The sequence below is a fragment of the Platalea leucorodia genome, assembly GCF_965183815.1.
Source record: "Platalea leucorodia genome assembly, chromosome: 2".
In the NCBI taxonomy this organism is placed as follows: domain Eukaryota; kingdom Metazoa; phylum Chordata; class Aves; order Pelecaniformes; family Threskiornithidae; genus Platalea; species Platalea leucorodia.
Window position 1 is genome coordinate 22,189,872 of NC_138824.1, and position 144,179 is coordinate 22,334,050.

Here is a 144,179-nt window from a genome sequence, read left to right on the forward strand (position 1 = left end):
TATCTACGCGATAGATACGTTATGCTTTTAGATTTTGGCCTCTTTCCATGAATTACTACCCCCAATTCAATTAGGTATTCATTTTTCTGAAAGACTACCACCTGATTGCGAGCAAGACGACTATGGAGTTTAGATGAGGAAGCCTCCCCGAGCGACAGGGCTATTTAGCATTTCTGTCACACTGCAGCCTCCAGGCGAGATGATCTCACCGAATTTGAAAAAAAAAAAAAAAAAAAAAAAAAAAAAAAAGGAAAAAAACAAACCCAGAAACCCCCACAGAGCCTGGGGAAGGACGGGAGGGGGAAGGACAGACAGACAAAGGAAGAATCGGAAGGTAACTAAGAAACAGGCCGCAGGGCACCCAACGCGATCCGAGCCCAGGCCCTGGGGCCGCCCGCCTCCCCCCAGCCCCCAGGCCGGCAGCAGGGCCTGCAGATCCCAGCCCCGCGCCGGGCTCACGCTCTCCGGCCCTTCCCCACCCAAGGCCACGGGCCCGGCTCCGCGGCCACGGGGCAGGGGAGCCGCGGGCAGCCGCCGGGGGAGCGGGAACCCCGGCCCGGCCCGGCCCGGCCGCCCGGACAGCGCCTGTTGCCAGACGCCTGGGGGAGGGGAGGATGAGGAGAGTGACTGACGCGGCTCCCGCCCAATCACCCGGCCAGCTCGCGGCCACCGACCAATCACGCCAGGGCAGGGCAGCCCCTGTCCTCCCGCTTCTCTCCTCCCCCGGCTCCCCGGTCGGGCCCCGCCACTAACCGCCACCGGTCCGATCGACTCCCTCCAGCGCTGCCCGCACCCCCGTCTCCCCTGCCCGCCGGGGAGCGGCATCACCCGCTGCGACAGACCGGGGAAGCGTCCATGCCGCCGCCTGCCCCGGGGGAGTCTGCCGAGAGCACAGCCGGGGAGACCCAACAGCCCGTCCCTGCCTGCTGTCCGCGGCACCGACCGGGGCGGGGCGGCCCGGTTCGGCCCCGCTCCGCGCTCCCCTTCCCTCCCGGCGGCAGGAGCAACCGCCGCCTACGCCGGAACGAAACCGACCCCTGGGTGTGCGGGCGGCGCGCTCCAGCCCCGATTGCGGTCCGGGCGGCTGCCGGCAGCCGCGAGCGCGGGTTCCGTGCGCGCGAGGGCGGCCCCGCCGGCAAGCGCCTCCCCTGCCGCGCATGCGCCCAGCTGCGGCGCGGGCGGCCGCCGGGTGGTGCGCGTGCCGCCGGGCCAACGGCAGCGGCGCGCGCAGGTCCCGGGCTGCGCGGGGCGGAGGGGGGGGGCACTCGGCGCTGAGGCGGGCGCCGGCTCCTCCGGCTCCCCCGGCCCTGCCAGCGGCCCCGGCGTGGGGCCCTGCCGCTTAACGCCCCCTCCGGCAGGCCCGAGGCAGCGGCGGCCTTGCGCCGCCCCGGTCTCGGAAGCGGCTGTGGGTTAACGAGCGCCAGCGCCTCGAGGAAGATGGAGAGCGCCGGCCTTGCCGCGGCCCGCCCTCCGCTCCCGCCGCTCCTCGGGCTGGTCCTGCGCCTGCCGCCGTCCCCGGGGCCCGGCGGGTCCCGCTGGGCGCCGCGCGGCCTCCCCCTTTGTACGTTCTCACTGAAGCTTTGGGTTTTTTTGCTTGGCCCGAGTCGCCATTCTCCGCAGTCCGTCTTGCCTTTGGACGCGTAAAGGAGGCCGTTTCAGGCACGGCATTTCACCAGCCAACCCGTTGCTGGTCAGAACCGGCATGGTTATCCCCGCCCTGGTGGGTGCCAGCCGTAACTATAAAGGTAGATAAACTTCCACAGAGGGGATTTCACAATGCATCGCTTCTCAACTGTAGAGCAACATCCACATCTTTAACCTCATAATAGCAATGAACATTATTATATTCTACCAAATCATCATAAGGCTGCAGCTTCAGTTGCTCATTTGGTACTGTATAATAAATTACATCAGGAATAAGATGATGCATCTTTAAATGGGACGCTTCTCCCATTCTCCGTGACTCTGCCTCTCCTTCCTTCCTTCCTATTTACCTTCCTTTCTGCAGGAATCTCCCTTCACCACCTCCATTGTCTAAAATAAGCCATTAATTGCTCAGTGCCATCACAGAAGCTGTTGTGTTTCAAGCTCTGATTTTAGTCATTTCCATTTGCAGAGCCTTAGAAGTTTTTCACACAAGATGCCAACCCTTTTACAAATTTGACATATGCTAATTGCTCACGTGCTGATAGCATCCACAAACTTTCTCTTCTGAGTTGCCTCTGCAGGTTGTTTCAACGCATGGCGGAAGCTGGCAGGCTGTGACAGAGGGGCGCGTTTCACATCTTATGTAGACTATTTGAGTCAGCAAAATGAGAGGATTTCATGAGAAGGATGCTTTAACAACGTAAAAGCACCTCATCCCTAGAATATCCAAACTACTCATACTTCTGTTCAAACTCGCTTGCAGAAATAAACAAAGTTTGGGTATTTTTTGTGCAATTTGTCTTGGTGCAAAGGCAAAGCCTTGCTAATGAGCGAGGTGACAGGAAAACTGGTGTCTAGAAAGATACCTCCGCTCCCCGCTTCAACTACGCACCCCAGGATTTCTTTATTCTGGCTGAGAAAAAGAGTTTACGCGAGTGTTACATTTAGGTTTCTTGACAGTTTATGCTCCTTTTGCGCCAGTTCATCGTTTCCATGAGACAAATGGACAGTGAGGACATGTTCTTGGCGCTGAGGCCATGCTGGGAGCTACTCCTTCCTGCTCGCTGTATTCAAAAAATGGAACCCTCGTGGTTATTCGTGTTCCTCGCCACAGTATGAATAACTGGTATTGCATTATGATTTCCTTTGCCTGGAGCAATTAAACTATGTCCTTCGCCTGAAGCAATTAAAATATGCCCTTCCTGAAGATCAATTTTACTTTCTTAATAAAAGTCAGAGTATATAAAGTAGTGCCTGGATCCCTGGAAAAGTCAGTTTCTTCCCACAATTACTTTTTGTCCTATTTTTGAAACCTTTTTCTCTCGTAGTCTGTTTTTAGTAACCATTATTCCACAGTCAAACACAACAACTTCTCTGGTATCAAGCCCACATTTGGGCTGCTCACCCAGAAGGCGGCTGTAATATGTTTTAGATAGATAAATGAACCCGTATTTCCTTACTCAAAGCTTATACTGAATTAGTTTATTTTGCGCTGACTTGTCCTCCAATGCAGAATTTTGTGTTCACGTTCTGTTCATACTGATGTTTCACAACAGAACGCTATAACTAAGTACAGTCTTTGTTTAATTTATGCTGTGTTGTTAATACAACATAATAATAGTCGATCTTTCCTGGAGTGTTACTACTGCACTGTAGCAATGCTTTCCACAAGAACATACTATATTTAGAATGATAATAAAAATAGCCTATGGAGGGCAGCAAACCTCAGGCAATTACTGAGTTCTCTAATAACAGAAAATCTGTAACCCCGGTTTTAATTTGATTGTTCAGTCATTTAAGTTCTTTAGAAAGTAACTTTATCACAGTATATTACTTGATATTATATAAGTAAGGCAGAACCTCGTAATCAGTTTTTTTAAACTGGATCTTAGTACGTGCAGATGACACCGAAGGGGTGACGTGAAGTTGATGTGCTTGAGAGGAGCCTGGGCAGGCTGGAGGAACGGGCCACCAGGAACTCCATGAAGTTCAAGGAGGACAAATGCAAAGTCCTCCCTGCCGGAGTGACCAGCCCTCTGGGACAGTCCTGAGTGGGGGCTGACTGACTGTCTCTGCTGGAAAGGACGGGGGGTCCTGGTGGGCAGGAGCTGAAGAGGAGCCAAGCACGGAGCCTGGCAGCCATGAAGGCTGACGGCATCCTGCGCTGTATCAAGAGGAGCACAGACAATGGATTACTGGGAAGTGACTATTTCCCTTTATGTGGCTCTTCTTTGCCAGCATGTGGAATACAATGCCCAGTTTGGGGGTCTCCAGTAGAACAATACTGATATGGAAAATCCTTGCTAAACTGGAGTGAGTTCAGCTGAGAGCACCAAGACGGTCACGGGCTGGAGCACTTGCCGTCTGAGAGAGGCTGTGGGCACCAGGCCTTCTTCAGCTTCTTCAGGGTCAGCCTGCCAGTACCAACAGGGAGGTCGCTGAGAAGAGAGAGCCAGGATTTCTACAAAAGTGCACAGTGGGAGGAGAGACAGTGATCATAAATTCGAAAGAAGGGAGGTTCGGAGTAGATAGGAGGACAAAAAATTTCACAGGAGGACAGTCAGGACGAGAGAGGCTGTGGAGTCTCCCTCCATAGAGGTTTTCAAGACCCAAGTGGACAATGCCTCAAGCAACCTGAATTTAATAGTAGCCCTGCTTTGAGCAGGATATTAAACTGGATAACCTCCAGAGGTCCCTTCCAACCTGAATATTTCTGTGATTCTGTTTACTGAAGGAATATAAAATAATAAAATAATATTCAATATCAGGATTTATTTCCCCTCAGGTAGGACTATTCTCAGTAACAAAAGTAACCAGGAGTTCATAGGCTGAATTTTCAAGGTCTGTCGAGACAACCGAGAACTGATTCTCTGGCTTCTTCGGCAGCATGAAACAGTCGGGCTGGCAGTTGCTGTAGGTGGTCCTGAGTCTGGCAAACAGATGCTTCACTGAACACAAGCACGACTCTCTCCTGTGCAGGACCTGGATCCAGAGAACTGACAGATGTTTGCCAATAACTTGCACTCCTGATTGAGCATTGTAGGTTGTCCACTTAAAAAATACAGAGATGAGAAAGCCAAACCAGTACAGATGTACTTTTCTGTATTTGTTTTTCTCTGTTTATGAAGACTGCAAAACACAGAGCAAGTAGCTCGTTGTACATTCCCCAGCTGTAAGCTTTGCTTCACAAACTCTGATTCTCGCACTGACGCCGTGGCCCTTAGCATACGAACACGCATGCAACAAAACCAACTTTGCTTTCGGTATGCTGCTCCGGCTCAGGTACAGAACCTGCTTTATCTGGTGCCGTACCTCAACAGGCAGCATCTGCTTCTCACCACGACTCGGCCCGTTCCCAGACAATCCAGGGCTTTCACCTGGAATACAGCTCCCTATGTTCAGAGACATTTAATGACGCGAACCTTCCTTGGCTACTTCCCTCTCAGGACAGAGCTCACTTTGGTAACTGTCTCCAACCCTCTGCACATTATCAGTGCTAACACAGTAACAGTTGCTTTCCTATGGAGAACTTGGATTTTCTTTATAGGTGTGGTGATTTCAAACAAAAAATGTCAAAAGTATGTGTGTACAGAAAACATTAGAAACACAGACTTGGAACCGAAGGATATTACAAGGTGAGCCATGACTGTTAGAGGAAAAAAGAGAAAGAGGAAAGCTCCAAAAAGCCAAATTCAGCAGCACATGTTAGGCATATATTTTCAAATTGATTTCTGAGACAGCCCACAAGGAGGGAATACAAAACAAGCAGTAAGAGATAAGAAATCCTGTCAATTAAAAGGCCCACTGTGGGGACCTGAGAGCCAAGAATAGCAGATCATGGCCTGGTTGTGTCTTTCTTTTTAAGAATGGACACCAAAATTAAATTTTTTCTTGAAATTATACTATACTGTGACAGATTTTTTAAATAACGCACAAAAAGTATGCAACTTCCCATGAAACAGAATTAAAAGTTGACCTTGAAATGCCAACGTTCATTTCTCATCTTTAAAAAGATCAAGGCGTGCTTTCTGTTTCAAATCTCTTATGACCTGGGGACCATCCATCTGGATTGGTAAAATACAAGTAATTGGCAATACAAGTATCTGAAGTGAAAACAGAGTGTAGCAGCAGCAAATTTACAGCTACACTCGATCTGGAAGGCATATAATCCAAATGTTATGAAAAACTAATGAAAGAAACGTTTGCTGAGAGGCAGACTTCTAAACATTCATACAAAAGGACCAAGATCTGAAAGAGAAGAAAAGTTACTTCTATTGTAGTTTTGACTTCTCAGAGTGTATTTGTCCAAGTAGGGAATTCTTTCCAAGCAGTTTATGTAAACATGTAAAATACAGCACAGGTCCTCAGAACACAAGTCTGGATTCTGTGTTCTTGTTTTCTTCGTGTCCTCTTTTCTTTCTAAGCAGGCATTGTTCTTCCTCCACACGCTGCAGTGGTTTAGGTCAGGACAGACTAAACTCACCCATTAATTACCATGCAATAATTGGATCTGTGCGAAGGAGTTTGGGTATTTATTGCCTCCATGAAAGGGTGATTAATAATGCAAAGAAGAGTACAAAGTTACAGAAGAGTGGTTATTTCTACTTCCCCCCTCCTTGCTGGCAGGACTGAGGGTTGTCGGCAGGCGGGAGGTGCTGAACGTGGTGGGTTTGGCTGTGCAAGCTTGGTCCCTGCTGTCCCTGGAAGTCCCCAAAGCCAGGTGTCCCCGAAGGCAGAGTCGCGCTGCTCTGCTCTGGGCTGAAGTGGATGAATTTTATGAGGCGGGTGGCGCGTTCCAGATTGTTTGATCTTTACGGGTTGCTGGGCTGCCCCGAGCTCTTTCTGGTTGATTGGCATAGTGAGTCGCCAGGCAGTATTCTTGTATAATTTAGTTGGGTTGCTGGGCAAATAAAATTTAATTTTGCTGCTTCTACCAATCACATGTATTTTTCCTAACACCTGCCTAATTGCTTTATCTAATATCTCTAACAATTACATAGTAACATACCATAGCACAGTCAAACTGTGGGCATCCAATGTCAGTCTGACTGAGTGATGCCAGCTCAGGAGGCTAGCATACCCCTATCCCCATTTTTCAGGAATCAACCATAATCTGTAAATGAAACTGGAGATTTGTAAATGAAAGCGGAGGTAATTTCAGAATGTTCCAGAAAATGTTGTTTCTTCTTTCAGAAGCCCCTGCATTGTGTGATATTTTGTCTCTAAGTCAGGGATTTGAGTGCCCGCTTACCTTCATTGTGTTCTTGAGATAAAATGGGAGGCGTATGTGCGTGATTACTAAAAATGCCAAAAGCTGGGCTGTAACTAGAAAGATTGCTGTAGCTTTAGTTACAAGCTCTCTATTCTCTACACAACCAGCCAGCTTGTGCTGGGTTAGTAACTACGGCTCTGCCAGCCAAGGAGAGGAATTGGAAAGTGCCTGGTTACTGGTCACATGCAAGGGCCTTGCTAAACGTCACGCTTTTGCGTTGAATACTGTGTGCAGTGATCCCGATTTGTCTCTGCCACCAGACAGGGAAGGTTCATCAGCACTGTACTATCTGTCTGCATCTTATGCCCCAAGTCGTGGAATCATCTTAATTACAACGATGTTGACAGGCGGTCTGGCAGGCGGAGCAGGCAGGGACCAACGCTGTCTGCCCTTGACAGTCTGGAGTAAGCCGGGACCCCAATGTGCACCGAAACCAACGCTGTAATGATGACAAGCGCAGCTTGTGCTGACTGCCCATCGATCACAGAATCACAGAATCATAGAATTGCTAAGGTTGGAAAACACGTCTGAGATCATTGAGTCCAAACATTAACCTAACTGCCAGGTCCACCTCTAAACCATGTACCTAAGCACCACATCCACACGGTTTTTAACACTTCCACGTACTGTGATTGCACCACTTCCCTGGGCAGCCTGGTCCAGTGCCTGACTGCCCTTTCAGTGAAGAAGTTTTTCCTAATATCCAACCTAAACTTCCCCTGGCGCAGCTTGAGGCCGTTTCCTCTCATCCTATCGCTTGTTACTTGGGAGAAGAGACCAACCCCCACCTGGCTACAACCTCCTTTCAGGCAGTTGTAGAGAGCAATAAGGTCTCCCCTCAGCCTCCTCTTCTCCAGGCTAAACAACCCCAGCTCCCTCAGCCGCTCCTCATAAGACTTGTGCTCCAGACCCTTCACCAGCTTCGTTGCCCTTCTCTGGACACGCTCCAGCACCTCGATGTCCTTCTTGTAGTGAGGGGCCCAAAACTGAACACAGTACTCGAGGTGCGGCCTCACCAGTGCCGAGTACAGGGGCACTATCACCTCCCTGCTCCTGCTGGCCACACTGTTCCTGGTACAATCGCAGCCCCCGTGCCCCTGTTCCAGCTGCCCAGCCCCGGGAGGCTGATCCAGGGCAGCCTGCGAGTGGGGGCTCCGTGCTGCCGGCAGCCCGGTGAAGGAGGCCTGGTCCTGGGAATGACCGCACGTACGGGCGCTACCGGTCCCGCTGCCCCAGGCCGGGCCCAGCCCAGGGACTACAGCTCCCCGCAGGCAGAGCGACACCTCGCCGGCTGAAAACTACACCTCCCAGCGTGCCTCGCGCGGGAAAGACTACAACTCCCGGCATGCACCGCGCCCCCCCGCCCTCACCTCGCCTCCCAGCGTGCGGCAGCGCCCGCGAGGCATGCCGGGACGGGCGGGGGCGGGGCTCCGGCGGCGGTGGCGGCCCGCCGCCTTCCACGTGGTGCGCTGCCCGCCGCGCCCGCGGCCGGGGAGGCGCCCGCGGTTTGCGACGTTTCTTTGCGGCAGTGCGGCCAGGCGCGGGCGCCGTATTCCGCCCGGGAGACCGGCTGTTGTGCCGCTAGCTGGCGGGGCGGGGAGGGAGCAGCCGGAGGACGGGGCTCGGGAGGGAAGGGAGCAGCCCCGCCGCCGCCCGCCCGCCCCTGGATGGTCCGCGGGGCGGCTCGGGGGCCAACTCCTCCTGCTGCAGCTGCTGCTGCTGCTGCCGCCGCCGGCCGGTCGCGGCGGGGCGGGGCGCGGCGGGGTGCGCGGCTGTCGGGGGCGGCTCGGGGCGGCGCGGCGGGCGCCGAAGATGGACTATGACTTCAAGGTGAAGCTGACGGGGGAGCGCGAGCGGGTGGAGGACCTCTTCGAGTACGAGGGCTGCAAGGTGGGCAGGGGCACCTACGGGCACGTCTACAAAGCCAAGCGGAAGGACGGGTGAGTGCGGAGCGGGGCTGCCCCGGGCCCCCCGCCGGATCGCCGCGACCCCCCGGGCCCCGGCCCGGCCGCGCCCCCCGCCCGGGCCCCGGCCCCGGCCCGCCGCCCCCGCCCTGCCCCAGGGGCTGGCGGCCCCCGGCCCCCCGCCGCCCCTCCCCGGCCCTGCCGTGCCCTCCCGCCCGCTTAAACCCCGCGTTTCGCCCTCCGGGCCGAGCTCGGTCCCCGCGGGTCGCTCTGAGCCCTCCCGTCCCCTCGGCGTGGTGCGGGAGCCCCGTTGGGGACGGGGGGGGTTTGGAGAAAAAATGAGGTAGTTGAGGAAAACGCTTCGCTTAACGGATTTGCGTTGTGAATAAACGAGTAGCCGCTTACAGCGTTCAGCCTGGCCATCGGCTTCCTAGAACAGGGTTTGATTTTTTTTTTTTTTATAATGCTTTTTTTTTGTCTGATTTATTACTTGTAGTCACCATTTTGGGTATTCTTGCTGGCTGCTTCAGGAGCCGAAGTCTGCTGACCCTTTCGGGGCTTCAGAATGCCTTAAAAGAGCTTTACCTGTGCCCAGTCCGTGCTAGGGACCTGAGCAAACGCATTTCTTTGCATAAATGTTTGAAAGAAAGATCTAGCAAACTGTCATTTAGGTTTCCCCCGTCCATGACATGGCACCACTTGCTGAACAGCAGAACAATAGCAAGTAGGGAGCAGAAGAAGCAGGAGAGGCTCGGGCTGTTCTTGTAACAGGTCCTAAATTTTAAATTACAGCCATTCTTTCTCCTGCAGTCTCCTCACAGTGGTGCTCTGTATGGTGTCATTCCAATAACGTGTTTTAGAAGTCCGGGTGTTATTTTTACGTTTGATAAATAAAAAACTTTTAAAGCAGGCTGTGGTCAGTTGTGGCTGAAACATGGTCTGGTTCTGTTTACATAAGCTTTAATTCTGGAAATCCTTTAGCTGTTACCTATAGAATGGCTGTGATGGGACTGGTCCCACCTTATCTTGTCTCTGTCTTCAACATGCTGATATTGTAGCACAGTTACTTAAGTGTGAATTTTGTTTGCTGGTATGAGTCAGCTAACTTTTCCTAAGCTTCTTTTCTTCTCAAATTTTACATTTGGATCCTTCAAATTGTTCTTAGGAGAAATTCTTATCTTGCCTGAATTCTTTTTTTTTTTTTTTTTTTTCTGGTAGGGGGAGTAAACTGCTATGACTGTGATAAGCTATTGCCGCAGGTCTCCTTACGTGCAGGTACTAACTTTGCTAGTACAGCCAACCCTGGTTTCTGTGCCGATAAGGAGACCTCTAATATGAAAAATAGATTGAGGTAGTGAAAGATACCGACTACATTTCTAATGTTTGTGTCAGGCTTTTTGCAGCTGTTCAGCGTGTCGGACTGCAGCAGCGTGTAGGGAATTTGGCATGTGATACTGGGGAAGCATATATTCAAACATATTTTTGGTGAAATCATCAGTCTGCTTGATGGTGTTTGGGAGAGTGTGTATGGAGCTGCTGGTGGCAGTGTCATTTTGAGAAATTTCAGAAAAATGGAATTGTGTGCTTTAAAAATGGATAGTTACTCAAAGGTGGCTTTAAAATAGAGTTTCTTGTCAGTTCTTAAAGGTCTATGATTTTTAAATCCTCTCTCTTCTTGGTGAGGGGGGGAAATCAAGGTACAGTATTTGATTAGAGTTTGTAAAAAAAAAAAAGGGGGGGGGTGAGCAATGTATATTGTCTCCTTTTTTTTGCCTTATTGTTCATTTAGTGCCTCCTTTCCCTTCCCTTTCCTTTCCCTAATATTTCCCATTTCCCTTCCAGATTTCTGAAAAATTTCTCTTTTAAATATGCTGTGTAATTGCTCTTGGGCAATCGCTAAAAGACTTAAAGTAGAAACATCCATAGATGCTTTTGTAGCTTATACTGTACTTGTACCTATGTGATCTTAAATTATGTGGGTGGAATTAGGATTGAAGTTAAAGGTTCCATCTACGTACCTTTATCTGAAGGAATCAATTACATTGCAAAAGCAAATGTGTAATAATATTTCATTTTCCTGAAGCTATGGTAATGTATGTGTGTATGTTGTATCTTGCAGTGGGGAGTGTATGAAACAGAGCTCAATGTTTGTATATTGTTATATGCTAATATTGAAAAAAATACTCTTACATTGTTTCAATATTCCCCAAATGGTACATACTGATGGATGAATAACCTGCTTTTTGACTTGTTTGTAGTATTTATACAGCTTGAACTTTCTTTACATATGAAGTTGTTTGTTATCTTTTAGTTAATTTTCATAATTTGTTCCCTTAAACTTATAAGTTTAAAGCAAACTTTGTTATATGATTCTAATTCTTATTTTAAATAGCACAAATCTTTTAAGTCTATTAAAATACATCATGATTTTTAGAGTACTTTGCAGTCCTGCAGCCCATTCTTCAAATGTTTTGTTAAAAGCATTGGGGCAGCTTTTTCTTAAATGACATCATTTTCTACATATGGGTGTCTATTGAGTAGAAGAAACACAGAAAAGAACTAAACTTTAATAATTCAGTTTGTGCAAATGTATGTTCTAAAGCCCTTTGTGATAAAAATCCAGTTTAAGAGTAGTAGGAGCTAGTGTCTTTAGTATGACTGCAGTCTTCACCTTTTTTTTTTCCCCGATCGCTTTTACAGCTGCCTCTGAGGTGCAGTATGGCAATTCAAAACTAGATAGCAGCTGCGTGTCCTAATTGTAGAAGTTAATTGTATGTCATTAAAACTACAAGGGAATGTTTTGGAGGACAGTCTTAAAGGAATCTTGATGGAGTGAGAATCCTTCTAGTGAGCGAGAAAGAAGTTCTGTACTATGTGCTCTAGTGAGGGCGTAACCTGAATTTCGTGCCCTGCTCCAACAAAAAAGGCAGTCCAGCCCTGCGGTGCCCTTTGCCACAAGGTGAGGCTCGGGGTCTCAACTGGTCTCTCTTAGAGGTATGGCTCCACGGAGGTTTTCTTACATATTTGCTGCCAAACTTGACCCAGCTGAACATCAAATCAGCTGCGTAACAATGTCAGGCATCGCAGCTGAGCTCTACCTCCTGCATTGCCTGCAGCAAAATTGCATTCTGTTCTCAAGTTTTTATTTTAATCCCTCTTATTTTTAAGTTTGTGGTCTCTGTGGTTGAAAAGAATCGTCCTGGCTTTTTATTGAATGGTGCTGTCTTTTTTTCATCAGTGTGGTACCTGTAGTGGAGTTTAAAACCTGCTTAGAACAAACTCTATGTGAATTGATGGGGTTTATTTTTGTAGCAGAAAGGTGTACAAGAAGGCAATTGACTCTAATGGCAGATGCCGGGAAGGGAACGCAGGCATGGCGTGTTGAACATCAGTCTTCAGATAAAGAAACTGTTGCTCATCTCTAGTGGTGGTAGCATAGTTTACTTTATTTTTGTCCAGAAAATGTCAGTTATTTCCTGCAGAAAAGCTGCTTTGCATGCCTTTTGGGTGCTCCCTCAGGAACGTTGCTCAACCCAGATATTAAACCTACTGATTTGACTTATGCCAGGCTTGAAAGATATGCCAGCAGTTTTTAGTTTGTTGGACTAACATACAGATTTGATTTTTTTATATTTATTTTTTTTAATGGACCGGAGCAGACTCCTTCAAAGCTCGCTAGGAACAGAGTGGCAGGTACAGGCAGACTGAGGCAGCAGGACACTAGGGGCTGCTTGTGCAAGCCTGGCCACTGGAGCTGCCAGGCTGGGCTTTCTGTGCTGGCAGCACATGCTGGTCCTGTGCTAATGCCGAAGGGCTACCCAGTTTCAATGGGATTGATCTTGCACTGCTTTCTTTTTTCCACTCCCCTCTCCCTTCTGTTTTTACGAAGGAGCTAGAGTCAGAAACCTGAGAGAGAAGCCTATTCGTGGAGCAAGGCTGCGGCAATTTGGAGTGTTTCCAAATATTCATTTTTCCTGTTCATTGGATGTGGTTTGGATGAGAATAAGAAACTATGGAATGTCACTGTCAGGCAGTATCTAACTTTTTAATTACAACAGCAAAAAAAGATATAATTGAAGATCTCGAACTATAGTAACACCCCCCAGTGCTTTATCGGAAGCTTTTCTTAATTTCTCAGGAAGAGACTTATGTAGTGAGACTCTGGTGATGGGGAACCAACAGTAAGCAAGCTAGTGCTCTCCTAGTCACTCTCAGAGACTGTGAGAGGTGATGTAGGTCCCAAACACAAGTGCAGCTGGAGAGTTTTTTAATTTCAGCTATTATAGCTTTGTGTTGGAAGTATTGCTGTAGATGGACAGATTCTTTCATTTGGACATACTGACACACTGTAATTGAAACAATGAACTGACATTTATGTGCTGGACTTTTCCTTGCACCCTTCAAACAATCAAATCTAGATCCACTTTTTTTTCCTTGAGGGTCTGTAGGAGTTGTATAAGAAACAGAATGGTGGAAAACTAGTGGATGTCCAGTGAACTACTGGTTTGTTTCATTTCTAATACGATATGTCATAGTCTCTACTTACTGGTAAAAGGATATTACAAGAATGATGATGATTCTCTCTCAAAAACTTTTGTATAAAGAGAAACTGGGAGATTTGGAGTATTTCCCTTGGTAAAAAAGAGAAGGCAGAATCTGTTTAAGTTAGATAAAATAATGAATGGTTTGGGTAATGTGTAAGATGCTGGTGCTATTCTTGTTTCACAGTATTTGAAGAGGGGGACATGGAATTTTTTTGGTGAACAGTAAGGAAATATTTTAATGCAATGTAGATAAACTGCATAACCTGTTGTCAAAGGAAGAAGATAAGTCAAGAGCTTAGTGTCTGTTCTGTAATGTTATCAAAAATAATCACTTCTGACTAACTTGTGACAAGTTGAGTGCTCTTCTGCTCTAGAATTTAGGCTGCTCTGTTACAGGTTTAGGCCAAGCTCTGCAGTACATGCAGAAGAGCCCACCTTTGTTTACTTTAGGAATTTGGTTTGGGTTTTTTTTTTTAAACACTTGGCTCTTCATAAGGTTGGTACCAGATTAGTTCCAGTTTGTCTCTGTTTATGAGTATGCCCTGATTGAGTTACTTCAGATCATAGATCACTTATTTTGGCAATGTTTATATCAAACTGATTTTTAGTGAGAGGTACATTGAGTTTGGGAGTGCCACAAATAGCAGTAATTAGTCCAGTGGGAAATTTTACTTGGCAAGAAGTGAAAAAACAGATCTGGACTTACAGCTTCTTGGTTAGTTCTGTATCGAGCCTTTGCAAGAGTTGTGCCATGAAGTTCATGCTGTTAGTTTTCACTATAAACTTCCGAACAACTCTTGTCTTCTCTCAGTTTAATAGACATGGCGGAGGCGGGGGGGTTGGTTGAATGTTCATATGTGTTGATTTTAACTCTTTTGAACCGAAGCAGTTGGTGCAGATTACAGGCAGGCGGTGGGAGCCGCAGAGTCGGCACGGAAGCATTTGGCTTGTGACTCCTGTCAACAATAGCGTGGAATTTCTAAATGCCACAGACTTTATTTATGTATGTAATATGTGGTAATATCTTCTTAAAATATATGCCCTGAGTCTCTTTTGGATCCATTACCATAGTAGTTAGAAAGTTCCTAATTAAACTATATCTACATAATGAGGTATGCATGATGTATTGCATGAAGTCTTGTGCTCTTTCTTTTTATGGTAAACCACTCGTGTAACTGTCTTCCCATCTGCTGCCTTCCCTTCTCCCTGGTTAGGTGGCTCCGAGCCCTATAGGTTTTTAAGGTCATGCAGCTGAGTGAGACCTTCTGTGGCCCTTGGACTTTTCTTGGTGTGATTTTTTTGTTATCTTGTCACAGATGTGTTGATGTATTTTCATAGCCAACAGCAAAGGTGGAGCTGGCATAGCTGTGAGTTAGTGTTTCATTCCTACCTGAAGCCTTTGACAACTGCAGACAGGAGGGTGTGAGAATAATGTTGCAAAACACCAAAGATCTGAATCTGCTTTTGTTCTGGATTTATAAATTAGAATAATATATGTAAATAATGGGGGCATGTACTGCTGAGCTTCATTTCTCATGAGAGAATAGGGGATAGCTTTTGAGGGTGCTGATTATAGAGAAGGTGCACATCATCAGAGAATGCTGCTCTTGGTCAAATGACGGTGAGGTAGTAGTATGTTCACTCCATCTCTTGGGTGTCCTTTGATTCTCCTGTTTTAAAGTCTTTCCGAATTTCTTTTTTTTTTAAAAAAAAAAAACAACACAGAACAACGGAGATGTCCTTTCTTACCATTGGAATTTGAAGAGCTGTAATTTGCAGACTGCTGTAGCAGAAACTATGAAAGATCTCTTGTTTCTTAAGAATAGGTTCTAGTTATGCTGAAATTTGGAAACTACCGTGGAATCATAAAGAAGGGACAGTGGCTCGGATTTGTGTATGGCAAGGTTGTACTCCAGCAGTATGCAACAACAGTGAACATGGTGATATGCACTTCACAAGACCTCCAGGTTACATCCCAGTTGTGTCCATTTTGGCATTAAAGGGTGATTGTTGTGCCACTGTGAGTATCAAAATGGTTATAAAAATCTGTCTCTTTATTGAACTTACTGACTTATAAGCCATTCATTGGTGTGCCTGAGTAGCGATAGAAGCAGATAGTTCTGAATAGCCAGTTAATACTGAGATGCTTCCATCTTCCACCAGAATAATTTTCCATAGACAAGTAGCAGAACAATGACAAACAGGACATCAATTGCAAATGTCTGGGTAGCAGCATCTTCTAAATAAAATACTTCTTCCCCCCGGTCCCCCCAATGGCTTTCTTGGGAACAGGATTCTTTCTTTCTACTACGGACCCTTATCATTGTGGAGTTGTGATTACGTGGGATGGAGACTGGGCTGCTGTAGTTAGATGAACCGAGCATGTGAGGCAGTGCACAGGCTGCTGGCGTGGACTGTGTCTTCCCACCTCTGCTGTGGTTACTACTCTTAAGCACACCTTTCATCATCTTTTATTTAGATTTAAACATAAAATCAGTTTAGTGAGAACTGGAAAGGAGGATCATGAGTATTGGTCCTAACAGTTGGCAACCAGTATCTTTTTTTTTTTTAGCAGTAATACTGGAGTGCTGGGCACCAGCCCAAAAGGAGACACCTCATGCCCCTCATAGGATCTCCTTTCTTCTGTGCTGACAAAATGAGTGCTGTGTTCAATTTTTACTATTTGCTTGGTGTGCTGTTTTTTCATCTCAGAATAAAATGTTTGCCTTGTCTATATTTTTGCCATACAGCTTGTCTTTCAAGCTTGGCTCTAGTTCTTAATTCCGGATGATAATCCTTTAATTTCAAAGTGTGATGTTAATCTGAATTTTCCTACAAGAGTCTGTAATATGAGGGATAGGTGGACTTCTCTTGCTTCCTTTTGTAGCTGCCTTGGAAGCAGCAGAAGTGTGATAGTTATTTGTCGCAGTGCTGCTCGTATGAAGTATGCTGGTTGGGGGTGGATGGAGGGAGGGACATAAATAACTGAATGGCCTGGTAGTGTGTTCTATTTGGAGAGTGTAAAAGGTTAAAATTTTTAAAACAAAAGTGACATTGGTTACAGACAGACAGTTGAAGCTTCCCAAATAGTCCTTTTCCCTCTAGGCTCTTACACACATAAGAAAACTCCCTATTTCCAGTGTCAAGCCTAATGCCACCCTAGTTTTTGCACACATTAAGCTAATCTGTAACTGAATATCAAAAGAATAAAGTGGAAATGACTGATAAACATGAATGACTGCAGAATGTCAAGACTGAAAGCAAACTGTAGGGGGGAGCTGGTACTTGTTTGCTTTAATTTAATTGTCCCCTCTTATATGTGCAAAAAATGGGCTCTTATGCCTGTACTTCTCAGTAAGGAAGAGGTTTTTTGACAGACTGCTGCAATATGCTAGGAGCTATCGTGTTGCATTTTTCAGTCACCTTGGAGAATGATTCCTGTGGGGTTTTGTAACCTGTTTATGTTCACAAACTTCTGAAAAAATCAGACGGAACTTCAGGGCAGAAGAGACTGCTCCATTGCTTTCTCAATGACATAGACAGTGGGATCAAGTGCACCCTAAGCAAGTTTGCAGATGACACCAAGCTGAGCGGTGCAGTTGACACGCCTGAGGGACGGGATGCCATCCAGAGGGACCTGGACAGGCTGGAGAGGTGGGCCTGTGTGAACCTCATGAGGTTCAACAAGGCCAAGTGCAAGGTCCTGCACCTGGGTTGGGGCAATCCCCGGTATCAATACAGGCTGGGGAAAGAAAGGATTGAGAGCAGTCCTGAGGAGAAGGACTTGGGGGTACTGATAGACAAAAAGCTGGACATGAGCCAGCAATGTGCTCTCGCAGCCCAGAAAGCCAACCGTATCCTGGGCTGCATCAAAAGCAGCGTGGCCAGCAGGGCGAGGGAGGTGATTCTGCCCCTCTGCTCTGCTCTGGTGAGACCCCACCTGGAGCACTGCGTCCAGCTCTGGGGTCCCCAGCACAGGAAGGACGTGGACCTGTTGGAGTGGGTCCAGAGAAGGGCCACAAAAATGATCAGAGGGATGGAGCACCTCTCCTGTGAAGAAAGGCTGAAAGAGCTGGGGTTGTTCAGCCTGGAGAAGAGAAGGCTGTGGGGAGACCTTATTGCAGCCTTTCAGTACTTAAAGGGGGTCTGCAAGAAAGATGGGGACAGACTTTTTAGCAAGGCCTGCTGTGATGGGACAAGGGGTAATGGTTTTAAACTAAAGGAGGGTAGATTTAGACTAAATACAATGAAAAAATTTTTCATGATGAGGGTAGTGAAACACTGGAACGGGTTGCCCAGAGAGGTGGTAGATGCCCCATCCTTGGAAACATTCAAGGCCAGGCTGGGTGGGGCTCTGAGCAACCTGACCTAGTTGAAGATGTCCCTGCCAATTGCAGGGGGGATGGACCAGATGACCTTTAAAGGTCTCTTCCATCCCAAAGCATTCTATGATTTCCTCACCCACCCACATGAAGGCTGCATACAGTCATCAACAGTGCCCGGAAGAGTGGGCTTGGGGTGATGTTATGCACTAGAGGTAAGTGGTGGAGGTGAAAGACAAGCATGAGCTAACTATGGATACCAAGATGTCTAGTGGCATGCTAGAAACAACATACTGTGCTGTCTGCTTCTGGCACGGCAGCGTAAAATATGTGCAGTTATTGAGTGCCCTGAAAAAAACGGTGGATGCTATGGGCCGTGCATTGTTAAGGAAGAGGAGATGAACCTGGAGCTAAGCTGTTCTTCAGGGGAAGGTGAGGGGAGAGGTGGTGGTGGCTGGGAGGCTCTGCAGGGCATAGTATCTGCATGGGAAAGCACCCGTTTGTACAGCTGGAATCGGTGCGGACTATGACAGTGGATTCTTCTTTGTGTTAACAAATGATCTGGAGACAGGGTGAAAAACAACAGAGTTGGAAACTTTCCTGGACTGAAGTCAGTGATCAGTGTAGAGTAGCATCGTGTTTCTGTCTGAGGGAACGAGTAGGGAGGGAGAGGTGAGTCAGGAAACCGGGTCCTGGAGGTCTCCTGGACCAGGAGGATAGATCTTGCAGCTCTTGTTTCCAGCACTGAGTTTTGAGAATCCTGATAGAAATTATGGAAAAAAACCCTAGACCTGGCCTGGAAGGAGCCCCTTACATCTGAGAGCAGGAATAAAATAGTAGCATTGAAGGATGAATCTAATTCTGTAATTTTGTGCATTTGAAGAAAAGTACTTGAAGAACAACAGTTCAGGTAGATAAGCAAGTGGTAAGTACACACAGTGCAGGTAATTTGCAGTGCAGAAGCAGTTCTTTAGTGAACAGGTTGAAAGCAGATTTTGAGAAAGCATTTCCTCCTATCTGATAAAGATTTAAAAAAAAAAAAAAAGGGTGGTGGTGTCTCCCTTGCTTTTAAGGGTGAGTGTGATGAGGCTCTAACACCTTTCATACTTCTGCAAGACCTTTGCTGGCCAGTGCAGATTCTAAAAGAATAACCTTAATATAATAGTGGATGAATATTCGGATGTATTCCTTAACCTTTTTGCTGATTTTAAACAATATTGTTTGTGATCTCTGCATGTGATAACTGTTCTGTGGAAAATACTACTTTCAAATGTTTCTGCAAAAACACTAGAAATGTCTTAACTATAAGGGAAAAAAAAAGAATATTAATTTTATGGCTACATGTACTGATAACCTCTGTATTTCTGAAACTGTTAAAACCCAAAGAATTCTGTGGCTGTACAGAGTCCTTGTATAAAGAGATCTGAGGTACTAGCTGCTTTTGAGATACTGGAAAATTGAAGATGGAGGTTGGAGCCTTGCTGCCTTAAAGTCACACAGGCTGCACTAGTTCTGGTTGCATCTTTTTGTGGCTCGCACAGTAGTGGTCTGAGTAATGGCATTTATGACACCTGATTTTTTTTTTTTTTTTCTTCCCCTCACCAAGGCTCTTTGCTTTATTGTGGAATTATCCACTGTCTAAATGCAAATTCAGATTGGAAGTATACTGGCAGCTAGGGCTCTCTCCTAGGATGAGGTAAATAACGTGTTGTGCAAAAGTTATAATCTGTATGTTTTCTGCCAGTCTGCTGCCATGAAGAAACTTAGATTTGATCAGCTCAAATGATTTGAGGTAAAAATGCTGTGCTTTCTGGGCATGTGTTGGGGGAAGAGGAGCTGCCAGATCTTGAACATTTGAAAAGGGCCCAGGCTAAAGGGATGTCAAATATCATTCAAAATTCTCATTTTGAAACTGAGTAAGCCTATGAAGATTATGTTTAATCAATACGTAATTGGCTCTGTCTTTTATGCTTGTTTAAAGCATTAACAAAGTAAGCCAGCAGTTTCTTTTGTAATGTTATAAAATACTCAGAATTGTGGATTCTGACTTTATGTAGATGATGATAACTGGTTCACCCTCCTCTGTTAATTTAAACTCTTGGAAATACTCTAAGGTTCAATACAGACAAAATTTATCCAAGTTTGTTCAAGTAAGGCAATGAAGCTGAGGCAGGAGCATCAAGATACTTTGCTGCTAATAAAAGGCTTGCTTTCTTTCTGGTATCCTTCCACTGTAAAGCAGTCTTGAGTTTAGAGTGGAGAAGCCCATCGTGCGTGAATGGATGGGAATAAAGTTTCCGTTTCAGGCTTCATCCCGCCAATGCTCTAACTCTCATGCTCCTCTCTTCCCCGCTGCCCCCCCATCTTTTCTTTGTGAGCTTGGCAAGTGATGCTGCGTGTTACTGCTACGTGCAGGCTGATAACCATTCAGGAGGGTTTTGTGTTCTGGCTGGCTAGCCTGCTGTTCTCTCTTGTCTCCTCCCAGGCTCAACAAGTTGTTTCCAAGACCTTGTCAAGCCCCTATAATGGTGCATTTGGGATTACAGCATAGCTTTATTCATAGCTACAATTTTTCTTTAGGTACAAGGCCACTTGTGAACTAGGTGCTAACTTTTGTGCATTGCAGGCTTCCCATTTGAGAAATAGCTATTTGAATAAATATATTGAATTTTGTACAGCAGCGTATGAAGTCCTTAGTAGCTTACATAGGAAAGGTACTGGATAGACAATTTAATATTCTGCTTTTTTGCAGAGAATTCTACTGATGTTGCCCTATTGCATGTGTTTTGCATATCCTAGTGAAAGATTGAAGTAAGCATATGAAGATCAGAATGCCAAAGAGTCCTTGTAAAATTATATGTAATACTTGAGCAAAAAGATACTGCTGTTTAGGCAACATGTTCCCTTCAACTGCGTCTTAACCTTGAGTGTTAAGTGGTAGTACAGCAAAATACATTGTACAGTCAGTTTAGAATTTGCAGGAAAAGAACTATAAGCCAGGATTAAAGCTGCAGATATTTTCTTTAAAGGACAAAATGTTTGAGAGAACATAGTGATTTTCTCAACTCCAGATGATAGCCTAAACATCCAAAATTAAAATTAGTCTTGAAAAAATGCACATTTTGCAAACAGGGAAGAACACAACTAAAGGTCAATGAAACAATCTGCCTGTTTTTCGGGGAAAGCTCTGCTGTGTGCTTGTAACACCTTGCATACAAGATGCTGACATTTGAATAAAGGACACTTGAGAGTTGCACTAAAAAAGACGACTCATTTCATTACTGTCTGTGCGAATAATATGTGCAGCTGAGAGCTTGGAATACAAAAGGATCTGAATTGCAGCAAACCCCTGATTCCACCTTGTGTTTCTGGCCAAGATGTGTTTTCTGGGAGAGGCATAGCCTTACCCTGTGAGGGGGGGCCCTGGCTGCAGGTGTGCTTTCAATTACCGTTTGCATTCAGACTCTGGATAATCCCACAACGAAGCCTTGGAAAGTCAGGTTTCATCAACTCCGTTGTTCTCAGGGCACTACTGGGCAAGGTATGGAGCACAACAAAAGCAACTGGAGGAAGCTTTGCCCGGGTGGACTTCAAGACAGCAAGGCGGCAAATTTGTCCCTGAGTGTAATTTGAATCTTATCTAACTTTTTGGACTTGAACTGCTTGGCGTTCAGACTCTCTCTTTTCTTTTTGGGTGAATGTCAATCCTGTTTAAGCAGGGTTGAACAAAACAACCTCTCACAAATAAATGTGCTAACAGTGCCATTCACTGTTATGTTAATTCAATTTCATAAAAGCTCAACTGGAAGCTTATATGACTCTGCCAGATGAGTGTCAGATACCGAAAGACTCAAAAAAGAGTAGCTATTGCAACACTGAAAGCTCTATGGGTAGAATTCTAGGTATGTGTAAGGGGGAAAAATAGCATTAGGAGTGCCTTTCCATCTGCCTGACTAGTTTGCCTATGCTCTGTGAGATCAGAGAGGCTACAAAGCAGAAAATACAGCAATGAATGGCTCGTTAGCCTCATTTCATTTAGGTGGATGCTCTGTCAGGGAGAGATGCCAAGACAAAACTTCGGGACAGTGAGTAGCTACTTACTGAAACAGCTAGTCTCCCACCTGCAATGGGAGAATTGACTTGGGACTTGGCCTGCAGTAGGATGAAAGAGCAAGTTCAAACTGATACTACTGAGGGCTGTCTGTGACAAACATGGTTTGTACATTGCTCCTGGAGGGATGCTGAATCTGTACAAGGTTAGGAAATCTGCTTGAAGTACCACTTCAGTTAAAAAAAAAAAAAAAAAAAAAAAAAAGGAGGGGGAGGTGGTGGTGATGGGAGGAGACTTCTTAAAGCTAAAAGAGAGCCAAGAAGGTGAAATGTTGCAAGCTGCTTGGGAACCATTTTTGAAGCTTCTCTGGGCTCTCAGTGAGTACGTATCACTCATCAAGACACCCTGTAAAACTGTCAATGAAAAAAATCTGACATGGCCAAACAGTAGAATAAAGGAAGCCCTTGGGAGTAAGAATATGTTCTTTGAAAAATTAAGTCTTCTGTGAATGATGAATGTAGAAAAGAAGGTAAGTGATGGCAGGCTGAGTGTAGAAATGTAGTGTGACAGCCCCCCTTGGCAACCTACCCACCCATATAAGCCCTCAGAAACACACACAAGCTCCCCCCACGCCTCCCCAACCTTGAGAAACTACTTGAGAAGGTAATTAAATTAATCTTCCTTTCCCCCCCCTTCTCTTCCGATGCATCAGTAGCACGATGCTATCTGTAGGACCAGGAGACCACTGAACTATTGAAGGAGCGTCTAGAGAAGATGAAATAACAACAGGAAAAAAGCTTTGGTTTTGTCTGTGCATTAGGAAAGAGCTTACAGAGGTGGAGGCAAAGGAGTACATCGGGGGATCTGTCTCAAATTGCAGTGTTTGGGGAAGGGGCTGTTTGAACAAACTGAAGTGAAGGGCAGTCAGTTGTCCAGATGAGATGTGTTCACACATCTGAAGGCGTTCAAGAATGAAATAAGCAAATTATTAACCAGAAAGTATAACCCGATGCTTTAAATTGTCCCAGTCATAGAAGACTGGAAAAGGGGCAGTGGTGAGATCAGTTTTTAAAGCAAGTTGTTGAAAGAGTGGGAACTACTAACTAGTAAGCTGAACTAAGAGCAGAGATAGTGGACACATGAAAGGTGCCGAGTTGAAGAGACAACAGCCTTATAAAACACATTCTACATCTCCTAAGTCTATTAAAATCCTTTGACAGAGTTAACAGATAGGTTAAGGCAACGTAGTTGATGTAATCTATCTAGATTTCCAAAAGGCATTTCGTGAAGTCCCCTACCAAAGGCTTAAGCTGAACACGGAGATGGTCCTTGTCTGGATAGAGAAGCTAGTTAAAGATGCGAATTAATGGCGAGAGGTCATTCGTGGTGTCTCTCGGGAATCTGTGCTGCTCAAAAGTTTTATTTGGAAATCACTTGTCCTAAATAGTTGGGAAACAGCTTTGCTGATGAGAGTTACTTGGGATAGTGAAGGCAAGGACTGATTGTGAAGGCTTGGCCCTCAATATCACAAAGTCCTTCTCCGATAATATATCATAGTCATTGAAGTGATGCGTATGGGAAAATTGTCCTTTCTTTACTCGCACAACGGTAGCCTCTGAATTTATTATTACTTAAGAAAAAGATTTTGGAGTTTATAATGAGAGTTTTGTGAAAGTGCCAGCTCAGTGCAAGTAATGGCTAAAAAGCAGAGAGAATTACAAGACTTACTAGCAATGGAGCAGAGCACAAAGCGCGGTGTCATTGTTGCTGTAAATCCTATTTTCAGTATTGTAGGCACTTCTAATCCCTTTATCCCAGGCAGGGTATAATAGACCTAAGGAGGGCCAACAAGGATACTCAGAAATGTGGAGCAGTGTCTGTATGAAAACTTCAGTCCTTCCCACAGACGGAGGAGTCTTTTGTATTTGTGAGAGTGAGGGACCGCGAGAGTCTCTAAAATCCTGAGTGTCATCGAGAAGACAGGAAACAGTTGTTCAGTGACTGGATAAATTTATGAAAGGTAAATCCATTAAGGGCTATTAAATAAGAAAATATCATCTGTGAACCTGTAGCTCCTACAGTAGTATGTTTGCGACTGTTAGGCAAATTTGTGACTCAAAAAACTTCTAATCATAAAATTTTTTTTAAAGCAGCAAACATGTTGCTTCCTCCATGTAAACCAAATAATTTCACAGATTTGACTAATGAAGAAAAATGTACTAAAAATAGAAGTTACCCAATGAAATTATGGTTTTCTGAAGTTTAGACCAATGTTTTAGCCCTGTTGTTTGCTCTTCAGAACAGCTGCTTTAATGAAGCAGCATGGAGCTTTGAGTCCGGAATGGGGTATTGCTGCCCATCAACTAGTCTCCTCATAGGACAGATCTTCATAATTTTGTGTTTTTAAAACTTAGTTTTTAGGCTGGCTGTCAAATCACAATTTTGTGGGAGAAGGGAGAAGATACTTAGTCAAATCCCAGGGATTCTTGCTTCTGTGGAACTTTGGTGCTGGAGTTAATTGCAAGGCTGGGGGGAGGGGGTTGGTTTGTTTTTAAATATATAATTATTTATTTTTAAATTATGGCCAACCATACTCCCCATGGTTTCACCACCACCAGAAAGCAGGGAGTGAAGTATTTTGCTTTTTCTCTTCCATCTCTCTCTGTCGTCTACCCATTCCTTTGTTGTCTTTTGCTCTTAATACAAACTTTGGTGGTGGTTTTGATACTCATCATATCCAGCTGTAGACTAACAGAAATTGTTAACCCAGGAAAAAAAAAAGAAGATAACTTTTTGCTGAATGCAAGAGGTGAATCATGTCATGGAGGAGTGTGGCACACATCAGAGCTGGCATAAGGGGAGGGATTTTCTGGCGAGGAGCAGTGAGGCAGACATGTCAAGAAAAGGCTTTTCTTTTGACAGCAGCAAATTCTTAGATCAGAAGCACCACATGTACAGTGTATCATTGAATTTACTTGGTTGCTTTGAACTTCTTGCCAAACTACATGTTGTGGCGAAAGGTGTTAATTTTTAAAAAAAATCAAAGAACAAAAGGAATAAAGTGAATCAGTAATTGCCATTCACCACATAGTATCAGCTGTCTCAGAAGCCCTAGTGTTTATTGGTTTGCTGTTGATGGTTTTTCCTCCAGCTGTGGAAATGACCTTTTCTTTACCCACGAAAAGGTCTGATTGCTGAAGGATTTGTTTTGAAGTAGAAAATACTGTCAGCAGAAGCCTTGCTATCTGATAAGAATAATGATGCTGTTCTGGCACAGTAATCTTGCCATGTCCTGTAAGTATTTTGGGGATGGAAAAAGAATAAATGCCTGCGTTAGACCCTTAATAAATTCAGTTCTGTTAGAGCATCTTCCCCTGCAATCCCTTCTTTGTGTTAGCATTTGGGTGAGTAATATGCCTTTTTATTTTCACATGACATCTTGTAAATTTAGATCCAAGTCCATTAAATGTGCTTCAGTCACAAACTGTGTTTTTTGTAGTCTTCTATCCTTTTGTAAAGGTTTTTTTTTTTTTTTGTCTTAAAGCACACTGTATCTAAAAATTGCATACTAAAGTGTTAGCAAGACAGTCACGCTGAACCGTTCCTTTTCTTTTGGGATAAAATGTATGTTTTTGAGGAGGGGGGCTAATAGCAAAAAGAAAGAGCACAAACTGACTCTTTTCCAGCCTCTAGCTGTGCTGTTCTACCTGTTTGCTTTTTTGTGCATCATGTCCATACCTTTAGAAGGAAAAAAATGCTAACCATGCAAATTTGTTAAAATGTTACCTTAGAGATAAGTCTTTAAAGTCTTCTGCTAAGTTGTTTAGTATTTACATTTAAATGTGATATATCTATTAGTCCTTCTCTAAGTTAAATGTTAATTCAGCTAGAAATTACTGACAAACTTGAAGATAATCTCTGCCTAGCATTAAGATAGTAATATATTTTTGTTACCTCTCTGGAAGAAAAAGAGAAAAAGGAGAGAACAGCAGGGTAAATAAATTAAAGATGAAGTTTTTGTCAACTTCTGAGTTTTGCAATTTATTTAAGTTTAATGATATGACTATGCAAACACTTCCTAAGGCTCACCAAAACTTACTGTGATCATACAGCACATTGATTGCAACTTGGATCGATGTAGCTATAATCTACAACATGCCTTTATAAAATTAAGGACTGTATTGATTAATAGGAATGTTTGCTCTGGATCTTATGAAAGGTCCATCCAGCTATCTTTGACAGTGAAGTCCAGCAGATCTTTTGGAAGTAAAGTAAGATGGGCAAGCATGTAGTGGTGCTTTCCAACTGACACGCTTCTGCTTCATCTGGTATCCAGAATTACTGTCTTAAGGTGAAATTAAAATTTGGGGTCCTGGATTTCCGCTGTGTTGTTCACCTGTAGTTGTTCTTGCATACTTTAGGAGCAAAGGAAAAGGAACCCTAGGGGATAAAGATGTGATGGTTTTTTTGGTTGGTGGTTTTTTGTTTTTGTTTGTTTTTTTTTTTTGTTTTTTTTTTTGTTTTTTTTTTTTTTTTTGCCTTAGACTAATTTTATTCTATTTTAGTCTGTCGTAGTCTCTCTATGAAACCAGGCAAGATGTAGCCGGTCTTCCTGATAATAGCTACATACCAATATCATTTGAGAGTCCCTGCACATCAGCAACACCTACAAAATGAGGACGTGCCCCTGGCAGTATATCTGTTGGAGAAGACGATGGCTCGTCAGGGGTTGCACTGCTACCGTGTGGGTCTAGAGCAGCGCTGACTCCCGAGGTGGTTGGTGGTGGTGGCAGGGGAGCGCGCTGGCTGCTGCCGCTTCCCGGCCGCCGCCTCGGGTCATTCGGAAATCTGTGTGCCCACGCAGCTCTGCTCCTGGTTGTGCGCGGAGCTCTGGTATGGAGGGGTGCTGTATTGTTTGCTGATCCAGCTGTAGCTGATTCCAGACAGTTGTTTGCTACATACTTTTTTAAACATGCTTCCATGCATTTTTTTTTATTCATATTTTTCTTGCATATCTCATGTTTGAAGTTAGAGAAGAAGTAGACAACACTTATTACTGTAGGAATATGGAAACAGTCTGAAATTTCCCCTTTGGGAGTAAGCACTGTTATGAAAGTGTGTGAGACTGTAAAGCACATACTGAGTTAGAACAGGTGCAAGGCACTGCTTGTGGTGGCATCCACAAATACATAAGAAGTCACTACTTTATGAACTGTATTTATCTTTGTCTGCAGATTAAGTAGTACCAACTGCTCTTTATTCTCTTTACCTCTTCCTGGAAAGTCTTTACGGGAAACTTTGTAGAGGAGAGAATAGTTGTGAACTACGCTTTTGAGCTAAAATCCTCAACAAAGTAGCTCGGACTCCCAGCTTTTCTGGCTGGGTTGCATTCATGATCCTTTCTCATTTATTAATATATAAGAGGCTTTCATGACAGAATCTGGGTTTTTATCTGATTTTTTGGCAGATTTCTTCTGTGAAAGGAACAAGCTAGAATCTATGATGGGATAAACTTTAACCTGGTTGTAAATACATTTAAATACTCTGGGCTTGAATAAATCTGAACTTTTAAAAATAGTCATGCTTTGGTTGTGTAGCAGGCAGTTTATAATAGAGAAGATAATGTTAACCTATTTTCTGTAGGTTTAACCCCTGTTATAGGACTACCCCATTTTTCAAAATGTTTTTAAATTCAGTCAAATGAAGAAGCAGTAATTTGAACTAATGTTTATCTTCTGGTCTTGCTTCATCCGACTTGTTTTAGCTAAAATAACTGAAATGTGGCTTTTTTGTTTGCTCTCAAAAGTAAACAAAAAACCTCCCGCACCAAGGGGCCCTTGGAAATTAAGTATTTTTAGAACAATCTCATTTTGGAAATGATTTACTGATGCTCTATGCATTGTATATAATAAGTAAAATAACCCTCAAACAGCTATAACTGAATGACATAATTCTAGTTTATATCGTTTCTATAGTTTGAAAAAGTCTACTGTTTTAGCAATGGTGAGCTTTTTTAATGAATAGAATTATTTCTGCAGCAGGTGTAGCACTTAGCTGCACCTTTCTGGCAAAGGTGGATGTACTGCCTCAAGCTGATGTGGAAAGAAAGTACTAGTTAGAAGATTAACTTCATTCTGAACGTAGCCAGAAACTGCTGTGCTTCTGCTACGTCTGCTCTCTGCCTTTAGACAACTCCAGTGCTCATCTGAGCATTCAGCAGGCCATTTCAACTCATAATGTGGCAGAAAGCATACCGAAAAAAAACTGGAAATACTTTTCCACTCTCTGAATAAGCTCATCTCCATCTGAAAACGAGTTCCTGAGCTCTAGCGCAGAGAGACAGGAGCGTGTGTAGGGATGAAGATGAGTTTCTTTCAGCAGCAAACCACTGACTTAAAGCAAGCTATTGTGCAAAACTTGACTGTTCGTTTTCAGTTCCTTTTATCAACGTAATTAAAACATTTAAATGTATGAAATCCAGCAGGTTTTGTAAAAATGGAATTACAAAGAGGTGAAGTGGTTATCATTGCACCACTGTTAGCTCAGATTTTTTTTTTTAGAGAATGATTTATAAGATTTTGCTCTTTATTTTAGGTTTAGCTGAAGGTACAGGGTCAGTGATCAGACTTACTGTGTGTACTAATTGGTTTGACAAAAGTTTTGACCTAAAATGTGCTTTCTGTGAATTCAGGTGCTTATAATGCAATTTCTCCGCCTTTGTACCAAGTTGTTAGTACCAATTTTCTTCCTATACAATTTATTTTCTGCTGATGCACATCATCTTTGCTGTTTGGCTGCTACCCACTATCCTCACAGAACTGTTGTACCTGGTATACCAGGTATACCTGCCCAGCTTTGTACATTTAAATGTATGCAGTGATAACCATTGGGTTTCATACATTTAAATGTTTTACAATTTGAAACTTTTTTCAGTCTCAGCCAGTTGGACTGTGACTATAAACCTGAGTAAACGTAATACTTTGGTGTGTTCTTCAGTTATCGAGGCTATATCTTGGATGTGCTTCTGAGGCTTAACCCCGGTAGGCAATTCAGTCCTACACGGCCGCTTGCTCCCTGCAGTGAGATGGGAGAGAGAATTGGAAGGGTAAAAGTGCAAAAACTCATGGGTTGAGATAGAGACAGTTTAAAAGGTAAAGCAAAAGCTGTGCACACAAGCAAAGCAGAATAAAGAATTCATTCACTGCTTCCCGTTTACAGGCAGATGTTCAGCCATCTCCAGGAAAGCAGGGCTCCATCGCATGTAATGCTTATTGGGAAGACACATACCCTAAATCTGAATGCCCACCCTTCCTCCTTCTACCCACAGCTTTTATTGCTGAGGACGACATCATACAGTATGGGATATCCCTTGGGTCAGTTGGGGTCAGCTGTCCTGGCTGTGCCCCCTCCCAGCTTCTTGTGCACCCCCAGCCTGCTGGCTGGTGGGGCAGTCTGAGGAGCAGAGAAGACTTGGATGCTGTGTAAGCACTGCTCAGCTATAACTAAAACATAGGTGTGTTATCAGCCTTGTTTTGGTCACAGGTCCAAAACGTAGCCCCATAGGAGCTACTATGAAAAAAATGAACTCCATCCCAGCCAGAACAAGTGTGGTGCTGTAGTAAGTCCACTTCTAGAATACACTGATCTTGTCAGGGTGCAGTGATCTTTGGGGACAAAGTCAACTTCCTTTAGGGATGAAAGGGTTTTGTTACATCTCTGTGGTTCTCTGTGCGCAAGCACAAAGCACATGGGTAAGTCTGTGGAATCTTGGGTGTGAAAGCTGTTGAAATCCAATGGGTAGAAAGAATGTATTCTTGATTTGGGTGGCATCCATACAAATCATCTGCAGGCTTTATTAAGATTTGGAGGTTCAGATACCACTATTTATACTATTAAGTACAAATATAATTCTGAAGGATTATTTTTTTACAAAAAAAATAACTTTTGGGTTTCTTTTTTAGCATGTTTGCAAGTAGCAACATCTGTGCATTGCTTTAGTTTTACACCAAGCCATAGAATGACTTCCTTTTTTAAGAGGCAATTACCATTGCACACATTGTAAATACTAGAACAAACTCTAAATATTGAATTAAGAAAGTTCACTCTTCCAATAAGAGATGAAATTCAAAGTTGTGTCCTCGCACTAATCTAAATTATATTGAAAAGGTGAGAAGTTTTAAATCTCTCTGCAGTAAATGGTCCTCAAAGTTATGTACATGTGCATCCAGAATAGCTCTCTTTTCTAGCAAAGTTTTGGAAATGTTGTCAGACTTGGAAACCAGTATTACGAATTAGCTGTGTGTCTTGAAAATGCATAATAAATGTACTGCACAGCTGTGAAACTACTTATAGTCTCAGATGAATCCTCAACAAAGTAGTACTCTTATCTCATGATCCCACATAGAATACTTTAGGTTGAAAGGGCTCTCTAGAAGGCACCTGGCTCGACCTCTACGACCAACTTTGAAATTAGCTTAGGCTGCTCAGGTTCCTATCCAGCTGAGTTTTAAATACGTCTGGCCATGAAGAATTCTAGCAAATCTCTTCTGCTTTTTGACTACCCACGTTTTTTTCTTCATGATATCTAATTGGAATTTCTCTTTTTGCCATTTGACTGCTGCCTCTCATCAGTTTGCTGGGCACCTCCAAGAAGAGTCTGGCTCCTTCCCTGTACCCCACCATTAGCTAGCTGAAGGCAGCGATAGGTTCCCTCCTTAGCCTTCTCTGCAGGCTGAACAAACCTGGCTCTCCGAGCCTTTCCTTATGTGCCATGTACTTCAGACTCCTGCTGCTCTGCTGGACTTGCTCAGCGTGTCAGTGTCTGTCTTGTCCTGGAAAGCCTAAAACTGAATATGGAGGTCCCAGATGTAGTTTCATAGTGCTGAATATAGGGGAATAATCACCTCTTTCCGCCTGCTGGGTACACTCTTGCTAATACAGCCCAGGATTTGGTTGGCTGCCTTTGCCATAGGGGCACATTGCTGTATCATGTGCAGCTTGTCCACCAGGGCCCCCAGGTCTTGCTCTGTAAAGCTGCTTTTGACCCACTTGGCAGTGTCGTTGCGTGGGGTTATTCCAAACTAGAGACAGGTCTTTGCACTCGTCTTTGCGCTTTCTGAGGTTCTTGTCTGCCCATTTTTCCTGTCTGTTGAGGTCTGTCCAAATGGCGGCTTAGTGCCTCAATGCATCAACCACTGTCCCCAATTTAGTGTCGTCTGTGGATTTGTTGAGGACGCCTTCCATACCATTGTCCATTTGTTAATGAAGATGTCATATCAGCCCCAGTATCTGCCCCCGAGGGATGCACTGGTAACTGGCAGCCTGTTGGATTTGTACCTTTGATTACAACCAATTAAGTCTGGCAGTCCAATCGATTTTTCATCTGTGCTGTAGTTCAGCTGGCCAAGCTCTCTGTCTAATTTGGCTATGAGTATACTATGAGATCATGTTACAAGCTTTGCTAGGGTCAAGGTAACATCCAGTGCTTTTCTATTGTCCATAGAGCTAGTCCTCCCATTGTATAGGACAATCAGGTTGATAAGGCACAACTCATCCTTGGAAAATGCTTGCCAGCTGTTCCCAGTCATTTCTTTTCCTTCACGGGCCTGAAAATAGCTTCCCAGGAGGGTTTGCTGCATAACCTTTTCAAGGTTTGAGGTTAGGCTGATTGGCCTATAATATCATTGAATCTTTTTGCCCTTTGCGATGAGGGTCCTGATATTTGCCCTTTTCTAATCATCAGGAACCTGCCATGATCATCATGACCTTTCGCAGATGATAAAGTGGCTTTGCAATGACATTTCCCAGCTCCGTTAAGCACCCTTGAATGCAGCCCACCTGGTCACATGGACCTGTGCGTGTGTCCAGTTTGTTGAAGTCGTCCCGAATTTGGTTTTCCTCTACTTCCTTTCACCAGGACTGCGCCACTAGCCTTGGCAATGTGGTAGTCGTGCAAGTGGACTGTGATGTGAAGACCCATGCCAAGAAGGCATTGAGAACCTCAGCCTCTTTTGTGTCCTTTGTCACTTTGTTCTCCACTACACCCATTTTCTGGGTTCGTAGTTAATAGCTATAAAATGCAAGAAATAAATAGAATGCCTAGTATAAATATCTTATTCTGGCAAGACTATTTGGTGCCATAAGTGTGATGTTGAAAGAGGAAAAAGGGTAATTCTGTTCTTCATCGTTTGAATGGATACCAGTCTGCTCTCGTCTTTCCATGCTTTCTAGAAGATTATGTATTGTTTTGCTGTGTATTTGTTTGCTGTGTATACAGCAGTTCTTTTGGCATTTAGTATAAATGTATAAAATCTTTCAGCTTCAAATATTGAATTTGTGTATTCGTATACTTCCAAAGAACTGAATTACTACTTCTTCCTATAGACTTCGTTGAATGTTGTGTATGTACCAGGCTGATTTTAATATTTTTAAAATCAAGAACCAATATTGCTATGACTTCGGGGAGGAGGCAGGGTATGATGCCACAAAGTGAAAATTCCAAATAAGTCTCTTAAATGTTATAATTTGCTCTTGTAAGTGTTTTATTTTCTCACTCTAACATATAGCCAGTGCTTTGCGAAGTTCTTCCTTCCGTCCCCAGTCTGCATGTGGAGTAAGTCCATATATTTGCTATGTTCAATTTCAGTAAATCACTTAGAGGAGGAAGGATAAAGAAAACTAACTCGAGTACCACAGTTTAACTCCATGTTATCTTTCTCTTCATTTGTATTTTAAATTTAATCTTTGATTTTGAACACTGTTCTAATACTTAGAAATAAACTATAGTAAAACCTCTGATACATGCATTTAGTTTTCTGAAATTCTGGTAGGTAATAGAGCATTTGGTGTATTTTGCCTTACCTGGCTCCCCAGCATGTATGAAAGCTCCTGCCTGTATTTTGCTGTTAATAGTGAAGATGTGCTATTGTTCATACAGTTGAGGGGTTGGAGTTACTCAGCGTTCATTGAGGTGAGTTGTTCAAAGCTTAAGGTGATCTATAGTACAAATGCGTTTTTTGCTAGTAAAATCAAAATCCTGTATTTAATGCATTCAGAGAATTTTGAGTTGGTACTGCTGAGCCTGAATCACTCTAGCAATAGTGGGACAGTTGTACTTACTCAGGATGTTACTTTATTACTGTTGATGATAGTGGGGTTCTCAAGGGTAAAATTAAAAAAACCCATGTGTTTTATTGGTAGGCTTATCTTTTAATTTTTGTATTCTTTAAAGAATAAGAACCATAAAGAATTAACAGGTTCCTTAAAGTTTTCTGCAGAATAGATACTACATGTACGGTTCCCCGGGGTAGTTGTAAGACAGTAAAGCCTATTCCCCTCAGCTGTTTAACTGCACTCAAGTTTTACATTTCCTTATTTTTTAAAGATAAAACTATTCCTAAATTGTGACCAGTTAATTTTGAATTTGAGATCTTTTTGTAATGGTAATGTAAATTTGGAATAATGACCACTGATTTTAAGGCTTCAGTACTTCATTCTGCTGTTTTTATTACTCAGTTGAATTTTAAACTGACCTAGTGATCTGAATAAAGGATATATTATAATGTTGTGCCAATACATTTCTACAAAATATACGATGTGTGAGATGAAATAGCACTAGAACTGATTTTTTTTTTTTAAACTGTCTTTTAGGTAATAGGTCTCATTTTTCCCTATGTGTAGGGTATTTTCTCCCACTTGCTGAACATATTTATGCTTGAAGTATCCTTCTAAATAAAGGGTAAAAATACCAGGCATTTTAGCACTAAAGCTTTGCAGCATGCTCACATTCAGCAAGCATCCGTTCCTACTATTTTTTGATCCCCCACCCCCCAATAGACTGAATGTTTCTTATGGTGCCGTTGTACTTCCAAATTCAGTAGAACTTAAAAAAAAAAAAAATTGGAAACAGCATTATAATACTAGCTTAATTCTCTGAAAGGTGGCGGTTTTGGTTTTAGTTTATTCAAGCTGTAAGAACAAAACTAGGCAGTTATGCTCTTTTACGGTGATGTTGCAGGTGTATATGTTCTTGTCATTAAAGTCCACTGGAAGTGATGTTGCAGCTACCCATTTTTTTCAAGTTTATGCCTCTGATGTTAATGTTGTCCCTCTGAGGAAATGACATTTTTACACAAGGTTGTGTAGTTTGTGTGTGACTACAATAAACACTGCTATTTCCAGCAGCCGTGTGTAAAGTGAGTTCTCTTATCGCTCTCACAACTGCCTGTTACTAGTGGGGAGTATTACTGTGTTGAAGATGCCAACCTACTTACGTGCAGGAAAGTATGAATATATTAGTATGAAAATAAGCTTGCAGATTGACCAGCTTTTTGAAGCCTGCTGGTAGGTGGAGGAGCTGCTGAAGTTGCTTAACATCTCATTCCCAGGCAGCAGAGAAAGTGGACAGGTTTTCCCAACGGGACCTCTCTGTTAGAAGGATAAATTTAGTTGAATTATGCTTTGAGTCTGACTGTACCCTTAAAATGCAAGCTGCTAAGTAGCCAATGCTGTTGATTAGTTAGCTCTGCAAGATGTTTATAAACAGATTTCTTTCATCTTTTTTCTTATTTTTTGCTTTTTCCTGTCTTGTCATTGAATATCTCTTTATCTTCAGAGAAGGAAATTGCCCATATCCAAACCCATGCGGAGTCCCTTTGGCATGTGTTATAATGTAAACAAGCTATGGGCAAAATATTTTTGGAAGTTGTGTGAATAAGCTTGGTCACTCTGACCTTTCATTTGGCTTCGTGACCGTTTTGTAAATTCCCTTTAAAAACTGTTAAGGGTTTATTAAGGGTTTAAAAACCCTTTCACTCCCTTTAAAAACTATTCCTCCAGTTCCCTTGGCTCCCAAGGAATTACAGTAAGTTTTTTCAAGAAAATCTAGCTTGGCTCAATGGTCGAAGTAGGATTTTCTTACTACTTTTAATGGAATAGCTGGTACTCATGGTGTAGTGGGTAACCATAGCAGGTTACCTGCCTTAGTGTAGAACAGATATTAGAGAAGGTTAGGAATTGATTTATTACTTTGTATCTCAACTGTGTGTGCACAGTTCAGAGAATTGAAGTCTTCGAAGTGTTTGGTTATTTTTTCAGGTTCTGGGGAAGAGTAGTGCTAGAAATGTGCTTTTTCCCTAGATTGTAAATTATTTTCCTTCTTTTTGCCATGCTTACATTTCCTCTAAACTGCTTGGGTAGGTTAAGGACAGAGTGGAGGCCGCTCGCTCTCGGTTCCTGCATGCAGCACCCGGGCAGAGCAAACGAGCGAGCGGTTAATTCCCCACAGCCCGGGGCTGCTGTAAGGGCAGAGCAAGGTTGGGCATGGGATCTCTGGATCTCGGTTCTTTAACTGCCTTTTAATGTGAGAAGATTAATTTTCAGAGACTTCTTATTTCATCCATTGTATTGAGGAGACCAAATGGTATGTTCTTAAACCCCCCCTGTCAAATTTCAGCATTAAAGCAATGATTGTAAAAGAGTTAACGTACACAACTGAAAGTGTGTTCTTCCAGTTTTGTTCTGGGAAAGAGCTGAAGTATTTTTTTCTAAAAATTTCAAGAGAAAGTCTGCCATCTGGTATGGAAAATTTTAGTCCAGACTTAATTTGGCAAAAATTTGATCAATTAAAAATAGTAGCACAATCTTAAATGTATGGCAGGCTTCACTGTAGACAGTGCTACCAGAAATGCTTGTAATAATACCAGTTGTATGGTAGCACTTCTCATTATGCTGAGCTCTCCTTCCGATACCTTGAAATCTAAGCAGATAAACAACAGGGCAATGAGAATAACCTTCAGTCTGACCCATTTTGCTCCGTATTCTGTTGGTGGTAATGCTTGTAACAGTAGCAGTTGTGTGGTAGCACTTCTCATGAAATAAGGATCTCTCCAAACACCTCAAAAAATAAGTAGATGAGGACAAGGGGCAATGAGAATAACCTCTAGTCCAATCCATTTTGCTTCATATTTGTATCCAGTAATGGCCGTGACCTATTGCGAGCTAAGGCAGATAGAGGGTAAAATGATTTTTAGCTGAGAAAATTCCCCTGTATGTTTTGCTATCAGCAGCATAGGAAATATCTGTGCTGGAAAGCAGATTGGGGTTATCTTCAGTAGCTGCTCATGGAGTGGTCCATAACACCTCTATCCACCATAAATTTGTGTACTTTTGAAATCCATTTATACTTTTGATCCCTATAATATTCTATCATCATGAGTTGTACAGTTTAATTACGTGCTTAATACCATAATGGTTTCTTGTTTTCGGGCTTCATGCAACTTGTTTTCCTATTAGGATTAGGATATTAGATTAGATTAATATCCTATTAGATTAGGATATTCCTAATGTTCCCTATTCCCACCTTGTTTTGGCCATGTATGAATTTGTGCTTGGCTCTTTGTCTTCCAGACAAGGAAGTTTTATGTTTTTGTTATATGGAAGCTTTTTAATGCCTTCTGTCGTTGTCCTACCTACTCTTTTTTTTCCTGTTTGTGTCAGATCCTGTATCTTTTCCCCTCTTTTATCTTGCCCAATCCATGTAATTGCCCTCTTACTGAAATCTGCTCTCTCCCACTCACTGTTTCATTCTTCCTCCTCCTTAACTGTGCTCAGATTTTGTCCATTAATCTCCCACTTTTTCTCTCTTCTCTGTTTTGAAAGGGTATTGCTAACAGTGGGTTGTCTTTGAACCCCATGAAAAATCTCTTGGACAGGACCTGATAATTTGATGGATTAAAAAGGTAGTGATGAATAGGGGAAAGTGTGTGTTTCAGGTAGGAATACAGCAATTCAAAGCCTTGCAGATATTTAGTGCAAGGTGGAGAAAACAAGCGTGTACGTTTTAAATGCTTAACTACAGTTTTGTTTTATTTGCCTTTAGGATGTTTGAGTTGCAGTTTTTTTCAGGGTGGCTCTTCACAGCTGTGAAAGCTGGATTCATTAAAAATTAATAAGGATTCTTATGTAACCTGGAGATTTGGGGCTATGCGTGCACTCCAAATATTGAAGGCAATACTGTTAAGTGCCATGTCCCCCAGGAGTGCTGTGGATGCCAGCCCACAAGTGGGAAGGACAAGCACTTCATCTCTTAAAAATGTGAGCTCTTTGAGGCTGAAGATGGGCAAGAGTTCAAAGTCTTCTTTTGCTGCAGTGTATCTCTTCTTTATTTTGCTTTTGGTAGCTGTAGTTACTAATAGGCTTGCATTTTAAATAAATGACTGTAAGGTACATACTGGTTAAAGTACAGGGCATGGTTTTAAATGTTATACATGTTTAAAGCTAAACAAATGTTTCTCTGGATTCTTCAGATTCCACAGATACCTTGTGGTTTTTTTATTAATCTTGGTAGTTTTATTAGTTTGGTAGGAACATAATTTTAGGACGCCTTTTGTGACCTAGAGGAAAGAAAAGATAAGATGTTACTGTGATGTTGCTTCTGGGCTACTCAAGAATTCATTAAATATGGGGAAGATTTGCTATGTCCCAGAGTAATACATTTATGGGAGATATATAGACTTATTTATAGTATGTACTAGATGTTTGCTTTGTGTTCTTCTTAATAAGAGAATGAAGGAATGGAAGAAATGTCGATCATTGCATTTAAAAAAAAAAATTTAAAAAAATCCCTATTTATGTAGCGAGAGCAAATTTATATTTTAGCTTTATCAAGGTGGTGTGGTTAGCTTACGGTTTAGCTGGGTGTCCAGACATTAAACTAGTAAAGAATCAAAAGAAAATAAGATGCAGAATTTGTATTAATTAGAAACTGTCCTCTGAATGGTGGTGAAGAGCTCACTTTGAATTCATGGTGCAATTTTTAAAAAAACTTCTTTTCTTCTTTCACAGGAAAGATGATAAAGATTATGCTTTAAAGCAAATAGAAGGTACTGGAATTTCTATGTCTGCATGCAGAGAAATAGCAGTAAGTAACATTAGTTCTTTCTACTAGCAAACGGACTTATTAAAAGTATTGATTTGAGTGCATGCTGGGTTTTGTTTGCTGAATCATGTTATTCTACTATGGGTGCTATATTTTTATCATGGAGGTATAAAGTAAGTACAAATGTCACGGAAGATTTTGTGCACCTGTTATGTTTGCTGTCTGAAAATGACAGTGTTTTAAAGTTAGAATTTACTACCTGCCTCGGGGCAGATTAACTTTAAATGAAGCAGCTTAAAAACATGATTAGAGTCAGTGGCTTAAATTATGTATTTGATCTGACTTTTGCATTAGTCCTTCAGTTATTTTCCGAAAGAGATTAGTTCTTATTGGCTCATAATGATTAAAACATGATAGCTTCTATTTAAGTGAATACTTCAAACTAAACTGGCATTGTTGTTGCCTCGGAGGCTGTAAAACACCCATGAATATTATTAAAACATTTTCTTAGGTTATTCAGGTTTATATTTGTATATTCCATGTTGTTAGAAACTGGTGAATAATGTGGTCTGGTTATGGTTTGTGACAAGCTTCCAAAGAAATACTGGCAAAACCGATAGTATATGAGGTTTAACTGTTGTATGTTCTTGTGTTATACTGCTGCTTGGGTTTATTTTTCTTGAAGCGTTTCAACTGCAATTGCTTACTAAAAGGAAGTGCATGTAACTTATGTGTGTATGGCGGGAAACAAATGCTTTCTTTTCAGTCCATATTCCTCAAGAGTGTAAAACTATACCTACCCTAATTTCATTTTTATTGATTGAAGTGAGTACCAGGCTTTCCTACTTTGTCAACTCCTGGTTGGCTTTGTGATTTGAAACACGTTAGTCCTTGTGAGGTGAAAAAAATGAAGCGCAAAGAATATTCTTCAGGAGAAGCTCTTTCTGTCCCTTGATGACAGCTGAGCCTCCCTGCCATTGTAGACAACCACACTGAACTAAAGGAGCTGAAAACAGGGTCTTAAATTTTGCTTATTTCAAACGTTTTGGCAGAAATTTTCCAAATACTCTGACTCCCTGAGGCAGAATGCCTTTGGGAAGTGTCAGCTACCATATCAGAGGGTTTTGGGAAAATTTTTTGTTCGTCTTTTTGCAGTGATTTACCTAAACAGTTTTGAAGAGTTTGTTCTGCTTGAATTTGGCAAGAGAAGCTTGGCTGGTGTTAGGGAGGTGTCTGCTCTGCATATGACCCTAACTCAGTTCCTGTCTATTAAGAGAACCACTAACTTGGCTGAAAGTTGGGAAGGATTTGGCCTCATTGGATGACTTGAGGAGCATTGTGTAGTCCTTCTTCTTGAGCAGCAGGGTCCCTGGTAGTGATGGAAGAGGAGCAAGAAGCAGGGAGGCTTTCTCCTTGCTCTGAGCTGCTGTGGCCTGCGCCCTTTGCAGAGAACAGCAGCGCAACGCAGGACCCGCGTGGGAGAGGGTTGGTGGGGCAGGGAGGGGAGCGCACTGAAGACACCAAAGATGCCAAGAAAGCAGGCATTGAGCAAAGAGGGGAGTGGAGCCCAAAAGCACGAGTAGGGGTAGAAAGAGTAACCTGAAGCAGCATTTCTTGAGCTGTTGTTGACTTTGCTTCTGGTTATGCTTCGAGGCTTGCAACTGCTGATAGTGGTTGAATTTTCCTGCAGTTGAATTAATAATTCACCATGGACTTCTAGGGTTTGAATCTCTTTTCCTTACCGTTCTTTTGATGTTGCTGTTTGGAGTTAACAGGAGAATTTTTTCCCCAAAATACGTTGCTAATTTAAATTCTGTTAAATAGATCCCCCCACTTCTATCGATTAATATTGTAAAAGGAAAAAAGGAACCTCATATGGAGATGGACCAAACTGAGGGTAATATCCATACTATTTATATTGATTATGTGAGTATATGTGATGTATATATGAAAATGCTACTGAGTTAATCAGCAGCGTTGTACCCTAAAATGTCATCCGTACATCTAATTAATAAAATTATTTGTTATCATACTTAAAAAGTCAAGGCTGAATCGCAGACTTTGTTACAATGTGTTCTGGACTACCCCAATTAACACATTTTATGAGCATGGTGGTATTAAGAGGAACTAGGATGTTAGTTTGCATAGAAGATGTATCTATTTCAGTTTCTCTGGAGAGTTGAAGCTTCTATATTTTACTCTGTGACTATCTGGGAAGAGTGCAGTTTGATACAAATCCCGGTGAAACTCTCCTGTGTTTTTATAACTTTACTATGGCTTTTGTCTTGTTTATGATGACTGACTTAAGTTACTCAGTAGTCTAAAACCGATACGTTTAAAAATGCCCATAGTCTACTCTTCTAAGATGTCTATTTGTTGCAGACAGCTGAGCTGAAGAACAGTGTCAGATCTTCAGAAAAATAAAATAATTATTGAAATATGTCAGTTACATGGTAAGGCTTGAACTAGGTCAGAGACCTGCGTTGAAACGGCTGACTTGGTCATAGGATAAGCTCAACCTATATGAAAGACCTTCTACGTTTCAGTACTTCCTGCAGCATGAGAACTTTGACCTAATGTTCAAGAACCTAGCTAGTCTCTTACTCTGTTGAAGTGAGAGTTTTTTTTTTTTCCAATGATTTTATGTAAACCAACTGTTTAACTAGTAGAATTAACAGCTATTGTGCTAATCATGCTAATTGAATCAGTATCTTTAACATCAAGATAGTTGTAGTGTTATATTCTTCCTTATCTTTCCCCCATTCATCCACCAGGGTAAGCATTTGTGAATCCTGCCTCTTCCAGAGCCTTAACCGAACGTTTGGCTGCTCATCTCTTGTTCTCTGCAGATGTGCATGCTGCCTGGGATTCCGGGTATCTTTTTTGTGATCTGCACTTCCACTTCTGAGGATTTAAGCAGGCACTAAAAACCACACGCTCATCATACCAAGAGATGAATTTGTGTTAGATGGGAGAGCAGAAGGATAGAATGGTGAGGTGATTTGCATAAAAATATACACAACATACAAGCCCAAACACTAGATTCCTCATGATCTGATTTTAATCACAAGGAAGAAAGTCGTTAAAGCCTATCCACCTGGAATAGTGCAGCAAATGCTATTTCACAGTTCACAAAGCAGGAGAATTCAAGGCTGTAAGAAGCTGGAGTAGTTACCCAGGCTTCAAATAGACCTTCAGGATTTTGAGTTGGGCAGTTTCCTGTACAAGAGTCTTAAGTTTTAAAGTAATCAAGTGACTTTCTGATGTTTTTCAACTTTTTAGTCTAATGTTGATTAGCGTTTTTCATTCAGTTCTAGCAGGTTTGCAAGTAGTTCACTTGCCTGTGCTTCATTTGGCTAGTGAGAAGTTGCTTGGGTGGTTGGTTGTTTTTGTTTTGTTTTTTCTTGCTTCTTGCAGGACTTCCCTGTAGCTTTGTTTTTTTGGTGTCTGGTTTGGTTGACAGAAATATCCCTGAAAAGCTTGTTTGCATGTAAAAACACCACGTAGTATTTTTATACGATAGCATTAGTTTGTGACTTGGCTCTGAAGAGGAAGTTGGATGGAAATGCTGAATGGGACAAAGCAGAGCTGGGGTGGACGATGCTGTGCTCTGGCTGTCTCCTGTCTGTGTGGTGTCCTTCAAGCACCATAGCCAGCTTGTACAAGTTAGAACAGCTTTGAGTCTGCCGGAGCTGGGACAGAAAACTACAGAACAATAAGTAGTTGGCTTCTCTGATCATTTCCACTCTTTAGGTCTGCCTTGGCGGCATTTGGGAATTCCTGGGGTTCTCCTATTATAACAAATGCAGGCTGTCATGATAAAAGGTGATGTCCTCTGTGTTGGATCTAGTGATAGTGTAGCTGTAGGATGAGGAAGTTCATCTTCACCAAAGGGAAAATGAACAGTTTTGTTTTTTTGTTGTGTGAGCAAGCTGAGTTGAACCATCCTTTGGTCCCACTGTTGCTTAACGTGGCTCATGGGAAGTGGTAGGAACCTGCGGGGGTGGTTTGGGCATAATGCAGACTTGTACCCTAATGTTCACATGTCTGAGCATTAACAAAAGAAAGGGGAGTATTGATTTTTGTCTCCCAGGCAGGAGGCTCAGGGCCCAGTACAACTCTCCTTCTGTCAGGAACTTGGCCGAGTTTGCAGGGAGCAGGCACAGGGTACCTGGGCAGTGTGGGAGTAAGCAGAGAGCTAGCTGATGACTGTTGCCCTCACCTGAAAGGGAAGGCCTCTGCAGCAGTCTTGCTCACCTCTGCAACTGCTCCGCCACCCTGGCTTTCAGCTTCTGGGCTGGAAGGTGGTGGAGCTAGAGCAGCCGGGCTGTGCCCGGGGCAGGTGAGAAGGGAGCTGCCATTGACTGGTGGTCTTAGCTGAGTTGACCTTGGCGGAGGGGGCTGCTGTAGAGGTGCAGTGGTGGTCCTCGCACACTGGGGCTTCCATGTCCTGGGTGACAAGAACATGTTGTTACATGGTTATCAGGCCTCTTTCCCATCTGCCGGTGGAGGCAATGGAAGAAGAGCTTAAGGGCTCTTTCAGAGCCGGTCTGAGGGTGACCAAGGACCCTGAGGCATCATGCAGCAGCTGGAGGGACCCCATGAGGCAGGCGCTGAAACTGGGTGACTCCAGGATTCACCCTCTTCAACATGTTCCCCTGGTAACAAACAAATGACTGTCCCAGTGAGCTGCTTGGAAGAGATCCTGTACCAGCTATGTGATAAGGACCAATATTTGGGTGCAGGTTTCTCAGGTTATGGGGGCTGCTGTGTCCCTTTCACACTAACAGTGAAAGCAGTTTCCCACAAGACCCAAACACAGAAATCATTTAGATGAGTACAATCCTCATGTCAGAAGTAATGGTTTCTTAGCAATCTTTCCATGTGGTGAAAGGCAGCAAGGTATTGAGGAAGACAAATGTTTGATTTGACCCTCTTTGGCAAGACTCTCAAATGCTTTAATTAGTAGTAGTATGGTATATAAAATGTAAGTTGTGACTGTTGACTACTTTATTGAGCTATGTTACAGGGCTACAAACAGTATTCTTGAGAGGTTTTGTATAAAGGGAGGGTAGTATTATTTTTAGTTCTGTGAAAGTAGGACAAAGATACTGATTAAATGTTAGAAATTGGAATCCTTAGGAATCATAATGTTTTCTGGGAACAGCAGAATTTGACCAAACTTAACATCTGGTGTCTGTCTCATCTGGATTCTTGTCCACTTCCTTAATTTCTGAGAACCTTTAATAACACCCCTTCTAATACTTTGGACATAAGAGGTACCAATAAATATCAAGTTGTATGTGTGATCACGTAAGACTCATTTGTTTCAGAAACCACAGAAGTTAAGAACAGAAATGTGCATTTCTTTTTTTCTCTTGACATTTTGTGTTGTCAGGCTGCTTTTTTTTTTTTGAAACATTTAGGACTTTAAAAATAAAACTAAAAGAATAAAATAACGCAACAATTTTACATGGTTGTATGTCTGAAGAACTGGAGCTTCAAAAATGTATTGTCAGCTTCATAATAAATTCATAGAGTGAGCAGTATTATAACTTTTTCTGTTACACTGCCTTTGTAAGCCTTCATTTGAACACTTGAAAGGAAAACAGCATGTACTTTCAGCAGGTATTTTGTTCTTTTTTAGTACTGTGGAATATCTGACTCATGAGAATATAAAACTGTAAAATCATATTTACATTGAAACAAACAGAACTTGAACCTACTGGATGGCAGCTAAGCTGACTTGGGATTTAAGACCTTGTGTAATAAAATTTGGGTTTTAGTTTAAATAACAAGTTTAAAGTACTTGAGTAGAGCTCCAGTTTTTGATACGAGACTAAGAATAGTGATTTGAAATTTTTTTTTTTTTTAAATTTATTTTATGAATATAGACTCATATTCTGCTCTGGCTCTTGCAGACAAACCAAGTGCACCTTCAAAAATTTAGCAAACAACAAATTAAACTTGTAAGGAAAAGAAAAATCTCTGAAGGCAGTTCCTGAGTGTCATTCTAGTAATGACTCTATAAACATTATTCAGCCTTTAAGCCAAAATTAATCATGGCTAGTTCATACCCATTTGTAGTTATGATAATATTGTCAGTTAGTTAGAATAGCTCTTCTCTCCTGCTTTCATTTTAAAGAGAGAGATACTTTCTTTCTCTGGCTTTGTTTTGGCAGGCTTTAAGGTTTTTGGCTTGGCTTGCTGGTTTCCCGTTGGGTAGTAGGCTCTCCCTTCCCCTGGGTGTAGGCTTGGGCTTTCTTTTCCCTGTTGCAGCTGGAATTAGTCTTCCCTGAATTGGCCAGAACTGCACGTAGTGTTTCAGGTAATGTCTCACCTACTGCCTATACTCCTCTGTTGTAGCAGTGGTTCCACTGGTATCTTATTTCTTACAGGATGAGTAAATCTTTGTCAGTTGTCTTCTGGTCTGAGAATCACCTTTTTCTCCATCAACTGCAGTCTTTCTGTTCCAAGTCCCTATTTGCCCATTTTCCATCTTAAGGCCATGGCATGGCTATTAATATATGATTTGTGTGTTGCTCTATCACTTCGTGGAACTGATGTGAGCCTTTTTGAAGCATGAGACGATGACTAGATTTTGAATTTACGCCATCGGACTAGCAAGATGACACAGTAGTGATTTTTGCTTAAGTGAATGTTTTGCTTGATGCTGCCTACGGCTTTGTGTCTAGCCAGCTTTCTGACTGTCCTAAGCTTTGGGAAAAACATGTTGTATAGCACTCATAGGAAGGCAGTGAGAGCAATGAGTTGCCTTTTCTAAACTAGCTAATGTCCTGAGAGAGTTCAGAGAAACTGCTTCTGGGCCAGGTCACCTGGCCAATTGCTCTAGCAAATGAGTCTCTGCTCATAGAAGTAAGCATGGTAGTATTGCAACACTTAACAGGTTACATTCCCTGCAGACCACATATAGTAGCGAGCATCAAGAGTGGGGGTGGAATGACATTTGCAGTAAAGCTAGAAATCCTCACTTAGGCAAAGAGTGCAGTGTATTGGCTCACGAGAAGTGCCTGTAGTGGTGGAGAGCTGTACGGGAAATGTGGGAATATCACCGGAGGAAGGAGATCGTGTTCGTCAAGACTTGTGCTGAGTTCAGCTCATTTTTGATGTGAAAGGTAATTATTGTTAGTGTCCCTGTGCAAGAAAAGATTTGCCTTAGTCATGCAGCAGTTTGCCAGGCTGCCTTAATGCTGCTGTTGATTATTTAGTAACGTCCTGTCTTACCCCACTTTGTCCTTGTTCATGAAGCAATTTAACAATTTTATGCATCGTTAGGACACTTTCATTTACTGTCCCCCAGCTGTGTCATGGCTGTGGAATGAGTATTTCTGCATTTGAAGAGGAAGATGGAGGAACCTTAGTGTGAGCCCAGGACTTGCACGTAGGGATGCTGTTTCCCTTGCTGTGTCTTGAACAACATTTATGAAAGCAAGGGCAAGACCAGCCAGGGACAACATGGGGTTGTAACACTCAACTCAAACCAGATGTGTCAGCATCTTCATCATCTGCTGATTTCTATTTCTTTGAAGGTCAGTTGGGTCTTCCTTCTTTATAAGGGGCACCCAGACCAACTAATTTAAAGGAAACCTTTCTGGTTGTAGAAATGGATTTGAATCATCATGTGATATGCAAATGAAATGAAGGTAATTTACTGAGACCCAAATGGATAGTTTTTGTCTGCTTTCTCTTTGTGTTCTATAGAACTGAACTAGGATAGACAGAAGCAATTAGATATCAGTCACTAGGCCAAAAAATGGCCTTTATCATTACCAGGAATCGTATTGATAGTCAAACCGTGTTTCTTGCAGTCTGCTTTGTCTTCAGTGAACTCTGTCAGCTGCTGGACATGAGGCAGGTCATCTGCTAGGAAAGGCATGTGGCATATGGGCTAGAGAGGCCTGGTTCATGGAGAGTGAGGTTGCTGGAAATGCTGTTTACAGCCCATGTGATGTGTTATCATCTGCACGAGCTCTTTCTGTCCTTCAGACAGCGTTTGCATTTGTTGCTCTGCATTATCACTGTCCTGGAGCGTTTCAGCCTTTCCAAGACAGTGATTCAGGGATTGTCTGTCACCACTGCAGCAATCATTTCCTTATTCTGATGGTTTGGCTGATATATATTAGCCATCCTGTTCACTGGGGTGCTTGTGGCTGTCTAGCTTTGACCAAACCCATCAGTTTTAAGCAGAGTGAAATAATATGTAGTTAATGGCTATTCAGCACAAAAGGCAAATGCAAAAAACAGCAAGAATGATAAACTGAACACACAGATGCACAAACCATAACAGCTCTATCAGTGACAGTAACAAAGGCCAGAACTCTTAAAACACTGGTGATGGGCTGCAAAAGGAACCTCTCGGGTGTATCCTTGAAGAGATTCAACCAGGTCTTTACAACAGATGAGAAGGGAAAGCAGACTGCTATGGATCTTATAGGAGGATAGAGGTTTTATTGGGTATTTGAGGGGGCTGCTGGGACTGTTTAAAACTTACTGTGGGGTGTTTAGAGGAAGGATAAAAGGTAGCAAAGGGAAGGAGATGAGGTACCAGGAGGAGCTGTGTGAGTGTTTGTGTGTGTGATCTGCTAGTGAACTTCAAGCATGCAGAACCAGCAAGCAGGAGGAGACTGAAATCTGGAGAGACCCGACATCGGAGCTGGAACCTGGATGAAAGGGCACGGTGACTGGGCTCGGATTCTGAACAGATGTAAGGTGTCTGAGGGACCTGCAAATATGTGTGCGTGTGTGTGGACTTTAAGCCTGATGAGCCAGAGTGGAGAAATGGGATCCAGGCCAGTTGTGTTGTTAAGTTTTATGTGGATGCCTGCAAAGATGATGCTGTTCTGCCTCTGATACCTGTGTGGCTGGTCATGTCTGTATTGTGTGTGGGCACAACTTTGTGTGTGCCTGCAGGGAATGCATGCTCAAGACTTGTACCTTGCTACTGGCAGGATTTGGAAATGGGAAAGAGCAGCAGCCTGTCATCCAGCAGACCAGGAGGAATGCTGTGAATCTCAAAGTCCGCAGGATTGACTACCCGTAGCACAAACAAAGGAGAATTATGTCCGTGTTGCCTTGCTATACAGACAGGGAACCCTTCTGCTGCATTACTTGAAGTTTCTCATCTTTGCGTCATGTTCTGGACCAGCTTTGGTGATGGGTTCTCTGTGTGTCCTCCAAGGTGGATCACATTTGATGTGAAGAGGTTGGGTTTTTAAAGTGGGTGATAGCTGCTACCTGGGGAATAAGGAGTAGAACGGACTTAAAATGGGACAGGAAGGCACTGAAGGGGAAAATGATATTACTTTCTAGAGCCCTGACTAGTATCTGCGTCTTTCATCAAGGAATAGTCTGTTGTCTGGTACACGTGTGTCATCTGGCCAGAGGAAAGCTGGTAAAATTTTGGTATGGACACATAGTTGATGAACTGCCATGCAATCTCCTGGGTACAGTTAATTCATCAAAATGTTTAGCATAAATTTAAGCTGTGAATTTATATTGATTCAACAAAAAGTCCTTCACTATAAGGACTGGCACAACGTATCCTTAAACCCTATAACCTCATTTACAACGAAGAGGCTGACTCCCACTGATGGTCTTTGATGCTGTACTGGCTCTGGCTGGGATGCAGTTAGTCTTCTCCATAGCAGCCCACATGGTGTTGTATTTTGGATTTGCGACTAAAGCAGTGTTGATAACCTACTGGCGTTTTGGCTATTGCTGAGCAGTGCTTGTACAGTGTCCAGGCTTTCTCTCTTTCCCACTCTGCCCCTCTTCCCTTTGGGGAGGTGGCCTTTGCTTGGAGACTGGCTGGGCATCGGTCTGCTTGTGGGAAGTGGCGAGTGATTGCCTTTGCATTACTTGTGTTGTTTTTGGTTTTTTTTTTTTTCTTCTAATTCCTCTTGCCTTCACTTATTAAAGTCTTGTCCTCGCCCACAAATATTCTTGCTTTTTTTTGCTCTTCTTCTCCCATCTGACCAAAGGGGGTGAGCAAGTGGCTGTGTGGGGCTTAGCTGCTGGCTGGGGTCAACCTACCAGAGATGGTCCCCACCTGTAACTGATAAAAAATTGCAAATAAGCATTTCTTGGTTTTCCCCATGCTGATCTTATGCTTTGTGGGAATTATAGGCATTTACAGAATTCCACACGTCTTGCAGATCCTGCCTTAAAATTCCTCTATGTTATGCTTTGACAAATTTTAAGATTAAGAGGTTTAACATGCTGAAACTACTACCTTCTGCATTGATTTGTAATGTTGCATTGTCTTCTCAACCTTCTGTCTCCCTCTTGATCTCATACTTGAGATAAAAGCTCTGTAGGCTAGGTCCTCTTGCTCAAGAAATGCCACACTGAAGACTCTGGTCAGTGAGTAGGGATAGGAATCTGTCTCAAATGAAACAGAAAATAAGGAAACAAACGTATGCAGATATCCACTCCCAATTTACTTTCTCAGTAGCAGCCAAAATGTTACCACATGACAAAGGTATCAGTAGAAAGGAATGAATTTTCTTCTTTCCTCTGCTACATAGTGGGAAAATTATGTTTTATTGAAAATAGATTCAATCTCAGAAATAAAATGTTAATTTTCTATTCTATATTCAAATAGTTCAGATTGTCCTTGGCTTTTTTTTTTAAAAAACATAACCATTCCTTTTATTAAAAATGTCATCCTTTCTGTCAGACTGAGCTGGCAAGAGTTCATCTAGTCTTGGGTAGCCACGCTTGACAAGAGTTTGCTTAGATAAAGTTTTTGTTTCTTTCTTAGCAGTTGTGTGAGTACAGTATAATTGTAACATGACCAGTAGAGCTCAAATAGACTGATGCTGTCTGCATTCAGTTTTTGTGCTATGTTTTCCTTTTGGCGGTGATTAAAGCTATGGTTGCTAAAGCAGCTGAGCTGGTTTAATGGCTCACTGCTGCTGAAAGAAGTTCTTGCTCCTAGCTGTGTCCCTTCGCTAGTGCTGGGTCTGCTGTTAGCGCTGTGAGTCATTTCAGCTCAGGAACTCAGCAGAAAATTAACGCCTTTGTGTGTCTGGGTTAGTTTTCTCCTGAACTGGGAGCTATTTCGTGGATGGCTTCTGTGAGTGACATAACTGGTGTAATAGATGTTGTGGGAGGGAGTCGGACCTTCTGTAGGTGGTGGTGACCTTGTAGATCAGCTGACTCCATCTTACAAACCACATCTTCATTTAGCTGACTGCATTGACAGGCTCGAAATGAGTCATTCCATTCCGCCCTGAATGGCTGCCACCAAAATGCAGGGTTTTCAGGTAATTGGGAGTCAGGAGAAAATTGGAAACCCCAAATGGCTCTATCAAAGATTACAGCCTATGGGAAAGGGCAGATGCCACAGCTGGCTGTTTGCAGAGTCTTCTTGATCCTGGATAATAGCGAGCCTTACATAGACTTCAACTTTTAGGAAATGAATAGGAAGTGAATGCCCTAAGGGGGTTATGACCTGCTTTCAGCTTTGGTTTCAAACTAATGACTGGTTCTTTCATTAAAAAAATATGTGCTGTTTTCCATGACTTGCAGATTTCAACTTTTCTTGTTTGTATTGTAGAATATGTAGCAAAGACTATAAAGTATTCATCTTTCCAGCCCTTTCACAGCTTTGGATGTGTGGATATAACTCTTGTGGACTTTCTTTATTTTGCAGTTGCTGCGGGAGCTCAAGCATCCAAATGTCATTTCTCTGCAAAAGGTGTTTCTTTCTCATGCTGACAGGAAAGTGTGGCTTCTCTTTGACTACGCTGAGCATGACCTCTGGGTAAGGTGAATTGCTTGTAGGTACCAGGCTTAGAGTTTTAGTTGCAGAAAAGGGACAAGGTCAGGGAAGACACATCGGTTTAAAAACAGTATAGCCTTTTGCCCCGTGTTTGTTGGAAGCATTTTCAGTACTAAAGGAAAAGCAGTGGAAAATGTTGGGTAAGCACGCTACACAGTTTATCTGTGACCTCTTTAAGAAGATAAAAATCTGCATTCAGCTCTCAGTAGCTAGAAATCTAGTTAAATAAATGCAGATATAACCCTCCATTACAGCTAAAGTAGGGTGCAGGAAAAAGTAATTGATTATGCAGGTGGATTCCTTTTGAAAAATGACAGACTTACTGGCCGAATAGGACAGTTTGGAGTTTTAGTTACATTGCATGTCATCCATGAATACGTGAAGTGAGAGTAATGCCACTGCATATAATTGAAATTTAATTCATATGTTTCAGTGGGAAGAGCTTTTTACTCATCTGCTGAAATTTCATATATTTGGGAGGAAGGCTGTTTATTCCTAATTACAAGATACAGCTTTAAAATATAGACACATTGAAGGCAAAGTAAATTTGTTTTAAGATATATACTCTTTTTCCTCTGTTAACTTAGTATTTGTAACCTTAACATCCATTTGGAATGATTTAAAAAAAAAAAATTAAAGTAGCATTGTAAAGAACCCAAAGCTTGAATTCCCTGAAGAAAGGTATGTGTTTGCCACGAATTCTATCTGAAATACATTTTGAGCATTGCTCTCAATGGAAAAAGTATTGTAATACTAACCTTAAGATATTAAGAAGATTCATATCAAAGGGTACAACAGAGGCAATTTGGAATGAGATGGAAATTTTGATGTATGTGTTCATGTAAGACTTCTGTAGTATGAATCATGAGTTGGTTTTTTCCTCTGCATGTAGTTTTGACAGACAGCTAAGATGTACAAACCAAATTAAAACTAATTTCTTTTGAAAATAGGGTTCCTAGTGGTTGGGAATAATTCAGTAGTATTTGCCTAAGAACTAGTGTGTCAGTTTTCCTTCAGCTAAGCTGAATCGAAGATATATTCTCCCAGTTCAAGGTCTTGGAAGTTCCAGGAGTTGGTGTTGAGATTTCATTGCCAAAATAAAATTAAGGCAAAAAAATTACCAAACAGCTGAAATGTTGAGGCATTCTTAAGGCTGACATACAAAACAAACAATCTTGAGGAAATGCAGTAAAGCTTTTGCCCATTCCTTTTTTCACTGCTCCACCATATTTATGATATGCTAAGCTGCAGAAGTTTAGGAATGTGTGAGGTTTTTTGTTTCAAAATGTGCTGCAAGGCTTTGTATTTGCTTGGAGGATTGTGACTAGTAGTGACCTGTCCTTGTTTGTATTTATACATTTCTGCATTACTTCACACTTAACTAAAATCACTGCAGAAGCACCTCTGTTAACAAAACACTGGTTTGAATATCAATAACTTAGGAACGACCCTCAATTTTGACCTTTATGTTTACATGCACATACCTGTATAAACTCCAGAACTCCCCAGCTGTACCAGCTCCTGGTTGTTCACTGTATCTGGATGCAAGAGACCTAGCTGCAGTGACTGGGCTGTCTCCATGCCCCAGAGGGCCGGCTATGGACCATGTCCTCCACCTCTGAGCACATCTAGCGCAGCAGGTCTCAAACAAGGCTGGGAAAAGGGCACAGAGTATATTAGAGCAGGAACAAAAAAGGTCCAGGAGAAGCCATCTGTCTTTCTGTCTGTCTCTGAAGATTCACTTCTCTCTGGCCACTGCATGAAAAATTAACATTTGCTTTGGAGTCAGTGGAAGTGGGAGGTGAGAGGAGGCGAAACTTGTGGCTCAGGCTTAGGGATGCTCGTGCACATGGTGCTTGGCTGACTGGGCAGGGACTGTCACTTTTTCATCAATGTTTCTTTCCTCCGTGCAGCTCCATTTTTGCCTTTGGCAGAGCATGGATGTGCCTTTTCCTCCCAGGAAAGCCAAGCTCGACGCCTGAAGCAAAGGAGGGCAAGCTGTATGGAGCTGGGCTGCAGCAAGAGAGGAAAGGCAATTTCCCAAAGGGGTTTGAGTAGTTGGGTACCTAATTGGCACCTGGAATATGAAAGCTCAGGAATGTAGGAAGAACACGTGATAGAAGTTTGGTGCCAGGTTTTGGATGGACAAGATCAGGGCTGTTTTGATGATCACACAAGTGTGAGCCATTACAGAAAAGAAGTGTGGATGCATGAAAAAGTTTGTTCTAGAAATTACCTCTCTCTCAAAAGGAGACAAACATGGAAATGGTTACCATGACTGTGGCACGCCTTATGCTATTGAAGTTAGTGGCACCTGGCACTCGAATGCTAAGAGAACATATCCTTTTGGGACTCCTCATTGTTGCTAGATGTCGTTGCCTGTGTATACACTTCAAATTGTTAAAGGTTTTTTCCGTGTCTGGCTTGGTAGCTGACTTTCAGATGGACAGATTTATAGCTTTGCTCTGTCAACAGCTTCTGTTTTGAGAGTGCTGTGCTTTTAGTAAATAAAGAAGGAATAAATCTGGGCTTCTAATTTAAACATTTGAAACTACCAATACAGTTTGCAAGAATTTCTGTCTGGCGTTAGGTGTTGAATATTCCAGTGTCGTTATTGCTATAGGAGAAAACCTAGAGTAAAATAATATAGGAGTTAGGTGATGCACTTTTAATTCTGTGCTGTGATATACAAGGTATCGGCCTATCTTAACAAAAAGAACCCCCAAACAAAAATACCCCCAAAACCTCCAAACTGTTAAAGATCAGTGATCTGCATGGGAATTTGCTTTACCAGTTGTATTGGTTTTGTATTCCTCATCCTACTGTGGGACAGGGAGCGAGTGGTTGTGTGGGGCTTAGCTGCCTGCCAGGGTTAAACCACAGCAACAACTGATTTAATTTTTGAGATATTTCCTTGGAACAGTGATCACTTTACCTTATATAGTATAAATTTTCTAATACTTAACGTACACGTTTCTAGTTTTGAAAATGAATGATGAAAGGTTGAAAAAAAACCTAAGAAGTCTGTGTAAGGAATTGCTGGCAATCTCAAAACATTACACTTCTTTATTTTGATTTCTTTTTCCCCTTTACAGCATATAATCAAGTTTCACAGGGCTTCTAAAGCAAACAAGAAACCTGTTCAGTTACCTCGGGGAATGGTGAAGTCACTGTTATATCAGATCCTAGATGGTATTCACTACCTGCATGCTAACTGGGTGTTACACAGGGATTTGGTAAGTGGATCCACAATGGGTTTTAGCACTGGGTTGATGACTGAGGGCAAGGATTGTTTTTTATGAAAAATTGCTGGGAAACAAAAACCTTTGTGCTAAGGGCATGTACTAATAAATATATATTTTTATATTGCAGTCAGGGAGCCTTGATTAGTAGAGCAAATTTTAAAAGCTGGCTATGATCTGATATGCTTATGACGGCAAAGTATATCAGATGGCTGTTTTCTTTTTTTGATTTTTATTTTTAAAAGTGTTCCTTTAAATAACAGGCATGTTAAGGTACAGAAAATGCCTCTGGTAGTATCACTGCAGGCAAGATAACTAAATACGGCATGTGTGTAGGTGGGGGATAGGACGATTGGCTGTAAGAACTGCTGAAAAAATAAAAACTCCCTAAAATTATCAGTTTTACTTACGAAGGTAACTTTTGAAGGCCATTATCTTCTCCTAATATTTATAATCTATCAGAAATAGAGCCATGCCAACTTTTGAAGACTTCTGCAAATAAACTAACGTTTATCCAAACTACAATATAAGCAAAACATTTTGAACCTGAGTTAGTGTTTCTTAACCAGCAAATTCTATTAAATGTTCTAAATTGGTGAATCTCACCAATTCTTATCTATTTGCCTCTGAAATATGCCCATAGCTGGCTCACCTGGTTCTGTCGTCTTAAAATTGGATAGTTTTCCTGACCCAGTTGTCTGTAGCTCTTCTTCTTAGAAGTAAATTGATAAAAATGCTATCAAAGTCTATATATAATGCTTCTAATTAGTGAAATTGCATTAGTGCATGAGAGTGTCATTAGTTTGACCTTTCATTCCCATGAGTCAGTATTACCAGTGCTATTCTATGCTTGGTGCAATAAGTTTGCCTTCCTTCTTACTCTTCCAGAGTCACTTTTTGTCTTTGAAATAGCTTTAATAGTGTTCCTGGAAGTATAGTCAATGACTAGTTATTTGTCTTCTATTTCCATGCCCAATAAATGCTTTTACAGAGTGCCAGTCTCTGTTTAAACTGATGGGAAAAGATTTGTCTTTGATAAATAACATTTTCAGAACTGAAATACAAGTAAGCTTTGCTTCATTAAAATAATTGTATGGATATTGTTTCTAATTTGCTCCTGGTTTTAGAAATGGAACAAAAGATGCAGCACTGAGGGAAAAAGTCGAAAAGATTGTGGTGGCTTTGTCATGACTCATGAAATGGTGGAGCAAAACATTATGTAGAAATATGTAGTGCATGTTACTACTTAGACACACTTTGTTTTAAACCAAATGTAATGTCTTACTCTAATGTTCTGCCTGCAGTAGTACTCTTCAGTATACTTTTAAGAGGCATACAGAAAACAAATGACCTGTCATCAAGAATCTAAATTTTTCTGATGTTTTACTTTTTACAGTTTCAGAAAACTTATGAACTTAAGCATGATTGAGTTTAAAAAGAAAACCATGCATGTTGTTAACTGGATGGCTCAGGAGATTGGTAATTTATTACAGAGCCTTTCACATCTAGGTCTGTAGCTCAAATACAGTTTAAGTTGGTGAAAAACTATTACCATCTCATTTTCTGACCTATGTGAAATGAGTTGGTGGTCTCAGTCCAGCATGAAGTTTTCTTCCAGCAGAAAAACCACCATCACAATTGGCTATCTTTTGATAATCTGAGGAAGAGACCAAAAGCTTGAGGCAGAGTCTGAGAGGTCTTCCCACTGGAACCTTGTCAAGCCGTGTTGGTGAGAATCCTATAAAAGCTGTGCAGGGGCTGCGTGTGCTGCCTTGTCCATGGAAACCTTTGGGTTTGTCGTTTTGAAACCGTTCAGTTTGAGCTGAATTTAGAAGGCATGTGTTTCATGCAGGAGAAAAGACAGAATTGAATCTGTCAGATACTTACTTTCTTTTATCAGGGTCCCTGGGAATAGCCTGAGTAACAGAAGGGATTCTACCTAGTGTTCTGTCTTGGCAAGACAGAGGCATATTGGTGCAAAGTCAAGCTTGCCAGTTGGGACTTCAACAGCATGTGTATTCTGATCCAAAGCAAAATAACTGATGTTAATTCTCGTTCTTAGATGTGGGTTTCTGTTCCAGCATACCTGTAGTATTAGCCCTCAGGAATATCGGTGTTGAATCATCAATTTTAACTCCTGATTGGATGGCTGGACAGATTTATTATGTTTCTCCTACTGTGCCTGTAAAATTATAGGTGTTGCTGCAGTTTCTAAATGTTTTATGTTTCCCTAGATTTAGATGTGTACAGATACAGAGTTGCTTAAGTAACATGCTTGCTTTCATTTCATATACTAGCTATTATAAGTGATGGTGCTTGGGGGTGGTAGAAAGCTAAAGAATATAGTACTTTGGCAGAAAAATCTTTTCTTGGCTACATCTCTCTTGTAGGATAAGGATTTTTTTAAAGGCTGAGAAAGCTCATCCCTTGGGAAAGTAATTGTTTTCCATCTAAGTGCAATTTTCTGGGTTTTGGTTTTTCTTTTTTTTTTTTTAAGATGTCTTAATGAAGTTAGCTTTTAGGCAGGTAATGTTTTGGAGTTTTTCAGAAACAAAATACAGCATGAAGTAACTCCTTTCTTGCTAGCATCCACAAACCAGGGAGTAAAACTTAATGGCTATTCAAACCACACAAACTTAGACTGAAATTTGTCTTTATAATGGTGAAATTGAGGAATCTTAATTCATGTAAGATTTGTATAAAGTGAGTATATTCTGTATGAAACAGTAAAAACTGTAGGAAGACAGTAATTGTCTCTTGTATTTTTTCTAGTGTTGGTTTCTGTTTACAAAGGAAATGCATACAAATCTTAGCAATAACTTAACTATGTAAATAGTTAACTCTGCTGGTTTTTTGTTTTGGGTTTTTTTTTTTTTTCTTTCACTGGTTACATGAAAGCCAATTCACCATTTCCATCAGAGCAAGGGAGATGTTGATTATATTTGTTATCTTTGAATAGTGCCCTGCTTGAGTAGTTAGCTTTTCCATAAGCCTTTGAAACATACCAGTAAAATTTTTCAACAAATAAATGTCAGTTCTTTTAAAATTTCTTATTTGACTTGCATATTCTTTGGCTTTTTTTAATTTCATGACTGAGAGCAATTGAAAGCAGATTGTTTATTCATGCTCTGACTGTAGCAGGAAGGAAATAAGAACACTTCATGTAATTACCACAAAGTGCATCAATTATAGTTTTAATAATATTTTGAATTTAGTTATCAAGCATGCTTGAAACATACTGCATTTTGCTGACTTCTTTTTCCTAGTATTTTTTTCCACTTTGTGAAATCCAGCTATTGGACTTCTTCCTGTACTCAAAGTGCTTATTCCACTCTAAAAATAAGCATAAGCAAAAGACTGGCCATATATCTATTTTCATCAATCTGCTTCCTCAATAGCATGAGGAAAGAGAGGATGGACTTAGCAGTGTGCTTGGAAGATTTCTTCAAGTAATGGGCTCAAAATAGAGGTCCCTTTGCATGGTACGGCAATTTATATGCTGTGCCTATTAACATTTAAAAGTACATCTTTATTTGATATTAGTGTGTTGTAGGCCTGTCCACACAGTCAGGATTCAGTCTCAGCTAAGAGATGAGCACTGCTTCGCTGGTTTTGTGTGGTGACAGTAAGATTAGTCTGCAATTTAAATTAATAATATATTAACAAAATATCAAATTAATAATAGATTTTGCACTGAAACTATTTAAAGCGCTCACGTGGTGCAGCAATGCTTAAAAGCATACCACCACCCCCCAAAAAACCCCCTGCAAAACCATCCCCAAACAAAAAACCCCAGAGGAAATCTCACAGCTCTTAACTGTAGTACTGCAGCTGAGACACTATGACAAAACATTTTTTGTTCCCAAATTTTCAGACTAAATTGCCTGGCCTGCTTCTTTGTGCATGGTTTGAGTAGGTGCTGAGCAGATGAATTGCCACTTGGCAAGTCAGGTATGGAAGTGGGTAACCCAGTGCTGGGCTCCTGCTTCCCATTCCGCTCCTCCTATCTCTTGCCAAAGGAATGACAATCTTTTAACCTTTGTCAAGAACGTCCATGTCCTAGTTAGTCTGGGATTGTGTTGCTGTGGATGTGACCATTTGCAAACTAGTGCTAGCACAGGATACTGCAGCCTATTTAATGCATTCCTAGTGTGCAGCTCAGCTAAGCTGCTGCTGTGGGATGAGCACTGTTTTTTAATAAGCTTTCAGGCAGACAAGCTTTAATATAGTTGGAACGGAGCTTCCTGGGACCTGGACTCTTCCCAAGGATACCTGCTGCCAGGTTTGGGATTAGCAGGAACATTAAAGATGTTCTTTTAACAATAAGTGAGGAGAAGCCACTGCCAGGGTGGATTTTTGTACACATCTTAGTCACTTTCCAGGCTCTGGCTGTGAATCACTTAAGTATGTGCTTTAGGCAAAGTTAAATATATGGAACTTTTACACTGCCAATTTACCATTTTCCACATTAGAGCTCTTGAATCCAAGGATGCCTCCCTCATCAATATTCAAGGATTACTTCAGAAATACAGGAATGCCCTTCGGTCCTGCTCTAGTGCTTACAAAACTGTGGTCATTTGAGGGAATGAACCTGAATGCTTAAAAACAAGCAGTAGAAAAAGCTGTGCACATTGCTCAAAAGAAGTTAGCTTTTAAAAGCAGGGTGGTCTTCTACCCTGTTTAAGCATATGAGCAGGTAATAGCCATTATTTCCCAAAAGGTATTGTAATGGCTTATTGGTGATTTGCTTTCAAAGGAGGGAAAAAAAACCCCACAACCCAAACCCAATCACTGTTTTGGTTGTCAACTTTTGCATTTCCCAAGATTTTTATTTCCAGGGTGTTTTACATTATGTAAGTGTGTGCTCTCATGAGATCACAAGAACAATGCATCTGGCAGAACCTTGCTTTCTTGCATAGGCTGTAATAACATGCTTTCCTGTGAGTTGTGATTTACTATAATTCTAAATATTCTATAGTTAAAATAACATTATCTAGTGTTTCTTAATGCTGCTATTTCCAGGGAGCATGACTACTCCCTTGCCTTCCTTTCTGAGCATTTTCTTTATGTTTTAGATTAAACTTTCAAATCGGTATCTGATCCAAGTGTAGAAATGATCAGAAGAGACTGCAAAACTAAGTATTTGATGCTCATGCCAGTGACTTAAAAAAAACCAAAAAAATAAAAACAAAAAAAACCCCAAACAAACAAAAACAAAAAAACCCAAACAAACTTCCCCCCTCCTCCCCCCCCCCTTTTTTTTTCTTTTTTAAATAATTGCTGTGCAAATGAGAATCCATTTGGCTTGCTTTCTTCTTGGACATTGTTGGCAATGGCCTGTTGGGTCACGTTCTTCAGGTTCTTGATTGAGTAATGTCTGTCAGCTTTGTACAAATACAGATTTGAAGCTAGAAATACAGAATATCTTGCTGCAGTACTACCAGCCTTCCAATCAGAAAAGTAGAAGGCATACTGAGATTTTTGAATTCACCATAGAGAAGCATATAGAGATATATAAAATAATTTGCTTCATATAAGCAAATCATTGTGAGGCCACTCTTTTTGAAAGGTCATGGCAATCAGGGGAGGTTCCTGAGGGGGAAAAAAACAAATGTCACTTCAATCTTCAAGAAGGAGGATCTGGGAAATTACATGCCAGTCACTCCTGCCTTGATCACTGGGAAGGCGATGGATCAAACCCTCCTGGAAGCCATTTCCAAACATTTGAAAGACATGAAGGTTACTGGGGGTAGTCAGCATGGATTTATGAAGGGGAAATCATGCTTAGCCAACCTGAAAGGCTTCAATGACTAGCTCGATGGATGGGGGGAGAGCAGTGGACGTTGCTTATCTCGACTTTAGTAAGGCTTTCAAAGCTGTATCCCATAACATCCTTGTCTACAAACTAATGAAGTACAGACTAGGGAAGTGCACAGTGAAGTGAGGTGGATTGAAAACTGTCTGAGCTGATGGGCTCAGAGAATTGTCATCAGTGCCACGAAGTTGGGCTGGACTCCAGTCACTAGTGGAGTGCCCCAGGGGCTGATACTGGGTTCAGTGCTGTTTAACATCATCGTTAATGACCTGGACAATGGGACAGCGCACCCTCAACAGGCTGGCAGATGATTTCCAGAGGTGCCTTCCAACCTCAGCCTTTCTGTGAATGTGTTATATCTTCACCATTCGATCTGTCTTGAAAAATTCAATTACTGCTTTTTCAAAATTTAAAATCCAGCTCATGACAAATCAATAGAAGAGAAGCTATGGGACGGGGAAAAAAGTGGGAGCAGGTGTGAGTAAGAAGATGATGAAAGATCAAATGGCTTATATGGAGTAAGGAACAATGTAAGGAAAGCAGTGACATACAAAACCTTTTCAGCGAAGGAGGACATTTTTGCAATGTATCTTGACTGCAGCATGATGACAGGGAGAACATGGCGCCATTTTCTTTTCCTGAGGAAAAAAGATGATGTATCCCTAGAAGTTTTTTTTTTGAAGCTGTGTGGTCATAAAATGAAAGAGAGATTACTGCTGGATCATCAAATTTTAACCAACTTTGGGTATGAAATGCTTCTGTAACTGCAGTATCTCTAGAAAGAGATACCCAAGTCTTGAGAGAGTAAAAAATTTTCTCAATTCTATAGGATTAAAGTGTTACAGAGATTCATGTTTTTAGACCTCTCTTGGATTAGCCCTACATCTTTTATTCTTAGCTGGAATACTACTCCTATTGTGCTAAAGGTAGCAGTGAAATCAAATGGAAAAGATAAATGAAAATACCATATTCAGTCTGCTTCTCCTTGTGTCTTCATTGCAAGACTTCCTGGTGATTTTGTAAATTGACCATCTTTACGGATAGTGAACAGATTTTCTTTTTTTTTAATTTATAGGCCACCTCTATTCAAGCAATTCTTGAATATGTATGTAATCTTTCATAGCTTTTTACAGGTTGATCATCTTTAACCTCAGATCTTACAAGCAAGTGCAAGGTCATTAACAAGTTCTGAGTAAGGATTGTGAAAAGATAGAGTAAAACTCCAAGATTTATGATAATGTGTGAGATGAACAGATACACCTGAAAATAATTTTTATCCAAGCAACCAGTGTTTAGCAAAAATGGGAAACCAATCCTAAAAGTTCTTGGTAGTCTTTTTACCACATGATACTGTTAGATTCCCATTTATAGTAAGATGAAGTGCTGAATAGGGGAACTTTTGGTAGATGTTTTTCTGATTGGAAGTAAAAAGCTTGTTTATGAACTTGATTCAAATGAAAATAGGGGTGCAAGGAGAGGTCAGAAATCTCACCATTTCAAGAACATTTTCCAAATCCACCTCTTTTAGACTACTGCTTTTATTCAAAGCCCCATTTGCTTGATGGTCAAGTCCAACCTTATCTGAGTATCATAAAGATGAGTAATTTTTTTTTTAGCCTTTCATTATCTTCTGCAGGTGTTTCCAAAGGGTCTGACTATATGGGTTTGTCTGGCATACTGACTTCTGCTTTGTTTGTTGGAACCTAAATTTAGTTTATCAATAACTTTCTTGCTTCTTAGCTCAGTATTTCTTTTCCATAAATAATTCTCAAAATGATTAATCCTCTGTGGTGATAAAAGCTAAGTCCCACAACCTTGTAATTTACAACTGACAGCGATACTGGCAACATTTTTTTGCTCTATTCTTGTTTTGAAACTACAGTAAACACGGTCTTTGCCTGACGTTTAAATGGAAGATCAAGGTGGAGCAATGTATATATTATTAGAAGAGCTTTGCTAGTTTACCTAGCCGATAATGTGACTGAACCTGGGCAGACTTACTCTTAGACTGCTATTGGCTAGAGGAAATCGTAGGTAAAATTTCTGAATTAGGAGTTCCGTAGTCAGTGAGAACTTCTACATCAAAGTAGTACAAGATGCAAAAAAAAAAAAAAGAGAAAAAATTAAGGCTGCTTATTTAACCACCAGATGTCTTAGGGACAAATGAGTACAACACAGATGAGTATTTGAAGACATGAAGTTACATTACATGATTATTGATTTTTTTTTTTTAGTGAGATATTTTTCGCTCTACCTGCTGCAGAAATGTCAGACACAAGAAGCAACGGAAGCAGAGTATTTTTTCCTGACATTTCTATGTCATTATAAATCAAATAATTTTTTAACCTGTGATCTCAGAGCAGTTAACAGGTATTGAAGAACTGTTGCAAAAGGGGAACTGCAAATTTGAGGCTGAAAGTAACTTGTAGTTTTTCTTCATATGGCTATAAATGCTGTTGTGAAGAGTACTGCTTTTGTTTTCTCTCTCCTCCTTCCCCTAGAGCCCTTCAGTGCTAGATGGAATGTTTTAGGACTGATCTTTATCACCATTTACATCTTTACCTTACAGGCTATCAGTCAAATCAAGGCAGGCCTTTTCAGTTCCTTTCATCAAGAATTAATGTTATTGTAGTGGCTTTTGAGAAGTTTGTCCTTGTTTGGTGGAACATACATTTAATAACAGCACCAGAACCACATCTGTCCGCATATTGCATACTGACTTCTAAACCGAAAACAAGATGATGCTTTAGAGTTTTAGACAGGAGAAATGATAACAATGCTACTACAGTCTTTAGGAAAAATAGCTGGAAAAATGCAAATGGTGTTGCATGCTCCACAATAAAAAAAAAAACGTTATGTTCGTCTACCGATACTGTGCAGCTGTAGCCTGGCTGCTTAAGGAGACAAAGCATACCTGGGCATGCCTCTTTTTTTTTTTTTTTTTTTTTTTTTTTGCTAGTTCCCCCAAATAATTTTTGTATCTGTTAGCAAATTTCAGATAGATTTGGTACAATGATATGGTATCAAAACAGTCAAATTCTTTCAAATTTCATGAAAAGCAGATGTCAAATGGAGGAGGACGTGTTCTGGGAGAAATACATTGAGAGTTGCACCAGGGCCATTTCAGTTTGGCTTGTCCACACTCTAAAGATGACTGGTCTTTCATAGTACATGCCTCTCTGCACTGGCCCTGCATGCTTGGTCATCAAAACAGGCGGCAGGTGGGGAAAGGAGCTTGAGGATTCTGGATGTGGGAAAGAAAGGCATAGGAGGGAGCTGGAGTATGTGAGGTGAGAAATGCAGGAGGAAGATCTAGGACTTAGATGCTGAGGACATGGGCTTCAACAGCTGCACCCATCAGAGAACTCCTCGTCTTGTTAAGAAGCTCCAGAAGGAAAGGTTTCGTGATGAAAAAGAGAACAGGTGAACTAACAATACATAAAGAATGTAAAAGATTTAAAAAAAAAAAATCCTTTTTTTTCAGTGAAGATGTTTAACAAAGATTTCATATCTTTCTTCTTTATTGGAATTATTGAAACCTCACAAGTGTCCTTTACCCCTTCCCCAAGAGAATAAGGACTGATCAGGCTGTAGTATCTTGATGCCTATAAGATTAAATCAGCCAAACTTACTAATAACTCCTGTTAACTATGAAGAATGCTCAAAAAGGCACTGCCCATTTAAAATTATATATAATGTATCTCTTCTGCAGGATCTCTGAATGAAAGTATGGAGAATCCTATAGCAGACTGATTTAATTGGGGGTGGGGGGAATATGTAGCAAAGCAGAAAGTTGAATAATTGAAAATTTTTTTTTGTAGGAAAATTACACAGGTAATATAAAAAGTGTTTTGAAAAATGAATAGGTGTTTTCCGAGCAGTATCATGTTTAACCAGAAAATGTCAAGGATTTTTGTGATGAATGTTTTAATAAGAATGTGTAGAATGAAGAAAAAAAAATTTTTTTTTAATATGGAAAAGTGTTTTGGGGGGGGATACTTTTGATCCCCATATTGCTTACAAAAGCAATACTACTTACATTTCATGTCAGTGTATGTGGCACTTTGTTATTTCTGACTATGTGAGGAAAATTGGACTATCAAGAGGCTTTGAAAGGTTTACTCAGGAACATTACTTGTGAAGTTGTAGGAGCTCCTTGTGAAAGTCGCCATCATTGTTTAACTGTCCAAAAGGCTTGAGGTTTCTATTAATAGTTCTTTATTAAGCAACTTTCACAAGGAAGTGTTTAAAAATGTGGTGGTCTGAAAATCTTTAGTCAGCTACCTAAAATTATCTGACAGCTGAGGGATCCCGTCACTTCGTATGTGCTGAACTTGGCCTTTTCAGTCAGTCATAAATTCATTTAGTAGTTGTTACTGCAGCAACTTGGAGTCCATTTATACTGCCCTCGCAAAGGCTTCAGAAGAGAAAATAAGTTGCTTGCAAAAGGAGTGTGCATTAAAACCTGTGCTAACTTCATTCTGTCGCTCAGTACAAAAAATGGGAGAGGAGGGGAGGAGGAGCAGCAGGATGTAGCTGTTTGGATGTGTGGAAAGCTGGTCGGGTGACCGTCCTCTTCTCTTTCCACCTCCAGTTCATTTTCATGAGTACTTATTCTGTGCTGTCATCATAACAAAAATGAAGATTTGGAAGTTTTCTATGTTTTACAACTGTATTTTATTGAAATATTAGAAAATATTCTGCTTTTTTCTACTTTAAGTAGTTGAGGATTTCTGAATACTGCAAAGGAGATTTCTTCCAAGCAAGTGTAGTTACTCTATCATTCTGTCTTGAATTACTGCACTTTTCAGAAAGCGGGATGCCCATGTACAGAGCCAGCATGCTCTATATAAAGAGGGCTCCTTCCTTAAGGTGCTGTTTTATCAAATTTGGATTTGGTAAAATACTTTTGCTATTGTTTTTTTCAAGCTTAGAAATATCTTGACTTTTTAAAGTTCCAGGGCATTTAAGTAGTTTGATAACTGAAGTAGAATGATGTAGTGAGAATTATATGGGTGTAATATAAGTCATGTATTGAGGAATGTCATTTGTATATGGATACCTGATATATAGATGGTTTTTATATCTATCTGTGTGTGTATATATATGTATATATATATGATGATTTTTTAAAGTAATTTGGCTCTGGCTTTATCTTTTTAATAGCAAAAGTCCTGCCCGAATTAGGTGAAATTTTGGGGATGCAACTGGCAGACTATACTAGATTTCTTTCTTCTCTGTAGCTTTAAACTTGTTCTTTTGTTACTAACCTATTTTTTAATGTGCTGGCTTTAGATATCTGATTATGGTGCTGGAAAGAGAGTAATGTAAGTAATCCTTCACTGTTTGAAGGCTAGCTCAGTCATCTCAGTGCATAGCCACGCAGTAGTCGTAGGTAAACTGGCTGAAATAACTCCTCATATCCAGATATATAAATACAGATAGCGGTAAGACTTCTGCAGAGGAAAGGCATTCTAGAAACTTCAGATCTAATTCCTATCATAAAGGTAATGAGGTACTAGCCAGACGGAAAAAGTATCAACATAACTTTTGGTACTGACATGAGAGAGGTATGGAGGACCAGAAGCTCTTTGATCACAAATGTACCTTTGAAGTAAGCTTAGTCAATAAAAACCCCATAGCAGGATTTAGTAAAAACCCTGGAGTATGATTTTAGAAATACTTAGATGCAGTTTGCAGTTTAGTTTTGTTGGTTTTTTAGTACTAAATACCTTGTTAAGGTTGTGGCAAAGTTATCACTGTGTAAAATGTTGTGGAAGATAGGAACATAAATTGTTCAAAATACAGGAAATAGCCATAATAATTGTTTGTCTGCATCCTGCTGTAGAAAGAAAATGCAATTATCTGTATAAATGATCTGTACTCATAACATAGAGGAAAAGTTGAAAAGATAAGAAACCAGTCCCTTGATTAACTCTAAATCTGGCCAGTTTCAAAGTAGCCTGTGAAAAATTCACCTTATAAATAGGGCACACTTTGCCCATGTAAAAGCTTGCTCTGTATGAACTCCCAGCTTCGTCTGACTTGCTCTGAACACGAGTGACACAGAACGTAACCTTTGGGGCGTTGTTCGAAATACTGTGTTTGTTCTGTGCACAAAGGTGATTTAACAGGTAAGCACGAACAAAGCCCAGACAACCACTGCAAAGTGCATAGTAATAAATTGCATAGGCTTTTCCCTTTTTTATTTTTTTCTTCATCCAGAACAGGACGAGTTATGTATTAGTCAATACAGGTAGGGTGATATGGAAACGATGAGACTACTATTGAAATGAAAAACAAATACAAAATAGAGCCGTTAAGGAAAATGGCATGGGCTACCACAACTGCATGCAAACCGAAGAGTAAATGAGGCAGTTTTCTTCCTTTGTGTGCAAGTATTAGGAAGTATGACATTACGGTACTACTGAATGCCTGTCAACTGGCAGAAGCTCCTCCAACAAAATGAGTGAGCAAAAATGGTACTCGGTGTTTTTATTGCCCATCCAAAATCCTCACTTGTGAGGCAGAACTCTAAATTGAAAAAGGAGATGGAACTATATCCAGAATAACATAGTACCCGAAAACCGGTTTCAGTGCACTTTCCTCTTGCATTTGATCCTGCTGTGGTGTGTCTGCAGCATCCAGAGTCGTCCTGACCGATGGAAAGAGTAATTGCTCGTGTAGCAAAACCCACAAGAAATATATTTCTGCAAGACTACTTGTTTTAATTTATTAACTTTGTTATTACATTTTTGAGTGCTATGTTAATGATATTTGACATGATAGCAGCATTGTCCTGTGTAGTTGCTATAATAATGTTTTTGCCGATGATACCCACCTTTCATTCCTTGTACTTAGTACAGAAGGTCATGCCCTGCAGCTTGTCCTGATGTACCTATTTAGGGAATGGGAGAGTTGGCCTGAACAGTATAACTACATTTTTTTCTTTCAACTCTAATTCAGTTCCAATGAAAGTAATAGAAACGCCTGTGTATTAGGCTGTTGCACAGGCTTTAGTAACTTACATTGCCCCAAGTTGGCAGTAATTGAGTGACAGCAACTGAAAGAAATTCTTGGAGTGTGTTCAGAGCATAAAAATGTAATAGTGAGGCCAACAGCTTTCATCGGGCTGAAACAGAGATAAAATATGGTGATGGTAACTAGCAGAAGGCTTCCCTGGCATAGATACGGCGTCCCTCTATCTTCTGTCCTAGCCAAATACTTTCTGTACTTTGAAAATTTTTGAGCATGTGTGCTTTGATAATTCAGGGGTTTGATTTTGTTTAGCTGTTACTGGTAATTTTAATGGTTCCTGATTTTAATGAGAATTTATTTAATGCTTGATTTTTTTTTTAAACAGCTGTGAGATGGTCTTTATAAGAAGATAATTAACAGGAAGTATTAAATTAAAATCTAGGGCTTTTTTAAAAATTTTCCAGTGCTTTTCACAATTCATGTCTTTTTTAAATTAATTTAAATTAATGTAATTAATTTAATGTTAAATTTAATGTTTAGATTTAATACATATTGGGTTCTGTGGAGCCTTTGTTTTCACCAGTGTTTGGTGATGGTCATTTGATGATAATTTATTTTAAAGTCACAAATCAGTTAATAGATGTGACTGAAATTAATTATATTAGTTATGAATGCACATCTTTGAATTCAAGGAAATAAATTAACTCCAGAAAGGTGCTGATACTGTCATTTGAATATGGTTGTATTGACACTTTAATTGTGCTAGAGTACTATTTAGCATTGAAGTAGTCCGTTTTGTTTGAAGTGGAAAGATAATTGAATTATTTTCTTTAATCGTAAAATGTTTAAGAAAAATCAATTCCAATCCCTAAGAATGGAATAGGGGAGCATCCCACCTTGATAATAAGGAAATGTTTTGGTGTTTGTTATGATTACCTGAAGATCAACAGGGTTGTTCAGACAAATCTACCTTCAAAGCGTAAATGTTTTGTGGGTCACAGACCCTGAGATGAGGTGTGAATTTTGCAAGGCTAGCTGAAGGCTGGTAGGTTTTTGCTGCACAGTTTTACTTGTCACAGGACCTAACTGGGAAGTGATAAACCGTGTCAATATTTTAGGTTTCTACCACTGTGTGATGGAAGTGCTCTTTCAAGTAGACTACTAAGCCTTAGTAAGCCCTTGCGGTTGTCTTTCAAAATCTTTTTGATATTTTTTTTTTCATGCCATTGAATTACAAACTTCACAGCAAGACAATTTTAACTTATTTGTGTTTTGTGCTTCTCGAGCACTTGCTCGCATACAGCTGAATAAGTTGATTTTTTTTTGTATGATTGTGGGGCTGTGCATTTGAATCTATTCTTGTATTGTTCAATAGAATACTTTGAAGTCTAAGATATTAAAAAGCCATTCATTCTAAATCTTTATAGAATCATTGTTGAGGCCATGATTGCAAAAGCAAAATAATTTAGGGATAAAAGTGCTTTGCTTAATATTATTCTTTTTAAATTAAACTGCTTTTTTAAAATGAAAACCAATGTTATACTTTTTTCAATTATCTTGGCTTATCACAGGTAGAAATGGGTGGGATGGTCAGTTCTGAAAAATGGTGGCACACGTATTAATGGTTAACAGAAGTCACTGGTGTGACTCACCCCATCACTCTGAACCCTCTACTGAGTAATGTTTTAGTAGCCATACTTTTAAGTATGGGATTGTCCAAATGAAAATTGGTTAGGATGATACTTAAACCTTATTAAAAGGTGCATTAAAATGGAGGTATAGAGAAGGTGAGTCCGTTCATAAATATACATGGGACTATTGCAAACAGTTAATAAATGGAGGGGAAAAGGTAGCATCTACATTATAACACCATACGTAATTCAAAGGAATTTTGGTTACTTATTGATAGGTGTGTTTAAAATTAACCTTTGAAAGCTAACGAGTTCAGAAACAGCCTAGTAGCAAAAAATATGGAAAAATAGTTCCTACAGACCTGGTTTGATGCTAAAAGTAGTATCAAAGATCACAATGGCTAAGCTGTCCAAAAATGCCAGGTTTTTTCCTCACTGCTTTAATGAGTAAAACTTAGTGGAAGGAGGGCCCAACAGCAGAATGCCTTTCCTGGAGCATGAGAAAATGTCTTGTGATTTCCAGACAGCTAGTATGCGGACATAGGAGAAGTAATCATCTCCCGCTCCTATGAATAACTTGCTGTGAGCAACAGGAATGCTGTCTTTTTGTGATATGATCACATCTCATCAAGACATAGATTGGTATAATTTTCATGTTGTTTGCATTTTTATCTCCAAAATAGAAAACCAAATGTGTTCCAAAGTCTGAGTTTCCCCTCTGAATGAACACAAACATTTTCAGTATATGTTAAGAAGCAGTATGTGACTGCAATGTTTGTTAAAATAGAAAAATGATTTAAAGAAAAAAAAGGGGGGGGGGGGGGAGAGAAAAAATAAGTAGCAGTTCTGCAGACAAGATGTGAAGAAAGTGCATGGCTCATAGCCTTAACATGAATCAATAGCCTTACACAGCAAGGCAAAACCAGATACCATACTGGGATTGTATAAAGTGGAAGATGCTGTGCAAGACGTGTGGAAGGATCCCTCTGCTGTATTTAGCATTACTGAAGCCTCAGCAGGAGCAGCGTGTAATTTGGAGCACTCGAGTTCAAGCAAATAGGTGGCCCAAGGCAGAACAGCTAGAGGGAAGCAACAAGAATGATCATACATCTGGAAAAAATAACCCACCAGGAAACACTGAGCAGAAGAGAGTTCTTTTAATCTAGGTGAGAGGACTGAAAAGAGATGCAGATCTTCAGAAGTGTAAGAAGTCCTTGCAATGAAGGAGCAGTTATCTAATCTTTCTGCTGATGTGTAAGAGAAAAGGCAATAGGAGTAACCTCATTTGTTGTGTTAGAAACAAAGGGAAAACACTGCAATAGAGAAGAGTGAAAGAGAAAAGATTGCCTGGGAATTGTGCAGCCTTAACATCAGAGACTTCAGGACCAGGGTGAACAGAGCACGGTATCATGTGTTAGGTCAGGCGGGTGGAAGAAGGTGAGCGCCTGAAGTTCTTCATAGATCTATGAATCTGTCAGTATAGCCTCTGTTTCTTTAGCTCCTTTATTTGAAATTAGCCTGCTTCTTAGGATTTCTGTTTGTGCTTTGCAAATAATGATTAAATTCAAAGTACCTAAAAATATTTCAGTGAGGATCTTTGTTCTCTCTTCAGTAGTAATAGCGATTAAATGCGCAAGATTAGGATTTGTCTACAAATCACACAAGGAGTCCTACAAAGCCAGATCTAGGACAAGATAAGATTTAGTGCCGTGCCATGGTGACAAGGCCATTCTTCCACGAGAATGAATTATTCCCCTGCTGTTGAGGTGGGCTGTTGGGGAGGGAAGGGTGACTTTTCTTAAATGTCATTCTGTGGGGTTGTCAGAAAGTTGTTTTGTTGGTCTCTGAAGTACTTAGCTGTACATCGCTGCATGGCTTTTCACATTTGGTTTAGGATCATAACAGCTTTCTCATTTGCATTTGTCTGGCATGAGCAAAAGTAAACATGCCTCTACTAGAACAAAAATGAGTGACTCTAAAAAGTTGATCATTTGTAGTTATAAAAAAAGATAGCTCTTTTAAAGTAGTGTGTTTTCAGAACACAGTATTAAAATTGCTGAAAGATTTTTTTTTTCTCACTTGCACAGCCCAAGTGATTTGAAAAAGCACTTTAAACTTTCATTTTCTCTGGATAGTTAAAATTAAACTGAAATTTAACAAATTAAACTGAAATATGTCCAGATTTCTCCCTTCTGTTTCTAATGACTGCTTATTTTTCTTTGCAAATAAATTTCTAATATGTAATGAGTTGCTCAAGGAGACAAATCTGGGGAGTTGTTTTTTTTCTCCAGATGGTGGACTTGAGTCAAAGATATCTAACAAGAATCTCTGACCCAAGTTTTGACTGTTTTTACTGGACCTGAATGTTTTTCAGAGAGTCCTCAAAATGGTTCTGTTTTAGGAATGCCAATACTGTCCCTATACTGCTTTCTGGTAGATATTCCCCTATTGAATTTAAATACTGGTTAATGGTCTTGTTTGGAAAATTCTTTCAACTAATGATGTTGTTCCAGGCTACTAATGCAATGATTTTAGGAATGGGAACCTTCAGAATAAGACCTGATTTTAAATTTATTTTTTTTAATCTTTAACTGTGATGTTATATCTCTTTACGTGATGTGACTGTATCAATATTTTTGTCTGTAGTAAGAATCTTCTGTTTCAAACAGAGCTGTTTCAGTGAAAGGCCTTTGCCTCTAGAAAGAGGTGAACTACTGTGAATGGTTATTCCAGATCAACTGAGGGTTTTTTTTTTATTTTGCGGCTTTAGAAGACTCCTACACGGATTTCTAAATTGTCTGTATTTTTAAATGTTTTCTGTAAATCCTGAGAGGGAAAAAAAAAAAATCTGAGTGTGAATCAAGCTGTAGCTATTTATTTTGCTAACTGGTACTGTCTCATCTCTTTGTATTTTTCTCTTCTCATCTGTACCTACCTTGAACTTAGGGTAGAAGATCTTTGGGGCAGGAATTGTTACCCACTGCTGTGCTGATTAATCACCTGGCATAATGGAGTATTTGTGTGAATATGGCTCCTTGTCTCTATGAAAATCCAGAGAGTAAAATATTTTACGGTAAAAACATCATGAGGATGTTACAAGCATTTTTGTAGAGTATTATCAACCTGTGAAAATGCAGGGGGAGAAATTACACTTTAGGTCAATGTATTATTTATCTGAAAAATTTTAGTGCCTGTGTAATGTATTGTTAACTCTACTGAAAAATACTAATTAGGCATGTAGCTTATTAACATCCCAGGTACACTGAAGCAGCTTCTGTAAGAGATATGCATATTTTCTCTTTGAGTCACAGCATAGCAATAGAATGGTTTATGTAGTGAAATGATGTGGGTTTTTACCTAGCAGTTTGAATTGCTTTAAACTTCAACATTAACTCTGAATTTAAAGATTTATGCTGCTTGTTTATTTCTAGGACTTTTCTAGAAACAATCAAAATTGAATGCTTTGTGAGCCACATGCCCACATACTGTTGTTTGTTTTTTTTTTTTTTTTAATGTTGAAGCAGTACTTACCTGGAGTGTATGCCTTTAATAAAGAAAACAAAAAGGAGTGGTGGTGGTGTGGGACGCAAGTTCTTCTGCATATCGCTGAGCTAACACAGCACAAGTTGGATCTGTTGTTATTGTTGTTGGAAAGATAATGGGATATATCTTACCTCTTTGATCACAGTCAAGCTATGACATTTTATTTGTCTTTAACCTGCTCTCAGAGAAGAGATGCAACACCTCAAATTCCTTTGACATATTTTGTATGTGGATTGTACAGTTTCAGAAATCCATGTTGGAGCCTTTCATAAGCAGTAGTAATTAAGTTTCTCAAGGAAATTTTTTTGCTGGATTATTAAGTTTTTGCACCTTGTTTTACACAATATGAATTACTACTAGATCGATATCAAATGGTGGTCTTTTGTCTCTTTGAATGTGTTTACACCAGTGCCTGAGAGATTCGGGAAGACTTGAGGATTTCCCAGAATATGTGTTTGGTAAATCACACTAAGATATTAGGATTTATTATATTAACTTTTAGGTAACCTAAATTATCTTGCTGGGGTACTTTTTGCTTCAGATCAATTTAAACTGGGAAATCAGAGCAAGAGCTGTAACTCAGCCTTATTATAATTCTTACAGTTCACAGTTGAATAGGAGCCCCTGTTTTGTCCAGGATTTACAGTAGGAGTGGGAATCTAAATCACTCCATTTCAAAACAAGTCTAGCATAAATTTTCAGCTGTAGTTGTGCATTTCCTGACTTTTTTCCCCTCAAAATAAGCACTGCAGGTTTGATTTACATAAACAGTGTTAGCATTTGAGGAATCTTGTTCTGACTGCAGATGCCAAGACTGGATTATAAGAAGCAGGACAGCAGAAAATGTAGGATTAAGAAGTGAGTGGTTATGTTTCTAACCAGATTAACTCCAGCTCAATTCTTTAACTGGCCTCCCTAGTAAAAGAAAGAAAAGGAAGATGGAGAGAAAAATAATGTAAAGGCAATGCTTTCCAGTTTTGCAGCTGTCTGAATTGGTATACACTTGTGAATCAGAATAATTTAGATGATTTTTCTCTCCAATATGAAGTGATATGGTAATGTTTAATCTGCATCTCACTCAGGTTTTTTGGTTTTGGGTTTTTTTTTTTTTTTTTTAATGTAAAATGTGTCTGTAAATGTGCCTAATGACCCTGGGCAAAACATATTGTAGAGCTGGCTTCCCGTCCCTGTGCTGGGGGCGCAGGGTGGTGGGCAGCAACGGGTCTGCCTCCTGCCAAAAGGATCTAGGGCAATTTTGGTAGAAATCGTGGCGGCTCGGCGACTGCCAGCTCATGCGGGTTGAGGACAGACACCAGGGTGTCAGTTAGGGAGCATGGTGATGGCACACAGAAGTGCCGAAAAGAAACGTGAGGAAGATGCAGTCAGGGAGAGCCTGTGTCTGGGTCCTTGCACAGCTTTACCGTGACAGAGAAACTTGTCATTTTTATCAAAACAAAGTTGGTTTAAAACTGGCAAAACAAAGCTTAACTAACTTTTCAGAGACTAATGTTTAGGTTTATCGTGGTATATGTATTGTATATTTATTTTTTTTTCCACAGAAACCTGCTAATATTTTAGTTATGGGTGAAGGTCCTGAGCGAGGAAGAGTAAAAATTGGTATGTTTATATCTTTGATAAGTCCCAGTGTAGCATTTAAGTTAGAATGTTCTGAAGGTGCGGTTGTACCACCTAAAGTAGTCACTGTAATACTAGTATGTGCCTGGGCACATTGCCTAAATGCTGTTTTCTGAGTGACTGGCTTCTTGATATTAGCCCCATGCACCAGTTCTGACGATGAAATGCTGTAGCCTCATCAATGAAAAGTGGAAAATGTCATTATATGTTGTTTAAGTGGGTGTTTGTGTGGGGTGGGGGATTTTGGTATGGGGATAAAGATGAGAGCTAGCTAGGGGAAAGGAGGAGAAAGAAATGGGATTTTAAAATTACCTCCATTTACCCCTATAATGCCATGACATTATCTTGCTGCTGCTTATAAAATCTAAATAGGGAACTACTCATTACTACAAACCTTAAATTTTATAACTGAATCAAAGGTGGCATTTAGCCTAAAAAATGTTCTTGAAAGGGTAGAAGGGTCCCTTGGAGATAAACGCAAGGGATCTTAAAGTACAGAAAACACAGTAATCCAGCCAAAATGCTTAGTGAGAACTACTGCTAAATGCTCAAACTGGGGTGTAACGGCGTAGGAAGGACCCAAGGCTTTCCCCACTATTGTAACATTTTTCTGGTGGGAGTTACTGTTCACAGTGAGAGGATAATTTGTAGAACTTCAGTTGTCTTAAATTAAAGTAAATTAATAAATAAAAATTAACTGCAGTCTAACAGTAATAAGTTATACTACGCTGTGCATTAGCGGGGCAGTGCTTTGATAGCAGACTCCTAATGCACAGCATGCTTATATTCGTTATGGTAATGCAGCCCCGTTTGGAAGGGTTTTTTTAAAGCTAGTTCATCTTTTTCACTTCCCTCTGGCTTTCTTTGAGATTATTCTTCTGCATTATTGCTCTGTACTCTTACTGTTTTGTTTATCTGAACGATACTGTTAATCACTAGTATAACGATTCGGGGTAGGATTTTCTTGGAGCGTTCAGTGCTGCTCTAGTCCTTCCCTCACCCTTTGAAATCCAAGGAGCCAGACGGGCCAGGGCTGAACGCTTCTGCAGATCCTACCCTGAAAGTTTTTAATGCCCTTCCGAGGTTTAAGGTTGACAGTGGAGATTGAGGTCTTCTCCGTACAAAAGAGGTACAGCACGGACAGCGGAAGGGAAAATTTCTTCCTATTACCTTATTCTTCACGGAGCGGTTGCTTCCAAAATTGAGAATGTAGGTCATCCTCTGGGCACGTTCACGTTCAACTGTGGTGGTGATATTTGCTGTACACAACTACTTGCTAGTAATTGCACGTAGACCACCCATTTATTTCTTAATTGATAGTTTTGAATTAATTTGGGAATAAATTAGAGCACAACTAAATTTAGTCAGACTCTGTTAATGGACAGGTGAAAGATTCTGTATCGGACCACCAGTCCTCTGAGCCATCCGTTCCCAGTGGGGGAAGAGGGAGGGGGACCCTGGATTTCTAAGTGTGTTATCAAAATGTAGATTTTTTTTTTTTCTTGTTTTCTTAAGATATTACCACAGCAGGAAAAGAATGCAGAAGTTATACCCATATCAAGGGCTTCCACTTTTTCAGTGTAACTAATTTTTCTAAAAAATACATAACTGGTATTTAACTTAAAATAATTTTTATAGGCTTTTTGTGTCATTTTGAGTCATAAATTTGCTTTCTGCCAACAATTTTCCTTATTTTTCATAGTTACTAGTGACTTGATCATATCTTGAGTAATCGCTATTTTAATGTAGAAAACTGTAAAATGTTTCTCTTTTTAAATGCATTAAAACAATCATAAATAGGAATGCATATGAAAAAAAAATTAAGGATTGTGCAGTCAAGTTAGAGACCCGTATTTACACTGCAGTTTTCCCTCAACCAGTGAGCTATAGCATGTAGGTTCTTTTCCCTCAGAACGGCTACTCATCTCATTTCATTTGAGTCTTTCTCAGCACGTGTATATCCCTGCACCACAGAGTCCCTCTTTCTTGGGATTTGGGGAGCGGTGGGTCAGGAAAGCGATTTGGTGGGAGAAGGTGCATATTTTAGTCTCTGCCCATTTTTTCCTGTATCACTTATATTTGGTAGTTCAGACAGCTTTCTAGGCAGTTGTATACCACCAATTCTAAAAAGCAGTTTTTAATGATATAATGCCCCAAACAGAATTTTAAAATCATAGCCTAAATGGTATTTAGTACTGGTATCTTGATACTGGAAATATGTCTTGACAGAAAATGAGCAGGGAGGCAGATGCTGTAGGCTTAGTTGCTTTTTTTGTGTGAAGGAAATCTCGCTACAGCTAACTTCATGAGGAGGGAGCTTTTGTGATGTGCATGTATGTATTATAAATCATTCTAACCTTTGCAGAACTTGCATTTTGATCACATTTAAAATGCTGCTTCTTGAAAGACCATCCTGTAATAACGGAATATTTTACCAGAGAATATCAGGTAAAATGAGTCAGGATTTACCAGTGTCCTGAGAGAAGTGAGTTGATGCGCTTTTTCAGAACAATGGTTAATTCTTTGTTCTAAACGGCTCGTGTTAGTAATGATTTATAATGATATACTTTATAGGTGATGACATCCAGTAACTTCTACAAAAGCTTTAAGAAAATCTACTCACAGAATTCATATCTGCTACAGTCTACGTTTGTGTTTTATTTAGCCCAGTGATGGTAGTGCTAACAAGTAAACTCAATCAGTTCGTTCTAAAAAAAATATAATTGGTAGTTTTCCTAAAATTTTAAAGTGTCTCTCTTTGAATTTTGCAGCTGACATGGGCTTTGCCCGATTATTTAATTCACCTCTGAAGCCTTTAGCAGACTTGGATCCAGTAGTTGTAACGTTCTGGTATCGAGCTCCAGAGTTGCTTCTCGGAGCAAGGCATTATACCAAAGCTATTGGTAAGTAAATTGGATAAAAATGTACTACTTTGTTCTTTATGCAAGGTATATCCAAATACTGAAGCATTGATAAATAGTACAAAGGACAATAGCTGAGTTAAAAGTATGTTACTGGTTCCTGAGGAAATACTGAGCTTTGACGAATTGTTTAGTTTACTATGGTCTCTGGCTAGATATAGGAATGAAGTATTTCTGGGTTTTGGCTCCAAATTCCCTGTGATGCAATATACTTTTACATGGCTTTCACACAAGATTTTCATAAATGCTGGTAGAGGTTATACAAAATACAGATGCATCTTCAAACTATTAGTACAGTCCATATGATGATCATGAGGCACGGTGCATTAATTTCATTGCAGAGGTTTTTACCTAGTGTAATAAATACATGAAATAAGGAATGTACAGAATGGAGAATATATTGGCTGCACTGAAACTAAACTGTAAAAATAAGCTGCATTTTAGTGTCTCTCTGGGTCTTTTTCAAAGCACAAGTGTGAACAGGAATTGCTTGAAGTAGTGAGATATGATCAGGGTCACGCAGCAGGCTAAGCTGTGATGCTGCGTCAGGCACATCCACAAAACCCAAAGCCTCACAGAACGCAGGCGCTGTGAGGATGGCATTAGTTATATCAGCTTAACGCTGCATCCTCCTCGCCACTTAATTTGTACTGATCGCTCTGAATTTTAACAGCTTTGGCATGGCGCGGTTGACTTCGTTCTGCCTGTCTCTGCTCTGGCCAGTTGGGGGTAAGGGATCACTGACGGCAGGAGCCGTTGTGTGCTATGGCTGTAGGACGGGGGAATAGCTGGAGGGAGGTTCACCTTTAGTGGATGTGAACAGATTTGCCATGGAAGGGAGAGAGACTGTAGGAAAGAGGACTGGGAAGTTTTTCTCTTGCTGGCTGGTTTGAAAGATGTGTTAAAGCCTGGCAACCATTTTGGGGGAAATAACTTCCCCTGCAACACTCCACTTACTTTGCAAATGTGGAGGTTGTATGTCAGCATACGTGGTGTTGTTTCTGTAACCTGAAATTCTTTCCTCAGACCTTCACCATTAGTTTTTTAAGATTGTGTCAGTGTTTTTGTCAGAAATTCTAATGTTTATGACTTAAATGTATTTTCATTTACTTTTCTGTTAATACTATATTTCTCTTATTGATTAAATACATTTCTTTATATGTTCCTTTAAACTGCTTTTTTTGTTGTATTTGCCTGTTCCTTCACTTTACTGGCATTTTCTTCTGCTTGCAGCATGTGAAACTGCATGGGTGGTCATAACCTTTAGTACATAATTTTTTTTCAGCATAGATAAAACCTGACTGTATACAAACACTGAGTAATGGGGTTATGCTCTGCATCATTTGCTTTTGTCCTTGTTCATGACCTTTTCTTGTTCATTTGAGGTTCAGTGTAGCATTACGTTATGTGAGTTAAAAATCGCATTTGTATACACTAGAAAAAATTCGGAAAACAACTGGGAAAATTCAGGCTATCTGATTTTGCAGATTGGGACACAACAGTTAAAACAGAAAGGGCTTGGGTTGTTTTGGTTTTTTTAAATGAATGTTATCAAAAAAAGAGGTGAGGCGCGTGGGCATGGAGCAATTTTCTTGTTACTCTCTTTCTGCAAGGCTTTATAGATAGCTTTTGGCTTATTCCAATGTCACTGCTTTTCAACTTGTATTTTTGGGATCATTTAATACTTAATAAACCCAGTGGCTGATCAGAGAGGGCATGTTTCTTGGCAGGGACAGTATGTCAGTGAATGGGCAAAAATGTTGGTTGGCTTTTCTTCATTTGTATTTCATGCGTGGACAGTTATCCAAATCATTTCCTTTGTTTTTTTTCTTAATCAAATTAATTTTTACAGCAATAAATGGTAACTACACTTTAAAAACCCTACTAAAGCTTGTACGATACTCTCTCAGCTCTTGTGTAGTTACTGAATGGTGTACCTCTATCCGTAGCTGAAAGGAAAAATTGAGGAAGTGTTGCACTTCCACAATAGAAACTTGAAATTTTCTATGCAGGGACCTTACCTCCGATAAGCTAAAAGCTAACATTCTACCTCACCAAGATGCTTTTGGAAAGATTAATTTGGTTTTTTTATTTCTGTTCTCCTTTTTTAAAGATATTTGGGCCATAGGGTGTATATTTGCAGAGCTGCTAACATCAGAGCCAATATTCCATTGTCGACAAGAAGATATCAAAACTAGTAATCCTTATCATCATGACCAGCTGGACAGAATATTCAATGTAATGGGATTTCCTGCAGGTACATGCTGTATTTTTTTATCACTGCTGTTCAAAGAAAGATATCTGTATTGCTTTCTTTGCATATGAAGGTGGCAGCTGATCAAAGCAACAAAGCTGTTCAAACACAATCTTTATTTCATGAGTTATAAATCTAGAATCTAATGCTCATATTAGATATTTTTCCTGTTATTAACAATAGCATTGTCTTTGCATATACATGTACCAATGTTTTATAATTTTAAAAGATCACGTTTAATGGTGAATGATTAAAAATCAGAAGGAATATTTCTGCATTTCTTCATATAGATTCGGAAAGCGACTGATGATTCTATGAAACCAAGCAAAAATCTATACATTTAGTGAATATTATGCAGACATTTAACTCATGCTAGATTAAACATAGCATTTGAAAGTAGGGGAGGGTAATTAATTTTTTTTTTTTTTTTCTCCTGGTAGAAAGTTTGTGATATGGAGAAAATGTCTTTATTCCAAACTGGAACAAAGAACTGGTTGCATGAACCAAAATAAATTACAACGTGGATATCACTTGTTGCATTTTCCCCTCAGTGTTGGTCATATCTTGTTTTTCTACAGGCTGTCTTGCATCTTTTCAGTTAATGCTTTGTCTTCTAATGTTCACATGATCGCAGATGTCAGAATAACAGGGGCCTTATTTTTACTTTTTAGGCATCTTTCTCCTCACTGCTTGTGTTCCCTGCTGTTGTCCGTTCACTATTAATAATCTTTTTCTTTACTGTTCTGGTGGACTTTCTTCTTCCTATCACATGAATTTTGTGGTCTTTATGTCTGTGTGGTTGTAGAGTTTTGTTATTAAATTTGCTCTTGTTTTTTCCTTTCACTTTTTTGTGTCCTGTATGTACTTCATTGCTTCTATACTGCTGTATGAGATTCCTGGAAACGTGGCCTTTGCATATTAAGTACTTTTCTTGAAAATCCCCCCTAATTTTGCTTCTTTAAGCAATATCGTCCTTTTCTGCTTTTAGCCTAGAATTTGACCTTTTTCTTATGCTTGTCTTCAATTGGTCTTTCTGTAGCTTACGTGAATAGATGATATACTCATTATTGTTTTCTGATTGATTTAAATAATCGTTTCTAATGGTCTGCATTTGGTTTTGAAGGTCTTTGGTTCTTACCAAGAAATATTATTTTTCATTTAATTGCAGAAAAGTTTTTGCTTTTTAATTGATACTTGCCATATTTGAAACAGTTTCACATGTCTTCTGGGCTAGGGAAAGAGGACAATATTTTATTTAAATAAGTAATAATTAAATAATTAATCTCTGATTTATTTATTGACTTAATATTTTTAAGTTCCCAGTGTTCTGCAGTTGTGATAAGACTTAGTAAAGATTTGACTTGAATCAAACTACTTGCCCACAGAGTCTTTTCAGGAGCTACAGAGCGTAATACATTTGAGGCTAGGTGCTGGTAGTGATTTTTTTATTTTTAAATCCATTTCAGGCTTTGTCTACACAGAGAAGCTGAGATGAAATATTCTTTAAGTGTGCAAATGTTACTTTTTCTTAACCTTTTTTTGGCTAACAGTATTTCTTTTATGTTAAGACAGCAGAAATTTACATCGTACCCCTGGGCATTTTCCTGCAACCAAAGACAGTGCTGTCAGAATAGAAAATCCCTTAGAAGGAGGCCGCGTTTGCGGGCGTCCTGTGTACTCCTGTCCCGAGATTACGACTGTGCCTGAATAAATTAAATAACAGTCCTGAAGGGTGCAAGCACAATGGCTGACGTGTTTTTCTTCTGTGTTGTCTTTCGGGCATATGGTGATCTTCACAGTAGCTGGCAGCTGTTTTTTTAAAGTTTTTGAGTTAATCTGCACACAACTGGAACCTCTTAGGTGTTGGTATTGCGAAGATTTATTGTGAAGAGGTGATGAAGGAATATGAGCCAAGGAGTACAAAGAAATAAGTAACAGCAAGGTTAGCGAAGCAGACTAAAAAAAAATCAGGGCTACGGAGATACTTGGAAAGCCTTTGTTTTACTTGGGGGGAAAAAAGAATTATTAATAAATATTGATTTTGCAGATAAAGATTGGGAAGACATAAAAAAGATGCCTGAACATTCAACTTTAATGAAAGATTTCCGGAGAAACACGTAAGTCTGCTTTGAGTTGAGATTTCTTAAGAAAGCCTATTTTACTTCTCCCTCCTACCCTAAATTCCTTGTAGCTCAGGTTGTTTTCTGTGTAGACACCAAACAAGGACTATGAAATGGTTATGACTTAGATTGTGAAAAAAGAAAAATAAAGCTGTTTCACAACCGTCATCTTGGCCTGTTGAGGTGGTGTGAATCAGAAGAGTAGCCAGAGACAGACTGTAAATGAATGGTAAGGCGGCAGGTGCGAGCCGGGTGATGCCAGTAAGGCTCCACACAGCTCCGAAGATTGCTAAGCACAGTTTGTCACAGCTGTTTCCAAATCCGTGGTACTGGAAATGATTTTTCTGTGATAGCTGCATAAAAGGTAACCTTATGCTGTTTCCAGCAAACAGTGGGTATAATTGTCAGGTTTGGTGTCTAGGGTAGCTTATGAAGGCTAAAGAAAAGAGTACCTTTCAGTTTTGCTGTCACGTTGCCAGAGTCTAATACCTGCACTTAAGACCCTACCCTGTTGCCGTGTTTCCATGCTGAGGGATTTGGGGCTGTACGGTTACATACATTTCTTGCATCTGCCATGCTATTGTAACCATTTAGAAACCTTATTTTTGAGCTCCTCTTCAAAAAAGTGAATTCGTGGATGTTCTTGTAGCAACCTGTACATTGCAGGAGAGTGTTAAGATGGGCTTAGTACTTATCTGCATGTTTACTGGCATTGGAAATATACAGAATGAAACCATATAGTAGTAAAATTGCTAAAAGGCAGTTTAAATCAGTTCAGTGCCTGCATGTGGGTTAAAAGTGTGCTTTTTATGTGGATGTGATGTGTTTTTACAAGCATGTGAGGGAAACGGATGCACTTCTGTAGTGTGTGAATGATTTTTAAGCAATCTCTGGTGTTGGTAGTTGTGGTTTTTCCCTGCTTGGTGGATTAGCAATGGAATAATTGCATATTAGAAGTGTCACTTTTTTTTCCTTCTCTAGGTATACCAACTGCAGCCTTATCAAATATATGGAAAAACATAAAGTTAAACCAGATAGTAAGGCATTCCACTTGGTAAGTTCTTGCACGTGTAAAAAATCAAAACCTTCATACAAGTTACAGGTGTTCAAGTTGAGAGTTGAGCTGGTGTCCTGTATTTTGTGACTAACTCTATTTTATACATATTATACCTTATTTTATAAATAAAGTTAAGAATAACTGATACTCTGCAAACTGAAAATTGCAAAACCACTTTATCGTCTCACATTGATAAAATGATTCTGTGAGTCATTCACTGGATTAGTTTCAGTATTGAGTATATCAGAAGTTTTCAGTCTTTAGGTCATGTTAAGCTTGTAGTTATATTTGCAATGGTGCTGCAACTCTTACCCATTTTGCTGCTTTGCATACTTTCAACAGCCTATTTGTGAATTTAAAAATAATCCTAAATGCATAATGTTTTATGTGTTCATTATTAAGTTTGTCTTATGCACTTTTGTTTAAAACAAAAAAAAAAAAATTAACTCAAGACTTGAATGTTTAGTTCGGAAAACTTCAGTATGCCTTCCTGGCGCGCTAATCCTTTGTAGCTTTCTTATGAAAACTTCCTCTTTACAACAATTGGTTTATCTCTAGAACATCCAATTTTTTTTTTTTTATTAAGACTCCAGTTAAAGTTATACACTTGCTCAGCCCTAGAAGTGCCTGTGTTACATTGTTTCAGATGTTACTGTATTGGGCCTTGTCTTCTGTTTTTTCAAGAACATTCAAGTTTTTAAAATAAACTTTATATAGAGAGGAGAAGGGAATTTAAGTATGTCTGGTGTCTGAATGGACATGCTCCTTATCTTTCCCAACTCAGATTAAATGTTTTCAGGCTAGAATTATAAAGTAACTATATTATTTGGGGGAGCAGGAGTGAAGGAAGAAAACAGGAAGCTTTTTGATTTTGGAGATGAGGAATACATTGGAGAAAAGGGAAGATGATTAAGAGGCCTGGGTGTCTGAGGGCCGTGTGGCTTTTGTTCAAGCCATTGGAAGCTGTACCTTCTCTGATGGTGTGACCCAAGGGTTTTTAAGCAGCCATCTTTTTTCTGTTCGGTACATTTTCCTCCATGTGAATTTTGGAATTTATCCTTCAGTCAGAGCAGCGCTGAGGCAATATTCTTCTTGCGGCATACTGTGTGAGCATTTTTGAATGGGAGTTTCCAAGCAGATGAGTTATACTGCAACCAGTCTAAAATAGAATGCATATTAAAGGTTCAGATTAAAAACAAAAGTATAACCAGTTGAATCAAGTAGTCATTGCAAGAAGTTATCTGAAGGTTGTACCATTATGTGTCATTACTGTGAAGTGTCTCCGCACTCTAAAGTTAGAAGCTGGTGAAATACCAGAAGTGCTTACATAAGCGAGGAGACTAGTCGTCTCTGGTAGAGATTTTGGATTTCTGATGGGTTTTTGTATCCAAGCAGAATTGGAAGCTGCTGTATATTTGTATGTAATGCATAAAAAGTTTATGTTGATATGTGAAGAACTGAAGTGCCTGTTATGCACGTGCCTGTTATGCACGTGCCTGTTATGCACGTGCCTGTTATGCACGTGCCTGTTATGCACGTGCCTGTTATGCACGTGCCTGTTATGCACGTGCCTGTTATGCACGTGCCTGTTATGCACGTGCCTGTTATGCACGTGCCTGTTATGCACGTGCCTGTTATCCATCCCATTTTGCCCATAATTAATCCAGTTTTCACCATGTAGCTATTTATAACAGAGCTTCATAAATGCATTTTTAGTATTTATCAAGATTTTCTTATGTTTTAATATGAGAATACACACTCTAAAAAAACATATATTTGACATAGCAAGTAGATAATATCTCATATTCCTATCAAAGCCTAAATAATATTTCCAAAACTTATATTAAGTAATTCAACAAGCAAAAACCAATGAACATGAAGTATCTGTTGAATATGATGTTTTGCATAGAATGGGGTTTGGATATAAAAACTGATCTTTGGACTCTTAAATAAAGCAGATTGAGTAAATTTGCAGGTCTTTCTCATCAGCCACTCTAGGCTGGTGTTCCATAAAACTATGCAGCTGTGTGCATCCGTACTTACCTTTCTAACCCCACCTTCTTTGAGAACAAACATGCTGCTTGTCACCTACAAATTTGACTTGTGACATATTTGGAGTCTAAAGCTCTCAAAATTGAGCTTATGTTGCTGTACCAACATCTGAAAGCAGCTAATTATCAGTAGTGGTGAATAGCTGAGAAAACTCAGTCAGTTCTGCCTATTAAAATCAGTTGCGTTAGATTTTCGTATCATACCTAGGCAATCTGAGGTAAAAACCTTATTCATGCAACAACCTGTATTACATGGCCAGTGACTTCACCTTCAAGTAACGCAAGTGCTTTTCCCTTCCCTCGATTGCTCAACCGTTTCTTTCTTATCACTCTCCAGTCTGCTGGCTTAACACCAAGCTCAGGTAACAGTGAGTAGTTCAGGCTTTGCTGTACATCTTGGCGGTCCATAAAAAGACTTTCGCTGAGTGAACTAGCTTCTCTTATGAGCTGTGAGTGCTCTGGCCAAACCGACCTGAGATTTCTTATCCGCTCTCCCAGTCTTGCAATTTTAGAAATTGTTTTCAATAGAACAACAAAACTAGACACAAAATAATCACATGAGAATAACTGAGACCACTTAATATAGTGTTTTCTCTTCTCTGTGTGGTATCACAACAGGTTGATAACTGTTTGAATGTATTCAGCATTTTTGTTCAGTGTGATTGTATTTATACCAAAAAGCAGCGGTTACATTAAAATGCAAAATCAAGGAATGGTGTCCTTTACCAGGCCACTACCACCCTTCCATCCTTGGTCGTATCTGTTAGTGCTGAACAAGAGAACCAGAAGGGGAGTTTGAGCATGGACCCCTGACTGAACACGCTGCTCAACTGCTCCCTCACCCGCTCGTTCCACTTCGGACCTCTGCCCACCTTCCTTTGACAAAACTGATAGCAACAGAGTGAACTTTGTGCAGTTTGGATGGTGTCAGTCAGAGTCACACAAGCTAAAACGCAGGGTATTTAGTAGTGTAGATGTAGCCATGTTTTGTACCTCCCATAGATATGGATTGTGAGGGAAGTACTGTGGAGTTGATAGTTAATTAGCTCTAATAGAATCTTCTCAGTTTTCTGCTAACTGCTGTCTGTCAGAACAATTCACTGAAAATCAGATCCCATTTAAAAACCCTGGCCTTTCCAAACTAACATCTTAAAACACTGTGCAGGTGCTGTCAAAATCAGAAGGTGCCTTAGGTTTCCGTTCTTGTTGTTTGAGGCTCGGCTGGACTGCAGATGAATGCCTTAGGCCCCTCCACCGGTGCCTGAACAAGTTCAGCGAATCTCTTCGTACCAGTTCTTCCAGAGATACTCCAAGGTTGACTCTTCCACAAGCGGTCTCACAGCCCTTTTACTCTCTGCATCAGAACAGATTAAAAAAACTGTTTACATCTACTATTGTAAAATATGCCAGGACTAGTAAATCCAGAGATTGTTGTCATTGCCAAAAATGAAATGTTTTCATTTCCCAGCTTGAATTAACCAGATTTTTTCCCTCTTTACTGACATTCATGCACATGGTCCCTTTTCACATGCAGAACTGGTCTGTTAACATGAGACGACTTTGGCTCCTTCCTGCTTTTGCACTTTTTTTCCACTTTCACTTTCCTGATTTTTTTTGCTCCCTACTTATTTGTTTATGCCCTAGAAAATGGGTAGGCAGCTGCTGCTCCTGGTTAATTGAGTGATGCTTCACCTTCCATTTTGTTACTTTGGTCCATATGAACTGTAGTGATTGTCCCATTCATTGCCGATATATAAAGTTTACTGCATTTTTATTATGTCATTCAGCCAGGTGATCTTTTAATTGAATATTTTTTAAAATAGAAAATATTTGTAATAATAAGTGGAAGATTTGCTTCTGTGCTGGCACCTGAACAAGGGGGCAAAATAGGAGTTTTGATCCCTTGTGTGATAATGGTTGTGCAATCATTAAACTTTTCTTGTGGTTTCTGTTTTCTGTTGCCGATTATGACCAAGTTTGTTCACAGCTTCCCAGCATGTGATGGACAGCTTTATAACCTAATTGCCAGAAATGATGCCAGAAGTTTGCAGTGTTTTCTGATTGTGATGTTTTTCAGCATGTTGGCAATTCTTTCTCATTTTTTGCCTTCCCCTTTTCTGTCTCCTGGGATTGCTTTTTGAGCTGTTTGAGAGAACAAGAATTGTTCTGTTCGAAGTGATATTCTACAAAGACTACATGCAGACTCAGAGAGCTGAAATAACTTGTTGTGAGTCCTTGTTGATGATGTGAAAAACAAAACTGGATTGATGGTAGTAATACATATTTATTATGTTCTTAACCATGCCATTAAAACTGAAAGCTGAGGAGAGAAAATGTACTTTCCTAACTTTAGCTATCTGCAGCATGGAGGTCTGTGTTGTGGTTGTGTATGCTCACTTAATAGCTAGTGGAAGGAGATGACCAGTTCAGACATAGATCATGACACTGGATCTTTATAAAAATGTGAATTTAATCCCATGAAAAGTATGAATAGCAAATGTAAAATGAATATTATTTGCATATGTAGTTTCTGCAGATCTTGTTAGATCCATGATAAAAAAAAAGCTATAGGTTGAAAGTGTAGCATTTCTTTTAAAGATCATTTTCTCTGGCAATTCTGTGTAGTATCTGATGGTTATCTCATTCTGCCCACGTATGTTGCTTGTCTAGCACAGCCATATTCCACAAAACTGCTGGGTGGATGGGGAGAAGTATATGCATGTACACCAGACCTTTTGAATAAGAAACACTTACTTTTAGAATGCATCACTGCAATTCAGTAGTGGAGTTAGGTAAAATTACTCTGGTCTGCTATTCCTAAAACAGAGAAAAATCTTCAGACCTGTGGAGACAGCATGATGTTTCTAATGTGTTTTTTATTGAAAATCACTGTTGGGATGCTGCAGTGACAAATGTATAAAGTCCAGCCAGCTTCTGAAATGTTTACATAGATGCAAAATGAGAGTGGAAGAGTAAAAACAGTACGAAGAGTAAAAACGGTTTTTAGAATTACCTTTCAGTCTTTAACATTGCGCTGGATTTAGACTTCATGTCTGTTATTGGTATTTGAAGTTACTCGAGTTGTTCCTGGCTATGTATCCTAAGCATTTCTCATAGCATGTCTATCTAAGTAGCAATGTTTGTAACTCTCTTTTTACAAAATTTTCGCTTTGCTTTGGTTAGTTCAGTTTTATTTTCTTAAATTTTCATTTGTGTGTTACCTTAAAATTTTTGCTCTGCTATCTGTTACTGAAACATCTTGTATGCCACTTTTTTTAAAGTTGGGCATCAGGCAGCAAATACCTAGTGTGTTTCTTAGCCCTCTGTTAACGCTTCCCAATGAGAGTAAGAGGTGCTTTCGCAAAGGGTAAGGTTTTGCTGGATTTTTAGTTGAACTGAGGTCAACCATTTTATGAAACATTATACTTTGCCTTGTCTTCTGCATATTTATATTGTGTGGTCATCTTCGTTGTCTTTAACCAACACAGGCATTTTGGAAAGATTTTTTTCATGTAGTTAATACCCATTTCATCAGTTGTTACAAAGATAAAGGCTGAGTTCTTACACTGATAGTGCAACAGCACCAGAGCTCAGGCTTGATGTGCTCATGGAGGAGGCAGCTTATTAGACTTCTCTAGAGTATTTTGCATTGACCCGCTTAGTGGATGAGGGGAAGGCTGTGGATGTTGTCTGCTTGGACTTTAGTAAGGCCTTTGACACCTACAGCATTCTCCTGGAGAAGCTGGCTGCTCATGGCTTGGATAAGTGCACTCTGCGCTGGGTTAAAAACTGGCTGGACGGCCAAGCCCAGAGAGTGGTGGTGAATGGAGTCAAATCCAGTTGGTGACCAGTCACAAGTGGTGTTCCCCAGGGCTCAGTATTGGGGCCAGTCCTGTTCAATATCTTTATCGATGATCTTGATGAGAGGATCAAGTGCACCCTCAGTAAGTTTGCAGATGACACCAAATTGGGTGGAAGTGTTGATCTGCTGCAGGGTAGGAAGGCCCTACAGAGGGACCTGGACAGGCTGGATCGTTGGGCCGGGGCCAACTGTATGAGGTTCAACAAGGCCAAGTGCCAGGTCCTGCACTTGGGTCACAACAACCCCATGCAACGCTACAGGCTGGGGGAGGAGTGGCTGGAGAGCTGCCTGGCTGAAAAGGACCTGGGGGTGTTGGTTGACAGACAGCTGAACATGAGCCAGCAGTGTGCCCAGGTGGCCAAGAAAGCCAATGGCATCCTGGCTTGTATCAGGAATAGTGTGGCCAGCAGGAGCAGGGAGGTGATAGTGCCCCTGTACTCGGCACTGGTGAGGCTGCACCTTGAGCACTGTGTTCAGTTTTGGGCCCCTCACTACAAGAAGGACATCGAGGTGCTGGAGCGTGTCCAGAGGAGGGCAATGAAGTTGGTGAAGGGTCTGGAGCACAAGTCTTATGAGGAGCAGCTGAGGGAGCTGGGGTTGTTTAGCCTGGAGAAGAGGAGGCTGAGGGGAGACCTTATTGCTCTCTACAACTGCCTGAAAGGAGGTTGTAGCCAGGTGGGGGTCGGTCTCTTCTCCCAAGTAACAAGTGATAGGACGAGAGGAAATGGCCTCAGGCTGCACCAGGGGAGGTTTAGGTTGGATATTAGGAAAAACTTCTTCACTGAAAGGGCAGTCAGGCACTGGACCAGGCTGCCCAGGGAAGTGGTTGAGTCCCCATCCCTGGAGGTATTTAAAAGATGGGTAGACGTGGTGCTTAGGGACATGATTTAGTGGTGGACTTGGCAGTGCTAGGTTAACGGTTGGACTTGATGATCTTAGGGTCTTTTCCAACCTTAATGATTCTATGATTCTATGATCATGTCATGCAAAAAATCAACTAAAATTCAAGATTTTGCACAACTGCTCTTTTGAGCAGCATGTAGCACACAGATGTGTCTGAGAGTCCATATTTGTCAGAATAAACAAGGACACAGTGGAGTGGGTGATAAAAAGATATCTGGCCAGGTGGGGTTTTTGATTCCTACTTTCTTTTACAGTATAAAGATTTTTCTAAGGAGTGACTTCATATAACATCTTTAAAATACTATGGATGACAATGGAGATGTCCTACTATGACAATACTAAATAACAAGCAATAATGGACATGGAATCACTTTTGTTTATTAGTTGCTAGGAATTATTTGAATTTAGATGGATATGATGTTGCTTCCTGTTAAGGGCAGTTGAAGAAACCAGGCTAAATATGTGCACATTACATCTTCTTGTGGGAAGCGAACAGACCATTAAAGAGAGAAAGACTTGGGGATACTGATGGATGAAAAGGTGAACATGAGCTGACAGTGTGCGCTTGCAGCCCAGAAGGCCAACTGTATCCTGGGCTGCATCAAAAGCAGCGTGGCCAGCAGGGCGAGGGAGGTGATTCTGCCCCTCTGCTCTGCTCTGGTGAGACCCCACCTGCAGCACTGCGTCCAGCTCTGGGGTCCTCAGCACAGGAAGGACATGGACCTGTTGGAGTGGGTCCAGAGAAGGGCCACAAAAATGATCAGAGGGATGGAGCACCTCTCCTGTGAAGAAAGGCTGAAAGAGCTGGGGTTGTTCAGCCTGGAGAAGAGAAGGCTGCGGGGAGACCTTATTGCAGCCTTTCAGTACTTAAAGGGGGCTTATAAGAAAGATGGGGACAGACTTTTTAGCAGGGCCTGCTGTGACAGGACAAGGGGTAATGGTTTTAAACTAAAAGAGGGTAGATTTAGACTAGATATAAGGAAGAAATTTTTTACAATGAGGGTGGTGAAACACTGAATAGGTTGCCCAGAGAGGTGGTAGATGCCCCATCCTTGGAAACATTCAAGGCCAGGCTGGATGGGGCTCTGAGCAACCTGACCTAGTTGAAGATGTCCCTGCCAATTGCAGGGGGATGGGTGAGATGACCTTTAAAGGTCCCTTCCAACTCAAACAATTCTACGATGAAAGCTGCTGGTACATCATGGAAACTCTTTGACTGTTTTTGTTAGAACATTTGTGACTGGAACTAGCTGAGTGTCCTGGGCTTTGCAAGTAAAAATAGGTGTTCTTTGATGGGAAATGAAGTTACTATTTTAACAAGAGAGAAGAATGTGGTTATGCCATTTATGGTTAGGGTTTTTAGTTTCAGATGCATTTGTATCGGCTCGTCTTTCAGGAATAATACAGTGAAGTTTCTGTAAACAGTTTTGGTAATGCAGAGCTTTTTATCTTTTATTTTTGAAGCTTCAGAAATTGCTCACTATGGATCCAATAAAGAGAATTACCTCAGAACAGGCTATGCAGGATCCCTATTTCTTAGAAGATCCTCTTCCCACGTCCGAGTAAGTGGTCAGTTTATTAACCTATCAGTACATCCAGAGATGCTTTAGAAATGTGTGCTTTCTCTCTGCTGTAAATATGTTTGTGGATATTGAGCTAAATACTTACTGTCTAACAACCAAAGAAAGCTATAACCACTAAAATGCCATTTGTGGTTTTTAAAATTAAGTAGCATTCTTATTAATCTCTTGCTTTATGGAACTTTGATCCTATTAGTCACAGCACTAATCTTGTTATTCACTGACAGGTTGATTATGCATGCTGCAGATCTTTGTAGACAACTGCTAAGTGCCCGCAGGTCCACTTCTCTGCTCTAGAATGCCAGATGACACTCTCTAATTAGTTTACATTTTTCTGTCTTAGCCTTTGTTGTAAATTCAGTGGGTGGGGGAGGTCAATTCTGTGTCTCTGTGCTGTCATCCTTAAAAACTTAAATCCATTTTCTGTAGACACTCCTCTTTTTTGTTTGCGCAGGGAGATTTACAAAAGGAAGAAAATTTAGGGACAATTAATAATTTCATTAAAAATTAAGCCCCCCTTCCCAAAAGACTATCCAGAGAGCACAATCATACACCTTTTTAGGAAAGCTATTAGTACATCCTGTGTATGATTCTCTACCATTTTCTAGGGAAGAATTTATAAAATATGTTATGTATATTTATAAGCAATTAATTAAAAACTACTTCACTAAAACCTACTTGATTATTTATAACAGCTCCTGACCTGTCTCTGTGATTTAATGTTGCCATGTGATTGATTTGCTTTTGCAGAAACTGCTTTTAGGATGGTGTTTGGCTTTTTTTCTCAACTTTAGGTTGGCATTTTAATGTGAATATACAATGAGTAATACTAACAGGTGTACAGAGACTCTATTATAAATACATTCTACTGATTAAGGGCAGGTAAATATTAGCTTGCGCTAGCAGTAGCAAATTCATGTGGATCACGAGGTGTGAAATGACAGATGAAATTTCTAGTTATTTTTAAACTTTGTTCCAGGTGGTTTTGTTAATAGTCAGTGGAGTTTCCAGGTGTATTTTTAGTTAGTCCTGAGATTGTGAATTGCACAATAGCTGGATTAAGATAGCTCTTTGTGCCCTTGCAGATATCTAACAGGTGGTGTGCCTTTCCAGCCACCAGTTGGGTCACCAGTTACCAGAAACTGTGAAAACTATTAGGAGTTTAAATGAGTGTGTAAGAGGCAACTGAAGATTAAAAATAAATGTGAATAAGTTTACTAAGTTTAGAATATGATGAAAGTAAGACAGGGGAAACTTCTCCATTAGTTACAGGTATTAGGCTGTGGCTCAGGCAAGTTGAAACTAGCATGAGTGAAGTATGAATCTTACAGGTCTAACCCTTCTGTTCTAATACAGTGATAAATAGACTTTTTTGGGGGGCAGTGTTTTTGCAGGTTGTCAAATCCCTTACCCAAAACGAGAATTTTTAACAGAAGAAGAACCAGATGATAAAGGAGACAAAGTAAGTACTGGAAGAACAGTATCATCATGCTTCACTGGCTTTCACACTATTTCCTGTTTTCATGTTATTTCACGTACTGCTTTTGAGTTGAAATTTTTCTTTGTGTTTAAACAATTGAGAAGAACCAGCAGCAGCAGCAGGGCAATAACCATACTAATGGAACTGGTCATCCAGGGAACCAAGACAACAGTCACACACAGGGACCCCCACTGAAAAAAGTGAGAGTTGTTCCTCCTACCACTACCTCAGGTGGACTTATTATGACCTCAGACTATCAGGTATTTGGTTTATTCATATATTATGTATTTGGTTCTCATGTTTACAGCAGTGTTTCTTTAAGCTAAAAAAGTAATTTTGTAAATGTCACTGAATTAACTGGTATTTTTCGGCATCTTTCAGATGTTTTTTCAGATGCATTTAGTTGATGGTTTGCCTGTAAATTGATATGTTGATGCTCTTTAGGTTAGCAGTAAGGAGATTAGGGACAGAGGTTATTACAGTTACTAATTTATTGCCTTCGTATTAGGGAATGCTTATTGTGGACCAGGAGCCTGTTGTGCTGTGCTCTGTATCACCTAAAAACACCATTCTTTATTTGAACAAGCCTGTAATGGTGGGAGGCAAAGGATATTACAGTAAACAAGCTGTGAAATAAGAATCTGAACAAGAGTTTCAGTTGGGCAAATGGATGGGAAAGCAGTATTTTGGATGACAAAGACTTGACATGATGCTGTCATAATCTCTGTTTTGAAGACCAAGGGAGATTCCAGGTTGAGTAAGCTCAGTACTACAGATCTGAAGACAGGTGAGGTGGTGGCAATCAATGAGTGAGAAAGATGAGGAGGAGTGTAGGAAAAAAGCTTGAGGAAAACTTGAAAACTGTGTTCTAGCCTTCCTGCATTTGAGCTTGTGGTCAGTCATCATAGGAAATCAGAAGAGTTTGGAGCAGAAGAATATCTGAGAGTCATCCCAGGGAATGACACCTGAATTTGTGGGTTTGGATGAGGTTACTCCTGGAGACTGGGGAGAAGAGAGTTAAGGACAGAACCTTTAGTTAATGCAAGATAGGAAATTACAAAAGAAGAGCAAGGAAGACTTCAAATGATATGCATAGGAGTAGTTAGAGAGGTGGCAGATTTTGGAAGCCTAGGGAATGGAAGATTTCAAGATGAGGCATGCTGGTGGAAATGTTAGCCTGCAGGAACTCTTACATACTGGTTTACATGGAATGCATAGTGCAGAAAGCCAATTGGAAGAGAGTCTTGAATTAAATCAAAAGATGGGGAAGTCAGAAATTACTGGCAGTGTTTTCAGCTAATGTAAAGATTAATATCTAAATCTGAGACCCTAATATTGGAAACCCACTTAGCTGTGCATATATTGTGTAACAAAACTTAAGGAGAGATAAAGAATGGTGTCAGTAAAACTGCTGCTGTCAACTTGCCTTTCACAGTTTGATACCGTTTTTCCATAAACACCAATGGGCTTTGAAATCTTGCATTTCAGAGTTTGTTCCTGAGAGTACCAGATATCCTCACAGGCTGCCTGGGGGCATTACCCTCGTCCTTACATAAATCTCTATACTTCCAGCATTGGCCAAAACTTGAAAGTACTAAAAACTGTAAAATAAGGTAATTTTCAGGAGCTTTACTGTGAGACCCTTCGTATAATCCCCAAGTGCCTTTGCTCAGCTTATCCCAGGACATCAATAGCATATCACTTTTCAAGTCATTCTGCTTGAATGATGTAAATTTTCAGAGCTGTTTGAAACAGTGGTCAGCCTTAACTAGTGTTGCAGTGTGGGGTGCCTCTAAGTACAAACATCGTCTTTCTTTTGGTTGGATCATGCATCACAGAGATGCTCTGCATGCACAGATGAAGCTCTTACAGGAACGTCATCCCTTTCAATTTGGCAAGCTGCAGTCGATTGCTGTTTTGGCCTTTTAGCTGTCTCTTTCTACCACTTCTGTGTGTGTGTTTTTAAGGAGGCAAATGCAGCTGTAACTCTCTTAATCTTCCCCTCATGTTGAATGACATATCTAAGGAGATCGATGCAGAGGTTGCATGTACTGTGCCAGGGAGCCCCATTTACATGCCCTATTTACATGCCCTTCACCTCATTGTGCTGCTGCAGCTTGGCATTTTGAACGAACTTCAGCTTCCACTTCTGTGACCAAGAGCTGAAGTTTGCTAGTTGAGAAGTCAGAAGACTCAAATTGCCTCGGCAGGAGTTGATGTTGGTTTATTTTCAGCTCATGCTCATCAAAACTTTTGTAATCTCAGGTATCCATCCCAGGATTATAGCTGGGGGCAGCCCTTGTCAACAAACATAATTTCAGAATACTTTTGCTGTGAGATAGTGATAACTGCTACTTTGCTGCCTCAGGAGCTCTTATTGGTAACTTGACTGCTTCTGACTAATCTTTTTGCTGTCTCTGTAGGAGGCAAAACACCTGATTTCTTAGGAAAAAATACATCTCCCCCTGAGTCTTGCAAGAAGGCAGTGGGTAGATTTGTTCTGATTAAGGTATCGGGAAAATATGGTAATCCAAGGGAGGAGACCTGACCTTGCTGGCACTAGAACAAAAGCGGTTAAAAGCTGCCTATTGGTGGTTTCAGGTGTCCCTGAAAAAAATTACTCACATTTTTTGCTTCTGATCCTGCAATTTGAGGAGACAGCAAACAAATATTACAATACAGCCCTCTGTTTTAATCAAACACCTGTTCCTTTGTTCTTCATTTAATTTGCTCAAATTCCCTATATAAAGCTTGTGAAGAAGGATTGCCATCTCCTGGGCAAGGCACACTAAGACAGTTTCTCCATCCACTCAGAAGTCAAATTACTCTCCGCAGAGCAAGTTGACCTTATATCCTTTTCTGCCATGCGTAAAAATAGTAGACACATGGCACACAGACTTCCTTGCCTTCTCGTTTAAATCTGCAATGTGACACTTCCAAAGGCAATGTGACTAAACAGGCTGGAGCAATTCCGCTACTCTGAGCTTTTGCTTGTGATAACCCCCTGGGTGCTTAATGGTATTTAGAAAGGATTGGATATTTACGTTTGTTCTTAAACAAAAGCCATTTGTTGCACTGGGTGTCCTGAAAGAATCTGATGATTTTTAATTGCCTCCATCTTAAAATAAGATCTGTTTTAGAAGTCAGGATGCAAAAAGTGTTTACAACTGACATGAATGGTCAGTTTTTAAATGGTTAAACTTGTGATAGTTTCCTACATACAGGAGCCGTGCTTGGGCAAACAGAATATTCAGGCATTTTTGCTCTCTGAAGTACATCCTATATTTGTTACATGGAGAAGGGGGACCCAGAGCTGTGACACTTCTGTTGGCGAATGACTTAGTCCATCTCTCGAGAGTGAAGGCAAATGTCACAAAAGTTCAGTCGCTGTGTTAACAGTGCAGTTCAGCGGTGCTGCTTTGTTCCGCCTGGCATTAAGTGCTGGCCCAGCCATTTCTTCCCCTTTACACTGTACGTCCCTAGAGAATTAGCTCGGTCCTGTGAGCATATGTTAACAAGTAGAGTTTGCCTTTTCATTTCTGCCATCATCTCAGCATCCTCATTATAGCTTCTGTTCTAAATGCTGAACAGCAGGAAAAATTTGAGTTGTTATTTATTATTTTATATTGCGACTTTAAGCAACTTTAAAATAGCTTTACAGATTTTATATATTTTACTTTTTCAGGACGTTGCTTCACCATAGCTTTGCATATTCAGGTCTCAGTAGCAATACCCTAGTCTTGGAATATTCACCTTAGAGAAGTTTCCAGACCTTTACTAGAAGCCGCTTTTTCTAAAAATCCTAATACATCTTGTGCTATCAAGAGTTCAGAAGTTACACAGCGGTTTCTAAATGCTGCAAAATTTCTGTGTGTGTGTAAACCTTAACATAAATGTAAAACAGCACAGTAATGTGCTGAAATTGTGTTAATTTAATGAAATATTAAATGCTGCTAAGTGGTCATGTGCTTAGATTGAAAATCTCACATGCAGTCCTTTTTTCCTTTATAATGTGTGATGTGGAAATCACTAACTTTTAGGTTAAAATTGAAGTAGGCAGTTGCTGATTTGCTTAGAGCTTCTTGCAATGATGAATGCTCCACTCAATAAATAATTGTAGACATGCTGGTTGAAAGGGGCCTCTGGAGACCATCTAGCCCAATCTCCCACGTGAAGCAGGACTGTTGCTAATGCTGAATCAGGTCAGCCATGGCTTTGTTTAGCTGAGTCTTAAAAAAACTCCATAGATGGAGACTTCACAGCCTCTCTGGGCAAGTTCTTCTAGTGCTATACTGGTCTCTTAGTGATTTCCTCCCCGCCCCACCAATGTCCAGCCTGAACCTCCCAAGCCCCAATCTCTGGCCATTTCCCCCTGAAATATCTGCTTCCACTGAGAAGCGTGTGGCTGTTGTCTTTAACTCTCCTTCAAGTGTTTGTAAGGCTGCTGCTAGATGACACCGTAGCCTAAATAATCACGGTGCTCTCAGCCTTTACTCCTAGGTCGCACAAAAGGGTGGCAAGCATATCCTTTGTATAGGAAAATCTCCAGAATAATGCAGAGTGGCTCAGCAGCAGTGAGGCGCACTGTTTGGACCTTCGCCCCAACATACCTTCTCGGTAGGGGAAGGGAGCAAGTGGAGAAGACCGCTGCTGGGAGTGGTGGTAGCCTTGTGTAACGTGCAGGTGTCCCGTAGCCATCTGGAGGGTTGGCTGGAGGTTTGATGACGATGGGTGTAGATTCACAGGAGGTAATTAGGATGGATAACGGAAGGGTGGTAACTGTCACTTTCTAATCTGGTATTCCTGATGTTCATACCTGCACCTGCTGTAATCAGAGTAAGTGAAAAGAAGCCTGTCAGTGCAGCTGCTTTGAGACTGTGTTTGTTCAGTACCTCTTGAAGAAATAAATGGTTAGGAGAAACTGTCTTGCAACGTGCCTGTTCTGAAGGATTGCGTTTGCTCTGCTTTTACCCCTCTGCAGCGTTCCAACCCCCATGCTGCCTACCCCAACCCCGGACCAAGCACATCACAGCCACAGAGCAGCATGGGATATTCAACTACCTCCCAGCAGCCGCCACAGTACTCGCATCAGACACATCGGTACTGAGCTGCATCCCAATAACGTCAATGCACTGTTGCTAATGCTGCAGGACCGGCCGCACAGCTGCCTGCCTGGAACCCGGCTTGGGCCACGAGAATGTACTGTACAACCACACCTCCAACCCATCTGATCGCCACGATCCACCCCCTTCCACAGAGCGGAGTAGTGGCTCCCAAATTGTACCTGTTTTTGGGGTTAGACTTGAAAAGAAAGTGCTAGCACAGTTTGTGTTGTGGATATGCTACTTCCATAGTTTACTTGACATGGTTCAGACTGACCGATGCATTTTTTTTCAGTGACAGTCTGTAGCAGTTGAAGCTGTGAAATGTGCTAGGGGCAAGCATTTTTGTTGTCGTATGTGGTGAATTCTCTTGATGTAACAACTTTATCTGACCAATAGTACACAACATCTTTGAACTGGTACTTGAAGCATACAGTATATGTTACCATGGCAAAAAAGCAAACTAACCGTGACTCTGAGACGATTTTGATAGACGTTTATTTTTAGTGACTTTTGTGGGTTGGTTCATTTTCCACCTAGATCAATGTTTTATGAACGACACGATTGCTATGATGAGATTTTTTTAAGAACGTGAAAACGTTTGCATTTTTTCCAGCAATTACAAATGTCCCAAAGATTAATTTCCAACATAAGTTTTTGTTTTTGTTTTTAAATCTATGACTTGACTGGTATTAAAGCTGCTATTTGATAGTAAAATAAGTATGTTGTCATTGATATAAACATGTTTGGTTCAGCAAACAAAATGATTGTCATAGACAGTGTTTTATTTTTTTTCCTGTTGGTGTTAATGATTTGTGAGCATGCTTTGGGATTAAAAAAGCATGAATGATATTTCCTAAAAAGGTGCGGCATCCATTCAGATATTTCGTCATGATTTTTGAGAACCAGCTTGGTGTAGTGGATTTTAAATTTTGTTCAGTTTATTTTTTTTAAATGTTCGCACGTTGTTTAGGGGTGCCATTCCTACAGCAGAGGATCAAGGTGTTAGGAGAGCCTTAGACTTTATGAGGAAAAACTTACATACAATGTACTGTATCAAACTATTTTACATGAATGACACAAGTATTCTGAATTAAAAAAAAAATCAAACATTGTTAAAACAAGGTGTTATGTAATAAATTTATTTTTCATAAATCTGCATATGACCTTTGCCTGTATTCCTTTCTATCAGCAACAACACCCTGCTCCCCCACCATACATCTGTATCGGGTTGTGTCTGAGAAACAGTATCTGACAGGAATTTTTCTTGCAAATGGGCAGGCTTCCATTAACTGCTGAGAAGGATTTTTTTTTTTAAATAGCAGAAAAAAAATACAGTGCCTTCATAAAATGTCATTGCCCCTGTTGCGTACATGTAGCTAATCAGCTGGAGATACACTGAGCGTGGGTTTATTACTAGCTACATTTCATAGATCAGACAGCTCCTTTTCATCTAGAAAATCTAGAGACATTCCTGTCTGAATAGTTCTTCTCAGGTTTCTGTAACGCATTCTTATCTTGGTATCTAATACCGCACCATGATTTTATGACAAATATATGCAATATACGCAGGATTTTTTTCTGCAAGTGCTTCATGTAGTGTGAATGTCAGCTAGTGTGATCCATTCAAATGCACTGAGCTACTGATGGGGGGGCAAAAGAAAAACCAGATCAGTAGCCAGCCCAAAATGCAAACCATGTTTGAGGTGAAGATAAAATTATCTGAGTGGAGTAGAGGTTTAAGTATTCAGGAGATTTAAAACTCAAGAAAAAAATCTGAGTGCAAAGTTTATGCTGCTTTAGTAATACTGTGTGATACCCTCTTCATTTTGACATAAGTGTTGTCAAAAGCTGGCTTTCCTCAGTTTCTGGAACACAAATATATAGGTGGGAGTGCCTTCAACAACTTCTTGGTTTGTTTTTTCAAGTGAAAGCCTTTTTTTGTCTGTTCCTTAATATATGTAGAGGCTTTGAACTTGCCTGTTTAGTATCTCCAGACTCTTCCCAGGTACTGAAATGGCGACAAGAGTAACTTTTCTTTGGCTAAAGTACTATTGGCCTAGATTTTTTGCTTTCTTATTGATGCACATCCATATTAATGCATAATAGTTAATATCATTCATATTAATGCAAACCTTATTTGATACCGGTATATTGTGATGTCTCCAATGCTTTGTTTAAAAGTAGCAGGCTGGCTTTAATTTCTTTTTTGCAAAGGGAAATGCATCCAACTGACAAAAAGGACTCCTGCTGTTAGTTTGTGCTTGAATTTAATTTTCCTAGTAAGAAGATATTTGAGATGAAGATGTAGCTTATCAACTAATTATAATAACTAAATTATACTCTACATTTAGTTCTAAATAGTCTGCTACTCCATTTGCATTAATTTCATTCATTCTATTCCATTTTTAGTAGACGTATTGCAGGTTACCTCAACAAACTGAGAGCCTACAGTGAAGTAAAATATTAAGGTTTGACTTGTTCTGATGTCCGAGTCAGCTGGTCGTTTGGGAGGAGGAATCTGAGGTTTTCTCTAGAACTGCGGAAAGAAAAGATTTTTCAATGCTTGGTCTAACCTCTGATACCCCTTCAAGACAGGGTATATTTCTGTTGCAGGTAAGGTTAATCTTGTCATATTTCATGACAATTATAAATGACCTGCATCAAATAAGTTTTTTAATATTGGTCTTAGGAATACTGAGGGCAAGGTTCTAAATTACTTTCCTGAACTGTTTAAAAAAAAAAAAAAAATTAATCCTGTTTTGTCCCTGTTTTGCTCTGGGGGGCTTTTTACGTGTGGGTTACAGAAAGGGGAGGAAGAAGAAAGTACCTTTGAGAACATTTAATAGAAGAGTTGCAAATTCCCGTGAGGGAGAGGGCAGCCCGGCGCGCAGCAGCCGGCGTGAGCCCTGCCTCTTTCCTCCCCTAGCTCAGCTTTTGTTACTGGACTCAAGAACTTCAAAGCTTTTCGTTTTTCACCAACAGTTATCTGGACCAATCTGAGTGTATTTCAAATAGCTGAAGTCTGGGAGCCTGTCTTTGTTGCTCTCATTAAAGAACGAATTGTTTTTCTCGAGTAGGCTTATGTTGAAAACGGACTACAAGCTTAACGTGATCGTGAGGATAAATACACTACGGCACTTCCACCTTGGCACTCCCAGCAAGCCTAGCTTGTGGCAGCTCTGAATTTACTGTACCTGATAAGAACCAAGCTTCTTTAAGAAGAAATAAATAACTTTTGCGATGACCCCTTTTAAAGAGGGTTTCAGCATTCGTGGTGGGGAGGAGCAGTCTGAGGAAGGAAAAGCGACTGGTTCTGTCCTGGCCTTATGTGTATACATGAATTGGAAAATACTCACTGAATTGCCCGTGGCAGTGCCCAAGCGATGCCCAGCTGAGGGGTAGGCCAATGTTAGTTCAGGTTTTCTTTCAGCTTCTTTTTTTTTTTTCTTCATTCTGAAGCCACTGCTGGGCAGAGTCTCTTCTGGGCCTGGGGTGATTCATCTGTAGGTGGCAGGCCCTCCAGCAGCCAGGGTGGTGGGCCTGAGCGGGAGAGGAGTGAGCAGTCTCTCCAAATTCCTTTTTACTTTCTGTGTACAGTGCTTAGTTTTTATGGGGTTTATGTTTCCATGCTTTGCTTTCTCAGGGGAGATATGTAATGCAGGTGGGAGGTGCGTGCCGTTGCCTGTTCAAACAGTGTCGCAGTCCTTGGCATCGCATTTGTGCTAGATGGGCTCCTCCAGAAGGAGAGAGCAAGTTCCTCTGTGTTTCTCTGCTGAGGGCCATCAGCAGCCCAAGTCCCAAATGTCTTGTCAGCTACTGTGTCCGTGGTAGCTTTGCACAAAGCTTTCTCCACAACGTGGAGCAGCACGTTTCTGTGAGACTGATCAGGAGGATGTTATCGTTTCTGATCATGAGGATGATGTTTTATAGGAAGTGGTGTCAACTCTCCTTTGCCAGCTGAAACAAGAAGACGATGGCAAAGCATGAGGGGAACGTGAGTGAAGCATGCAGGATTTAGCCATGTCACGTGAAACGGCCTTAAGCTCTGTCAAAAAGGATCTTGGAAGCTGTTCCTGTCATTTTCACCTTGTCGTGTGTCTCTTGCCCATTCAGGCCCCAGCAGAGGTGGCAGTTAGTGAGAACAAGGGTTGGAGTCAATTGCAAGGGAAAGTTTTATACGAAGAAATGTGCCGTTCCCTGGTATCCATCAATTTCTTTCTAAAATTGCTCTTTGAACAATAAGCAGCTCCTGTTGTATCTCCCCCAAGCACATCCTGGCTTCACTAAAAGGCAAGCTGTCATCTCTGCCTTTCATGTATGGTGGCTGTTGATGATTTTATGGGCAAGATTAGGCAGTTTGACTGCCACTGAGTAGGATAATAGAGGTGGGATGGAGCCTGCAGGATCTCATATTGGTTATTGTGTATCAGAAAGGAAAGACATAGGTTATTTCTTGGAGCTAGTGGTGAAGTTGCAGACCTGCCATTTGGACTAAACGTTGCTATTGTAAGTTGAGCCTATTTTCTGCAGAAGGACTGAGTAATGTGGTGCTCCCTACGTGCTATTTTAGTTACACCCCTGAATAGAGCAGCCCTTTTTTGTTGGGTAGCGCAGCCGTCTCAGTGCCTTCCTGCAGGCTGAGTGGTGACAGTGCTTCAGGATGCCAGTTCTGAGACAGTTTAATAGCCAGCGTCCCTTGAGACCAAGGTAGATGAGCTTGATTCAGTGTAATTTGCTTGTCACAGCTATGGATAAAGAACACTTTGTGAAATAATATGTCAGACATCTGAATGATGGGATGTACAAACTGTGCTCTAGCAGTAGGAGAGGGAGAGAAAAAGGTGCTTACCTTTTGAAAGCAAAACAGAAACAAAGCTGCTTCTTCCACCGGGACTCTTGCGATAAGTTCCTCTCCTTGAGGATTTTAAGCAGCCTTTATCGTGGCGGTTGGCTTCAGCGATGGCAGAAGGGAGCTATCAGCAGAGGACTGCCTTTAGTTAAAGGGATCCTGTGCTGTAGAGCTTGGCATTAGCACTGATGGTAATGAAGCCATTGCCCTGGGGTGATGCGTACCAGCTCCAGCCCCGGATGGGGGTCTGGGCAAGCACAGGAGCGCCTGTTATTTAAGCAGTGCAACACATCTTGGCATGTAACTCCATGCCCACAGAAGCACCAAGGACAGCCATCACAGCATGCACTTTCAGGAGATGTTTCTGTTTCCTCAGCCCAGGCTGTGGGAAAGCTGCCGTGTGCTCGAAACAAGCCTGTGTGGAAGGTTTGTGGGAGCTTTGTACAATGCTTCACCCACAGTGTTTGAAGAGCAGCAGCCACCCCACCAGCTACATAAGAAATGCGACCAGCTGACTGAGGAAGGGAGGGAGATGAAATAGGGATTTGTCTAAGGAGAGCGCCTATAGGAGCACTGAGATTAGAGTTGAAAAGCCCTGAGCAGATAGATAGAATCATAGAATCGTTAAGGTTGGAAAGGACCTCTGAGATCACCGAGTCCAACCCATTAACCTAACTGCCTGGTCCACCTCTAAACCATGTCCGATACTTACAGAAGGCCCTGTTGTGCCTTTCCCAAAGGCACTCTGAGAAGGCAAAGAGGCATTGTCTTACCCTGTGAGGTGTAAATAGCACTCCCGTCTTTAATGGGAACTCATTCCTTCTCCGAGTCACTGTGCCAAAATCTGACCATGTTTCCAGTTTATGCAGGGTTGCCTTTAGTATCCACTGGCTGGTCTTCCCACAAGATGCTGGCAGGGTGTGCACAGGGCTATTCTTATCAATCAACTTCTTAAATTAAAATTCTTTTGCTGTTTATAGTGTTTCTCCAATATACATAGGGACCTGTAAAGCCCCACCTACACCAGCAAAGCTCTACCTTAGTGAGCTCTTCCCATTAACTGGGTAGGGAAGACAACAGAATAAATTGTTTGGCGTGCTTCACAGCTGCTTCAGCCATGTGCTCCTGTAGATCAGACTACGGAGATACCCAGCAAGCTGTGGAGAAGGATTCTTCGGGGATAAATTCTGTGTTTGGGTGCCAGGGATGATCACTGTGGTGGCTGTGTGCTTTGAGTGTGCTCACCTCAGTGCAGACAGCTCATACACAGCTCGGGCACTCCTGGTGTCCTCTGTGCACAGGCTTCGGGCTTTGCCCTGGCTCTCTGTCCCATCTTAGCTTCAGAAGATCAGGAAAAGGTGAGAGGAGTATGATGTCCCAGCCCAGGAACTTAGAAATCCCTATATAAGCTCCTAATATATGTTCCACTACCGCCAGCCCTGCAGGTATGTAAGATATCCATGCAATTTATTAGCATGCCGGACAAAACCAGCTGGTTTGAAAATCCCCCCAGTTGCCTTGGAGGCTCTGCTGGGAGAGCCCCGCGGGGACGCGGGAGGCAGAGCAGCCCGTGCCTCCTGAGCGACGGCGGCTGGTGAGCAGCTGCTCGGTCAGATCTCATTCAGCCCTCGCTCCATGGGTGAAGAGGTGAGGCTGTCATTTGCAATCACACGCTTCTCCGACTCCCCGGGAGGTACAGGCATTGCTGGTGGGGCCTGAGGGGAGGAGGAAAGGTAGCAGCCGCAAATAGCGAGGTGCTGGTGAGTTGTGCTGGCTGATCTGCACCCTGGGGCTCAGCGGGACGGCGAAGGGTTGACATGCTGCAGGGACCTGCTGTCAGAAGGGCCAATCTGCCGGAAAACCTCTTCCCTGACTGAAAAGCTAAAGAGCACATGGACACCCAAAGGCAGATCAGATTGCCCAAATGGGGACTAAAGGAGGACACCACCTGAGGGAGTGCAGCTGCCTTACACAGCACCTGGTGGCCTGTGTTGCTTGAAGTTAAGTGGTTGCTGGGAGCCGCCATCCTGTTCTCAGCCCCCACGGGGATTTATTGCCATGCCTTTGCCTGCCAAATTCTGAGGCGTGCAGCACCCCAAATGTGTGTACAGTGAGGTGCAGTCGCTGGGGAAACTGGTGACACAGGCACCAAACCACTGCTCTGACAAGCTGCCAGCTGGGTCGCGTTTACGTGAGATGGACGATTTTGGTTAAAATATTACAGAGTGGGAGATGGCTCTAAGACTGATTTTAGCTTCCACCAGCAGAGAAGACAGTGAAAATGGATCAACATAAAACACAGGCATGACAGTTTGTCTGTCATATTTGTCTGTTTGGTTTTTTTAACAGAAATTTAAAAGTATGAAATCCAATTAACTCGGAACAAGAAGAAATGGTATCACAGAGGTTTGTGTTTTAATGAAGTAACCCATGCTGCACCACGCAGTGTCTGTAAACCGGCAACATGCCCGTTCCTCGAAGGAACGGGGAAAATCCAAGCTGGAATCTGGGTTTGGAAGACAAAGTGGGTACGACATGTCACAAACCTGCAGTCTGAACAAAAAGGCCCCGAAAGGGGAGCTCCCTCCCTGGCTGGTTCTCAGCAGGCTGTGCGCACGTGCCCGCGGGCAGCGGCTGATCCCGCCGTGCACGGCCCAGGGTGCTGCCGCCAGAAGTGCTGCTCGTGGGGTTCGGGGTGCTTGAGGGGGGTCCTGAAGGGTGCGGGGGCACAGGCAGGAGAAGAGGTGGTGCAGCTTTTGTTTCCACCCCAGTCTTTTGCAGAACATTGCCAAATGGGGCAGGAAAGCCCCTTTCGCAGACACAGAACACTAAATATAATATACAGATGTCATCACTGTTATCAAATTTACAGTTTATTCCTTAATTAAAGGCATTCCCAGAGAAAAAAACTAAACATCTACACTAAAAACCATTTCCAGTGGCTGGAAACCTAATTAATTGATTGTAAAAATTATTTTCCTTGAGAGAGGCATCTTACTTAAATAGTAGTATGTAAATAGGGTAGTTTATGCTCCTTGAGGTTACAAATACACCTGTGTCAATCCTTAACAATCCTCGTGTAATCCTTAACAATGCCAGGATTTAAAATATTGATTATGTTAATTATTTATACAATTTTAATTAATATCCAAGAGCTATTCAGAACAAAATCATGTGTATAAGGAGCAAGCATCCAGCAATTCTCCCGTGAATGTGCCTGCTGCTGAAAGGTTACTAATTGTCATGGTGATGTATCAGGGCAGATTACTGTATATATGTGTATTTTTTTTCCCCTTCTTTTTATTTCAGTGATTCTTTTTATCTGAAAATAATTCAGACTTTGGGTCTACAGAAAATAGGAGCATTTAGCAAAAGAGGATTTCTGCGGAGATTTTGGGCATTTCTCAGCAGGCTGAACAAGCTAAAACCATCAACCCTCTTCTCTAATAGCAGGAGCGATGCCAGAGGCCGCTGACAGTTTCCCTCAAGTTCTGGACCTGGACAGAAATGCAGAGAAGGGGAGGTGGTTCTGCATCGCTTTCCCTGCAGAAGACCAACACCTGCAGGAGAGATGGTGCACGCGCCCGGCGAAGTTGTGGGGAGAAATTTTGTGCCTTCATCTCACGGACCTCGGGCTGACGCTTCGCCAGTGACCTTACAGCATCAGTGGTTTAGAGTCAGCAGATGCGGTTTGGGATCAGGATCCCCCAAATAAACCATCACCAAACCCCCTCAGGCTTCCAATTCAGGGAGGTTGCAAGAGGGAAAAAAATCCACCAAAAACCCGAGACCTGCCAAACCACAAGGCAGGGAAGGAAACATGTGGATATGATGTTGACTGTGAAAATACCAAAGGTGAGGTAAGAGATGATAAAAGAAGTGCCAGAATGAAAAGTAACTGGAGAAAAAGGCAAACCAGGGGTCTGGAGATGCTCTGGAGGCGCATGAGTCCAAGGGTGCCACGGGCTGGGCAAGGAGGCACCGTGGATTAGGGCTGGGCAGCACCAGGACCCGCTGCTCCCCACCGTGCCGGGGGCTGAGCACGCAGCCGAGTCCCCTTCGCATCCCCAAATGGCATCACCGTTTCCCAGTGCTGTCCCCCGCCAAATCAAGCTCAAATATCTCACAAAGACAAAAACGATCCCTCTCGCAGCTTGTGATTTGTGGGGGCAAAGCTGGTGCCTGGCAGGGGCACGTCAGTCAGTGCCAGGGGCTGGGCAGAGGCAGGCGGCAGGGACCGGTGGGGACCCACTGCAGCGCGGTACCTGGCGACGGCCAGCGCGCATCGCCGTTTCATACTGCACCGCATGAAAGGGAATCCGATGTGAGCAAATGTAGCTCAGACTCCACCTCAATCTCTTACCGTTCAAGCCTCAGACAGAGGATGTTATTTCTAATAAATAGTTTAGGCAGTAAAGCTTCCTTCAGAGAGGGCTGCTGCATTCCCGTCGCGTGCCTTCTCGCAGGGAGAAGCCCACATCAGCTGCTTCGAGTATTCAAACGCTTGATATATAGTATCTGTTCTATGGAAAAATGCCTCAGGGTGAAATGTGTTTAATAGAGAGAGGCTAATATGTGAGTGATTTATCTCATTTTGGTAAGTTCATGCCTGTAATTTAATAACCCCATGAGCTACACTTAACTGTATTCAATAAAGATGATCTAAAGGAGATGTTCGTGCAGGTGAAGGATTCAAAAACTGGAGGAAAGGATGTTATAAATAAGTGGGCTTGAAGTAAACAGGGAGCTCAGGCAGAACCCTTCCCCAGGATAAATGTCTTGAGCATCATTAAACCAGTACAAATGGCTCTGCGAGCTGTGGAGATTTCTTCCTCTGAAAGGAAAAAGCTGTGAGAGAGAATTTCATTAGGGAGAAAATGCCACCTTACGCTCTGGCCGTGACCCAAATCCTGCATCAATCCTTTGCAAGCTGTCATCTTGGGGAGCATCCCTGGCAGAGCGTGCCGGATCATCTTGAAATAAGGCACAGGACGGTGGGTTTACAAGCAGCCGGAGGAAAGAGATGTGACAGCCCAGGGCTTTATTCTCTACCTGCTTTGGAAATGTTTAGACGTGTACCTGGGTATGCAAAGCGCTTCTTTACAGACAATGCCGCATGTAAACTGTGAGACAGCAAGGCAAGGAAATATGGTCTCTAAATAGCCATTTGGGGCTGTAATTGCCCAGTTTGAATGTCAAACTAAAGTAAATAGCACTGGCAGCTGAGTCACCTGATTGCAGACCTGAAGCACTTCAAACTTAGGTCTAAAAAATATCGTCTGTGCTTCTAAGTTACTGGCTGTATGGAGAAGAAAAGGGCACTGAAAAAAAAGGCCATCACAGCACTGACAGTGACTGCGCAAAGGGCTTTGGCACAAGGTGTGAACATTGCCCCCGGCCTGGCGCTAGTGGCCGGCATGGCTGTGTGGCAATCCGGCACCAGTGGCTCACTGCGGGCAGCCCAAGGTGCCAGCCTGCGCCGGTACGGGCTCTCAGCCTCCTGCCCAGCACTCTGGTGCCCACCGGCTCGCTCAGCGCCGGGGTTTGCAGTGCCATGCCATACCTCCAGGGAAGCCCCTTGGGGACGATTTTCCTCCCCGGTGCTCATCGTAGCGCTACGGAGAGCCACGGCGTGCCTGCCGCTGGGCTGCCGCATGGTGCTCTGCTCCCCCTCGCCCTCAGCAAGGAGGGAAAAGGGACAGGGGTGGGTGCAGGGGTAGTCGAAGGTACAGAGTGGTTGCAATATCAGGAAAAAAGATAAGAGTTTTTCAGCTGAGCTGAAGGAAGAGGTGATAGAGGAGGCCTGGGGGTGGCAAATAGGCCATGACCGCTCACCACCTCATGACCGTTCACCACCAAGCCACCACCTTGGAGGCACGGAGCAAAAGCAGGAGGCCGCAGCTTCAAAACAGAGAGGTGCTTTCACACAGCATGTCGTTACACAATGGAGCTCTGCCATGGGAGGCTGTCAGTGCTGGCAGCAGGAAAAAAACATGAGAGGAAAATCATGTAAAGGCTATTGCCTACAGAGACATTAACTCTGGCCCAGGAGGTCCCTTGGGTCCCCAGAGGTGGGAAGGAGAGGTTGGGGAGGTGCTGCAATGGGTTTACCCTGTCCTCACCCTTGTCCCATGGCATCTGCTGCTGGTAGGGACAAGCCATGGGGTCGGATGGACATTCGGTCTGACCAAGGGTGACCGCTCCTCTACGACATGCAGTCTCACGCGGCTGGGGGGAAGCTGTCCCTGACCCACCAGGTCAAGGTCACCCTGTGGCTGCAGCCTGGCAAACCCATGTGCAGAGAAACCTGCTGCACTCATCACGCCCGGTCCCGCAGCCCAGCAGCTCGCCCAGCACAGCTGGAGCCTTTTGATGTGAGATGCATTTGCCCATTCATTGCCCTGACAGTCAAGGCACAAAAATCTTCAAAAACTGAAAAATCAGTGCTGGAGCGAAGTGAGTGAGAAGAGACACCGAACTGGCAGCGTTAGAGGAGGGGACGGGAGAGGCAAAGGTGCCAGAGCCGCTGGGGTACCACCTGCTGCTGCCACAGCTCCTTCTGATGGCACCACCAAGAGCGTGGGCATCGCTGGAGGGAGCGGGAAGGGGCTGGGGAGCTGCAGCAAGAGTTGGCAGGGGCAGAAAGGAGAACAGATGGAGGAGAGGACAAACGTGAGCAGTGGGAACACCCCAACCTGTGCAACCCACCATGGTACACGTAGTACCAGCACCTGTTTCTTCCTTCTCTCCCTGGTATTTATTTCACTGGAATAAACAAACCAGCTCTTCTCAGCCCCTGCAGAGGCCGCAGTGTTTCTGGCACCCACAGCCCTCTCAAAGACCCAGCAGCCAGTGCTGGAAGTCGCACTGAGGAAGCTATAGGTCTTGTTCCTATTCCGATGCATCACCGCCACAGATGGGGCTGGCGTCAAAAGCCTGGGCTGAGACACAGCCAGATGCTCAGCTTGTCTGGGATGGAGCTCGTGATGACTGGAGCACTGGAAGGGATTTTCCAAAGCACATGGCATGAAGCTGACAGGTTTTGGTTTTCCTGCTACTTTCAGAGGGGACTTTCCTCAGCGATGAGCTCATCTGTTTGTAGGGTTCGGCAAGGGCAGCCAAATCGCTCACCCTGCGTGGGCTGCACACAGCCTCCCAGCACCTCGCCTGGTCCTCTCCAGGGCCAAAGGAGGAGATGCCTGGCCCTGGCATCCCTCACCTCCCACTCCAGCCAGTCCAGTGGGCCAAGCAGCTCAGCAAAAAGCCCAAATATACTCAAGTCAGTGGGGTGAAAGTGTACTGTTTGGAGGGACATGTTAAAGCACTGCCACTAAATCCAAAGGAACAAGTCTGTCTGAGCCCTGAGCCCAGGACAACCTCCAAGGGTTTCTTTAGGTAACTTTTGTGTCTTTCCAAATGTTTTGGAAAGTACATTTTTTCCAGCTGATTCAAACAAAGACTAGTGTCAACGTTTTTCCAAAAGCTTTCCAAATAGGTTTTTGAGCAAGGCTGTACAGGCCAGGAGGGAGTATACTGCGCAAAGGCCCTGGAGGGCAGAAAACTTCTCTTCTGGGTTGCATTTGTTCCTCAGTCTTTCCAGAAAGTAGCTCAATGAGCATTTTTTTCCCTTTGGTTGTCATTCTTTTTGGTTGTTGAAATGTTTGTAGCTGCCATTTACGTAAAAAACCCTCCTAACCTTGGTCCTGGTTGCCTTTTCACTCAAAATCCACAGAAATATTATGTATTGTATCAAGCACTGATCTACTGCCTCAATGAACTCGTTCCTTCAGATACTTTGCAGTTCTCTCTTTAGCATCTCTGTTTTCTATTTTGCTTGCACACGCTGTGACTGTTTTGCACCCCATTTTCCCTCGGCAGTGGTACCCCGGTCGCCTGCACCAGCACCGGTGCAGTACAAAGTGAGGGAAAAAGCTGGAGTAATACGAAAGACACAGTAAAAATGGCAAATCTCTCTCTCAACGGATCTGGATAAACGAAGCCTTATAAATATGCAGAGTAATAAAATCCTTAATGCAGCATGATTAAAAAGTTATGGTTCCCCCAGCAACCCGAACTCGGCTGCATCGCGTGCGCCGAGGCTCTGAGATGACTGGCTTTGCTGTTAAAGTTATGCCTTCATCTGCCTCGGTGTGATGCAGCCGGGTTAGGGTTGCCATGGGAATGGGAGGTCAGGTTCTGCGCTGGTGTGAACGTGGAGGAACTAGCTGGTCCCCTGCCCTCCTATGCTCTCCGGTGCCTTGGTGGCTGGCAGCTGCCTCCTGCGCCTGCCTGCTCCCAGCACGGTGGCTGAAAGCATCTTCCTGGCTTTCAGTCCGTCCCCGCACCCAGCACAGGCATCCCTCCGCCTGGCACCTCCATTTTAAACCCCTTTTCTTCATCTTTCCCGCAACACTTGTGCTTCCTAAAATGTGCGTGTTTTTTTTTTTTTGGCTTTTTTTAGTCCCCAGTTCCTGGTGAGGCTTGGCACGCTGCCTCCGGTTTTCTTCTTAATCAGCCCTGGGTCAATCCTCTCACCCATCTCACCCTCTCCTTCTTGCTTTTCCCTGTACACCCTTACTGGGGGCACAAGCGTCCACTGACCCCTTGTAGATGAGGGCTCAGTGAATCATTTGTATAAAATATATTTGATGAACGTCCTGACTATTTTGGCATTTCCAAAACTTGCAGGTGATCCCATGCCCCTACTTGTTAGCTCAGGGTGATTTGTGACTGTAGTCCCCAAACAGCAGTGGTCCCTAAGGCAGTCAAACACCAGTGGGTACAATGAGAGATCCAGTTTGGTTTTTGCAGGGGAGCCTTGCGAGTAATGCAGGTAAGGAACCCTGTGGAGAAGAGCAAACCCAAAGTGAGAATGAGGTACGAATTCTGCAAGAGTAATTAGCCTTTAGGAGATCTCAGCCAGGATATATGAGCTCTCTGTCACATTGGGATTTTAATTAAGACAGACTGTCTTTCTCACAGATTCACTCCTGCTCGGGCACAAATCACCGGGCTGGATGCGGGAGTTCCCGGCTGCGGTTTTATGGCCGGTGTTATACAGGAGGTCAGAGCGGCTGACGGTAATGGCCCCCCCGGCCTTCCAGTTTATGACTCTATGAATTTCAAACTGTTCATTCACTTGTAACATTTCTAATTTATACCGAACGAAATGTCACCCAGTCAGTGACCAGAAGCAATGCCACGTGGCTGCTGCCACGGCCCGAAGCAGCCGGTGCTGGGAGAGGCAGCTTGCTACCGGCAGCTCCCGGCGTGCCGCGAGCAGCTCCCATCACTGCAGCCCACTAAAAGCCCACTTTGGAGAAGTCGGTCACACAAAGAAATCTTAATGGTCCAAATGCTCCTTCCAGGTGGGACAGGGACCTCCCGTGACATCTGTGCACTGGGAGCGTGGACAGGACATTGAGTGTGAACAAAAGACTTGGTAATTTTCACAAATCTCTTTACAGGCATTTTTCCTCCCACTCCCTCACCTCCTTCCCTAGCAGTAGGTACCCTTCTTGCTCTTCTGTTAAGCTTTTTTTCCCTGTGCTTTCCATGTTAAATTACGACTTCAGTAGGAAATGTCTAGCTCTGCTTGCTGTACCACAACTATCCATTCAATTCCATAATCTCTGTTTTATTTTCAACCGTTGCATCTGTAGGTAACAGTAGTCAGAGACTGTTACTCCAGAATAGCAAATAAATTCTCAGATTCTTTTTTTTTTTCACATCTTCCCTATAATTTAAATGTGATTAGAGCTGTACCCTGTTAAACCAAATAGGCAAGAGGCTAAGTGAGAGGTCCTCTTTAAACTCCACCCAAAGGGCAGGTGGGGAACTGTAGGTGGCAAGGGGCCTTTCTTCTGCGGACACAAGCTGCAGTGAATGCTGGTGTTCTACTGAGCAGGACTGGGAGCTTGGAGAATTCCTTGCAAGTGAGGATCTAGGATTTACAGGCACCTTTCTCCTGCTTTCTGCCTTGGTTTTGTGGTGATTAACGGGTCTCTGGGTCCAGGGATTTCACCTAGAGAGCAGCACGGCTGGTGCGGTAGGGCTAACCATGTGCAGTTTCTGCTGGCAGCACTAGAGGGAAGGTACCTCAGCAGTTTGGAAGTGAGTTGTTCCCAACTGCTTCCCTGTGTCAGTGGGCAGTCAGGAGTTAGGCTGCTGTTCCTAGCCTGTAAATTCATGGCATTACATGAGAACTGCAGCTTTCATTTTTGCAAAAAGGGAAACTTGCAAATAGAAGACCTCACATATATTGGGATATCCTTTGAAATTCATTAGCTTGATTGCTGATTTGTGGAGCAAGGTCAGGAGCCTTCTCACTGTAAGGATGCAACCCAACAAAACGAACAGCATTGGAGCACTCGGACACTCTTCAGGTTGGGATTGCGAAGGGATGAGCATGGCCAAAATATAAACCTGGCTTCAAGTGCGTTTGGCATTTCCCCTTCACTGCTGCTGATCGTGAGTCACATCAAGGTGATTTAATCCGGGGGGCAAAATTCACTGACAAGGACTGGGCACGGGAGCAGCCTGTGAAGTCCGGCACCAGTCAGCGGCACTGCTCAGAAGCAGAAGCAACCCCTGGATAACGCCTGGGTCCCATCTCAAAGGACAAGCACCCGGCCATTAGTGTATTTAATTAGCTGTCACATTAGCTGAGCTGCAGGAGGAGGCTGGGAGGTGGGAAGCAGAGAGGAGCTCTGTGGAGGGGCAGCATCTCTGCCATGAGCTGCAAAGGGGATGTGCCCCGGTGTGTGTGAGGCCCCGGCACCTGCGAGTGCCCTGGACTGCTGCTGAGCACTGCTCTCACACCACCTTTTTGGATGCTGCTGGTGTTAACTGGACACAAATAGGCTAGCTTAAAAGCTATCAATCAAGTGCTTGGGAGGTTTATGAAAATCACGAAGTGTGAAGAGCAAAATGGGATAGCTTGGTCGTTTAAATTAAATGCCCAGTCTGACTGCGAATTCTTGTTAATCTAGGTTGGCTTTTCTCTCTGCATATTTATCATGAAGTGAGGCCTGCCCAGCTGCCCTGAGCTCTGCGAACAACACAGTCACCTGAGCACAGGGAAGCTCCTGCATTCTTCTTTTAAGACTGATGCACAGACATAGCAGAAATTGCTCCACGAAGGTTTCCCATTTATCAGAGTGATGATAAAAACCAGGATCAGCCTCTGTGCAGGGCTGGTCTGGGATGCCATGCTGGAGGCTCTGGGCGTGCACCATCAGAGCACATCGGCAGCCCTGTCTTTCGGGCAAGGGGCCCTAGGCAGGCCCCAGACACACACCAGCTTCCCTCCCAGCTGGGTGCTGCAGGAGGAGAGCTGCTTCCCTGGCCAGCTGGGAGCTGCAGGGCTTCCCAGCCAGGCGGTTGGGTCTCCATGGGGTGACACGGGCATGCCCCAGCGGGCCAGTGCTGACCCAGCCTTCTGTATGTTTCCTGAAGCTCTAAGGATTGTTTTGGTAGGTTTGGTTGAGAACTTCTTCCCTGAGCAGACATCAGATGGAGGTCTACAAGGTCTACCATGGCGATCATGAGGTGGTAGAGCTGGGCTGCAAGCTGGGACTGCAGGCAGGGCAGCCTGCCCAGCTCTTGCCCTCCCTGCTCCCCAGCAGCAGTCCCCCTTGCTGTAAGAGCAAGCTCTACTGGACACAGCGACTCTGCTGAGAAGAGATGTATGGAATTTGTAAGAGTTTAGAAAAAGTGTTGGAGGCAGTGCCTCCGGCCCTAGCGCTGAGTCCTGCCGGGTTAGTGCTCACCTGTCCGATGGGCAAACAGACCAGTGCCGCTCACACCCCCGGCATCCTTCTCTCCGAGGAGGGACCGCGTGCCCCAGCACAGCCACGGCCAGCACGGCTTCAGGGAAAAGGACTATTTTTGGATTTGATGTGAAAAGGACCGGCTGGGAGCTCTGCCTCACTGGTTCCAGTCCTCAGCAGCCGCGGGCGATTGCCTCCTCCAATTTCACTCATAAACTGAACAACCTTGTCATCACCTTCCAGCTCTCATTTTCCTCTGCTAGTGGCTACACCCTCTTCTAATTTCCAGCCCATCCCCATTTTAGACCCCTTAATTCTTGCCAAGGTGTTGTTGGCACGTTTTCTGCCTGCCCCCCTGCCTACTCCCGCGGGCAGGCGAGCTGCCGCCTCTTTGCTCGGCATTTCCAAGCACCCCGTGGAGCAGCAAATGCTGGGGAGCTCGGAGAGGAGCACCCAAGTGTAGTACGGGATCGCACCATAAGAGGGAGATGATTCCCTATGGATTTTCTGGGGGACCCGTAGCCCTGTCCTGAGCAGTGGGTGCCAGTGGAAAAGGTGGGCCGCAGTGGGTGCAGAGGCCTGGCAGAGAAAAGAAGAAGGGGACATCACAGGATTCCTCATCTCAGGAGCGTGATGTCCTTTCCGTGGGTTTATCCCAGGAGGTTGTCAGTGGGTCTAGGAAATGCCACTATGCCCAAAAGAGAATTTCAGGTATTCCAGTGTGTTGCAACACAAAAAGGGCTGCAATCACTTCCAGCTAAACTATTTTATACAGTAAAGCCAGTATCTAATAGCCTCACAGAAATGAAAAAAAACAACTTAATTTTGTCACAAAACCAGCCTTCCTCCTCCAAGGGAAGGAACATTTTTCCCAAGGTCTGAAGTGCATACTTATGCTTTTTGAACCAAGTTTCTTGAACTTCAACAAAAGAAGGGGAAAAAAAGATCAACCAAAAAATATGTACCAGTGCATGTATCTTGCATTATCATCCCCATCTGTCTTGAACAACGGCACCATGCTCCTCAGTGTTCATTTCTGGAAGAGATTTGATTTCAGGGACAAGGTGTGAGACATTTTGAAAAGTTTTCATTAAAGTGCTGAGCTACTTCCCACCTCCTCCTCTTCCCATCACACGTATTTTTTTTTTCTCTCTCCAAGCCTCGTGGCAGGAGTTTAAGGGGCAGAATTACATCAGCTGCCTTTTTCTTCCAGTCCACATCAATCTCCCGAGCTGCAGACATTGTTTTTGCCAACATGTTTGAAGCTGGAAAGGGCCTGAACTTGGCCAAGTTCAGAAGTTTCTGTGACAGCCTGAGAACAGACTGAAGTGTCCAACACAGGGCAGCCACCTCTCCTCCCTCTGTGCCCTGGCGCTTGCAGCAAATGTTTACAGCCACAGAAAAGTTTGCTCGAACTTGCTGTTGCCTGCTTGATGCAGTGTGGTCTGCATGGCCTCCAAAGCCATGAGGGACAGGGCAGAGGGCAGGAGAGCAGCCTGCTACAAGAGGCTACAGCAGAAACCCCTCAGCATCTCTCTTGGGCAAAGGTTAGGGGCTGCCAGGCATTCGGGGGGTGGGAGAATCATAGAATCATAGAATTGTTTAGGTTGGAAAAGACCTTTAAGATCATCAAGTCGAACCGTTAACCTAGCACTGCCAAGTCCACCACTAAATCAAGAGATGCTAGAGAAAGCCAACTGGCAGGTATCAGGTACCAAACAAGAAAGTCTCCTGATGGGGTGAAGCCTGCAGGCTGGCCTCCAGCAAGACAGACGGGAGCAGGGAAGCACTTGAGGGTGGGACTGGGAGGAGAGGGTGGAGCAGGTCTCCAGTAGATTTGGTCTCCCCCATGCTCCTGTCCCAAGGAAACTTGTGTCAGTAAGCCACAGCATGCAGGACGTCCTGGGCAGTGAGAGATGAGGCAGCGATAATGTTGCAGCCCTCCAGTTCAACACCAAGCACTGGTGGGAGAGGGAGCTTCTGCCAGCTCTCAGAGGGTGTCACATCGAAGCACAAAGCAGAGATCGCTGCACCATAGCTGGTAGCAAGTTTGCTTGGGGTAATGAAGCCAAACAGATTTCTTCCAGAGGCTTCACACAACCCTGCAGCTCCTACGTGATGTAATGGAAGTGGCAGCAGGCCAGAGACACCAGGACATCACCCACAGCACTTCACAACTCATCTGTTACACCTTAAAAAGGAACAATGAAGGAAAACAGCAAACAAGGCTGACCGGGGCAGCAGGACAGATGGAAATAACCAGCAGTGACAGCGTGGCCTCAGCTTTCTCTTTCCCTGAGGTAAGAGTGAGACAAGTCTAATCTCTCCTGAGAGAGCCATCAGCTACAAGTACTCTCCCAAGCTCTTTGGTTGTCACAAGTGGTGACCCCTCAGGAAAGGTAAGTAGTTCAGTACTCATTGACTCGTCAGTCAAGGGAGACTTTTGCACCAGCTCTCCAGTGCTGCTCCATCTCCCTTGCTTCTGCGAGAGCAGGACCTGAGCAGCTCCAGAAAGGGTCTAGGAACAACGACTCTCCAGGCAGGACATCTGATGGGATGTCTGGAGCACAGGAGAGTGACTGGCATTTTCCCCTGACTCTTTCTCAAGGCAGGACAAGGGAACAGGAACCGTAACTATATTTTGCCAAAAAAAGAGGGACTCTAGGCAAGATCCTTCAAAGGCTCTCAAAGAGAAGCAGCTTACCAGGACGCTCCCATGTCCTTTGCAGAACGTGCTGTTAATCTGTTCAGTTTATCAGATTGCTCTCCAAATGGTTGCCACCTTCCTGCAGGAGTCTCACTAGGTCACGAGAAATTTCTGTTTCACCATGCTGGGAAGAAATAAGGAAAGGAAAGGCCTGGACTTGCCTTCCCTTTACGGCCAGGAAGTCAGAGCTGTGAGCACTTGTTCTCTAGAGCTAAAAGCCAGCATCACCAAGGCAGCTCCATTTCTAGTATCTCGCTAGAGAAAGTGGCTGAGTGAGCAGCCTACCAGAAAGTTTCTCAAAAAGTAGGATCATGCTGTTCCTCTAGTAAGCACCTGCCTAGGTCAGAACTCCTTTGTGTTAGACACTTTGCAAAAGCACAATTGCTTTTCCAAAGAGCTGGTCGTTCCTCTAGGCAAGACAAAGTGACGGAAGGAAAAAGTCCCACATCACAAAGAGCATTTCCAGACGTCCTTGGAGGTACTCCAGTACTACTACAGCCAGTGGCTTCCTTTGGCTCTGCCAGGGAGCTCCTGGGGCAGGTCTTAAGTCCTGCCCCTCCCAGGTTATCTCAGGAACCAAGGATGAAGTGGTCTCAAGTGGTTTGAGTGAATTTCCTTCCTTTCTGGAACGAAAAACTAACAAACAACTGTCCCCTCATTAGACAGTAGAGACTTATGCAGAAAAAGGACACAGGACATCAGGATTTATTAGTCCCATGGCTCACACAATTCCTTGATTTAGGTGACTAGAGAAATCTTGGCACTCCATGACCTGGCTGGATCAGGTTACAAACCTTTAGCTCATACTGACTTCACATTTGTATTCCATTTCCATGGCCAGATGAGAAAAATCACATTTTTTTTAAATTCAGCAAAACATATTCATTATGATGCCACAGAATAAGAGCTTGTATCAGATGGCATGCAACATCATCTTCTGCTTTCTTCTTGTATTTCTGAAGAGTCAGGCAGTGCTTTGTCTTTTTGCAGAAAGCTGAATCATTTTCATGGAGGAAATATGAGGGTGACTGACCCTTTGGTGCAGGCAGACACAGCACTCATGTAGAGCCCCAGCACTACCTCCCTCTGGCAAAGAGGGAGAAGGAGGACCTCCCCAACACCCACACAGACAAACAAATCTAAAATTCAACATCCATTGCCTTTTGACATTGACCTTCTTATCAGCTGTAGATTAATTTCCACTGATGGTTTGAGCCCAAATAAATTAATTTTCTTTTCATGAGAATATTTTCTTTTTTATTTCCAGGGGAATATCCATTGAAACTCTCTTTTCCACCAAAAAATAGTGGTGTGTGTCTGACAAATTTCTACCCACAAATAAAAGGGAATGAGAAGTCAATACTTTCTCACCAAGCCGTAGTGTTCAGATCGAATTCTCCTTCCCAGCTGTGCCCTTGCCCCAGTTAAGGAATGATGGGAGCTGCTCAATAGTCTATTAGCTGGACTGGGGCTCTGGTACGCCTGGCTTTCATCTCATCTTTGTGAAGAAACAGTCAACCCTGCACTTGCTCAAGAGCCACGGGGTGCACAGGGGCTTAAATCCATCCTCACCTCATCTGCCACAGCCACCCTGGTCCAGGTTATCCTTTATTGTCATGGTCAGACTTCATCCATCAGGGCGGTTGCTCAGGAAGAGCAAAGTATACCTTCTTCTGGAAGTGAAACCGCTGCTTTGTCAAGCTTTGAAAATTGACGATTGTTTGATTGCCTGAAGCTCCCTCTAAAATACGGAGGAGGATGCTAGGAGGAGTATTCAGGCTGTTCTCAGTATCCATGGAAAGCTCCATGGAGCTGATCAGGAGAATCACTTCAAAAACTCACTTGTGATCCAAACCAAAACAACAGTGTAGACACATACTTTGCATCTGCCAAGCATCCAACTTAGCTAAGCTAAATGTCTACTTTAAGAGGAGTAAAATTGTCCTCAAGAGCCAGAGACTGCCTTGACTATAAAGGCAGAGCAGGCACCTTGCTCACAGGCGGATCCTTGCAGGGGAACACCCAGATGTCCCACTCCTAGACCATCCTGCCCGCACTAACACACTCTGTGGCCCAGCTGCGCTTTCAACTCATCCTTTTGTGCACCCACAGCTTTCACATAGAATACACCGAAGAAGTCTGGCTACGTGTCTGCAGGGATGCAAGACCAGAAGCAAACATGCTGTTCAAACCCTCTGAAGACACCACGCTGTGTCTGTGCAAGGCCACTGGAGTCCTTCCAGATGAGCTGAGCTCTCCAGGATGGTTTTCCTTGCCTCCATTCTCCTCATTTCCCATGGGAGAGGATATTCTTATAAATGAAGCTGTTTGAGCCTTTCACAGCCTCTGACTGTGGCTGTGATCTGGACACTGACTAGGTCCATATCTCCTGTGGAGAGTGTAAGCTTCTCTTGATGTTGTCTCTTTGGAGAGAGTCATAAAGATACAAATTGCTTTATGTCCCCAGAGAAACATCAAGAGATGCTGTTCACTACCTGTGATGGCCACGTAGCCCAGTAAGTAGGGTGGCATCATGTTGAGGAGCAGGTCACAGGCTTTTGCAGTAACTGAACAACGGCCATGTCTGGAGGAGCCATAATCTGCCCGGAGCTCGTGCTCGCTTGTTTAGCTGTAACAGCAGTTGTCTAACACCAAGTTGTTCCTCTGTGCCGAGCGAACTCCCTATGACCCTAGATGATGCTGTTTTGCCGTACAGCTATTTTACTCTACGTATGTGCAGGGTGTTTGTCTCCATAGAAAATGCAACGCAGAATTGGTCCCTAAAAGAAAGTTCAGGTCAGTGATAGAAAAGTTTTTATTTAAATGTAGACAAAGACAAACCAAGGCGACTCTCTGGAGTCCATTAATTAACTGCATTATGTCATTTATAAGACTGCAGTAGTTAAGTACTGTCCAAGTTTTCTCAGCATTACAGCCTCAGACCACAGTAGTTTTGCTTTGGTTAAGAAAAAGCTGTCTTTCTAGGGTTGCTGTCTGTTAATAGGGCTTCTGCTACTGCACAAAATTGGGTGATCTAATTATTCATGCCTTTTGTTTGAAAGTTTATGTAACTAGCAAGTCAGAGTTTCTTTTCAGAGTGTTTGAATGGTATCTCTTCAAGAGGTCAAGGGAGGAAACTTGAGATAATAGAGCAAAAACCAAATCAGAATCAGCTGCTTTCAAGTGCATTCAGAAGCTTGAGCATGATTTGGGAACTGAGGAATTTCTCAGTAGCCTGAAACTGATGCAGTAAAAGAGGCAAAGATATAGGAGGGACCTTATGAATAGAAACAATAAGTGCTGCAGTGGCTGCTGATAATATCTTTGCAGAATTAGGGCTTCATTCTTCCTGGTGCTCAAAGCTGTTTTTTGCTGGAGAAGTTATTCTGTGTATTTATTCATTTAAGGTTACAGCCTTGCTGATGGACTGGGCTTTCTGGTATCCCTCTAGCTGCATCAAGGAGTATAACATACCATATAGCCCATGTAGCCTCTTTCTTTATCTAACATGGGGTAAACATGTGAGTGCTTCTAAATTGCAGATGCAGTGTTCAACCTAAGAGCTGGGAGGGAATTTCACAGCCATTAGCCAGCCTATGGAAACCAAAGCCATAAAACTTACCCAGGCACTCAGAGCCTGTAATTCTCTGAGCGGCCTATTATCCAAGGGAATTTATACACATTTACCAGGGAGGTGTCGGTCAGGAAATTTATTGTGTCTTTTAAAACCAGCCTTTTCAAAACACGATTATTCCTCTCTATCAACTGTGCAGAGAAGCGGGGTGCAGTCGGATGGTGTTGCAGGATCTCACCATCGCTGCAGCAACGCTCTGCTCCCTTTCTGCCTCCTCTCCACTGTCCCACCCTCCCCAAGGATGGTTGTCTCCATCCTTCTCTTCTGCAGGCTCCAGCGCTCCCCTGTGCCCTCCCAGAGCCCGTTAACGCCACTGGGCCAGCAGGAAAACATTCCCTGCTTGCTTCGCCTGTCAAGACTGACTTTAGAGCCTGGAAAACAGGGAGAGCCAAGGCCTGGATGTCTGACCCATTTAATACTGTCATTTTCAGCCAAAGTGACCTAGAGATTTCACCCTGAGGTGCTAGCCAAAGCCGACCCATGTTTATCCAACTGAGTTAATTCTCCTCCCTAGTGAAGCTTTCTAGCCACAGCCCATTGACGTTATTTGGGCTGCTTCATGCTATCAGAGGAAAACAAGACCTTCAGAAGCTCTGCTGTACTGGTTGTGACATTTGCTGGAGGGAGAAGGATGGAAATAAGGCAATATTTAAATGGGCATCTGAGCTGCAAGTATGCAGCAAACCATATGAGCTTCACAATTTTTTTCTGTGATCAATTACAGGAAAAATATATAACAGCAATGTATGATGTTATCTTGTCCAGAGACCAGAGGAAAGACAGTCTGTAGATATTTAAGGTGGTTCTAATTTCCAGTCTGACCCCTAAATACTCTCCTCAGCATTTACCTTTTTACCTCTGACTCCAGTCCTAAGGTCTATAAACCAGCTCCATGCTGGTGAAGAGGTCTCTGCTTCTGGACCTGATGGTGGGATGGTGCCTTCAGCCCTTTCTTCTGAGAAGGAGATATGTCCTAGGTAAGAGAGTCTAAGCAAACAGAAACATTGTCTTGCAGGGCTGAGATTAAAACTGTATTTATGCTTTGCTGGCAATTTAGTTTGCAATCTTCTAACAGAAACCCGACCTTATCTCTTGGTGGGTAAATGGGGCTTTGTCTTACCAGCAGTGTCTGTGTTTACTCTTGAGGTGGGCTCAGAGGAGCCTGGCAATGTGAGGGCGAGGTGCTAATCTTCAGGTATCACAAATGCTTAACAAAGAGAGGAAAGATGTGAGGGAACCTTCACCCTGAGATGCAATCAGGTCCCTAAGGACTAACAAAGTATCTGGAAAAGGCTATTCTTAGGGCTGGTATCTCTTAATGCCAAGTTCTGGTGAAACCTGACCTCAGCAAGCAGAAGCAACATCTTTCCCAGCCTCTCTTCTCCTCCAGGGACTAGTAGCTGAAATGTCTCCCGCTGTTAACAGCAAACCTGAAGCATCACCCCCATCTAATCACGTCACGCCACGTTCTCAGCCATGCTCCCACAAGTCAGCAGCCCTGTGAAGCAAGGTCTTCTGAAAACTCTCCCACCTGCAGCCCAGTCTCAGAAATGCGCACGGTGCCATTCTGGGGGTCGGTCTGTGTTCCACCGAGACCTTGTGTCTCATCCTAGAACTGCAATCTGTGTTCACATGGGAGATGGAAGTCATGGCCTGCTGGTCACTAGAAGGAGACTGAATGTGGCCAGTCACACAAAGATGAAAGTAAAGACAGTAATTATTCTGCAACCGGTGTTTAATGTGTTGTTCATACAGGTTCCATGATGTCTTCTGGGCTTCCCCGCTGCTACGGAGCTCTTTCTTTGCTAACTGAGGAGAGCTGGGCAATAGCTAGAACATGAGGACTGCCAAAACAGACCCCGCTGCCCAACGATGCCTCATACCTACACAGCTGCATGTGCCACAAATCCCTGAAAATTACAGACGCCATTCCCTGAAGAACCCAAAGTAAAAGTTCTATTTTAGGATCACACAGAGTACATTTCTTACTTCTGTTACAGTGCAACAGGATAGGGCCTGGGTAACACTTCTGCTAGGTTTACTCCTGACCAATCACACAAAAATTACTGACAGAGGCTACAGATTTCTTTAAGAAGAAATCAGAAAGCAAAGCAAGCATTTTCTGTTAGTAGATTTTTTAAGCACTCTCACAAAGCACAGTCTCGTAGCAGTTTCTCTCTTTTGTGCAGTTGAACTTCTCATCTTGGCAGAACGACAGCAATGCATTTTGAAAAAAAATTCAGCCAAAGAATTGCTCTGAAAATAGGACTTTTTCTCAACCAATCTTATTTATATTCTTATTTAAAACTATATATGATGATCTATCCACCAAAGCATTTGGAGAATTGATTAACTATGAACTACCTTCTAATTACATCACCTCTATATTTAACATCATTAGGGTCACATTAGCTTTACAAAACCCTACCAAAATTGTTCTTGAAAAACAAATCCAAATCCACAAATGCCATATCAACTTGACTGTCTAGTCTAACTTCATTCCACTTAAAGAAATTATCAGATCACAAGCCTTTATTGACCTAGTGTTCAATTAAATATAGCTAATGATTGATATGAAAAAGGTAGATCACTCGTACTCCTGTTTCTGTTTTACCAACTGAAGCAGAGTCTACCATGGTGGCCTCCCAGAAGCCCTGTTCCTTTTGACATATATTACCAGAGTTAGTTAGAAAAACTTTTATCTGCTGAACAGAGGCCATGTTTAAGAGTACAACCCATTAGCTACCAGTTTGGGTCAGTTCTCCATGAAGCAGATGAGCAATCTAGCCTGCATGGCTCCCTCTTTCTCATCATACTAAGGTGAGAAGAAAGACATGGAATATAAGGCAGTGGAATTTGGGCCATAATATAAAGTGGGTTTATAAAGCCAGAGGGTAAAATCATATTTTAGGGTAAAACAAAGATTCTTCAAAAACAAAGCAGTGTATTTCCACAGCACAAGAACATTTTGAGGCACTGAATATTATTTCTCTAGAGGAAAGGTGTATCCTGGTTGGGGAAAAGAAACAAGCATACTGGAACACCGAAGAGGAAAAGCGTAACCATTTAAATATAACACTCCAGAGGACACATTGTGTACTGATACAATCCAGAAGTACAGGAATAATCTGGGAGCCAAGTACAGTGTCACGGATCCTGAGCAATTGCATGCGGTCTGTGAATAATATAGCTCTGCAGCAGAGCTGGGCGCTCCCCCTTCCTCAGGAGGCCCTTGGTGACACTCCATAATGTTTCTGGAAGGAGTCATTGATGGGAAAACCCAACAAAACCAATATTACAAATCAAAATAAATTAAAAAAAAAAAAAAACCAAACAAAACCCTTGGATTTCACAAATCTGAATCCTGTGTGGATTTGACCAGTATCATAATTAGAAGCAGATCTCAGCCTTTAGCCTAAAGAAACAGTAAATCCGTCTGCTTTGAATCCTGCCCGGGTGATTCTGCGCAGTGATTCTCTGTGCACACCCCCATCCCTCCTCAGAGGTAAGAGATGATGCATATCTTGCCTGGGAAAGCAGTAAAGTGCAAATTCTTTAGCAGAGAAATGGCCTAGTGTTGGGCGAGGGTACCCTTTCCCAGTCCATTCAGGGCTGACACAGATTACACACTCTTAGTTGAGCCTCAGACTGCTTTGGGTAAAGCCCATCCATTTAATCTAAATCATCTTCAGACAGTTTTATTAGGAAAAAGATCAGAAATCTGGAAAGGAAATGTGCAATTTCAAATAATAAATTGCAAGTCTTTGTTTTGCTTGCTAAAGCTATTTATATCATTACTTGAAAGATGGCATACAACAGGTTTGAGTCATTGCTGAACAGCTGAATTATAAAATTACTAATCTAAGGGCTAATTGCACTGAGGATTTATTATGTATTAGACATGTGGGGTTTATTCGTTGCCTGATACAAACAAGAATGATTTTTCCTGGCACTACGCGCTCATACCTTGTACTTACCGCCACCAGGGACTTAAAAAAATAGCTGCAGTAATAAAATTTTAAATATTCTTACTGTAATCTCTTGCTTGAGGGGCTAAGGCTGCTAAACACGGAAGGCTTTGTAAAGCATTGTGTGTAATGAAGGATGAGCTACAAGAACAGAATTGAAGGAACAATACCATTATCACAAGTTGCAAACTTCTTCCGAGTGATGTCTGGCAGTAAATTACAGGCTGTCTGCGACTTCCTTTCTGCAGCTGTGAGATGTTTACTATCAGAACATGCAACTTAAATTAGAGGGCAGAGAGAAAGTTGGGAAACGCAAGGAAAATGCATGCACATCATAAGGGCATATACGCTGTGCATAGGGGATTGCTCCCCTGTCCTCAACGACTGTCCTTTCCTCACTCAAATTCCTCTTTAAATCACTTCTTCTGCAAAGGATTTAGGTGCTAATTGGCAAATGAAAACTTCTAAAAAATGTATTTGTAATTATATTTTTTTCAAAAGCAAGCTAAAAACCTATGCAGCAGCCAGATTAGGCATCCTCTTCTCCAGGGGCCATCGTATCACTCAGAGAGTTATTCTTCCATTTCATCCAGCAACATCCTCTCCAGTTTGTCTGTAGCCTGTTTTTTTTCCTTGCTGGACTTTCAGAAGCACTGAATTCCCACTGGAGCTCCTGATATTGAGTGAGACTTGCAGGTAGCTGCTTTGGAAATTCAGTGGATTATCTCGATGACTATAGAAGGAGAAGCTGGCATTTTGTCTCCTGAATTCATCCATGTCAGCAGAGATCTAGAAATCTCTGAGCAAATACTGGAAATGCTGAAATAATCAGGGGAAAAACTCCAAGCAGTCAGTAATAGAGGGAGCAGTGCCCCGAGGAGCATGGGGTAGTTTCAGCAAGGCTGAAGTACTTCCATCTAGATGCTCAAATCCCTTTGAAACTCCAGGTCAGTGGCCTCATTTCTTGGTGATGCTGCACCTGCTTTAAATTGCTCTCCTCCAGCAAAATGACCATAAAACTAGCATACTTAAGAGCTGACGCTGCCTCTGTGGGCAAGAAACCAGTATAATGGATCCTACACGTCCAGTATCAGCTGGGGCTTTCTTCTGCTCTGTGATGCTTGGCTGAAGACTGTCTTAATAGAGTCCCTTCACCACAGTGCAGAAACAAAGATGCTGGGGATGATCTCACATTTTTCGGGACCTCGTTCTGTTACACTCAGAAAAGCAGGGAAAGCACGTTAAAACACATAGCATAGAGCTGCTAGGAGTCGGTGGGAATTATCTGCATGCACTGCAGAGCCATGTGAAAGAGTAATGTTTCTTACAGGAATTAGAAATCCTTTATACTAGGGAGGTTATACAGGGCCTCAGTGAAGCTGCTACTCCGGCTGAGTGGCTGTAATGGATGCTCTGCGACTGCTGAGTGTCTCTTTCCCACTCTTACTCATATTGCTCTGGGAGAACGGTGAGAATGTTACTGCCTTCAGGTGTCTGGCGTGCATAGCTGTTAGCAGAGAGAGAAATCAGAAATTGCCTCAGTCCCCAGCGCATCGCGGGTTTATTGAACGTGTTAAGCTCAAAATCTTGTTATGGACAAAAAGGAAACGCACTTCATACGTGGAGCTAAGAATCTGCTGTTAGTATAATTGAAATCTAAATGATCTAATCAAAGAATTCTTATTAATCCAGACCTAATTATTATAGGAAAAGAAAGAAAAACAAGCAAAACATACTACTATAGAAAAACTTTCAATAGTAACAATACAGCTAAAATTGTTATATCCAGTCCTAGTGTCTTGTCCTTTTTCCAGGGTTTTGCAGCCCCTTCCACTGCCCTTCTGGGTGCTCAGATTGATGGCTTCAGATTGGGAGGATGGGGAGGGGGCATCAGCAGCCCTGAGTTCCTCACCAGGTTGATGGTTTCTTCCTCCTCCCTGTAGGAGCCAATTGGGGCTATTTCTATAAGTTTGCTAATTTGGTTCACACCTTGATTGAAACACTCCGCATTGCAACCAAATTTACATATATGGTATCTTTTACTTATGTTAGATACTTGTTTGCTCTGTTTGCTACCCCTGAAACATGCTCTGTCCAGCTCCCAGGTTTTCATTTCTTTAATTGAGCATTGGTTGAGCTGTTTACAGCCCTGGGCTCTGCCATGTCAGCCTCTGCCCTTTTTCTTATCGTCCCACGCCTGTACACTGTGTCCTGTGTCCTGACGTTCAAGGCCCCTGCTATCATGCCCAGCCTGCCTTCTTCTACAGCACCTTGTTGTGTTAGGCATGAAGGTTTTGTTCTGCATGGAAGAGCTATTCGTTGCTACCATCAATGTAAACATTATGGTTATAGCATGCAAAAATAAGCAGAAGGAAAACAAATCAAGCATAGCTGCCTGGTCATTAGAAAAAAATGCAGATACAGCTAACCAGGCTTAAAACAAAGCTGTAGGTAAGTTAAGACAAGTTCAGACAAAAAAAGCATGATGAACCTCAGTCCTGAGACTGCACATAATGTCCAGTCAGGAGCAGGGGCAGTGCTGTATTTACAGGGCTACAGGGCTATGGGTGCTGGTACTTGAAATGTTTAAGCCTCTCAGGAAAGCTTAGCGCTTGTGTCTTGTTCTTCATCCTCAGCTTCATCGTGCTTTGTGACAAACAGGCAAGCTGTTAACTCTTTAACATGTGGATGCTCGCTTTCTGCCACAATCTGCTGCCTCCAGCCTTACTGGAAAGGCAATTTTTCCCTTGGTAATACCAGGCTCACTTCCTTGGCTGTTCCCCTTTTCACCCAGCTGGGCTCCATGCCGCTGGCTCACCCATGTCTCCTTGCTGATGTCAGCCTCTGCTCCCTGTGGTGGCCGCAGAGTTCCAAAATGTGTGCTGTGATGACTGCAGACATTTCCATGTGAACTGCATCCATGATCATCCCAAACCCAGGCTCCTTTAAGGGGCGAGCAAAGAAAAGAGTTCAGATCCCAAGTGGAATTGAAAGACCTCCCCTCCCCCCACTCCTTGCAGATATATGGGATGGGGACTGGGCAGAGGGCTACAACTTCAGAGTAGAAAGGCTCTTGCAGATTTTGACTATGAAAAGCCAGAGAAGAAAAGAAAAATGGGTGTTGAGGTACTTTGACATCATCACTCACACTATGTTGACCTCTTTCCCCAGCAAAAGCTGACCATCAGGACCGGTTAGCTGTATCCCACACAGATATGTATAATAACAGCCAGCTAACAATAACATAATAAGAAAGAATCTCATGGTTAGACACTGAAGAACCCAGGAAATCTTTCTAAGATAAAAACGTGTTAGCAATATATAAAAAAATCCAAAGAGGAAGAAATAAGAAGTAGACTAATCATTCAATTGCTGAAGGTGTAGAAAGGACAATGAAAAAAAGCAGATTTTTTTACTAACAGAAAAAGTAGTTAAGGAACAGATATGAGAAAAGGTTATTATCTTCTCATCCACTGATTTGCATTTCTGAAGCAGCTAGCTCAAAAATTGCTCAGTGCTTGGCTGTAGGAGTGAGGACAGCATCACTGGAGGTCTTGAAGTGAAAATACAAGTGCCCAGGAGGTCTAGACACCAGCAGAATAAGTAATAAAGAAGTAAAGGTCTCTAGGACAGTCTCAGAGAGCTCAGGTCAGACTAGCTCTTCTGCAATGTGTACAGAAACGGCAGCAAAGGAGGTTAGAAAAATTCTGATCCAAACAGAGCATTTAAAAATTCATGGGATCTTCAACAGTGGCCGAGAACAGATGGTACAGAGGTGAAAAAAGGCTTCTGGGAAACTCCAGGAACTTGTGTTAGAGTTCAGGGTATGATCTTTTATTCAAGTTACTTGCAGAAACCTGTCTCATTAAAACCCAACACTCAGAGGGGCTGGCTGAAACACAAATATTTCCTCTTCTCAGCTGGTCATGTAATTCTTGGTGACAGAATAGGTTAAGCTTCACGAGCGTTGTGTTGGCAAAGCAGAAATTGCCAAACGCTGTGGGATTGCTCCAGGTTTCAGGAGCTGGCGGTCAGCTGCGCTGTGCCCGAGGGCTGGACTTTCTCCCTAATACTTCATGCTGGGAAAGCTGGAAATATTTTCAGGCACAGCTGGGTAAGTGCACCTTGTGCTTCTGCTCACGGCGCCCCGTGGCACAGCCGGGCCATGCCCGTGGGGTGGAAAGGGAAGCTCTATTCAGCCCTTTCTGAAGGTTGCTGGCAGTGAGAGGGGACTTGGGTGGCGGGGAGGGAGGCACTCGGCTGAAGACAAAAATAAGTATTGAAAAGGAAGGCAATTATGAAGCTAAACCGGTAGGAGTGATCTGGGCCTGTGTTGTGCTCTCTTGGAAAACTTTCAAAGCCTTTTTAAGCAATTGGCATGAAGCTTTCTGCTGGCTATAAAAATGCCTTTTGAGAATCATCTCCCATTTGTACTTTTACAATTCATGCTTTTAATAGGAATATTGTACCCGTTGAAAGTGCAGGCTTGCTTGACAGCCTGAGAGAATGGCGTTCAGACCAGGCAACATCAGTAGGTGCCTCAGCATTATTCCTGCCCTGTGTGTGTCAATGCTGCCTCGAAGAGAAGGTCTTGGGGTGAAAAAGCAGGTCTGTTTGTAAGGCTGTTCCCATCCTTTGCCTTGCTGCTGACCAGGTATGAAATGAATCTGGGTTGTGGCAGGGGCTCTGATCCTGATATCTGTTCAGAAGGAGCTGCCCATGGCCAATAAGCTAATTTCACACTGATAGAGTAAGGTTAGATGATTATCGTTCTTGGCTGGGTTGAAGCCAGCAGCCATGACCGCGAGGTGGGAGGCATTCTCACTGGGAAAGCACTTGGGTATGGTACACTTTACACAAGTTTCTGCTCCACTGAAGCGGATGGGAATTCAGCGTGTAAATGACAGCTCCTCTGAATAAAGATGGATTTCAGTGCGTAGTTCAGTACTTCTGAAAACGGAATTCTAGCGATGGAAGACTACAGGCTTCATCCTCTATTTATTTCTTGATGTTCTGCACTACTTTGAATTTGGATAGTTATCTTCATGAGTCAGCGCTAGAACTATCTACATCTGGGAGCTGAGGAAGCGAGCCATGCTCCAGCACCCTCCAGGCTGCACCGCAGCATGAGCAGGGGCCTTCCCCACGCTGCAGCAGTCCCAGGGTGCCGACCTGGCTCCTGAGACAGCTGAAAATACATCAGAGTAGGCCTGAGGCTCCTCGGCTCAACTTCAGTGATATTTTAGGTAGCTGGGCTCCTTCTGTACTCAAGGGAGAAAGAGCAGGACAGTAAGTTAGACTCCTGCTCTGGCTCAGTTACAGGAGATGCTGCTGTTTCTCCATTCACAATAGCAGGAGTCTAATCAGACATACTGAGTTGCCTAAAATTGTGGTGTGAGCATCCCTCCTGTGCTCCCAGACGTGCTCTCGTGCCAAGCCCAGCTTGAATAATCCAGACCTCTGTACTCCATTAGCAGTCCTTTAAACTCTTCAATCTTCTCTTTTGAATGTAATGTATTTTTTATACTGCAAACATGAGTGTATAATTCAATGCATATGTTTTGGGAGTGGGGAGTCTATAAGAACACCAAGCAAATCAATAAAGGTTTAGCACATCATTATTCATTGCTGCGATGCCATGAGGCATTTATGTATGCCCTTTAGTAGGGAGGAAGAAAAAAAAAGAGGAAACCTGTTATATATGTGTAATAAAATTTGATTCAAGAGGAAGAGTTTGCATCTGAATTGCATGAAGTCTATCAAAATTTTGGTCTTCTTCAAACTAATAGGATTATGCCATTCCCAAACTGATTGTTTCCAAGCAACGATGCAGATCCTAGTATGTGTTTGCTTATCTCTGTAGTTTGCTGCTAAACCAGAGAAGCTTCCAAAGATAGCTGCGAAACTGATGATATCAGGTGTTATACATAATTTCAAGACATTGTTTTGAAAAGATTGTCCATTTATCCTCTCTCTGGAAGCTGATTTAAAGAGTGCATCGCAGCTTACGTAAGGCTACCAGCAAGTGATTTTTATTTTTTTTTTAATAAAGGAAATGACCTGCACTGCCACTGGCACGGCAGGCTCCAATATGTCGCTTTCATTTGGACACAAACACTTTACTGTGGGTAGGGGGAATTGCTCTCTCTGAGGAACAAATCCTAAGTGGTAGCTACGAATAGTGGCGCAGATCTTCAGAAACCACAGTTCAGCAAGGCTTTTCGAACATCCTCAAGTGTGCCTGTCTAAAGGGCCAAATCTTCCCTGCTTTACTAATTGAAAGCTCCGTTCATGTATTATAAAGGAATGCACAGCTATACAGCCCTGTATACTAAATAATAAATAGCCAGTTGCAAATGACATCGCTATTTTATAATCAGAACTGTCCAAATTGTGTTGAGATTTTGCAAGGTGCATTAAGAGGAGATTAGAGTATTTCCTCTCTTTCCTGGCTGCTTTTGGATTTGATGACATTATGGGATAAATACGATTTAGGAGTTAATGTTTACTATTTTGGCATTCAAAAAGGCTGCTTAAAGAACTCTGTTGCTAAACGCCATTAGTGTGTTTCCTTTAGAGGAAGAAAATTGTGCATTTATACATAATTTAATATGAAGAAAGGGCTTTATAGAGTTCTCTGATGGCTACATAAAGAATATAGTGCAGCTCTGCGTACATCTGAATTTCCACAGAAGGCAATTGATCACCTCAGAAGAGAAATACATCAGCTGTTTAGTGGTGTAAAGTAACAAAGCACAAAGTTTAGGCCTGGAAGTGAGAAATACTGTTATTGGTAGAAATTTTAGAAGGAATTTATTGTGGCAGAATGCAATTACCCAACTGGATGGAGTGCTGTGATTTACGTTTGTGCCCATGTAAAATGCTTTGAGATGATTAATAACCAGCTCAATCCTTTCCACTCATAACAACACTTCTGACACAATAGCACTGTAATGATCTGTCACTCTGGCTATTGTGTTATTGGATATCTAAAATCCCCTGCATTAGGCAAGCGTGGAGTCTTGGGGCTAGTGAGCAGGCAGATGCAGCTCCCTTACTATTTGCATTGCAGTATTACCAGAGATCTAATAAGGGCTCAGAGCCCTGGTGGGCTAGACGCTGATCAGTACTTGAAATGAAAGATGGCTTTTCCTTTCAGAGTTCACAATTTAATTATGTGATGGGAATCAATAGATAGAGCAGAGAGGGAGGGCTACATCATAGGAGTTGTTGCACTTCATATAGTAAACACCAGCCAGAGTCCATCATCTGTCTGCATCTTTTACAAGACCACTATTTGATAGAAAATGAAATTATCTTGTGTACAAGTTGAAGACAGATAATTTCTTCTCATTTGTACTTCAGCAGCAGCCAAAGATCTGCTGCGATTGTACTGTTCAGAGTTTGACTGCCCAATGAGTTGCAGTCAAGGTAAGTAAAATGTAAGAGCGAGACCCCTGAAAACATCACGTAGGATGTGACGGTATCCACCTTAGTTTGGCTCCCTGTTTTTTGAGGGAAGTGGGGCAGTGAGGAAAAGGCAGTGAGGCTTGAACATTTTCTGTTCCTTGGCTGGTTTAATGGGGGTGCACGATGACTAAAGAGAAAAACAACGTGAGAGAGATGACGCACGCAAGTGAGGACAGGGTGGAGGGGAGGGAGGCAGAGATTGATGTAAGGAGAGTGAGGCTGAGATGAAGACTTTGAAGGGGTTTGTGAGAAGCCTGTGAGCAGCGATGGAGAGTGTCCCAAGGGAAATCAGCAGTGTAACGGCACCCCAGTGTCTGATAGTCTTCAAAGACTCTTTCTTGCACTTGCTTAATCCAACCTGGCTGCCTTGGCCCTGAGGCTGGCACTTCCCATGCCGAACAATAGGACTTGACATTTACAAGCAAAATTACACAGTTTCTGAAAGAAGCAATATCGTGTTCAGGATTTCCACCAGGCCAGTGAAAGAAACTAATATTTGTCAGATAAAGGAACAATATGTTAGAAGAAGCAGGGAAAATTTTGCTGTAAAATTTAAGGGTTTTTTTTTAATAAAATCACCAGGGTCAAATTTGACCTCTCTGGCACTGAGAAACCAGGGATAAACAAGAAACAAGAGAAACCATGGATATTGAAAGTAGCACCTGGATTTACACCAGTGTCACTGAGAAAAAATTGACTGATGTTCTCCCCCTCAGGAAGAACGTAGTTTTGAGAAACTGAGTGGTTAGAAGGGTCCAGAACCATTTTTATTTTGCGCATGACTTTGGCCGATGCTTCCTCTCTTGGCTGGGCGCACACTGCTCTATTTCTCTTCCTTATTTTTGTGCTTCGCTTGTGTTGAGGTCTCCTCCCTCCTCCTCCTTTGCAAAACTGCCAGGCTGCAAGATACGCAGCATTAAAGAAAAAAAAAAAAAAGAAAGGAAAACAACAGAAAGAAAACTCACAACCAATTTCACAGTGCCCTTTTCAAAGGGCGTAACAAGTTATGGAAAATAAAGCGGCGGCCTGGCTACGCAACGCATGCGGTAAATAAGGACGCGCGTCGCCAAGCCTGCTGCCGCTCCCGGCCGGCGGCCAGGCGGGCCTGCGCGCCCAGGGCGGGCGGCGGGCGGCGGGGCCCGGCGGGGCCGGGGCAGGCAGCCTCCCGGGGGCCGCCGTGCTGGCTCCCCTCCCTGCCTGCCCCCCTCCCTGCCTCCCTGCCTCCCCCCGGCCGCCCTCTCCCCCGGCCGCCCGCCCTCCCCTCCCGCCCTCCCCGCTGCCGGCGCGGCTGCCGGCGGGGCCGCGGAGCCGGGGCGGGGCCGCGCGGGCCCTGTCCATGGTGCTGAGCGGCGCGGCGGCCCCGGCAGGGGCAGGGTTTTTCCTCCAGGTTACGGAGACGCAACAGATGCTCGCCAGCCTGGATTTTCCTCTTTTAGCCACCCTAAGAAGGCAGGGAGATTAATTAAAGCCTGAGTCCCCATAGGTGAACGGCTCTCCCCGTGTTCCGGGGGGGCTCTCTCACTTCTCCTGTTCATATCTTCATCAGTTGCTTCCATAGGACGGAGAATTAGATCAACACTGAGAACAGCTTCTGCTTCAATTTGTTTACGTGTTTACTTTTAATTTTTAGGATAACTGCAGAAATAATGAGAAACAGCAGGGAACAGGAAACTGATTGAGATTGATCGTTTTGTGCATTCGGCTTGTGATGACCTTTGGGGAAAGTGGGTATTTAATTTTTACTGATGTTGTAAAGGCACAAAGTCCTGACCTTTCTGATCCGGGGTGACCACTATGAGCATCCCACTGAGAATTAATTACAATTGCCTGGAGCGTCTCCAAGAAGCATTTATTAGAGTACGATAACTGTGGCAAAAGCGATCAGTATGCCTGGGAGAAGCCACTCCATGTGCCTGCTGTGATAGCTAAGAGAAGCTCAGACTTGTCGGCTGCTTGTTTTGTTTTGCTGTTCATTAACAAGACTGAAATAGGAGAGACAGCGTTAGAACTCCAGGGCAAGCATTTCCCATCATTCTGCTCTCCAACAGATACTTCTGTATTAGATTAAGGCGCAATAGATAGAACTAGGCAGAACAAAAATTAAACGTCCCCCCAAGAGACAGGACACGGTGCAATTCTCTGACTGTGCAAAGCACAATGCAACAGCTTCTTCTAGCAGCCTCCTAGAAATGTAAAGTGGAAGTGAACAGAAAGCTCCACACAAGAACGCTGTACAAGGAAGTATTTAAAATTCAAGGTATGCTATCATGCCATTGTACTTCAGCACCCAGCACAAAGCTGGGGCTATTCGTCACATGAGGGTTTGCAGTCCTTTTCCCCAGAGATCAATCTAAAAATGGAAAATCGGTTATGTGTACAAAGTTGAGGCAGAAATATTACATATAAGATATGACCATTTTGTCAGATACCCTGCCAAAAGGACTGCAATTGAAGAATTGTAAACCCATCTGAATTTGTTTTGGAGAAGGATTTAATTGGGAATGATGATGAAAAAGCCAGAAATGTGGATTAACCTAAAATGGAAAGGGCAGCCAAGTTACAGCAGATGGCTTTTTCTTGTTCTTTAAGTGCCTTATAATGAGGAAAATATGCTATGTAATGACAGTTGTTTCTAAACTGACTTTTTTTTGGGGGGGGGGGGGGGGGGGAGGTTTCCCATGAGGCATTGGTTGAAAAAGGAGAATCAAAACGACATAGCTGCAGACAGTCTGTATTGAACTGTTTTTGTTCCGGAGTTCCGGAGCTCAGTTTGATGTATGGTAGGAAAGACAGCCATCTCCGGTTCCAGCTAAAACCAAATGAGCAAATAGCCTCTGTTTCTCCCTTCTGCCTTGTCTTCCTGAGCATCTGCATTGCATAAGGGCTCTGCCACTCTCTTTCTCCCATAGAGCTTCCCAATTGTCCTTTCTGTGGGTTCACTAAGATTTCTTTATTCTGACAGGTTTTTGTTCTGTCTTGCTGTGGTTGCTTTTCTTTCTCTCCTGTATCAGCTAAAAATGCTGTTATCCAAACAACAGACTTTCCTACAACTGAAAAGCTGCTGTTAAGATTTACTTAAAATGTCCCCCTCATTCCATTTTTTGATTCCTTTCTACCCAAAAGGGAGCTGAGGGAGGGAGGGAGTGAAGGAAAACAGAAGAGACGGCTATATGACATACGCTCGATTTCCCAGGAAGGCTTAATTACCGTTGGGAGTTTGCCCTCCTGTTCCTTTTGACACACTGCACACTCAGAGTGCAGTGCAATGCCTCTCGCCTATTCCAGTTCGCATGCACATGGATAAGATTTGCTTGTGCATTTGCGCAATTGTATATGAATTGCATATGAGAATGGAGACTGTAGGCATCTTCCCTGAAGACCGTAGGCATCCATGCAGCTTTCAGGCAGAGTTAAGACCCACAGAAAATGATACTTTTCATGTTCTTTTCACAGAGGGTTTCATCCTGCAAAGAAACGAGCGTACTGACCCAGAAAGTACAGGTGGAACTTTCAAACCCCCACGTAGCTCAGCCAAAAGGTCCTACGATAACACAAGGGCAAGGGAGCTTTGCAGTCAGCAGGACTGAACTCATGACTGATACCTGAAGAGACTCATGCTTCATACTTATACAAGTGTAATTGGAGACAACAGGAGGCTTAGGATATAATGTGCAAGATGGAGATCTAACACGGCGCTTGCTCTTCAACTTTGCATAATGAAATGTGCATTGTGTTTTGAGGAAGAGCATGATTTCCCTCGCTTTTGAACGTAAAACATAGCTACATTGTATTAGCTTCAGCCAAAAAGCAGAATAAAAGCTAGCGAATTCACATGCTGAAGCTATGTTGTTAAGGACAATTGTAAGAACATGCTTCACAAAAGAAATCCAATAAATATAGCGCTTCCAAACTTCATTACAAAGAAAGATTGTCGTTTTCAAGATTAAAAGCCTGTCTATTTGTGAAAATAAGCCTTTTCTTTCCTGTCTTCGAGCTCTACATTTTAAACTATCAGCTGGATCTCAGCTTCAGCTAATTTCAGTAACATTCCAGACTACTGGGGAAGTCTGTCCTACCAGAAGAAGCAGTAATAAGTTGCTGAAATTATCTTGGTAATTAAATAGTTTAGCTTTATATTTACTTGCTGAAAAATCCCCCAGTGACATATTAATTATGCATAAAGCTTTGCCTTGTAGAAAAGTTGGTTGGTTTTCAAGTATCTCTCTCATCTCTATTTATTTTTAGAGCTGGTCTTTCAAATTGACAGCATTTCAACTATTCTAATACTCTGATGAAGATCTAACTTTCACTCTGATTATTTTTTAAAATTAATATCTAGTGGCTTTTCTGATTAAACCACAATCACTATTACTTCTGAAGCAGGAAATAACTTTGCTTTTCATCTTGGTCTTTATTCAGATCTGGCTTATTTAAGGCATCTTCTTTCACCAGAGGGCTGCTTAAAAAGGAGCTCAGTCTATAGCGGCTGGAGCTGCCAAAGAAGGAAACCTTTGCAGGGCTTATAGTGGAAAAATATATTTAAAGCAATACAGCTGTTTGAGGGGGTAGTGTGGGTATTGAAGCCCCCTGAAGACAGCCGAAGTCCCTCTCTCTAAAACCAGGTGTTATTGGCCAGTCTTTACAGTGATAATATCATACTCCTGATAAAGTCTAGGCAAAATTTTGTAATATCATTTAACTCATTGCTCAACTTTAGGCTAATATTTTCAGTGAATGCAATACTGCCAGACACGTTACTGAGGGATACTGGGAAAGCACAGGGAAGTGATAATTTGGAGCTTTAGAGATGGAGAGAGGCCTTCCAATCTGTGTAAAAGCAACATTGACCTTCATTCATGTGAGCAAACACTCAAATACAAATTGCTTACCGATGCTCAAAATCTGAGGACCTTATATGAATGAAAATCCAACTTTCGCCTTCCTGGTGTCCAAAATGCCCGGCTTTCACTGACAATTCTGAAACATCATTTTGTGTCTCTTGTGCAAACATTAAGCATTCTATACTAGATACAAGAGATAAGTAATGAACTTTAATATAAACATGAATTTTAAAGAAATGTTTATCTTCAGCTCCCTTGAAAATGTTTGTATAGATAGAGGTTTTTTACATTGCTATGTGACATGTCTTTCAAGAAGCTGGAGAAGATTGTTTGGAAAGCAGTAATCAGAAATTAGTTATCAAAGGTTCACTGTTACAATGGAAGATTTTTGGCTGAGATTCTCCAGGAATGTGTCCCAAGTTTGGTAATGTTTTGTATTTCCTTCAGGAACCTGGATGATGAAGTAAAACATATGTTTAGCACATTTGCAGATGTCACAAACCTGGTGGAGAAGCAATCAAAATGATCCTGGCAAATGGGACAGCTGGTCCAAAAAACCAGGATGAACTTCAAAAAGGAGAATGCAAGGTCTGCACTTAATCTGGAAAAATCAACTGCATTAAGACAAGATGGGAAACAGCTGACTAGGCAGAAGTTTTGCTGAAAAAGATGTTGAGGTTACAGTGACTCACAAGTGGAATATGTATCAACAATGGCATACTATTACAGTAAAAGCAAACATGCGGCATTGCTATTGAGTGCTGCATGTCTAGTTCTGTGCAGTGAACTTGAGCAAATGTGGAGGCAATCCAAAAGAAAGAAAGGAAAATGACCAGGGAATTACAAATCATGTCCTATGAGGCAAGACTGAAAGAGCTAGTGGTTTAATTTATTGAATGAATGACTGGAGAGACGTGAGAAGCCTTCAAATAGTCACAGGTTGTCATCTGTTCTCCACGTCCACTGTGGATAGCACAAGAAAAAAAATGTGCTAAAACTACATCATGGAAGAGTTACATTAGACATTAGTAAAAACTTTCTGACAATAAACACTAGGCAAGAAGGCAGGAGGAAACTGTGGAATTCTCCTGTTTAGACTAAATACCTTAAAACAATCAAACATATGTCAGTCCCTAATCATATATCTCTCACTTATGCAGCCTCGGCACAGGGAGGTGGATGAAAGAGATATCTTGATGTCATTTTGGCCCCGCTTTCTGAGTCTATATCACTACCCTCCCTATTTAATTTTAGTGTGAACTTTTCTATTTGCAGTTAATTTATATATGTATTTTGAAGGGTGGTTGTCCTGGTTTTGGCTGGGATATAGTTAATTTTCTTCCTAGCAGCTGGTACAGTGCTGTGTTTTGGATTTAGGATGAGAATAATGTAGATAACATACTGATGTTTTAGTTGTTGATAAGCAGTGCTTACACTGGTCAAGGACTTTTCAGGTTCCCATGCTCTGCCTGGTGCACCAGAAGCTGGGAGGGGGCGCAGCCAGGACAGCTGACCCAGACTGGCCCCAGGGCTATTCCATACCATATGCCGTCATGCCCAGTATATAAACTGGGGGGAGTTGGCTGGGGGGCAGCGATCGCTGCTTGGGGACGGGCTGGGCATCGGTTGGCAGGTGGTGAGCAATTGCGTTGTGCATTGTTTGTTTTGTATAGTCTTTTATCATCATCATCATCATCATCATTATTATTATTATTATTATTATTATTTCCCCTTCCTTTTCTGTCCTATTAAACTATCTTTATCTCAGCCCATGAATCTTACTTTTTTTCCCCCAATTCTCTCCCCCATACCAATGGCTGTGTGGTGTTTAGCTGCCCGCCAGGTTAAACCACGGCAGTGGTCTCAATAAAAATCTGTCTCACCTCATCCAAAGTACATGAGATTCAAACATTTGATCTTCTTCTGGTGCTCCCTACCCTTATTTCCATACCTCAGTCATTCACATCTCAGTTTCGTCCACTCTGGGACCCCAGATGCCAAGTCCACTGGGTAACCCTAACTTTTGTTCCAGCTGCATCTGACAGCTGCGGTCAGGGAGTTGGAGAGGGGCATCCCAACTGGAAAATGTGCTCCTTAGCAAGGCACTGGGAGGAAAGGAGCCAGACTCACTGGCTTTGTGTCGCTCTCCTGCCATATAACAGTGCATATAATTGTGCACTTGTCATAGGACTCCTAAGAGGCTTCATACCTTGGGCCAGGGAAAGTTCAGAAGCATTTTGTGCTCCTTGTTGTGCAAACTTACATGCACATTCGGTCCCTGCCATGAAAAGACTGCAATCTGAAAGCAGGCACATAAATGGCTGTGCATATAGAGAAGTTGATTCCTGTGAGGCAGACACTGAGGTCAGTAATTAAGATGTTCCCATGACAGTTTTATTCTGATGAGTTATGCATACTTGTATGGTTGAAAGACTAGGATGCTATTTAATCTTTCACATTTTTTATACGTTTATACATTTTTGACTGTACTTTCCATGTTTGTTTGCTATGTAATATGCCTCCTAACAATTCCAGGAGCATATTTTTTATTGGCACCCACTACAATTTTTATAGTTGAATTAAAAAGATGGAAAATCATTTAATGTAACTAACCCTTTCATCACAGCCATCTCCTTCATTATTCTTCCCTTAGCCTACCTTACACCCTAGGCTGCAGCTAACATCCAGAGAGGTGGGATGCTGCTGGGACATTCCAAGATCTTGACCAAGGTTGGGTTTGGCTCTGAAGTTTTGCACATCCATGTGTCATTCCAAGTATCTTCGTATCTAAGGCACATCAGAGAGGTTCAAATCTAAGCCAAAGCCACATGATGGTCAGATAGGTTATCTTCATACTCTGGTTGTGTCTAACTGTCCCCCTGACTTTCACAATGTCAAAGATGATAGCGGAGCATAACACTGACTGATGCACTGACTCTTTTGTGTGCTTCTGTGGACGAGAAGGTGACAACCTCTTGCTGAAAGTGGATGATTGCAGCCCGTGTTGGTAAACTTTCCCCATGATACTACAAGACAGACAGACAAATCCGATGGAGCGAGGCTACCAGTAACTATTGGACATCAGGCTGGGAGCAATCAAACATAGTTATCATGAATCTTTCAATATCCATGTCTGTTTATGGGCTCAGGGGAGTGAGAAAGCAGCTAGGGACTTCCCAGAACTGAGCTGCATAAATCCTCTGACACCGAGCAACACGTTGCTATTCCTCACCCATTTATTTTTATCCAGGAGAGCCTATTTTTACCTAGTAAGAGATTTTTTCCCTACCCTTGACACTACAACTCCATTATGATTGGTGGCCATAATGCAACAAGGCACAGAAGTTTAGGAAAGGACCGCTGGGTCTGTAAAAAGCATATAGTGAATCCAGGAGAAATAAAATTTAGCTCATTCTTAGCTGACGGAAAAGTGTTTGGTACAGCACACTGAAACATTTCACACAGTCCTGTTTGCAGAACCTCAACTATTGTCGTGACCTGATCTTTTTACTTTTGGACTAGATATTCACCCTGTGGTTCTTGTTTCTTAGCTTCATCCCATTAGTCTTAGCTGTGCCCTGCATCGTAGAGCTGCTAATCAACAGACTATTACTAACTACAGCTTTCTGTATATCATTTTTTAATCTCTCCAGGAACTTGGAATCATGTCTTCCATGTGTTTATTTTTATAAAGGGAGCTTGTTCAACTGACAATGCCGTAAAACCATTAAGAGACTACATCCACTCCCACAATGGATCACCAGTCCCTCCTTTGTAGGATATCCCAACACACTGCCCGACCAAACTGTCAGAACCAGCAAAGAAAAATGAGTGCTTTGCATAGTAAATAGTTTTTATGACTTACAGTTAATGGACCTTACTATTAATTGGCAGAATTACAACTCTTGTTTAGTTGATGAAAGCAGCTGTCTTGAAAAGTTATTAGGTTTCCTTTTGTTCTTGTTTCCCTGCATTCTTTTCTCAAGATTGATTACACAGTGACTCTTTGAACTTATATTGAATGTTTCCTTTGAGGATCTACTTGCATCTTGGTTTCATATACTTTGCTAGTCTTTCAGTATTCCAGCGATCCAGGGATATTAAAGGGAAAAAAACCCCAACCCCCCCAAAATAGTTAATAGTCTTGGGAAAATATTCCTGAAGAATATGAAGAGTAGGGAAATATCAATAATATTGAAAATATGAATAGTATGAGAAATATGTATGCAGCTTTATCAAGGCTAAATAGTTTTGCGTTAATGGAAAATAAACTCCATGAATAGAGACGTAGTAACTCATAAAGCATCTCATGTTGTGCCGCTAGCTGTCCTAAATCAATTACCTCAGCCAAGACATGGTTCCCCTTTTTCTGGGGTGCGGCTGTGGCTGGAGGGAAAGCAATCTATTTCAAAAGCTGATTCAGCAAGAAACTCTTCAGAGGCCCATCAATGTCCCATTAATAATCAGAGATGCTGTAATGATTATCGGTGGCGTTGTAAATCATTTGCGTAACACTATTTATTTTAACACTATTCAGCAATTTCATGTTTCCTGAAAGACAAAAAGCTTTCCGTATCATGAAATACGCTCTTCAGCAGGAAGCAACAAGAGGTATAACAGACTTCCAAAATATTGTTTCTTTTGTATGCTGTACCTTTTTTGTGAGTGAAATTAACTATTTAAGAAAAGGAGGTCCTTATACATTTCATCTAAGTCAGTGATAGTACAAGCAGATATTAAGAAAATGTCATGCTCACTTCTGCTAACTCATCTTGGCTTCAGTCACCAATAACCCTCCCTTTTCATTAGCCTCTGAAGCCTGATTCTGTCTTCAAGTGAAATTAATAGGAGAAAGATCAATCCTGGACATCTCTTGGTGTGTCAGTCCAAACCTGTATCTACTGCCTTCAGAGGACTTTTTCTGAAGCATGATTTCACTTAAAAATAATAATGGTTCAGACAAAAGCTGATTCACTTATTCCTTGCAGATAATTCAACCATCTTTTTTTTGTCTCTTAACGGAAACTCAGTACAGAGTAAATGCAAATTATTTGGCAGATTTGCCTTATCTGCAAATTCTAAGGCAAGGTCAAAACAGCAGTAATAAAGCTCTGCCTGAGTTCCTTTTTTACAAGATGTAGATATTATTAAAAATAGTTTTAAGTATGTCATGAATACAGAGGAGAAAAATGAAAGCTGAGAAGGAATTCAAGAGCTGGAACAAAATAAATGTTCATTAATACCTTGCATCACACAGGCTACTTACTTGCATTGATGGAGCAGAAAAAAATTACTGGTAATGATAGGTCTGTTTGGAATTAATATTTTTCAAACCTCAGGATCCCATTTTCAGCATGAAAAAAGCGTCACTGACTGAGCATGAATGCAGCTGTGTTTTAACAATGCCAGGTCATTTTCCCTCCGTTTTATTTTACAGTCTCTGAAGAGTTTCCTCTTTCTTGCCGCATACGCGTCTTAGGGAAAATACTCTCCTTTTGAATAGAGAATGACTTTTTCTCAAAACCTGGAGACTATTCTCCTCTTATGATTTTTGTCTTGGTGAGCCCTTATGCTGACTAAAAAGACTGCTGCTTCCTTCTTGTAGGGTTATGTTATTAACGACTTCTCTTCTGTTTGCTTTGCTAGCAATCATAAAACTGTCACCATCTGCACTTCAAAGCCTAAGAAAGCCACACGGCTGGCTTAGGGCTTTTTGCCGTGTAACTGTGAGTGATTACAGCAGTGGTTCTCAGCTGCTGCTTCTTACCACGACCAATATTGGTGTCTTAAATACAAATAATTTTTCCTCAAACTAATAGCAGTATCACGTACTACTTTTTGTGAAAAGGAGGTGCTCGTGAGCCCACGCCTTTGCTTCATTCCCCTGTAAGGCAAAGCGTGGGTAGCTGAAGCCAGTGGTACAACTGGGTGTCAGCTCAGTAAACTTTCAGTTGCCAAAGATGATTGACTGGAGATGGCGTTCAGTAACCTCTACTTTCAGCCGTGATTATTTATCGAAATGCCCTGAGCCATTAAAGTTCGTTTGGCGATTGCTCTATCCCCCTTCACCCCCCCAAAATCTCATTCACATGATAAAGTCCGACGTATTTTTCCTAAAGGCTTGGCAGGGAGCAACAAAAGCCCCTGTTGCAGGGACAACTACAAAGGACGGGGTCCCAGCAAAGCGGGAAAGGGCACATTGTTCGGGCGGGGTCAGCAGCTGCGGCCCTCACAACGCGCCCTGCCCGGCGGGGCGAAGGCCCCGCCAGCCCCCCGCCGCCGGCCCCCGCCGCCGGCCCCGCAGGAGCCCCGCCGACCCTGCCAGCCTGGGGGCGCCGGTCTGCAGCAGCGGGAACCTCGTCGGGGCGCGGAGGAGCAGAAGTTGGGTTCAGTAGGAACCGGGTCGCACGGGCCAGCGCAGGGCAGGGGGGATGGATGCCTGGGGCCGTTAGGAGCGAGGGCAGAGGCGTCTGGCGGGCGGGAACGGGGCCGCGGCAGCGGGTGGATGAGAGCGCAGGCCCCACGAGCAACCGGGAGCGCGGGGGAGACCCACGGCGGCGCTCACTGCCGTGAGGGACTGGGCAGCGGTGTCCTGAAGCCGGGGTGCTGGGTGGGGACGGGGCGGCCGGAGAGGGGCAGGGGAGGGAGAGGTGTGAGAGGGCCGCAGCGGCCCGCACCCCCGCCCTGCCCGCGAGGGGAGAGCGCAGCCCCGAGAGAAAGGGGACCCCCGTTGGGGAGCGGGGCTGAGGCCGGGCCCGGGCGGGGAAGAGGCGGCTGCTCCTGAGGGACACGCAGAGGCTGGGGGGAGGCAGCCCCGCAGCTGTAGCCCTGGCGCTGCCTGCGCAGCGCGCGGACTTCGGCGGCCGCCCCGGCGTACGGGAGCGAGGCCCAGGGCGGCGCGGAGGGCGAGGCGGGGGCGGCCCCGCCGCCCAGCGGGAGGAAACTCCCCTCCCCCGCGCTCGGCTCGGCCTCTCGCGAACCCCAGGTAGGGGCCGCTGATTGACAGCTCTCCCCACCCTCCTGGCGTTTTCATTGGGTGCTTTTAACGCCGATCAGCAATGTGTGCGGCGAAGCCCTGGCTGCCATTGGCGCGTCTTGCCCCGCCCCTCTTGGCAGGGTACAAAAAGGAGGCGAGGGGGCGGGGCTCGAGGCCGAAGGGGCGGGGCGGCGGCGGGGGGCGCGGAGGCTTAGCCCGCGAAGGCGGTTGGCGGCGGCCGGAGCGGTCGAGCGGCGGCGACGCGGGATGGGACGGAGCGCGGTGCCAGGTGGGTGCGGGGCCGTGCTCCGGCCTCCCTCAGCCACGGCGGAGGAAGGAAGGCAGGGCGGTGGCGGCGCTCAGGGGGTCCGTTCCCCGCCGGGAGGGGCGCTTGAGGGGGGAGCAGCCGCTTTTTAACGGTCTCTCGCCGCCCGCCCGCGGGGATAATCCCGCCGTTGCCCTGTGGGAGCCCCCTCAGCGCCGCCGCGCCGCCTTTCTCCTCACAGCCGCGATGAGGGCAGCCACGGGTCGCTCCGGGGCCGCTCGGTCTCCTCCATCCCGGGCTGAGCTGCCTGTCCCGGGGCCCTCCCGCCTCAGCCCGGGACGCGGGGGGGGAAGCTTTGTTTCTAGTCCGCCGGCCGGCCTCGGCCCCTCGCCAGCCCACAGAGCCGCGGGTGCGTTCCCCTTCCCCCTTTCGGTCTCGGGGGGGGGGGGGGGGGGGGGTGCTGAGCCCCCCTGCGTGGGGCCGGGGAAGAGGCCCCCAGACTTGCGGTTCTCGGGGCGTGGAACACGGCGCCCAGCCCCGAGAACCGCAAGTCCGGGGGCCTCTTCTCCACTCGTGTTTTCCCCCACGAGTGGCCCCAGCACCGCGGCGTGGCACCGGCAAGCCTCTTCTGATGTCCAGGGGTCTTCAAGTACTTAAAAATAATCGTCTTTGGCTCTGAAGGGCGCTGGAAGTCCTTGACAGCTCAGGAACTTTTAAACGCCCCCCCTTTTTTTTTCTACTCGTGTTTTTTTGCAGCTGAATCGTTTTTTCCACTTATTTCATAAGTGAGTGCGTTGCTGAGAAGAAGCAGAGTCAGAGTGAGCGCAGGCATGTGAAGACAGGGATTTATTGCAAACTGCTGAATGTCTAACGCTATCCAAAAAGCAGTTAAGAAATGCTTTATTTATTCTTTTTCTTCTCGTTTCTGATACAGTTCAGTAATTGCTGCAGATAACTAACGGGAGAAGAGCTGATAGTTTTAGGCTGAGCAACAATCTGTGAAGTGGGGCCAGTACTTGGGTGATGGGTTATTGGATGCAGTTGTGAGATTCCTTGATAGAAAATACTTCAAAGCACAAATGGTTTAGTTTGTGTGCTGTTTGTGCAGGAATAGGAAAAAGCTGTCTAGCTGCGATTCTTTGTGCCCCTTCTGTAAACTACAGGGAATGAGGGGAAAGTATTCCTGTTAGAAAAAGATGGGGGCAAATTATGAGAGCAGCCAGGAACTTCAAGGGACTTGAAGTCTGAGTGTGAGGAGGAGGAGGTCGTTCTGCTTTGTGTATCATGCAAGACTGATCTCTTTTTTTTTTTTTTTTTTTTTCCATTTTAAAACTTTACTTAGGGAATCAAAAAGTATTACGTTTATATGAGACAGATTGTTGTTTTGACTTTGCCTGATACAGTATTTTCCATAGTAGTTAATAGCCTGTGTGCTTGAAGAAGGGAATGAAGTAATGGAATAAGGCTGCAGTTCTTATTCTTCAGCATGCTCTTCCATGCTGCAGCAATCTGTAGCTCAGATGCTGTGTGGCCTCTAATATATGGAGGCTGACATGATATGGAACAATTATGTAGACTTAACACCCAAGCTGGAAACCTGTTAGATTGCAGTTACAAGTTACAATGCTTGGAGACTTAAAGATTCAAGATTAAACCCCACATTTGAGCCATGGAACTGAGCTTTGTTAGGTGTTACGTACAGTTACAGCTTACTTTTGCCTTTAAGTTCTCATCAGAAGAAAATACACAGACGGAAGGACGGTTATCTGCCTACCCTAAAGGCCCTAAGTCATTCAGTAAGAATGCAGCTTTCAGTAAGTCCTGTAAGAAGGGTGTTTTGTCTGGAGCTCTTCAGTTGAGACCAGGACCAGACTATGTTCCCCTTGAGCAATGTGGAAGCTTGATTTATTTCCAGCTGAATTTTGGGGATGAATTGTGCAAAGCAAACTTTTCTTATTGCTTACTGGAGGATTAGCTTTGTGTTTGTATTGCTAGTGGCAGTGTGAATGTATTTATTAGGTGGTGAACACAGAAGTTTTGTTGTACATGAAATAATATATAATTGAGCCAGTCCTCTTTCTTTTACTTTTCCATGGCT

The 144,179-nt window shown here is 42.6% G+C and overlaps 2 protein-coding genes across 11 annotated transcripts in view; one reads left to right on the forward strand and one right to left on the reverse strand.

Annotated features, from left to right (window-relative positions):
- The window catches only part of RNF6 (ring finger protein 6), a gene marked incomplete at its 5' end in the record, with an annotated part of 8,882 nt that extends 7,723 nt beyond the window's left edge, over nt 1–1,159 (reverse strand). The window contains one exon of one of the 4 annotated variants that reach the window (XM_082332414.1): nt 1,036–1,159. In XM_082332414.1, coding sequence (XP_082188540.1) covers nt 1,036–1,159 — 124 coding nt within the window. The other 3 variants (XM_082332417.1, XM_082332416.1, XM_082332415.1) reach the window with 3 other exon arrangements.
- Nucleotides 1,160–8,684: 7,525 nt separating this feature from the next.
- Nucleotides 8,685–96,668, forward strand: CDK8 (cyclin dependent kinase 8). Of its 7 annotated transcripts, none has more exons than XR_014227489.1 (13): nt 8,685–8,859; nt 37,584–37,659; nt 49,295–49,405; nt 52,519–52,659; nt 72,192–72,249; nt 75,039–75,170; nt 77,302–77,445; nt 79,490–79,559; nt 80,544–80,616; nt 88,900–88,997; nt 90,399–90,477; nt 90,652–90,755; nt 95,477–95,607. XR_014227489.1 is itself a non-coding variant. In XM_082304862.1 (13 exons), exons 1-13 carry the CDS (start codon nt 8,732–8,734, stop codon nt 95,600–95,602), a joined length of 1,395 nt encoding a protein of 464 aa, XP_082160988.1. In that variant the 5' UTR covers nt 8,685–8,731; the 3' UTR covers nt 95,603–96,668. The 7 variants fall into 7 exon arrangements, 5 of the variants coding, with proteins under 5 accessions (XP_082160988.1, XP_082160989.1, XP_082160990.1 ...); XM_082304862.1 differs by having other exon boundaries at nt 90,597–90,755; nt 95,477–96,668; XM_082304863.1 differs by having other exon boundaries at nt 90,600–90,755; nt 95,477–96,668.
- Nucleotides 96,669–144,179: the final 47,511 nt, after the last annotated feature.

Bases quoted from the DNA above. Each gene is read 5' to 3' on its own strand.
- CDK8 (XM_082304862.1), top strand. From the start codon at position 8,732: ATGGACTATGACTTCAAGGTGAAGCTGACGGGGGAGCGCGAGCGGGTG. The intron at 79,560-80,543 runs GTAAGTCTGCTT...TTCCTTCTCTAG, and splicing joins AAAGATTTCCGGAGAAACAC to GTATACCAACTGCAGCCTTA. The intron at 80,617-88,899 runs GTAAGTTCTTGC...TTATTTTTGAAG, and splicing joins ATAGTAAGGCATTCCACTTG to CTTCAGAAATTGCTCACTAT.